Source organism: Capra hircus, chromosome 7, assembly GCF_001704415.2.
Source record: "Capra hircus breed San Clemente chromosome 7, ASM170441v1, whole genome shotgun sequence".
Lineage (NCBI taxonomy): Eukaryota > Metazoa > Chordata > Mammalia > Artiodactyla > Bovidae > Capra > Capra hircus.
The window spans coordinates 107,287,334-107,400,819 of NC_030814.1; the positions used below are offsets into that span (position 1 = coordinate 107,287,334).

General features: G+C 46.5%; 4 protein-coding genes and 2 long non-coding RNA genes across 11 annotated transcripts; 2 read left to right on the forward strand and 4 right to left on the reverse strand.

Annotated features, from left to right (window-relative positions):
- On the reverse strand, positions 404-12,581 carry MGAT4B (mannosyl (alpha-1,3-)-glycoprotein beta-1,4-N-acetylglucosaminyltransferase, isozyme B). The gene is made up of 15 exons (XM_018051606.1): positions 12,174-12,581; positions 7,049-7,234; positions 6,825-6,965; positions 6,611-6,744; positions 6,206-6,252; positions 5,805-5,918; positions 5,498-5,573; positions 5,263-5,377; positions 4,777-4,907; positions 4,515-4,622; positions 4,205-4,398; positions 1,415-1,493; positions 1,244-1,331; positions 1,049-1,161; positions 404-956 (listed from the first exon to the last, which is right to left on the reverse strand). Exons 1-15 carry the CDS (start codon positions 12,268-12,270, stop codon positions 933-935), a joined length of 1,647 nt encoding a protein of 548 aa, XP_017907095.1. The 5' UTR covers positions 12,271-12,581; the 3' UTR covers positions 404-932.
- LOC102172703 lies at positions 12,185-72,973 on the forward strand. 4 transcript variants are annotated; one of them, XR_001918383.1, is made up of 5 exons: positions 12,199-12,278; positions 44,850-44,911; positions 45,309-45,526; positions 59,974-60,124; positions 71,874-72,973. It is a non-coding gene; the product is annotated as an uncharacterized LOC102172703 (long non-coding RNA). The 4 variants fall into 4 exon arrangements; XR_001918386.1 differs by lacking the exon at positions 71,874-72,973 and adding an exon at positions 63,458-63,759; XR_001918384.1 differs by lacking the exon at positions 12,199-12,278 and adding an exon at positions 41,653-42,065.
- LOC102172985 (small integral membrane protein 15-like) lies at positions 41,230-41,544 on the reverse strand. Its single transcript, XM_005682036.3, has one exon. It carries the CDS (start codon positions 41,503-41,505, stop codon positions 41,281-41,283), a length of 225 nt encoding a protein of 74 aa, XP_005682093.1. The 5' UTR covers positions 41,506-41,544; the 3' UTR covers positions 41,230-41,280.
- LOC102172529 lies at positions 52,166-62,606 on the reverse strand. 2 transcript variants are annotated; one of them, XR_001918387.1, is made up of 3 exons: positions 62,341-62,606; positions 60,163-60,241; positions 53,408-53,726 (listed from the first exon to the last, which is right to left on the reverse strand). It is a non-coding gene; the product is annotated as an uncharacterized LOC102172529 (long non-coding RNA). The 2 variants fall into 2 exon arrangements; XR_001295838.2 differs by lacking the exon at positions 53,408-53,726 and adding an exon at positions 52,166-52,648 and having other exon boundaries at positions 60,163-62,606.
- SQSTM1 (sequestosome 1) lies at positions 82,219-93,256 on the forward strand. Its single transcript, XM_018051607.1, has 8 exons — positions 82,219-82,578; positions 84,445-84,540; positions 85,066-85,295; positions 85,383-85,524; positions 86,284-86,364; positions 90,758-90,972; positions 91,230-91,425; positions 92,399-93,256. The coding sequence occupies exons 1-8, from the start codon at positions 82,374-82,376 to the stop codon at positions 92,554-92,556; spliced, it is 1,323 nt and encodes a 440-aa protein (XP_017907096.1). The 5' UTR covers positions 82,219-82,373; the 3' UTR covers positions 92,557-93,256.
- On the reverse strand, positions 92,684-110,328 carry C7H5orf45 (chromosome 7 C5orf45 homolog). 2 transcript variants are annotated; one of them, XM_018051609.1, is made up of 8 exons: positions 110,074-110,176; positions 108,242-108,301; positions 102,048-102,136; positions 97,941-98,016; positions 96,447-96,601; positions 95,305-95,392; positions 94,967-95,068; positions 92,684-93,883 (listed from the first exon to the last, which is right to left on the reverse strand). In XM_018051609.1, the coding sequence occupies exons 1-8, from the start codon at positions 110,074-110,076 to the stop codon at positions 93,434-93,436; spliced, it is 1,023 nt and encodes a 340-aa protein (XP_017907098.1). In that variant the 5' UTR covers positions 110,077-110,176; the 3' UTR covers positions 92,684-93,433. The 2 variants fall into 2 exon arrangements, with proteins under 2 accessions (XP_017907098.1, XP_017907097.1); XM_018051608.1 differs by lacking the exon at positions 110,074-110,176 and adding an exon at positions 110,221-110,328 and having other exon boundaries at positions 93,128-93,883.

Consider the following 113,486-nt stretch of genomic DNA (forward strand, 5'->3'; position numbering starts at 1 on the left):
GCACCAGGAATAGTCCCTAAAGAGGTGGCTTTAGGTGAGAATGGAGAGGAGAGGAACCAGGTAACAGCAAAGGCCCTGAGCCGGCTGAGAGACCCTAAGATGGGTCAGAGACCCATGAAGCCGTGCCTTGGAAACGGGGGTCAAAGCAGGGCGAGACCCACGAATGCGTGGGGAGAGGAGACGGGGGCGTGCCTTTGAGAGGCGGCTGCAGGCACTTCCACAGCTATGATGGGTGCTGGGGGGGAGGGCTCTGAGGAAGGTCGTCTTGGAAGCGGGCGGTGGGGGGCAGATTCCACACTAGCTCCATCAGTTACCTAGTCACCAAGCCGCCACTCCCAGGAAATGGAGGCTAGGTCGTGCTGGGCCACGCAGCAAGGCAGGGGCGCCTGATGATATAGCCGGATTAGAGGCGAACACGTCATTAACCCTTTATTACAAGGAACGCTCTCATAGAAGTATATGTGGACTTAACGTGAAAAAATCAAATGTATCCAAGAATAAAAAACACAGCACATAACGTAGTATATGCATTCCAGTGTTCGCGCCAGAGACAGTGGGTGCCCAGGAAACGCTCTTCTAAAACGGCCTGGCCCAACGGGGCCAGGAGGGAGCGGCTCCAGAGACAGTGGGTGCCCAGGAAAACGCTCTTCTGAAACGGCCTGGCCCAACGGGGCCAGGAGGGAGCGGCTCCGGGCGGCGCGGCCGGCCTCAGGCACAGTGTAGGCGCCGCCTGCCTCTTCCCCGCGGCCGGCGGGCGGGGCAGCACCAGTTCCTGGGGCCTCCGGGCCAGCGGCCACCCCAGGCCGGCGGAGCGTGGTCCCAGGCAGAACCCCGGGCTGGGGCAGCCGTGCCTGGCCCTCCGGGGGCAGCGGCGACATCTCAGGTCTCCCGGGCTTCAGGACCAGCTAAAATGCACCTTCATAAGTCTCAGCTTAGTCAGCCTTTTTCAGGAAAATCTGGAAGAACCAGGCTCAGTATCAGCTGGGGTTTCAGGGAACGCTGGGGTTTAGCTGCTGGGTACAGCTCCCCATCCCCTGGCCCATGTCACCTCGCTCAGAATCACCCACACAGGTGAGTCTGTCTGGATGGAGAGGCGCAGTGCTTCCAGGGGGCCGAAAGCAGGGTCCACTTCACCCTGTGCCACGCCCTTGTAGAAGGAGCCTGGGGGAGTGCAGCAGTGAGAGGCCCAGAGCGCTGCTCATTGAGCCTCGCCCCCACCTCCGCTCGGTGGCCCCTCACTCACCTATCTGGAGGTAGCCATCAGGGCTCCGAGGGTACTGCAGAGTGACCGAATGGCCCTCCTGCAGGGCCTCCTTGTCTGACTGGGGGTTCTGGGGGCAAAATCAAGGGGCTGAAGCCGGTGGCTGTGGGAGGGGCAGGCCTCAGTGCACCACCCCCCCCCCACCACACTCACATCAAAGGGCAACACCTCCACAGACGTGTTGAACAGCTTGTCCTCTGGGTGCTCGATGTTGCCACTGCGGAAGAAGAACCTGCGGCCAGACAGGCCTGTGAGCTGCTGCGGGGGTCGGGGGGGGGGCACTGCCTATGCATGACACCCAGCAGAGAAGAGGCCAGGCCTGGGCCAGGACTGCAGGGGTGGGGCACTGCCGAGGGATGACGCCCAGCAGAGAAGAGGCCAGGCCCGGGCCACGACTGCAGTTGGTGGGGCACTGTCGAGGGATGACGCCCAGCAGAGAAGAGGCCAGGCCCGGGCCAGGACTGCAGGGGTGGGGCACTGCCTAGGCATGACACCCAGCAGAGGAGGCCAGGCCCGGGCCAGGACTGCAGGGGTGGGGCACTGCCTAGGCATGACACCCAGCAGAGAAGAGGCCAGGCCCGGGCCAGGACTGCAGGGGTGGGGCACTGCCTAGGCATGACACCCAGCAGAGAAGAGGCCAGGCCCGGGCCAGGACTGCAGTCGGTGGGGCACTGCCGAGGGATGACGCCCAGCAGAGAAGAGGCCAGGCCCGGGCCAGGACTGCAGGGGTGGGGCACTGCCGAGGGATGACGCCCAGCAGAGAAGAGGCCAGGCCCGGGCCAGGACTGCAGGGGTGGGGCACTGCCTAGGCATGACACCCAGCAGAGAAGAGGCCAGGCCCGGGCCAGGACTGCAGGGGTGGGGCACTGCCGAGGGATGACGCCCAGCAGAGGAGGCCAGGCCCGGGCCAGGACTGCAGGGGTGGGGCACTGCCGAGGGATGACGCCCAGCAGAGAAGAGGCCAGGCCCGGGCCAGGACTGCAGGGGTGGGGCACTGCCGAGGGATGACGCCCAGCAGAGAAGAGGCCAGGCCCGGGCCACGACTGCAGTTGGTGGGGCACTGTCGAGGGATGACGCCCAGCAGAGAAGAAGCCAGGCCCAGGCCAGGACTGCAGGGGTGGGGCACTGCCTAGGCATGACACCCAGCAGAGGAGGCCAGGCCCGGGCCAGGACTGCAGGGGTGGGGCACTGCCTAGGCATGACACCCAGCAGAGAAGAGGCCAGGCCCGGGCCAGGACTGCAGGGGTGGGGCACTGCCTAGGCATGACACCCAGCAGAGAAGAGGCCAGGCCCGGGCCAGGACTGCAGTCGGTGGGGCACTGCCGAGGGATGACGCCCAGCAGAGAAGAGGCCAGGCCCGGGCCAGGACTGCAGGGGTGGGGCACTGCCGAGGGATGACGCCCAGCAGAGAAGAGGCCAGGCCCGGGCCAGGACTGCAGGGGTGGGGCACTGCCTAGGCATGACACCCAGCAGAGAAGAGGCCAGGCCCGGGCCAGGACTGCAGTCGGTGGGGCACTGCCGAGGGATGACGCCCAGCAGAGAAGAGGCCAGGCCCGGGCCAGGACTGCAGGGGTGGGGCACTGCCGAGGGATGACGCCCAGCAGAGAAGAGGCCAGGCCCGGGCCAGGACTGCAGGGGTGGGGCACTGCCTAGGCATGACACCCAGCAGAGAAGAGGCCAGGCCCGGGCCAGGACTGCAGGGGTGGGGCAGTGCCGAGGGATGACGCCCAGCAGAGGAGGCCAGGCCCGGGCCAGGACTGCAGTCGGTGGTGAGAGGGGAACAGGAAGGAAGACCAGGGTTCTCCAAATGGAGGAAACAGGCAAGTGTTAGACACTTTTTTCCTTCTCTATACAAAATTAAAAGGAGGTAAAATTCTGTGTTGGCATGATGACACCTGGTTCCAGCTGAACCCAACTTTTCTCAAACCTTGAGCTAACCAATGTTTTTCTTATGGAAGTGGTTTCCTTAAGCTATGTTAATGAACTATGTATTTACCCTAGACTGTGTCTTTCTTCAAGATGATTCTGCCTAAGACTCAGAACCAATAAGGGCTCAACAAACCAGTATATTTTACTCATACATTGTTCTCCTAATCTATGTTAATGAAGCTACATATTTACTTGGAAACCTGCCTTTCTTCATGATTCATGTCAGTCGTTTTATGGCCCGGGATGACTCACGTGATGCCAATGTTATCTCAAAATGCATGTTGTGGGTGAGGGGCCTGGTGCCACTCTGAGTTTTGAGACATCTCCTTTCTCTAATTAGCAACCTGCTGATAGGCATAAAACATACTGCTAAAAGCTAGCAGGGGGGCAACTCTTTCTGCCCTCTTCTGATGTCTATGTCAGAAGCTTTCTCTATCTCTCTTATATTTTAATAAAACTTTATCACACAAAAGCTCTGAGTGATCAAGCCTTGTCTCTGGCCCCAGACTGAATTCCTCTCCTCTGGAGGCCAAGAATCCCGGCGTCTTTCATGGCTCAGCAACAACCTTTCAGTGGGCCCTGTGGTACTCGGCCAAGTTGGGCACCACCCAAAGCAGTCATTGGACTGTACAAAGCAACTTACTCATAAGGCCGAGGGTGACGGGCAATGTCACCAAGCTCCTGTGGGCGATGCTGGACTTGCCTTTATGAAGTAGCTACTGTTGCTTCTTTTTTGTCCTCACCACACGCAGCTTATGGATCTTATTTTGCCAATCAGGGCCTGAACCCGGTTCCACAGCAGTGAAAGCCTGAGTCTTTCCATTAGACCACTGGGGAATTCTGTAGCTACTGTTCTGAGCTATACTTTTAAGATAAGAAAACCTAACAACATTAAATAATCTGCTGGGGGGTCACAGAGGGGAATCTGTAGGGTCAAAAATTTGTGGTGAGGCTTGGACTGCGGTAGCCACCCTCCCCCTCCCCCAAAGTGGGTCTGTGGGCGCTGGTACTGACCGCTCCAGTCGCAGCGGCTGGAAGAAGCGGAAGCGGATGAAGTCCCCTGCAGAGGGCGTGAAGGCCCAGAAGAAATCCTCGTGCAAATAGGCCTTCTCCAGGGTGAAGTGCTGGTACGTCTTGAGGCTCGTGCTCACCTCTGCTGGTGGGTTCACGTGCTCCATCCGCAGCGCGTGCTTCCCAAAGTCCTTGTCCTAGTGGTGGAGGGACAGAGGTGCTCGGGTGGGCCCTGGGCTGCCCTGCCGCCTCCTCGCCCGAGCTCGGCTCGGGCTCTGCTGTGCTCGACCAGCTCCAGTGCGGCACTGCCCACCTTCAGTTTCTGGATCTTGCCCGCCAGTGAGGAGTGGGTGCCCACGTGCTGGAAGAGGGAAGGCTTGAAGCGGATCCGCAGGTTGGCCTTCTGCCGGTCGCAGTGCTTCTGTGGAGGGAGGGTGACACACTGGGGCTGAAGACAGAAACTCCTCCAGCCAGCAACACAGTCTTCTCCTGTCGGGCACACGATCACCAACACAGTCCCTGAAGGAGGCTGCTTGCTCCACCGCCCCGCCCGCCTCTGCGCAGGCCCTGCTCACCGCATCCTTCTCAGGGTTGCAGACCTTCACCCAAAGAATGTGGTCCAGGAGCCAGTCAATGGGCTTGTCCCGGTAGAACATAAGGATGAACTCCACAATGACGCTCAGGTCCAGAGACTTGAACATCTTCCCTGAGAGTAGGAGTAGGGGGAAAACGGTGCTGAGAAGGCAGCTCTGCCGTGACCTACTTCCTCTTAATCCCTCTGGGGGACTCTGGGGAGGGTCCTATAGCAAAACCTCTGGCTGGCTGCAGGCAGGTGTGGGTAAGAAGAGGGCAGATGGGCTGGTGAGCCCAAACATCTTGATGCAGAGGGGCAGGCAGGAATATAGGTCAGAAGGGGCTACAGCGGGCACTCTAGGAAAGGCTCAGAGCCTGACCTGGGCTTGGGAACAGGGCAGGGGGCTGAGAGCTGATGACAGAGGCAGAAGTGGGCTGGAGAGAGATATTCTGGTCAGGCCAGTTGGGCAGGGAGGGGGCTGGCACACCAATGAAACCCAGCTGGGAGAACTCCAGGATCATCCAGTCTTCCGAGGGCTGCTGGAGTGCAAAGTTTTTCATGGTGCTCAGGTAGTTGGGCTTGGCTATGATGTCGTCTTCCAGCTGCACAGTGGTGGGTAGGTAGAAGGGGGCCAGGACTCAGGATGGGCACAGGGAGGGCAGGGCTCGCCACCCAGGCCCGTACAGGGGGAAAGGGGGCCAGAGCAGGGAATCAGTGCTCACCTGCACGTAGTAGATGCCTTTGGACTGGGCATACATCATGAGGAAGCAGTAATCAAGGTTCTGTTTGGTCCTCCACCTGTGGACCAGGGGAAGAGGCCTCAAGAGCTCAGACCCCTCCACCTCCAGTGTGGCCACCACATAGGCCACTGAGTGGGTAGCAGGCCCCCTGCCCCCATGCAGGGGTCCTCAAATGGAACAATGGAGGCAGTGCAGAAAAGGACTCGGGACTCAAGTCACCCACAGGCTAGGTTCCTTAGCACAGGGGGACAGGCTGCTGGGGGCAGAGGGAGAGGGGTAGGACTAGTACCTGACTCTCTCCTTGGGGTCTCCAAAGGACTCTCGGAGGCGGGAGAAGTCAGGGTAGAAGTGGGGAGAAGGGGAGATGACTTCCAGGAGCCCAGAATGGATCTCCGTAGGGAACCTGGGGACAGGAAGGCCCAGTGAGTATGCAGCCTCCAGGGACCAGAGCAGGGGCAGAACTGAGCTAACTAGACCCCATCCTTTACCTAAAGCCCACCAGGCAGACCTCCCCCAGTACCACACCCATCCTGCTGAAACACAGAGGCTTCAGAGGGGTTGGGTCATCTCTACACACCCACCCCCACAGCCAAGAAGGGAAGCACCCTTTCCCACAGACGGAAGGCTCCTGCTGCCCAGCACCTCACAGAGTCTTCCCTTCACCAGCCTTGCTGGGCCGCCAGTACTCACAAGGCCTTGATATTCTCTGTCACCAGCGAGGTATACTGTGGGTCAGTCTGTGGGAAGACCAAGGGCCCTCCCTGAGTCAGGCTGTCACCCCAAATGGCCTGGAAGAAAAGGCTGGGGGAAGGACACGGCTCTTTCTCCCACCATCCTAAAGGCTAAGTAAGGCTGGGCCTAGGGACCATAGGTGCCTCAGAGAAAGCCCTTCTAGATACCTGGGGCCAAGAGGTGGGGCGGACTATGTAACTTCACATTCCTAGGAGGAGAAGGTAAACTGTCTCTTTTAACTTTTTACCTTGGCAAGTTTCTGAATGAAACCAACTGAACTTGCGAGTCTGTTCCTCTGAAACCCTGTTTTCCTCTCCCCGCTCCTTTCTGCCCTGCACTGAGCGCCTGGCCCCGCCCACTCGCCTCCGCAATCAGCACCACGATGACCGAGTCCTCCTTCTCCTGCGGGCTCAGCTCCGAGATGAGTGAGTGCAGCGTGTCAGTCAGGTAGGAGTGCACCTCGCGCCGCACGCTCGGGATGCCCATCACCACCGACACTGCAGGGATGCGGAGCGTCGGCCCTGGGCACACGGGGGATCGCCCCGCCGCCCGCCTTCGGCCTCTCCGGGGCCCCTACCTCCGGTGCGGCCCTGGCCCACGCGCACGGCCGGCTGCAGGCTGCTTTCCTTGGCCAGCAGGTGCGGCAGGTGGTGGAAGACCGTGGGAAGGTGCAGCACGTGCTTGTGCGAAACGTTCCAGGGCTTCAGGCGCGGGTCCTCTGGGTGGGTCGGGAAGGGGCAGGTCAGACAAGGAGCTTACCCACCAGCTTGGCGCCCCCACCGTCCCGCTCCCGCGCCTCACCAGGTAGGCGGCCCCAGGTGCGATTGCTGTCTCCATCTCGAAGCGCCTGCCTCTCGGACATGGCCCTCTTGATCTCATCCAGCACCAGGTTGAGCTCCTTGGAGCGCTTGAGGCTCTCCTGCTCGGCTGCATGCAAGCGGTCCCGCAGGGCCAGGAACTCCCGCTGGTAGACGTCCACCACATCACCTGTGGGTGGTATGCACGCTGTCACCAGGGGGCAGCCTAGAGCTGACCTGCTGCCCCATGAGTGTGTCAGCACACACATCTGTTCACATGTTCTCATGCCTGCTACATGTGAGTCACATGGGCTTACGTAAAAGTCACTCTGAGGTCACAGTGACACTCACACCTGCAGAAGAAAAGCCTCCAAAGGGGGAATGAGTCCTCTCCAGGGCTCTCCCTTTTTCTCCACTGAGGAGATGTCTCGAGTGGGAAGGCTGCAGGATCACTTCCAGGCCCACGTGGTCAAACTAAGCTGGAGGTGGAAAAGGCCAGGACTGAATGCTCTCCTCCCAGCAGCTCTCACAGCCCCTTCCTGCTTCTCCTTGCAGCATCTCGTCCTTCAGGAGGCAGGACATCCAAGGGCCCATCCAAGACCTGCCTTCCTCAAGCAGTTCTGATGTTGAGGCCAGCCTTCCCCTGTTCCTTCTTTCAGCCTCTGCACCTTGCTTCCCACCCTACTTCACAGAGATCACAGGCAGCCCCATCCCCAAGGCTCCTTGGGGACAGGAAACCTCCCTGAACATCCCCTCCTATCCTGCAAGTAGGACTGAGCCCCAGACACGCATTCATCACTGTCCCATGGTGGTCATTCTACACTAGACACCAGCTCTGGATTCATAATCGCACACAGTAGGGGGGTGGGGAGATTGCTGCAGTTACAGCCCCCAGTGCTCAGAGGAACAAAGGAAGTTGAGAAACGAGTCACAGGTCCCTCAGCAATTAACAGCAGAGAGGGAACCCAAGCTCTGAATGCCCTGAGGCCTGCTTTTCTGAAGAGCTGTCCCAGGCCTGTACCATACCACCCAGAGAGACCTGTATCAGAACCTCCAGCGGGGTCCCATCTGCAGGCTCCGAGGTGGACATGGGCCTGAAGCAGCACAGAGGTGGGGCTGCCTGACAGTGGACAGGGAGCCCCAGGGTGCCAAGCACCTGGCTCCACTGGCCTGGCAGGGCCGAGCAATCAAGAATGAGACAAAAACAACAGTGCTATCTGCTGCTGCTGCTGAGGCAGCCCGGTCCTGCCAGGCTGTTCCTCTCAAGGCCTCTTCGAATCTGGCTTTTGCCCTCTTTATTTGCTATCACACACACTGCCTTTTCCTTGTCTGACATCTATGCTTTCACACATGCTGGTTTCATCTGCCTGGGATTCCCTTTTCTCTTCTGGTCCTAATGAAAGCCCATGGAGCCTTCAAGGCCTCGGTGCAAAAATCACCAGGTCTCGGAAGCCTTCCAGATTTCTCCCCTCTCATCCTCAGGCAGCTCTTATATTCCTTGATCCCTCAGGGGGATCACAACCCCCAGAATGCCCCGGGATGGTGTCACTTTGCCACAACCAGATACTCCAAAGGTCATGACCAAGGCAAAATTCGGTCATCCCAGGATACCCCCTCCTGTAGCTAGGGCAGAGGCCTAAGTGCTAAGTTCTGGAAAAAGAGAAAGGAGCAGCCCCTAGGAAGGACAGAGAGGCCTGAGTAGGGGGAGAGCAGGGGAGCTAAGCAGGTCCTTGATAGGGCACTCTAAAGTCAGAAGCTTTCCCCAGGCTCCCTCCCCACACACTGCCCCTGGAGCCAAAGGCCAGGCCACTTCAAGCTTCTGTGCTCAGGACAGCCCTACTGGGGAGGGAGTTAGGAGTCAGGTTACCAGATCTTTGAGGCTCTGCTCTGTGTTCCAAAGCCAGGTTACCCCAGAAACCTGACCTTTTAAACAGGGAGCTGGCCACCCCCATCACTCCCCCACCCAGCGGCCAACAGGAAGTGTAAGTGGGGAGTGCTGAGGCACAGTAGGACATGGTTCAGAGCTGCCTAAGCAGGTAGGTGGCCTTCCTCCTGCAGTCTCCACCTACCTACCTACTGTCCCTGATGCCCACCCCAATGCTACTGGCTATACCCAAGGAAGCCCCCTGCAGCGGGGCCCTCTGTGAGGTGGAGGGAGTGTAAGGAGGCCTCACACTCTCTGCCTGCTGCCCCTGCTCCCCCCAAACATGGCCTACTCTGATTTTTAAGTAGGCTGTGCTCTGCCCAACCTTAGCCTGTCCTAGGTGGGCCCAGAGGTGGGCCCTGCTGACCCGAATCACCTGACCACTCAGGCCTGGGCACAGCCTGCTCCCTACCCTGGTCCTCTTGCTAGAAGCTTTCCTCTTTCCAAGTCCTGGGGGCAGCTGTGGTCACACTACTGGAGACTTTCCTGCGCCTCCCTCTACCAGAAGGCAAAATAATCCAGATATCTGAGGCCACAGACCACAAGCTTCCCTTTGGGTCCCTCTTTATTAGAGAAACAGATTTCAAGGTTGAAGCTGGGGCACAGACCTTGTGCCCTGTACTGAGGGATGGAAAAATAGGCTCAGAGAGGCACAGACAGGTGCCAGGCCCAGTGAAGGGCTGTTGTTAACCTGCAGTGGGGCAGAAGCACCGAGAAGGGGGCAGGTGTCCACCTCCTCTCCAGGATTTGCATCCACTCTCCCAGGGGTCAAGACGGGCATCCATCCCTGCTGAAGTCTAAGAGAGGCGAGAGCCTAGACACGGGGAGAGCTGTGTGGCTCAGGCTAACCCCCTGGAGAGTCTGCTGTCTTCCCTGGGGACCTTTCGCAGGGCTATTAACTGGAGCATTAGTGGAGCTGATGCACAAATTTTGTCAAGGCTGGATGTGAAAGTGAGCCTGAAACCTGCAGCCCGGGTCTTGGCAAGGCCTATGTGTCCTTCCTGGCCCTTGGCTTCCAGGATGCCACCTGCTCCTACTTTCCTTTCTCTCTGGCTCCCTGCCCACCTCTTCCCTTCCCTACAGATCTGGGTTCCTCTGCTTTTCCTCTAAGCATCCCTGCCGGGGCCAGCCCTCTCCTGAGTCCCGTATTCACTGCAAACTGGAAGCCAAGGTCCAGTCTGGTCTCCGATTTAGTCTGGCTTCCCTACAGGCTGAATACAGTCATCTCAGTGTAAAAATGAGAAAGGTTCATATAAGAGCCCAGACTCAGGCTTCTCTTCATGCCTTCGAAGACCAGATCCTACTGGGCCCCCCAAAGGAGTAGCAGCCCTCAGTAGGTAAGGCCCAGGTGACCCTCTTGTCACATGTCACAGGCTTCTGGGCTTTCAGGCCCCAGGGACAAGGACTCTGCATCTGAACCCCACTTCTTTGACCAGGCTCCTGGATGCTTCCCTTAGGGAGCTGCTACTGCTGCTGCTAAGAAGCTTCAGGTGTGTCTGACTCTTCGCAAACCCATGGGCTGTAGTCTGCCAGGCTCCTCCGTGCATGGGATTCTCCAGGCAAGAATACTGGAGTGGGTCGCCATGCCAAGAGATCTTCCCGACCCAGGGATTGAACCCACTTCTCTTAAGCCTCCTGCATTGGCAGGCAGGTTCTTTACCACCAGGGCCTCCTGGGAAGCCCCTAGGGAGAGTAGGCCTAAATGGAGCCATGGGCATCCCCCTCACTCCCATGCTCCTGGACACTGTGGCTAGTCAGACTCACAGTCTGGTGTCCTGGCACAGGTAGGGGTCTGACACTGCAATTCCTGCCATCCAGCTGAGAGCACGCAGCTGCTGCAAGAGGCACCTGGGAACTGTGGCCTCGCCCAGGGCAGGGTGCAAGGGCTCACTACTTCACTCACAACTGAACAAACGTGCCCCAGCCCATGAGGTAAGGCCCCACCTTGGCCTCCAAGCCAGTCTGCCTACCTGGCCACTCTCCCGAGGGTCCAAAGTGTCCTCCCCTAGGTGACACACCTCACCTGCACAGAACTCTGCCCCAGCCATGCCATTCCCTGGGTCGAACACTCCACATACAGAGACCTACAGAGAACTCTGCACCAGCCGTGGCCTCTATGGACCAAGTCCTAGGGTTCTCCGTCCAGGCCTCCTGGTGCCCCAAGGACAGCCCAAGCCTCCACCCAAACAGGGCTGGGCTGAGCTGGGCGGACAGGAGCCAGGTGGGAACACGGGGACTTCGAGGGTCAGAAAGGCTCCTCCTGCAGCCTCTGCTGGGGACAGGGAAGCAGGAGGTGGGAGTGAGGCTGAGGTCAGCAGCCTCAGCCCGATCCTGCCTAGGCCTCCTGCAGGGAAAGCCAGAGGCAGGAAGGAAGCAGCTTTTCCTGCTGCCTCTGGTGCTGCAGGCTGGGTCGACAGAGGCCTGCGAGGGCCTCCTCAGCCTTGTGCCCTCAGCAAAGGCTCCACTCAGCCCCATCCATCCCAACCAGCATGGAGCCAGTGCTGGGGTCTGCCCCCTCAGCCCGAAGTGTGCTAGCAGACTCGGAGGGCCTCGGCGGTGAACTGGCCAGCTGGAGCAAACTTCACGTGAGGCCACATAACGCAAGTGAAGCGGTAGCCAGGTGGGCTGCTCCTGAGGCCCCCACGGCACCGCGCAGGCCGGCAGCCCGAGGAAGGCTTCCGCGTGGAGGAGTCCTGGGGCCAGAGGCTCCGGAGGAGGGCTGCTGAGGCCCTCGGGAGCCGCACGCGGAGCCGGCCGGGGCGGCGCGGTGGTGGGACGTGACAGTGCCGCCTGCACGACCGGCTGCCACTTCACGCGGCTCTCCGGAACCCGGCATCCATGCGCCCGGAGCCGCCGAAGCCGCCTCTGCCCCTGCGCCTCCCTTCCCTCTCTGGGAACTCCGAGCTCCCCCGCTCGCCAGAGGGGGCGACCCGCCCCAGCGCGGGCAAAACTCGCGGAGGCCAGTCCCGAGCGCCCGCCCGGCCCCCTGCTCGAGGCCCGGCCCCGGCCCGGGGAGAATTTCGTTACTCCGGCAGCAAACAAGTGGGGGCGCGCAGGGAGGGGCGCCCCCCGCGCCGGCCGGGCGGGGACGGGGCGCCGGCGCCGGCTTCCGGCCGCCTTCCGCGGCGGGCGCCCGAGCCCCGCTGCCCAGGCCGGCGCCCGGGGCGGGAGGGGAGCGGGGCCGCGCCGGCGGGGAGGGGCTCACCTTTCTGGCCGCTGAGCGCCGCGTACCAGGAGAGCGAGAAGAAGGCGCACAGGCAGAAGAGCAGCAGCGTCAGGAAGGCGCCATTGCGGAGCCTCATCTCCTCAGGTACGCGGTGGGCGCCGGCGGGGCCGAGGCCGCATGGCCCGGGGGGCCGGGGCCGGAGCGCCGGGACCGGGAGGCTGCAGGGGCCCCGGCCCCGGGGCGGGGAGGGGCTGCGAGCCCGGGGCCGGGCGGAGGTGCGGGCCGGCCTGCCGGGCTGCGGGCCGGGCCGGGCGCCGCACCGCCGGCTGCTCCAGGCTGTGGGAAGCGGACGGCCTAGGCTCGGCGCTCGGGCCGGGCCGGGCCGGGCTGGGTTGGGCTGGGCGGCGAGAGCCGCGGCCCGGCCTGGATCCTGGGCCGCCGCGGAGTTGGCTGCGAAGGGCGGGGCGGCCGGGACTTAAAGGGGCCGCATCACCCGCTGCCGACACCGGTACGCGAGGGGCGGGGTGGGGGACGAACGCCCGGGATCGCGCCGCTGCGCCTCGCGGCCGCGGCCCTGGCCCCGCGTGCGGGCTTAAACGTCCTGGACTTCGCGGGTTGAGGGTGGCGGGCCCTGGGCTCTGGCCTCAGGTAGGTCGAAGCAGGGGCCTGCCGGACTGTGCGGTCCGCGGTGGTGGCGGTGTGCGTCAGCCCTCCAACCCCTTCTCAATACCGTTTTCCTTATGAACTTCCCAACCCATATTTGGACCTCAGTCGGGTTACCTGACGACCCTCAGGCCCCTGTCCCAGGTCTGAGGGGTTTAGGCAGAAGTGAGACAGGCCGGGATCTGGAGCCCTTAGCTGCGGTGCTTGCACCTGCACAAAGCTCTTATCCAGCAACAAAATACAAAGACGCTACAAGGGACTAAAGGTTACTGTGTGAGTGGGCAGTTGGGGCAAATTATGAACAAGACACAAAAAGACCGAAAACCCCAACTGCCACTTCTGAAGAGCCACGAGCAGAAACAGGGTACTGTGCACGCCCCCTTGCACTTGGTCTGAAGCGTGGGCAAACCGTCTAAGCCACCCCTCCTGACTAACCCCTAGACACACCCCTACCTTCATCCCATTTAAGGAACCAACTTGCCCCCCCACCCCAGGAGCCAGCAAGGGACCCGCTTACTCTCCCTCACTGCTGTGGCAGCAAGGACCCCAATAAAGCCTTGCCTGAATTTCTTGTCTCCCCTCTAGTCAATTTCTGTTGATTAAGGAAGGCCAAGAACCCAGATCAGTAGCAAATTTTTGGCACCCAACTTGGGACAGTTGTCCGCTTCCCGGGAGAAGATCTGGGCTCCTGGGGGACCATCATTGGTGACAAGTGATCATCTGAACCTCACTTCTTCCCACCTGGGGGCCTCATTCAGGCAAAGCTTAACGCTTCCTCTTAATCTCTTTCCCCTTCTTGTTATCTCTCTACTTCTTTCTCCTTTTCTGCTCCTCTGTTGTATCCTTCGGAGAGAGTGGACCTCCTGCAGCTAATCCCTGCTCTCAGCCTGTGGCTGGCAACAGCTCACCTTGACAGGTGACAAGCAGAGGTGGGAGAGGCTGGCCTAACACCGTGCAAACCTCGGTCCAGTGGGCTCTCCCTGATGGGAGGTTTAGGACAGTGAGTGAGGTTGAAACATACCATGTAGGGGCTGGAAGCCCTATCCTCCCAGTATTGTTGCCTTTATTTTCCTGCTGTTTTTTTCCCCCCCAGTCTTTCTGCTCTTTCTCCCTGTACCTCTCCCTTGATCCTGATATCTGCGCTTATCCGTGCTCGCATCCCTGTTATCCTGAAAACTTGTTTGTGTCAAGCTCTGTCACTGGTACATGTTAAATAAGGATCTTCATCTTATGCAGTTTTGTCTGTCCAACTGTTCCTGCGAGTCTCTGCTAAAATTGTGGGCATAATGGAACACGAAGCCTTGAAATTCAAACACAGCCCACATTGCCTGAGACTCCAGCCTTGGGTTACTTAGGTACTAAAGAGAAAAAAAGGGTTGGGGGGGAGATTGAACTTGCATTTCCCCTTCCTCTGCCTCTGCCATGTAACTATTTTGCCTGGACTCTCAGGAACTTTCTGATCCATCAGTAGTCCCCCGGACTGAGGAAAAGAAAAAGAGACCTTTTATTTTTGGGGAATTATGCCTCTTTTTATTTATGTTGGCAGTGAAGATGATCATGATGATGTAAGCTGCAAGTGTGCAGCGTCATAAAATAACATCTGTTTATACTACAGAGTGAGCACCACTGTAAGTTTAGTCAGCATCCATCACCCTATAGCTCCCCCCTCACCCAGTCTCTTGCCCTCTGGTAACCACTGATCAGTTCTCTGCTGAGTTAACAAACTGATTTGTCTCAACAGATCTGAGTTTGTTGCTGTTATATTATTTGTTTGTTGTTTTTGTTTTTATTCCCCATGATTAAAATCATAGAGTATGTGTCTTTCTCCTTACTTAATTCATTCAAGACCCTCAAGTTCCATCCATGTTGTTACAAATTGCAAGATTTCATTCTTTTGTATCTTCTGAGAAGAAGATAAACATCTCTTTATCCCTTTATCCATGGATGCACACTTAGTTTACTTCCATATCTTGGCTGTTGTAAATAATGCTGTAATGAACATAGGGGTGCATGTATCTTTTTGAATAAGTATTTTTCTATTAAAAGAGACCTTTTAAAATTCAAGCAGGAAAACTAAAAGATCTCTGATTTTGTTGTCTGTCTTTATGTAAAAATTAACTTGTAAATGAACTGTATTTAATTGGCTTAAAGGAAACTGAGCACTTATATACATACTCAGAAATATAAAACTCACCAGAATACATTCCAGATTCATATGATCTGGGAGATAATATTAAATTAATATTTGGTATTGCTGCTGCTGCTGCTGCTAAGTCGCCTCAGTTGTGTCCGACTCTGTTCGACCCCATAGACGACAGCCCATCATGCTCCACCATCCCTGGGATTCTCCAGGCAAGAACACTGGGGCGGGTTGCCATTTCCTTCTCCAGTGCATGAAAGAGAAAAGTGAAAGTGAAGTCGCTCAGTTGTGTCCAACTCTTAGTGACCCCATGGACTGCAGTCTACCAGGCTCCTCCGTCCATGGGATTTTCCAGGCAAGAGTACTGGAGTGGGGTGCCATTGCCCTCTCCGATTTGGCATTAGAGCTTGGCTTTAAGCTTGTGGGCTTAATTAATACAGACCTGTCTTTAGAATCATGAACATTAAGTGTAATACTTTTATTGTACTTAGGGTTCAGTTCAGTTCAGTCGCTCAGTCGTATCCGACTCTTTACGACTCCATGAATCGCAGCACGCCAGGCCTCCCTGTCCATCACCAACTCCCGGAGTTCACTCAGACTCACGTCCATCGAGTCCGTGATGCCATCCAGCCATCTCATCCTCTGTTGTCTGCTTCTCCTCCTGCCCCCAATCCCTCCCAGCATCAGAGTCTTTTCCAATGAGTCAACTCTTCGCATGAGGTGGCCAAAGTACTGGAGTTTCAGCTTTAGCATCATTCCTTCCAAAGAACACCCTACTGGAAGTTAATAAGTGCATATTGTTTCTGTTATAAAATCTGTCAACAGGGAAAATAACCTGATATGATTACATTTTTAAGTAAATGTTACTGAGGTAAGAGCTTTTTGGTAAACTCTATAGAAATAATTCTTTACCAGCTGAGCTACATGTTTTGGAAATATTCATCTAAAATAGTCTCTCCACATTTTGATAAGTTGAAGCAAAATTGAGTTAATTAATAGGAATTCATTGAGGATCCAGGCAATTTCAAATAAGGTGAAATCTTGGAACATTAATTGCTAAGCTGATCCAAATTTACTCCTTTGCTACTTTTGTCTTCTTATGAGGGGGAAACTAATGATGTTTGAGTATATCAGACACATATCTTTTTTCGTATTTAAAAAAATTAATTTATTTTCATTGGAGGCTAATTACTTCACAATATTGTAGTGTTTTTGCCATGCACTGACATGAATCAGCCATGGGTGTACATGTGTCCCCCCTCCTGAATCCCCCTCCCACCTCCTTCCCTATCCCATCCCTCAGGGTCAACCCAGTGCACCAGCCCTGAGTGCCCTCAGACACATATCTTTTACCACAGACCACAGTAAGGAAATAAATTGTGCTTTAGGAAGATGCATGTTTCTAGAGATTGTAGGATAGTCCAATTAGGGAACGCTAATGGAAAAGATAGGTCATGGTTGCTTAAGGAAAGTAGGATGTGTGCTTCTGGTAAAAGAAGGTATAAGGAATGGAAATATATTTTGTCCTGCTGCTGCTGCTGCTAGATTGCTTTAGTCATGTCCAACTCTGTGCAACCCCATGGACTGCAGCCCACCAGGCTCCTCTGTCCATGGGATTTTCCAGGCAAGAGTACTGGAGTGGGTTGCCATTGCCTTCTCTGATATTTTGTCCTAGAGTTTGTTATTTCTTCTTTTTAAAATTAATTTTATTGGGATATAGTTGATGTACAGCAAAGTGAATCAGTTGCACATACATGTGTCCACTCTCAGACTTTCTTTTCCCATATAGGCCATTAGAGTATTGAGTTTAGAGTTCCTTGTGCTGTACAGTAGGTCCTTACTGATTATCTATTTTATAAATAGTAATGCCTATTAAGTATTTTGATAGAGGCAAGCCGTCAGAGATTTCACAAAAACAGTGCTCTATAGCAGGGAAACCCAACCTCCAGGATTTAATGCCTGATGATCTGAGGTGATGGTTGTTCAGTCGCTAAGTTGTGTCCAACTCTTTGTGACCCCATGGACTGCAGCCCACAGGGTTCCTCTGTTCATGGGCTTTTCCAAGCAAGAATACTGGAGTTGGTTGCCGTTTCCTTCTCCAAGCTTGTTATTTCTGAATGGGGAAAGAATAAGGGACAAACCCCCTGGTCCAAGCAGCTGCGCCACCGTCATCCTCGATCCCTACTGGGGCAGAGCTGCCAGAGGCTACAGAGGCCCTAAGAGCCTATATTTCCTGCTCCCCTGGCTGCCAGCTCTCCTGTGTCCCTGCCGGGGTCCCTGCAATCCAAGCAGCTGCACTGTCTCTGTATCAGGTCCTCACTGGGACACACCCAAGTCCCAGGGAAGCCTCTGGAGCAAATTCCTGTGGACAACCCACATGCAAAGGTGAAGGTAATATCACAGTTGAACCCCAGGGGCAGTGTGACTAAGGAAGAGGATGGAAAATCTTCCTACCAGCTGTACAGATTAAATCCACATGGTCAACTAGGCAGACTCTGTATCTATGGAATATATAAAAGGACAATGAGAGTTCCCATGAAAGTAAACACAGTAGCTCTGGCAACGGTGGACACTGGAGAGAAGAATACACAGGGGCAGCACCAGATTAGAGTCTGAGCTGTCCCCACAGCAGGTCCTGAGACCAGCCCGGTATTGAAGAGGATCCTAGGGAAGTGGAGGTGGACTGTGACTCACAACAAGGGAAAGGACGCTGCCAGCTGAAGTCTGAGAAAAGCACTTATTATTAGTCATATTTTGATTGGTTCTGTGATTGGTTCTGGACTTTTTTTTACTTCCTTTTTTTACCCCCTCTGTTACTGTGGTTGTTGATTTTATTATTACTATTAACTCTATTTAAGCTTTTGAGAATTTTTTTTTAATCACACTTTTTATTTCCTTTATATACTTCTACCTCTACATTTGCCTTTTGCAGGTCTATGGGTTTTTTTTTGTTTTCTTTTTTCTTTTTAAAATTTTATTTTAAATTTTTTATTTTGTATGTTTTTCTTATTGTCCTTTTCCTGCTGTACTTATTCTTTAATGTACATAAATATTTTTACATACTTCTGTTTAACTTTGCTTTTCTATTTTTTTTTCTTCCTTTTCTTTCTTTTTTTCATCAAGTTGTTAGTTTGGTTTTATTTTTTTTACTTTATCCCCCAGTTGGCACTCTGCTTTGGTTTTTTTCGTGGTTAGTTTTTTTAGTTAGTTTTGTTTTTATGTGGTCAATAACACTTTTGGTTTCCTTTACTTGCTGGGTCGCTTTCTTGTACTTTCTTTCCTTTGGACTGTTTGGTTTTGTTTGTGTGTGCATGTTCCATTGTTTTTGTTATTATGTTCGTATGGGATTTGTCTTCTGTTTCTTGTTTTGTTTTTAGTTTTTGTATGTTTGTTTTCATTCCCTTTAATGCCATAACAAGCAACTTGTGGAGTCTCGGCTCCCTGACCAGTGTTGGGCCTGAGCCTTTGGAGTGGAAGTGCTGAATCCAGTATTACCAGAGAACGCCTAACCCCAGGAAGTATGAACTAGTTAGAACTCAAACAAAGGTCTCCACCTGTATACAAGACCCAGCATCACCCGACTGCTGGCAGCACCCACCGCAAGATGCCGCACCCAAACAACAAGCAAGATAAAAGCACAAATTCAGTCATCAACAGAAAGGATTCCCACAGACACCCCAAAACATATCACCTAGCACAACCCTGCCCAGCAGAGGGAAAAGAAACTCACCTGCTCCAGCAAGAATGCAGACACAAGTCCCTCCCAACACAAAGTCGACACAAACTGCTGGACCAGCCTTACCCACTGAGGGAAGATGCCGAAAGGAAGAAGGAATACGACCCTAAAGCCTGGGAAAAGGAGACCTCAAGCACAGTAAATTAGGAAAAAAATGAAAAGACAGAAGTATTGCACAAATGAAGGAACAAGGTGGAAATTAACAAGACCAAATAAAGAGGAAATAGACAAACTACTTGAAAAAGTATTCAGAGTAATAATAGCAAAAATGATCTAAAACCTTGAAAATAGAATGGAGAAAATGCAAGAATCAATTAACACATTTAACAAGGACATAGAAGAAATAAAGAATAAACAAACAGATGAACAACACAATCACTGAAATGAAAAGTAGTGTAAAAGGAATCAATAGTGGAATAACTGAGGCAGAAGAACGGATAAGTGAGCTGGAAGATAGAATTGTGGAAATAACTGCTGAAGAGCAGAATAAAGGAAAAATAATTGAGGATTGTCTTATAGACCTCTGGGACAATATTAAACACACCAACATTTGACTTAAAGGGGTCCCAGAAGAAGAGAAAAGAAACTGTCTGAGAAAATTTTTGAAGAGAGTATAGTCAAAAACTTCACTTATGTGGGAAAGGAAATAGTCAATGAAGTCCAAGAAGTGCAGGGAGTCCCAAACAGGATAAACCGACGGAGAAACATGCCGAGATACATACTAATCAAACTAACAAAGATTAAATACAAAGAATATTAATAACAGCAAGGGAAAAGCAACAAGTAACATACAAATGAAACCCCATACAATCAGAAGACACTTTGTAGGGCAGGAGGGAATGGCAGGATACATTTAAAGTACTGAAAGGGAAAAATCTACAACCAAGATTACTGTACCTGGCAAGGATTGCATTCAGAATAGATGTTGAAATCAAAAGCTTTAGATAAGCAAAGTTAAGAGAATTTAGCACCACCAAACAAGCTTTACAACAAATGTTAAAGGAACTTCTATAGGTAGGAAGCACAAAAAAGGGAAAAGACCTACAAAGACAGTTCAGTTCAGTTGCTCAGTTGTGTCCGACTCTTTGCGACCCCATGAACCACAGCACGCTAGGCCTCCCTGTCCATTACCAACTCCCGGAGTTCACTCAAACGCATGTCCATTGAGTCAGTGATGCTATCCAACCATCTCATCCTCTGTCGTCCACTTCTCCTCCTGCCCCCAGTCCCTCCCAGCATCAGGGTCTTTTACAGTGAGTCAACTCTTCGCATGAGGTGACCAAAGTATTGGAGTTTCAGCTTCAGCATCAGTCCTTCCAATGAATACCCAGGACTGATCTCCTTTTAGGATGGACTCGTTGGATCTCCTTGCAGTCCAAGGGACTCTCAAGAGTCTTCTCCAACACCACAGTTCAGAAGCATCAATTCTTTGGCACTCAGCTTTCTTCACAGTCCAACTCTCACATCCATACATGACCACTGGAAAAACCATAGCCTTGACTAGACGGACCTTTGTTGGCAAAGTAATGTCTCTGCTTTTGAAGATGCTGTCTAGGTTGGTCATAACTTTTCTTCCAAGGAGTAAGCATCTTTTAATTACATGGCTGCAGTCACCATCTGAAGTGATTTTGGAGCCCCCAAAATAAAGTCTGACACTGTTTCCACTGTTTCCCCATCTATTTCCCATGCAGTGATGGGACCAGATGCCATGATCTTCGTTTTCTGAATGTTGAGCTTTAAGCCAACTTTTTCACTCTCCTCTTTCACTTTCATCCATCAAGGCTTTTTAGTTCCTCTTCACTTTCTGCCATAAGGGTGGTGTCATCTGCATATCTGAGGTTATTGATATTTCTCCCGGCAATCTTGATTCCAGCTTGTGCTTCTTCCAGCCCACTGTTTCTCGTGATGTACTCTGCATATAAGTTAGATAAGCAGGGTGACAATATACAGCTTTGACGTACTCCTTTTCCTATTTGGAACCAGTCTGTTGTTCCATATCCAGTTCTAACTGTTAATTCCTGACCTGCATATAGGTTTCTCAAGAGGCAGGTCAGCTGGTCTGTATTCCCATCTCTTTCAGAATTTTCCACAGTTTATTGTGATCCACACAGCCAAAGGCTTTGGCATAGTCAATAAAGCAGAAATAGATGTTTTTCTGGAACTCTCTTGCTTTTTCCATGATCCAGCAGATGTTGGCAATTTGATCTCTGGTTCCTCTGCCTTTTCTAAAACCAGCTTGAACATCTGGAAGTTCACGGTTCATGGATTGCTGAAGGCTGGCTTGGAGAATTTTGAGCATTACTTTACTAGCATGTGAGATGAGTGCAATTGTGTGGTAGTTTGAGTATTCTTTGGCATTGCCTTTCTTTGGGATTGGAATGAAAACTCACCTTTTCCAGTCCTGTGGCCACTGCTGAGTTTTCCAAATTTGCTGGCATATTGAGTGCAGCACTTTCACAGCATCATCTTTCAGGATTTGAAATAGCTCAACTGGAATTCCATCACCTCCACTAGCTTTGTTCGTAGTGATGCTTTCTAAGGCCCACTTGCCTTCACATTCCAGGATGTCTGGCTCTAGGTGAGTGACCACACCATCATGATTATCTAGGTCGTGAAGATCTTTTTTGTACAGTTCTTCTGTGTATTCTTGCCACCTCTTTTTAATATCTTCTGCTTCTGTTAGGTCCATTACCATTTCTGTCCTTTATCGAGCCCATCTTTGCATGAAATATTCCCTTGGTATCTCTAATTTTCTTGAAGAGATCTCTAGTCTTTCCTGTTCTGTTGTTTTTCTCTATTTCTTTGCATTGAGCACTGAGGAAGGCTTTCTTATCTCTCCTTGCTATTCTTTGGAACTCTGCATTCAAATGGGTATATCTCTCCTTTTCTCCTTTGCTTTTTGCTTCTCTTCTTTTCACGGCTATTTGTAAGGCCTCCTCAGACAGCCATTTTGCTTTTTTGCATTTCTTTTCCATGGGTATGGTCTTGATCCCTGTCTCCTGTACAATGTCATGAACCTCCGTCCATAGTTCATCGGGCACTCTATCTATCAGATCTAGTCCCTTAAATCTATTTCTCACTTCCACTGTATAATCACAAGGGATTTGATTTAGATCATACCTGAATGGTCTAGTGGTTTTCCCTACTTTCTTCAATTTAAGTCTGAATTTGGCAATAAGGAGTTCATGATCTGAGCCACAGTCAGCTCCTGGTCTTGTTTTTGCTGACTGTATAGAGCTTCTCCATCTTTGGCTGCAAAGAATATAATCAATCTGATACTGGTGTTGACCATCTGATGATGTTCATGTGTAGAGTCTTCTCTTGTGTTGTTGGAAGAGGGTGTTTGCTATGACCAGTGTGTTCTCTTGGCAAAACTCTGGCCTTTGCCCTGCTTCGTTCTGTACTCCAAAGCCAAATTTGCCTGTTACTCCAGGTGTTTCTTGACTTCCTACTTTTGCATTCCAGTCCCCTATAATGAAAAGGACATCTCTTTTGGGTATTAGTTCTGAAAGGTCTTGTAGGTCTTCATAGAACCATTCAACTTCAACTTCTTTAGCGTTACTGGTTGGGGCATAGGCTTGGATTACTGTAATATTGAATGGTTTGCCTTGGAAATGAACAGAGATCATTCTGTCACTTTTGAGATCGCATCCAAGTACTGCATTTCAGACTCTTTCATTGACCATGATGGCTACTCCTTTTCTTCTAAGGGATTCCTGCCCACAGTAATAGATATAATGGTCATCTGAGTTAAATTCACCCATTCTAGTCCATTTTAGTTCTCTGATTCCTAGAATGTCAACATTCACTCTTGCTATCTCCTGTTTGACCACTTCCAATTTGCCTTGATTCATGGACCTGACATTCCAGGTTCCTATGCAATATTGCTCTTTACAGCATCGGATCTTGCTTCTATCACCAGTCCCATCCACAACTGGGTATTGTTTTTGCTTTGGTTCCATCCCTTCATTCTTTCTGGAGTTATTTCTCCACTGATCTCCAGTAGCATATTGGGCACCTACAGACCTGCGGAATTCCTCTTTCTGTATCCTATCATTTTGCCTTTTCATACTGTTCATGGGGTTCTCAAGGCAATAATACTGAAGTGGTTTGCCATTCCCTTCTCCAGTGGACCACATTCTGCCAGACCTCTCCATCATGACCCATCTGTCTTGGGTGGCCCCACATGGCATGGCTTAGTTTCGTTGAGTTAGACAAGGCTGTGGTCCATGTGATCAGATTGACTAGTTTTCTGTGTTTATGGTTTCAGTGTGTCTGCCCTCTGATGCCCCCTCGCAACACCTACTGTCTTTGGTTTCTCGTACCTTGGACGAGGGGTATCTCCTCACGGCCGCCCCCACCCCGACCTTGAACGTGGAGTAGCTCCTCTTCGCCCTCCTAGGAACGTAAGTGAAAAGTGAAAGTGTTAGTCACTCAGTCGTGTCTGATTCTTTGTAACCCCATGGACTATAGTCCACCAGGCTCCTCTGTCCATGGAATTCTCCAGGCAAGAATACTGGAATGGATTGGCATTCCTTTCTCCTGGGGATCTTCCCAACCTAGGGGTCAAATCCTGGTCTCCTACATTGTTGTCAGATATATATCAATGATTACTTTAAATGTAAGTGGATTAAATGCATAAGCCAAGACATGCAGACTGGCTGAATGGACACAGAAACAAGAAACCACATACATTGCTGTGTACAAGAAACCCAGTTTAGACCTAGAGGCACATACAGACTGAAAGTGAGAAGATGAAAAAAAAGATATTCCATGCAAATAGAAATCAAAAGAAAGAGGGAGTAGCAATAATCACATCAGATAAAATAGACTTTAAAATAAAGACCATTTCAAGAGATGGAAGGACACTACATAATGATCAAGGGGTCAATCCAAGAAGAAGACATAACAATTGTAAATATCTATGCACCCAACATAGGAGCATCTCAGTACATAAGAGAACACTAACAGACATAAAAGGAGAAACTGACAGTAACACAATAATAGTAGGAGACTTTAACATCCCACTCACACCAATGGACAGACCATCAAAACAGAGAATTAACAAAGAAACACAAGCCTTAAATGACACACTAGACCAGATGGACATAATTAATATCTTCAGGACATTCCATCCAAATGCTGAAGAATACACTTTCTTTTCAAATGCACATGGAACATTCTCCAGGATAGACCACATCTTGGGTCACAAGTCAAGCCTCAGAAAATTTAAGAAAATTGAAATTGTATCAAGCATCTTTTCTGACCACAATGCTATGAGACTAGATATCAATTACAGGGAAAAAAGTGTAAAAAAACAAAAACATGGAGGCTAAATAATACGTTTCTAAATAATGAACAAGTTACTAAAGAAATAAAAAGGGAAATAAAAAAAATTCTTAGAAACAAATGATGAAACATGATGACCCAAAACCTACGGGATGCAGCAAGAGCAGTTCTAAGAGGGAAATTCATAGCAATATAATCTTATCTCAAGAAAAACATCAGATAGAAAACACATAATTTTGCATCTAAAACAACTGGAAAAAGAAGATCAAAACCTCCCCAAAGTTAGTAGAAGGAAAGAAATTGTAAAGATCAGAGCAGAAATAAATGAAAAAGAAATGAATGAAACAGTAGTAAGGATTAATAAAACTAAAAGCTGGTTCTTCGAGAAGATGAACAAAATTGACAGACCATTAGCCAGACTCATCAAGAAAAAAAGAGAAGAATCAAATCAATAAAATTAGAAGTGAAAAGGAGAGGTTATGACAGATATAAGAGACTGTAACAAGCAACTGTATGCCAACAAAATGGGCAACTTGGAAGAAATGGACAGATTTTTAGAAAAGTTCAAGCTTCAAAGACTGAATCAGGAAGAAATAGAAATTATGAACAAGTCAGTTAGAAGCACAGAAATCAAAACTGTGATAAAACATCTCCCCCAAAACAAAAGCACAGGGCCAGATTGCTTCCCAGGTGAATTCTATCAAATATTTAGAGACGAGCTAAGGCCTATCATTCTTAAACTCTTTCAAAGCATTATAGAGGAAGGAACACTTCCAAACTCACATTTTGTGAGGCCACAATCACCCTGATCCTGAAACCAGATTAAAGACAGCACAAAAAAAAGAAAATACAGGCCAGTATCACTGATGAACATAGATGCAAAAATCCTTAACAAAATTCTAGCAAACAGAATTCAACAACACATTAAAAAGATCATGCACCATGGTCAAGTCCGGTTTATCTCAGGGATGCAAGGATTCCTCCATATATGCAAATTAATCAATGTGATATATACCATATTACAAATTGAAAGATAAAACTCACATGATAATTTCAATAGATGCAGAAAAAGATTTTGACAAAATTCAGTACCCATTTATGATAAAAACTTCAAAAATGGGCAAAAAGGAACCATGATGACCCAAAATCTCAACATAATAAAGCCCATATATGGTAAACCTACAGCAAACATTATTCTCAATGGTGTAAAACTGAAAGCATTCTTTCTAAGTTCAGGAACAAGACAAGGGTGCACACTCTTGCCACTGTTACTCAACAGAGTTCCGCAAGTCCTAACTATGGCAATCAGAGAAGAAAAAGAAGTAAAAGGAATCCAGAACAAGATTAAAGAAAAGAAAAGAAGTAAAGCTTCTTAACAGAAAAGAAGTAAAACTCTCACTGTTTGCTGATAAGATACTATACATAGAAAACCCTAAAGACATTATCAGAAAATTACTAGAGCTAATCAGTGAATCTAGTAAAGTCACAGGATACAAAATGAATACATAGATCACTTGTTCCTATACACTAACAATGAAAAATCAGAAAAAGAAATTAAGGAACCAATCCCATTTACCATTGCAACAAAAGGAATAAAATATCTAGAAATAAACCTACCCTAAGGAGACAAAAGAGCTGTATGCAGAAAACTATAAAACACTGATAAAAGAAATCAAGATGACATAAACAGATGGAGAGATAGTCCATGTTCCTGAGTTGGAAGAATCAACATTGTGATTATACTACCAAATGCAATCTACAGATTCATTGCAATCACTATCAAATTACCAATGGCATTTTTCAAAGAACTAGAAAGAAAAATTTCACAGTTTATATGGAAACACAAGAGACCCTGAATAGCCAAAGTAATCTTGAGAAAGAAGAATGGAGCTGGAGAAAAGAGACACAGATGTAAAGAACAGACTTTTGGACTCTGTGGGAGAAGGCGAGGGTGGGGTGATTAGAGAATAGCATTGAAACATGTATATTATCATATGTAAAATAGATGACCAGTGCAAGTTTGATGCATGAAGCAGGGCACTCAAAACCGGTTCTCTGGGACAACCCAAGAGATTGGGTAGGGAGGGAGGTGGGAGGGGGGTTTAGGATGGGGGGACATATGTACACCCATGGCTGATTCATGTCAATGTATGGCCAAAACCACCACAATACTGTAAATTAATTCGCCTCCAATTAAAAAAAAAATGGAGCTGAAGAATCAACCTTCCTAACTTCAGACTATACTACAAAGCTATAGTCATCATGACAGTATGGTACTGGTACAAAAACAGAAATATAGACCAAAGGAACAAGATAGAGAGCCCAGAGATAAACCCACACCCCTATGGGTACTTTGTTTTTTACAAAGGGGGCAGGAATATACAATGGCGCAAAGATAGCCTCTTCAATAAGTGGTGCAGGGAGAACTGGACAGCTACATGTAAAACAATGAAATTGGAACACTTCCTAACACCATAAACAGAAATAAACTAAAAATGGATTAAAGACCTAAATGTAAGGCCAGAAACTATAAAACTCTCAGAGGAAAACATAGGCAGAACACTATGACATACATCATAGCGAGCTTCTCTATGACCCACTTCCTAGAGTGATGGAAGTAAACAAGTGAGACCTAATTAAACGCAGAGGCTTTGCACAGCAAAAGAAACTATAAGTAAGGTGAAAAGATGACCCTCAGAATAGTAGAAAATAATAGAAAATGAAGCAACTGACAAGATTGATTTCTAAAATACACAAGCTGCTCATGCAACTCAATACCAGAAAAGCAAACAACCCAATCAGAAAGTGGGCAAAAATCTAAACAGACATTTCTCCAAAGAAGACATACAGATGGGTAATAAACACATGAAAATATGCTCAGCATCACTCATTATTAGAGAAATGCAAGTCAAAACTACAATGAAATACCCCTCACACTGATCAGAATGTCCGTCATCAAAAAATCTACAAACAATAAATGCTGGAGAGGGTGTGGAGAAAAGGGAACCCTCTTGCACTGTTGGTGGGAAGGTATATCGATACAACCACTATGGAAGACACTATGGAGATTCCTTTAAAAACGGGGAATAACACTGCCATTTGATCCAACAGTCCTCTTACTGGACATATACCCTAAGAAAACCATAACTGAATAAAACATGGATCCCAATGTTCATTGCAGCACTGTTTACAATAGCTAGTGCATGGAAGCAACTTAGATGTCCACTTACAGATGAATGAATAAAGAAGCTGTGGTGTATATGTATATACACAATATTATGTGTACTAGCCATATTACCCAGCCATAAAAAAGAACACATTTGAGTCAGTGCAAATAAGGTGGATGAACCTAGAGCCTATTATACAGAGTGAAGTAAGTCAGAAAGAGAAAAAGATAATATTTTAATGAGTATATATGGAATCTAGAAATATGGTATTGATGAACTTATTTGCAGGTCAGCAGTGGAGGTGCAGACATAGAGAACAAACTTACGGACATGGGGAGACGGGAAGGAGAGAGTGGGACAAATGTAGGCAGTAGCGTGGAAATGCATTACACTGCCGTATGTAAAGTGGATCCGTTCAGTTCAGGTGCTCAGTTGTGTCCGACTCTGCAACACCGTGGACTGCAGCACGCCAGGCCACCCTGTCCATCACCAACTCCCAGAGCTTACTCAAACTCATGTCCCTCGAGTCAGTCATGCCAAGCAACCATCTCATCCTCAGTTGTCCCCTTCTCCTGCCTTCAGTCTTACCCGGCCTCAGGGTCTTTTACAATGAGTCAGTTCTTCGCATCAGGTGGCCAAAGTTTTGGAGTTTCCACTTCAGCATCAGTCCTTCCAATGAATATTCAGGACTGATTTCCTTTAGGATTGACTGGCTGGATCTCCTTGCAGTGGATAGCCAGTGGGAATTTGTTCTATGATTCAGGGAACTCAAACCGGGAATCTGTGACAACCTAGAGGGTGGGCGAGGTGGGAGGGAGATTCAGGAGTGAGGAAACATACGTATACCTATGGCTGATTCATGTTGATGTATGGCAGAAACCAACACAATATTGTAAAGCAATTATCCTTCAATTAAAATAAATTTTAAAAGAAAATAAGTGACAAAATAACATGGCTACAGAAAGTTGCAAAAAGTTTGCAGAAAAAGGAACATTCTGATAAGTCTTGGATTTGGTCAGGATTTTCTAAGGTTGGATTAAATTTAATCAGGGAAATGGATTTTATTAATAGTAGGCTGATACAGAACTGGATTTGCTTCTCTGTCTCACAGGAGAACAGAGTTTTCCTGGAATGCTGCTTTTGATAAAAGGTATGAGTTTCTGTGCCTTTGAAGTGAAGTGAAAGTCGCTCAGTCCTCTCCGACCCTTTGCGACCCCATGGACTGAGTCGCTTGAATTCTCCAGGCCAGAATACTGGAGTGGGTGGCCTTTCCCTTCTCCAGCGGAGCTTCCCAACCCGGGGATTGAATCCAGGTCACCTGCATTACAGGCAGATTCTTTACCAGCTGAGCCACCAGGGAAGCCCAAGAATACCGGAGTGGGTGCCTTTACATAATCCCTATTTAGTCTTGAAATATTTTTTCCACCTTACCTCATTGTTTCACAGCGACTTATGATCCTATATAACCAAGTGTTTGAAAACTTTCTGAAGGGAGCTCCTGGCAGTCCTGTGGTGAGGGCTCTGTGCCTGTGCTGCAGGGGACACGGGCTTGATCCCTGATCAGAGAAGATTTCACAAACTGCATAGCGTAGCCATGAAAGCTTTGTGAAATTTTTGACAGGCTTCCCAAATGTGAAATTCAAATTAAAGTTCTTTTGATCTTCAGCTGACTTTGGGGTGCTTTAAAGGGACCCAGGAGCATCCCAAAGAGAGGTCCTAAACTACTCCATGGGGTCGCTAACAGTCAGACATGACTGAGCGACTTCACTCTCACTTTTCACTTAATGCACTGGAGAAGGAAATGGCAACCCACTCCAGTGTTCTTGCCTGGAGAATCCCAGGGACGGGGGAGCCTGGTGGGCTGCTGTCTGTGGGGTTGCAGAGAGTTGGACACGACTGAAGCGACTTAGCAGCAGCAGCAGCAGCAGCAGTACTAGTGCGTTAAATTACATGGGAAACACTGTCCAGACTCGCTGTTGCCTATGTTAGATGGATGGAATCATCAGACTCTTCTCAATTTTATGATAGCCACCAAACAAATAGGGGAGAGGGTTTGGGGTTCTTCTGCTGTCTAATGTCTTACCTTACTCTTTGTCCAAAAATCCCCTATAGGAATACTCCCGCCTCTAGGAATTCAGGTTTTTTTTAATAGAAATTTATTTTAATTGGAGGGTAATTACTTTACAATATTTGTATTGGTTTTGCCATACATCAATAAGAATCTGCCACAGGTATACACGTGTTCCCCATCCTGAATCCCCCTCCCTCCTCCCTTCCCGTACCATCCCTCTGGGTCATCTCAGTGCACCAGCCCCAAGCATCCAGTATCATGCATCGAACCTGGACTGGCGATTCGTTTCATTTATGATATTATACATGTTTCAATGCCATTCTCCTAAATCATCCCACCCTCTCCCTCTCCCACAGAATCCAAAAGACTGTTCTATACATCTGTGTCTCTTTTGCTGTCTCGTATACAGGGTTATCGTTACCATCTTTCTAAATTCCATATATATATGCGTTAGTATACTCTATTGGTGTTTTTCTTTCTGGCTTACTTCACTCTGTATAATAGGCTCCAGTTTCATCCACCTCATTAGAACTGATTCAAATGTATTCTTTTTAATGGCTGAGTAATACTCCATTGTGTATGTGTACCACAGCTTTCTTATCCATTCATCTGCTGATTGATATCTAGGTTGCTTCCATGTCCTGGCTGTTAGAAACAGTGCTGCGATGAACATTGGGGTACACATATATCTTTCAATTCTGATTTCCTTGGTGTGTTTGCCCAGAAGTGGGGATTGCTGGGTCATATGCAGTTCTGTTTTCCAGTTTTTTAAGGAATCTCCACACTGTTCTCCATAGTGGCTGTACTAGTTCGCATTCCCACCAATAGTGTAAGAGGGTTCCCTTTTCTCCACACCCTCTCCAGCATTTATTGCTTGTAGACTTTTGGATCGCAGCCATTCTGACTGGCATGAAATGGTACCTCAATGTAGTTTTGATTTGCATTTCTCTGATAATGAGTGATGTTGACCATTTTTTCGTGTGTTTGTTAGCCATCTGTATGTCTTCTTTGGAGAAATGTCTGTTTAGTTCTTTGGCCCATTTTTTGATTGGGTCATTTATTTTTCTGGAATTGAGCTGCAGGAGTTGCTTATATATTTTTGAGATTAGTTGTTTGTCAGCTGCTTCATTTGCTATTATTTTCTCCCATTCTGAAGGCTGTCTTTTCACCTTGCTTATACTTTCCTTTGTTTTGCAGAAGGCTTTAAGTTTAATTAGGTCCCATTTGTTTATTTTTGCTTTTATTTCCAGTATTCTGGGAGGTGGGTCATAGAGGATCCTGCTGTGATGTATGTCAGAGAGTGTTTTGCCTATGTTCTCCTCTAGGAGTTTTATAGTTTCTGGTCTTACGTTTAGATCTTTAATCCATTTTGAGTTTATTTTTGTGTCTGGTGTTTAGAAAGTGTTCTAGTTTCATTCTTTTACTAGTGGTTGACCAGTTTTCCCAGCACCACTTGTTAAAGAGATTGTGTTTAATCCACTGTATATTCTTGCCTCCTTTGTCAAAGATAAGTTGTCCATAGGTGTGTGGATTTGTCTCTGGGCTTTTCTATTTTGTTCCATTGATCTATATTTCTGTCTTTGTGCCAGTACCATACTGTCTTGATGACTGTGGCTTTGTAGTAGAGCCTGAAGTCAGGCAGGTTGATTCCTCCAGTTCCATTCTTGTTTCTCAAGATTGCTTTGGCTATTCGCGGTTTTTTTGTATTTCCATACAAATTGTGAAATTATTTGTTCTAGCTCTGTGAAAAATACCGTTGGTAGCTTGATAGGGATTGCATTGAATCTATAGATTCCTTTGGGTAATACACTCATTTTCACTATATTGATTCTTCTGATCCATGAACATGGTATATTTCACCATCTATTAGTGTCCTCTTTGATTTCTTTCACCAGTGTTTTATAGTTTTCTATATATAGGTCTTTAGTTTCTTTAGGTAGATATATTCCTAAGTATTTTATTCGTTTTGTTGCAATGGTGAATGGAATTTTTTTCTTAATTTCTCTTTCATTTTCTCATTATTAGTGTATAGGAATGCAAGGGATTTTTGTGTGTTGATTTTATATCCTGCAACTTTACTATATTCATTGATTAGCTCTAGTAATTTTCTGGTGGACTCTTTAGGGTTTTCCATGTAGAGGATCATGTCATCTGCAAACAGTGAGAGTTTTACTTCTTCTTTTCCAATTTGGATTCCTTTTATTTCTTTTTCTGCTCTGATTGCTGTGGCCGAAACTTCCAGAACTATGTTGAATAGTAGTGGTGAAAGTGGGCACCCTTGTCTTGTTCCTGACTTTAGGGGAAATGCTTTCAATTTTTCACCATTGAGGATAATGTTTGCTGTGGGTTTGTCATATATAGCTTTTATTATGTTGAGGTATGTTCCTTCTATTCCTGCTTTCTGGAGGGTTTTTATCATAAATGAATGTTGAATTTTGTCAAAGGCTTTCTCTGCATCTATTGAGATAATCATATGGCTTTTATTTTTCAATTTGTTTAATGTGGTGTATTATATTGATTGATTTGCGGATATTGAAGAATCCTTGCATCCCTGGGATAAAGCCCACTTGGTCATGGTGTATGATCTTTTTAATGTGTTGTTGGATTCTGATTGCTAGAATTTTGTTAAGGAGTTTTGTATCTATGTTCATCAGTGATATTGGCCTGTAGTTTTCTTTTTTTGTGGCATCTTTGTCAGGTTTTGGTATTAGGGTGATGGCGGCCTCGTAGAATGAGTTTGGAAGTTGACCTTCCTCTGCAATTTTCTGGAAGAGTTTGAGGAGGATAGGTGTTAGCTCTTCTCTAAATTTTTGGTAGAATTCAGCTGTGAAGCTGTCTGGACCTTGGGCTTTTGTTTGCTGGAAGATTTCTGATTATAGTTTCAATTTCCATGCTTGTAATGGGTCTGTTAAGATTTTCTATTTCTTCCTGGTTCAATTGTACTTTTCTAAGAATTTGTCCATTTTTTCCATGTTGTCCATTTTATTGGCATATAATTGCTGATAGTAGTCTCTTATGATCCTTTGTATTTCTGTGTTGTCCTGTTGTGATCTCTCCATTTCATTTCTAATTTTATTGATTTGATTTTTCTCTCTTTGTTTCTTGATGAGTCTGGACTAATGGTTTGTCAATTTTATTTATCCTTTCAAAGAACCAGCTTTTGGCTTTGTTGATTTTGGCTATGGTCTCTTTTGTTTCTTTTGCATTTATTTCTGCCCTCATTTTTAAGATTTCTTTCCTTCTACTAACCCTGGGGTTCTTCATTTCTTCCTTTTCTAGTTGCTTTAGGTGTAGAGTTAGGTTATTTATTTGACTGTTTTTCTTGTTTCTTGAGGTATGCTTGTATTGCTATGAACCTTTCCCCTTAGCACTGTTTTTACAGTGTCCCACAGGTTTTGGGTTGTTGTGTTTTCATTTTCATTCATGTTTCTATGCATTTTGATTTCTTTTTTGATTTCTTCTGTGATTTGTTGGTTATCAGCAGCGTGTTGTTTCAGCCTCCATATGTTGGGAATTTTTAATAAGTTTTTCTCCTGTAATTGAGATCTAATCTTACCTGCATTGTGGTCAGAAAAGATGCTTGGAATGATTTCAATTTTTTTGAATTTACTGAGGCTACATTTATGGCCCAGGATGTGATCTATCCTAGAGACAGTTCCGTGTGCACTTGAGAAAAAGGTGAAATTCATTGTTTTGGGGTGAAATGTCCTATAGATATCAATTAGTTCTAACTGGTCTATTGTATCATTTAAAGTTTGTGTTTCCTTGTTAATTTTCTGTTTAGTTGATCTATCCATAGGTGTGAGTGGAGTATTAAAGTCTCCCACTATTATTATGTTATTGTTAATTTCCCCTTTCATACTTGTTAGCATTTGTCTTACATATTGCGGTGCTCCTATGTTGGGTGCATATATATTTATAATTGTTATATCTTCTTCTTGGATTGATCCTTTGATCATTATGTAGTGTCCTTCTTTGTCTCTTTTCAAAGCCTTTGTTTTAAAGTCTGTTTTATCTGTTGAGTATTGCTACTCCTGCTTTCTTTTGGTCTCTATTTGTGTGGAATATCTTTTTCCAGACCTTCACTTTCAGTCTGTATGTGTCGCTTTTTTTGAGGTAGGTCTCTTATAGACAACATATATAGAGGTCTTGTTTTTGTATCCATTCAGCCAGTCTTTGTCTTTTGGTTGGGGCATTCAACCCATTTACTTTTAAGGTAATTATTGATAACTATGATCCTGTTGCCATTTACTTTATTGTTTTGGGTTTGAGTTTAAACACCCTTTTTGAGTTTCCTGTCTAGAGAAGACCCTTTAGCACTTGTTGGAGAGCTGGTTTTGTGGTGCTGAATTCTCTCAGCTTTTGCCTGTCTGTAAAGCTTTTGATTTCTCCTTCTTATTTGAATGAGATTCTTGTTGGGTACAGTAATCTGGGCTGTAGGTTATTTCCTTTCATCACTTTAAGTATGTCTTGCCATTCCCTCCTGGCCTGAAAAGTTTCTCTTGAAAGATCAGCTGTTATCCTTATGGGAATCCCCTTTTGTGTTATTTGTTGTTTTTCCCTTGTTGCTTTTAATATTTGTTCTTTGTGTTTGATCCTTGTTAATTTGATTAATATATGTCTTGGGGTGTTTCACCTTGGATTTATCCTGTCTGGGACTCTCTGGGTTTCTTGGACTTGGGTGATTATTTCCTTTCCCATTTTAAGAAAGTTTTCAACTATTATCTCCTCAAGTATTTTCTCATGGTCTTTCTTTTTGTCTTCTTCTGGGACTCCTATGATTTGAATGTTGGGCCGTTTTACATTGTCCCAGAGGTCTCTGAGCTTGTCTTCATTTCTTTTAATTAGTTTTTCTTTTTTCCTATCTGCTTCATTTATTTCTACCATTCTATCTTCTACCTCACTAATGCTATCTTCTACCACACTAATCCTATCTTCTGTCTCTATTGTTATTGTTTAATCCTATCTTCTGTTATTCTACTATTTGTTCCCTCCAATTGTTTTTGATATCATTTATTGCATTATTCATTACATATTGACTCTTTTTTTTAAATTTCTTTTAGGTCCTTGTTAAACCTTTCTTGTACCTTCTCAATCCTTGTTTCCAGGCTATTTTTCTGTGATTCCATTTTGTTTTCAAGATTTTGGATCATTTTCGCTCTCATTATTCAGAATTCTTTATCAGATAGATTTCCTATCTCTTCTTCTTTTGCTTGGTTTGATGGGCATTTATCCTGTTCCTTCCAGGCCACTGCCCCTGGCCTCCGGTGGGGGTAGCTCCTCTAGGCTGCTCCTGTGCTGTCACAGCCTGGCACTCTCAGCAGCTGCCCTGCCAGGAGGAGCAACTCCACATCCAAAGGAGTGGTGGCTGTGCAGGTGCCAGAGGGCCTAGAGGAGCTATTCCACGTTCAACGTGGGGAGGGGCTGTGGTGAGGAGATATCCCTCCTCCAAGATAAGGAGCACTGGCTGCACTTTGATAGAGCAGCAGTGAAGAGATACCCCACGTCCAAGGTAAGAGAAACCCAAGTAAGAGGGTATTGCAAGATGGTATTGAAAGAGGGCATCAGAGGGCAGACACATTGAAACCATAATCACAGAAAACTAGTCAATATAATCACACTAGGACCACAGCCTTGTCTAACTCAGTGAAACTAAGCCATGCCCTGTGGGGCCACCCAAGACGGGAGGGGATGGTAGAGAGGTCTGACACAATGTGGTCCACTGGAGAAGGGAATGGCTAACCACTTCAGTATTCTTGCCTTGAGAATCCCATGAACAGTATGAAAAGTCAAAATGATAGGATACTGAAAGAGGAACTCCCCAGGTCAGTAGGTGCCCAATATGCTACTGGAGATCAGTGGAGAAATAACTCAAGAAAGAATTAAGGGATAGAGCCAAAGCAAAAACAATACCCAGCTGTGGATGTGACTGGTGATAGAAGAAAGGTCCGATGCTGTAAAGAACAATATTGCATAGGAACCTGAAATGTCAGGTCCATGAAAAACACCCTCTTCCAACAACACAAGAGAAGACTCTATACATGGACATCACCAGATGGTCAACACTGAAATCAGATTGATTATATTCTATGCAGCCAAAGATGGAGAAGCTCTATATAGTCAATAAAAACAAGACCAGGAACTGACTGTGGCTCAGATCATGAACTCCTTATTGCCAAACTCAGACTGAAATTGAAAAAAGTAGGGAAAACAACTAGAACATTCAGGTATGACCTAAATCAAATCCCTTATGATTATACAGTGGAAGTGAGAAATAGATTTAAGGGACTAGATCTGATAGATGAACTATGGATGGAGGTTCATGACATTGTACAGGAGACAGGGATCAAGACCATCCCCATGGAAAAGAAATGGAAAAAAGCAAAATGGCTGTCTCGGGAGGCCTTACAAATAGCTGTGAAAAGAAGAGAAGTGAAAAGCAAAGGAGAAAAGGAAAGATCTAAGCATTTGAATGCAGAGTTCCAAAGAGTAACAAGAAGAGATAAGAAAGACTTCCTCAGTGATCAACGCGAAGAAGTAGAAGAAAACAACAGAATAGGAAAGACTAGAGATTTCTTCAAGAAAATTAGAGATACCAAGGGAACATTTCATGAAAAGATGGCCTTGATAAAGGACAGAAATGGTATGGACTTAACAGAAGCAGAAGATACTAAGAAGAGGTGGCAAGAATACACAGAAGAAATGTACAAAAAAGATCTTCATGACCCGGATAATCACGATGGTGTGATCACTCATCTAGAGCCAGACATACTGGAATGTAAAGTTAAGTGGTCCTTAGAAAGCATCACTATGAACAAAGCTAGTGGAGGTGATGGAATTCCAGTTGAGCTATGTCAAATCCTGAAAGATGATGCTGTGAAAGTGCCACAGTCAATATGCCAGCAAATTTGGAAAACTCAGCAGTGGCCACAGCACTGGAAAAGGTCAGTTTTCATTCCAATCCCAAAGAAAGGCAATGCCAAAGAACGCTCACACTACCGCATAATTGCACTCATCTCATGTGCTAGTAAAGTGATGCTTAAAATTCTCCAAGCCAGGCTTTAGCAATACATGAACCGTGAACTTCCTGATGTTCAAGCTGGTTTTAGAAAAGGCAGAGGAACCAGAGATCAAATTGCCAACATCCGCTAGATCATGGAAAAAGCAAGAGAGTTCCAGAAAAACATCAATTTCTGCTTTATTGACTATGCCAAAGCCTTTGATTGTGTGGATCACAATAAGCTGTGGAAATTTCTGAAAGAGATGGGAATACCAGACCACTTGACCTGCCTCTTGAGTAATCTGTATGCAGGTCAGGAAGCAACAGTTAGAACTAGACATGGAACAACAGACTGGTTCCAAATAGGAAAAGGAGTAGGTCAAGGCTGTATATTGTCACCCTGCTTATTTAACTTATATGCAGAGTACATCAAGAGAAACGCTGGACTGGAAGAAGCACAAGCTGGAATCAAGACTGCCGGGAGAAATACTAAAAACCTCAGATATGCCGATGACACAAGCCTTAAGGCAGAAAGTGAAGAGGAACTAATAAGCCTCTTAATGAAAGTGAAAGAGGAGAGTGAAAAAGTTGGCTTAAAGCTCAACATTCAGAGAACGAAGATCATGCATCCAGTCCTTTCACTTCATGGGAAATAGATGGAGAAATAGTGGAAACAATGTCAGATTTTATTATTTTGGGCTCCAAAATCACTACAGATGTTGACTGCAGGCATGAAATTAAAAGACGCTTACTCTTTCGAAGAAAAATTATGACCAACCCAGGCAGCATATTCAAAAGCAGAAACATTACCATGTCAACAAAGGTCCATCTAGTCAAAGCTATGGTTTTTCCGTGGTCATGTATGGATGTGAGAGTTGGACTGTGAAGAAAGCTGAGCACTGAAGAATTGATGCTTTTGAACTGTGGTGTTGGAGAAGACTCTTGAGAGTCCCTTGGACTGCAGGGAGATCCAACCAGTCCATTCTGAAGGAGATTAGCCCTGGGGTTTCTTTGGAGGGAATGATGCTGAAGCTGAAACTCCAGTACTTTGGCCACCTCATGGGAAGTGTTGACTCATTGGAAAAGCCTGTGATGCTGGGAGGGATTGGGGGCAGGAGGAGAAGGGGACGACAGAGGATGAGATGGCTGGATGGCATCACTGACTCGATGGACATGAGTCTGAGTGAACTCCGGGGAGTTGGTGATGACCAGGGAGGCCTGGCATGCTGCAATTCATGGGGTCGCAAAGAGTCGGACACGACTGAGTGACTGAACTAAACTGATAATATCGAGCAGAGTTCTATGTGTTATACAGTAGGTCCTTGTTGGTGAACCATTTAAAATGTAGCAGTGTGTACATGTCATTCCTAAACTCCTTAGCTATCCCTTCTCCCCTCTTCCCCACCCTAGTTTCTTCTCTATGAGTCTGTTTGTAAATAAGTTCATTTGTATAAATTTTTTTTTTTTTTTTTAGATTCCACATATAAGCAATATCATATGATACTTCACTTTTCTAACTTACTTCACTCAGTATGGTAGACTTAGGTCAGTCCATGTTGCTGCAAATAGCATTATTTCATTCTTTTTAAATATTTATTTATTTTATTTTGGCTGTGCTGGGTTTTTTGTTGCTGGATGTATGCCAAGAATGGGATTGCAGGATGATATGGTAGCTCTATGTTAGTTTTTTAAGGAACCTCCATAGTTTTCTCCATAGTGGCTGTACCAATTTACATTCCCATCAGTGGTGTAGGAGAATTCCCTTCCCTCCACACCCTCTCCAGCATTTATTTGTGGATTTTTTTGACAATAACCATATTCACTAGTATGAGGTGATATCTCAATGTAGTTTTTTTCTGCATTTCTATAATAATTAGTGATGTTGAACATCTTTTCATGTGCTTCCTGGCCATCTGTATGTCTTCTCTGGAGAAATGACTATTAGATCTTCTGCCTATTTTTTTGATTGAGTTTTTGTTTTGATGATATTGAGCTGCATGAGCTGTTGTAAATTTTGGAGACTAATTCTTTGTCAGCCACATCACTTGCAAATGTTTTCTCTCATTCTGTGGGTTGTCTTTTCATTTTGTTTATGGTTTCCTTGCATCACTGACTCGATGCACATGAGTCTGAGTGAACTCTGGAGTTTGGTATGGACGGTGAGGCCTGGCGTGCTGCGATTCATGGGGTCGCAGAGTCGGACATGACTGAGCGACTGAACTGAACTGAACTGATGGTTTCCTTTTGGTGTGAAAAAGCTTTTGAGTTTAATTATGTCCCATGTGTTTATTGTTATTTTTTTATTTCCATTACTCTGGGAGGCAGATCAAAAAAAGATATTGCTGCAATTTATGTCAAAGAGTGTTCTGCCTATGTTTTCCTCTAAGAGTTTTATAGTGTCTGGTCTCACATTTAGGTCTTTAGTCTCATTTTGAACTTCGAATATTGTAATTTAATTTTTTACATGTAGCTGTCCAGTTTCCGAGTACCAGTTATTGAAGAAACTGTCTTTCCATAATTGTACAGTCTTGTCCCCAGTGTCACAGATCGATTGACCATAGGTGTGTGGGTTTATTTCTGGGCTTCCTATCTTGTTCCATTGATCTATATTTCTCTTTTGGTGCCAGTATCATACTATTTTGATGACTATAGCTTTGTAGTGTGGTCTGAAGTCAGGGAGCCTGACTCCTCCAGCTCTGTTTTTCTTTCGAGGTTGCTTTGGTTCTTCGGGGTCTTTTATGTCTCCATACCAATTTTAAGAATTTTTTTTAAAAATTCTAGTTCTGTGAAAAATGCTGTTGGTAATTTGAAAGGAATTGCATTGAATCCATAGGTTGCCTTGGGAGTGCGGTCATTTGGACAATGTTGACTCTTCCAGTCCAAGAACACGGTGCATCTCCCCATTTATTTGTGTCATCTCAGTTTGCTTCACTAGTGTCTTATAGTTTTCGAAGTACAGGTCTTCTGTCTCCTTCAGTAGGTTTATTCCTAGGTATTATATTCTTTGTGATGTGTTGGTAAATGGGATTGTTTCTTTAATTTCTCTTTCTAATCTTTCATTGCTAGTATATAGAAAAACAATAGATTTCTGTGTATTAATTTTGTAATCTATAACTTTGCCAAATTCATTGATGAGTTCTAGTAGTTTCTTAGTATCGTTAGGATTTTCTATGTATAAGTATCATGTCATCTGCAAATAGCGACAGTTTAACTTCCTTTCCAATTTGGATTCACTTTATTTCTTTTTCTTTTCTGATTGCCATAGCTAGGGCTTCCAAAACTATGTTGAATGAAAGTGGTGAGAGTGGGAAATCTTTGTCTTGTTCCTAATCTTAGAGGAAATGCTCTCAGCTTTTCACTGTGAGGATGATGTTAGCTGTAGGTTTGTCATATGTGGCTTTTATTATATTGAGATATTTTTCCCTCTATGCCCTCTTTCTGGGAGAGTTTTCCTTATAAATAGGTGTTGAATTTTGTCAAAGCTTTTTCTGCCTCAGTTGAGATTATTACGCGGTTTTAATTCTTCAGTTTGTTGATGTGGTATATCACACTGTTGATCTGCAGATACTGAGAAATCCCTGCATCCCTAGGATAAATCCCCCATGGTCATGGTGTATGATCCTATTTAATGAATTTTTGGACTCCTATTGCTAAGTGTTTTGTTGAGGATTTTTGCGTCTATGTTCATCAGTGATATTGGCCTGTAATTTTCCTGTTTTTTTGGTGATATCTTGGTCTAGGTTTGTTTTTTAAAAATATCGAACTATTTCAATATTTAGTTTCATTTTAAAATTAAAATTATTGGACAATTTTTTGCAATTTAAAATTCTTAATTAGAGGTGAGGAAAACATGAATAAGCCATTAGTTATTGACAACAAATAAAATTATCAACCATGCATTTAAAAAAGCCATGTTAAAGAGTAAAAAGTTTCAATTATACTATTTAACCAAAGGGAAATCTCCTTTACCTCCTTATTTCTAATTTATAACATTCTCATTTTGACATAATTTACACCTTTTTCACCCAATTAATACAGTGTAAACACAATTTTTCCAAATGTTAAGACTTTACCATTTATGACATATGACATAACTGTAACTCTTTAAAAGTTCCTTAAAAGAAATTTGAAATTTTAATTTTCACTGTGAACCTGTCTGATCAAAAAGTAAAGGACATCACTACCACATGAATTAAATAATGGAATAAAAAACAAAAGTGGTATCTGTATAATCAGCAAATTATCTGATAAGACATTTTAACTACTTCACAATTCTGCTTAGCACAAGTGAGAATAAACTGGTTCCAAGGTACCACAAGCCTTGGCATTTTTCCTCTTAAGCTTTAAATCATAGTATTACTCTACTCAAGTAATCTCTAAGAATATGGCAATGTTCATAAGTACAAAAATTATTATATCCAGTAGGTGGTATTCTACATAGTCAAGATAACAAGATAATTCTTTATAAAATTAGATTTTTTAAAATGCAGAGTATCTGGTAATTACCAGTATCTCAAAAGCAAAAATGAGAATAATACAGAAAATAGAAGCACTCATTGAATAATATTTTGCTTTGAGGAAACCAGAAATGATTTTATTCCAAGAAATAAGTAATAAATGATGAGATGTAACACACCATATATCTTTTAAGCCAAACCACGCTTTTCTGCTCAGAACAATTCTGATTTTTACATTCTTAATCTCCTTTGTCCAGAACAGGACCCCATTTGAAGTCATTATTTGAATAGAGTTCATAATCTAAAGCAACTTTTCTCCACAGGATGTTTTCATTTTAGTATTTATACAAAAGCTGCAAAAAGGCAAATGAAAGTCAGTTATAAGAACTTGTAGCATAATAAATGTCAATTACAGTAACTGTCAACAGACTTCTATACAGAAGCCAAAAAGTTGCTACAGTACAGGTGAAAACTAATGTGATTCCTCCATATACTCAGAAGCACTCATATTACTTCATTTAGTAATACCATCATAAGATCCAAAAAGAAACCTTAATGGGTCCTTTCAAAGATGGATAATTTTCCGAACAATTTTCCTCTGGACACACAGCCTGTACATTCCTTCAATCCTTTTTCAGTCGTTTAGCTTTTGCAATATTTTCTTGACGTTTTTGCTTCTTCTTTTGCTCCTTTTCCCTGGCCTCAATCATCCTGGCCAATTTCCAAGGCGGCACAGCACTTGCTAGAAACAGTGGAGTCAGAGCCAAAATAACTGTTGTAAGGAAGCCATTTGGGTCCTTTGCAGCCCATTCCACAACATACTCAGCCCGAGCCTTTAAATGAAACATCTCTGTGGGGGCCTTATGCTTGAGTAGTGATCTATAATTTCGTCCTGGGATTAGCAGCCAGTCACAATTTCAGATGACCTTTGGTTGGGCTGTCTTTTTCCTTAACTCTACCAATACAGTTCTGGGAGGCGGCTTGAATTCTGTATACTCCCATGCACCTCAATTTTGGACCCCGAGTGCAAGCGCCCTCCACACCAAGGAATAAATATTATTCTTCTTCCTTCCGAAAAGAATTGACCAGCCTTGATCTTCGGACCAGACCCGCGTGGCACCTGAAGCTGAGGGCGCCTCACAGCCAGCCGCACTTTCCCTTCCTTGTGTGTTCCCCTCGCTCGCTCTTCCTTCCTCACCCGCACCACTGCGGCCTCGCTTCCCTGACCCTGCACACGGGCGAGCACCGGCTGGCTGCGGGGCTCGGACAGCCGGCGGTCCCCGGGAACCAGCGGTCGTCCCCACCACACCCTGGGCTGCCGGCGCCGCGCCCTGGCCATCTCCGCTGAGCACCGGGGCGAAACAGCCGCGCCGGCTTCCACCCGCCCCTCTACATCTCACGGGCCATGGTGGGTTCGGACAGCATAAGGGTAATGGTGGCCTCATAGTCAAGTTCAGGAGTTTACTTTCCTCTGCGATTTTTTGGAACAGTTGTAGAAGGATAGGTGATAACTCTCTAAAATGTTTAATAGACTTTGCCTTCACAGCCGTCGGGCCCTGGTTTGTTGAGAGTTTTTCATCATGGTTTCAATTTCAATGCTTGTGATTGGTCTGTTCATATTTTCAGTTTCTTCCTGGTTCTGTCTTGGGAGACTATACCTTTCTAAGAATTGTGTCAATTTCTTCCAGGTTGTCCATTTTATTGGCATACAGTTACTTGTCCTAGTCTCTTATAACCCTTTGTATTCCTGTAGAGTCAGTTGTAACTTCTCTTTTTTCAAAATTTTATTGTTTGAAGCTCTCTCCCTTTTTTCTTGATGAATCTGGCTAAAGGTTTATAAATTTTATTTTTTCAAAGAACTAGCTGTTATTTCATTGATCTTTTCTGTTGTTTACTTCATCTCTATTTCATTTTATTTCTGCTCCAATCCATGATTTCTTCCTTCTACTAACTTTAGGTTTTATTTGTTATTTCTCTAGTTGCTTTAGGTATAAGTTTAGGTCATCTATTTGAGATTTTTCTTGTTTTCTGAAGATTGCATTGCTATAACCTTCCCTCTTTCAACTGCTCTTGCTATATCCCATAGGTTTTGTTTGCTTGATTGGTTTTCTGTTTTTTTTTTTTAGTTTGTTTTTGGTGATGTCATGTGACATGTGGAGATTCATCCCATAGATTTTGGGTCATTGTGCTTCCATTTTTGCTTGTCTCTAGGCATTTTTTTATTTCCTCTATGATTTCTTCAGGGACCTATTAGTTGTTCAGTAGCATATTGTTTAGCCTCCACTAAACTCCACTGTTTGTGTTTTTTACAGTTTTTGTCTTGTAATCTACTTCTATTTCTAATCTCATAGTGTTGTGGTCAAAAAAAGAGAATTGATATTTCAGTTTTCTTAAATTTATTGAGGCTCACTTTGTGGCCCAACATGTGGTCAGTCCTGGAGAATGTTCAATGTATACGCAAGAAGAATGTGTCTTCTGCTGCTTTTGGATGGAATGCTTTATAAATATCAAGTCCATCTGATCTGATTTAAGGAAGGCCTATGTTTCCTTATTGATTTTTCTGTCTGGATGATATGTCCATTGATGAAAGTGGTGCGCTAAAGTCTCCCACTATTATTGTGTTTCTGTCAATTTCTCCCTTAATGGTGGTTAGTATTTGCCTTATATATTGAGGTACTCTTGTGTTGGGTTCATAGGTACTTAAAATTGTTTTATCTTCTTGGATTGATCTCTTGATCATTATGTAGCATACTTGTCTTCTGTAACAGTCTTATTTTAAAGTCTATTTTATCTGAAATGAATATTGTTATTCCACCTTTGTTTTGATTTCCATTTGCATGGAATACCTTCTTCCATCTCGTCACTTTTAATCAGTATGTGTCCCTAGGTCTGAAATTGGTCTCTTGTAGACAGCATATATATGGGTGTTGTTTTTGTATCTGTTCAGCCAGTCTGTGTCTTTTGTCTCATGCATTTAATCCATTTACATTTAAGGTAATTATTGATACGTATGTTCCTATTGCCATTTTCTTAATTATTTTGTGTTTTTTTATAGGTCTTTTTTAGTCCTTTCCTCTTTCGTTCTTTTGTGGTTTGATGACCATCTTTAATGTTTTGTTTGTTTTTTTCTTTTTTGTATGTGTATCTCTTGTAGTTTTGGGGTTAGCTGTTGCCATGATGGTTTGATATAGCAGTCTGTATATGTACAAGGTTATTTTAAGTTGCTGGTTTCTTTCCCACCTTGAGAAGTTTCTTTAGCATTTATTGCAAAGCTGGTCTGGTGGTGCTGAATTCTCTTAGCCTTTGTTTGGCTGTAAAAATAGAATTTCCCTGTCAAATCTGAATGAGGGCCTTGCTGGGTGGAGTATTCTTAGTTGTAGGTTCTTCACTTTCATCATTTTAAATATATCATGCCAGTCCTTTCTGGCCTACAAAATTTCTGCTGGAAAACCTGATGATAACCTTATGGGAGTTCCCTTGTATGTTATTTGTTAATTTTTCCCTTATTGCTTTTAATATTTTTTCTTTTCTATAATTTTTTTTTTTTTTTCTGTTTGGTTGCTACATGTCTCAGCATGTTCCTCCTTGGGTTTATCCTGCCTGTGACTTTCTGCACTTCCTGGACTTGGCTGACTGTTTCCTTTCCCATGTTAGGGAAGTTTTCAGCCATTATTTCTTCAAATAATTTCCCAGGTCTCTTCTCTCTCTCTCTCTTCTCTTTCTGGGATTCCTATAATGCAAATGTTGGTGTGTTTAATGTTGCCCGAGAGGTCTCTTAGACTGTCTCTGTTTCTTTCCATTCTTTTTCCTTTATTCTGTTCTGTGGCTGTGATTTCTACCACGCTGTCTTCCAGGTTACTTATCTGTTCTTCTGCCTCAGTTATTTTGCTATTAATTCCCTCTAGTGTATTTTTCATTTCAGTTATTGTATTGTTCATCTTTGTTTGTTCTTTAATTCTTCTAGGTCTTTGTTAAACATTTCTTACACGTTCTCAATTCTTATCTCTGTCCTTTTTCTGAGATCTTGAGTCTTTTTCACTATCATTATTCTGAATTCTTTTTCTGGAAGATTGCTTAACTCTACTTCATTTAGTTGTTTTTCTGGGGTTTTATCTTTTTCCTTCATCTGGGACGTATTCCTCTGCCATTTCATTTTGTCTTACTTTCTGTGATTGTGGTTTCCCTCCTGCAGACTGCAAAACTGAGGTTCTTCCATCTGCTGTCTGATCTCTGATGGATGAGGCTACGAAAGAGGTTTGTGCAAGCTCCCAGGTGGGGTGGACTGATGGTAGGGCTATGTCTTATCACATTGGTTGGCAGGGCTGTGCTCCATAAAACTTTAATCTCTGTATTGGTTGGCAGGGCTGTGCTCCATAAAACTTTAATCTCTGTCTGCTGATGGGTGGGGCTGTGTTCCCTTCCTATTGGTTTGGCCTGAGGCAGTGCAGTACTGGAGCCCTCAGGCTGTTTTGTGGGCAAATGGTGGCCTCCTGGAGGGTTCATGCCAATTAGTACTTTCCAGAACTGCTGCTGCCAGTGTATCTGTCCCCACAGTGAGCCACAGCTACCCCTTGTCTCTGCAAGAGACTCTCCAATACTCGCAGGTAGGACTGGCCCATTCTCTTATGTGGTCACTACCTTTTCCCCTTAGATCCTGATGTGCCTGAGACTGTATGTGTGTCCTCCAAGAGTGAAGTTTCTGTTTTCTCCAGTCCTGTGGAAGTCCTGCAATCAAATCCCACTGAATGTCAAAGCCAGATTCTCTAGGGATTCCTCTTCCTGTTGACAGACACTGCACCCACCCCCGCAACCGGCTGGGAAGCCTGATGTGGTGTTCAAAACTTTCATTCCAGTGGGAGAACTTCTGAGGTACAATTGTTTTCCAGATTGTGGGTTGCCCTCCTGGTGGGTATGAGATTTGATTTTACTGTGATTATGCCTCTCCTGCCGTTTCACTGTGGCTTTTGCTTTATCTTTGGAGGTAGGGTATCTTTTTTGGTATGTTCTGGTGTTGTTTTATCAGTGGTTATTCAGCAGTTAGTTGTGATCCTTGTGTTCTTGTAAGAAGGGGTGAGCGCACCGCCCCATTTAAAAAGGACATTCATCTTGTACATGGCTGAAAAGTAAGGGGAAGCTTTTGGGGTCCTTATACAGAAGCTGGGAGCAGTTCCTTAGTCTATAGGCTGTTTTTCCAAACAACTAGATTCCATGGCCTGAGGTTGGCCTGGCTCCCTCTGGGCAGTAGCTGCCACTGCTTTATTGTGGGAGAAGCTAACACGCTTACCTTTGGACAGACACTGCAAGTCCAGGCTCCTTGTCAATAAAAGGAGCCCTGATGATTAAAGGCCACCAATGGCTAACTGGAGGCTGCCTTATTAAATACCAGCCATGACTCCCCAGAGGTAACCTTCAAAACTGGCCACACCTTCAACCCAGCTATACTGGGTTGCTGAAAGCCCCAAACTAACATATTCCTCCCTCAAAACCCTTGACCAGCTTTATGGCTGTAGGCCTGCTCTAACAGAGCAGGCCACAGAGAAGTCTGAGGAAGAATGGTTTGTTGATGGCATCAGTTTCATTAAAGATGGAGCCAGGAGAGCAGAGTATGTATTGTGAATGCCCCTAGTGTTGTGAAGCAAACCTTTGCTATCCAACACTTTGGCCCAGAGGGCTGAACTGATAGCCCTAACTGAACCTTAACTTTAGGGGAAGGAAACATTATCAATACATACACAGGTTTTGTTGTTTTACATGTTTATGCAGCTATCTGGGGAAAAAATTACATTTTTTTAAATGCAAAGAATTCCCCTGTAAAATATGGGGCTGAGATTTTATGTCTCATAGAAGCAGTTCAAAACCCAAAGCAAATACAGTTAACCAACAATCCTTGTATTTGGTATGGGAAGGGAAATTGAAAACTCTGCTTTGTTCTCTTGGAAAACTTTCTGGGGGGTGGAGTAGGAGAGAGACTTGAGAGGGAAGTGATGTATGTATACTTACAGCTGATACACACTGTTGTACAGTAGAGACCTAGCACCGCATTGCAAAGCAATTACCCTCCAATTTAAAAAGTCAAAAAGTTAATTTAAAAAGTTAAAAAAAACTTTATGGAGGGACGTTTTTATTCTCTCATGAGCCTTCTCCCTCCAGGCACACTGTTTTATGCTGGACTTTTTCGAATGCTCTGTTGTCTTCCCTACTGTGGTAAATCTGTGACTAAGACTTTCTGGTTCAAGAAGGAGACCTGGACCAATAGTTCCAGACCTTCCATTCTAAAAATGGAGACATGTCAACCTTTAACCCTGAGATTGACAAAAATATAAACCCAAGCAGAATAGCATTGTAATTTTGGCAAGGATGATATTGCCTCCCCTGTCTAGTCAACAGTTAAGGAAGCTCTCCCAATGGTAACTGATTTCCTCCCTTTCTAGGCCCTTTGTTCTCCTTTTCGCCCTTGTTTGTTTGAGCTTTTGGTTAAGTTTATGTCTTCTAGGCTCCAGCAATTTCAAGTAAGGCTCATGATGGTTCAGGGAATTTAAACCAAAGCAGTGGAAAGTGGCCCAGGTCCCTACAGGCCCTTGGAACAGTCACTGATGGACTTATATACCTCTCAGGTAGGCGAGGGTCTGTGGCCCCTGTTTATCAGGAAGAAGTTTCAGAGGATACCTTCATCCCTTTACCTTAGGAATAAGGGTGTAGAGTCTCCTGGACCTGGGACCCATTGCCGCAGTGCTTGCACCTGGACAAACATCTTCTTCAGCAACAAAATGCAGAGAAATTATAAGGGACTAAAAGTAACTGCATATATGCACAGTTGGGGCAAATTATGGACAATAAGATACGATAAGATAAAAAACCCAACTGCCCCTGAAGAGCCAGGAGCAAAACAGGGAGCAAAACCAAGGTTTCAGAAGCAAAAGCAGGATACTGTTAATTCCCCGCTGCAGTCAACCCAATAAACAGGGTGGGCAGACCACGTAAGCCACCCCTCCTGCCCAAGCTCTGGACATACCCCTACCCTCAACCCATGAAAGGAACCAGCTTGCCTCCTGTTGGGGAGCAAGCAAGGGGATCTGTTCCTTGTTTTTGCTAACACCCTGCTGTTGCGATAAAGCCTTGCCTGAATTTCTTGTCTGGCCTCTTGGCAATTTCTGTTCATTAAGGAAGACCACGAACCCTGATCAGTAACAATGGGAGTGATCTCAGGGAGTTCTGGGGTGGCTGTGGCCAGCAGTGGCTTGAAATAGGATATCAGTTCCCCAGAGTATGGATTGACCCTGGGCCATATTGATGAAAGAGCTAAGTCCTATCTAAGACCCCCAGGGATTAGTTGCTAGAGGCAGGGCCCTGGCTCTTTCTCTGCTTTGGAGAAGGAATTCAGCAAAGAGGTGGAAAGTAGGGAAACAAGTAAAGCGTTTATTGGGAGGAAAACAGTACATGTGGATAGACACAGGCCCAGGAAGGAGCCATGCATTTTGGGGGCAGTTTGAATTACTCATATGGGGGCAGTTCTTCTGGGTTTCCTCTGGCAGTCGTTTCGCTTTGTCTGAATCCATATTTGATCTGACTCAGGGCCCTCCGCTGTGTGTGCGTTCATCTTTCAACGATGATGGATTCTAGCACAAGGGTCTGGACGTTGACAGAACATACTATGATCTGGTGCCCCCTCCCTGCTCTGATCCCCGAGGAACCATTGTGCACGTGTGTAGTTTGGGAGGTCTCCTTGGCCTCAAGAATGAGAAATATGTGGTCTCTTTTTTAATCCAGGCTGGATTGCTCCTGCCATTATCTTTATTTTGAAGTACCTGTCCACCAGGGTCCATCTGTCTCCTGCCCCAGGATGGGGAGCGATGTGGCTGAACCTGGCTTTGCCTCCAGCTAGGATAAGGTGCGGTATCAGCTGCCTGCACCGACGCCCCCTCCCCTTGGGGATTATTTTCTCTAGTCTACTGGATAAACACTTGCTGAGGACCAGGAGCCACTCCTGCTCTGTGAAAGGCAAGTGGGGGTGTTTTCAAGAGTAAAAGTGCCAATGGAGAAGGGTGTTGAGCTCAGTCACTAGTCCAGAGGAGGGCTGGCCTCCCAGGTGCCATGAGCAGGTGGGCAGGAGCCAGGAGGAACTGCCAAGTAATGGGGGATGGGCCCAGCACCTCATCTCCCTGACCACAGGGCGCTTACACATTCATACTTGTACAAATTGCAGGCTTTCCCACCCCTTTGTGGAATCGGGTGGGGTTACAGGCAAGAAAGGGATTTGTCCTCAGGCTCTGGGCGAGCGCTGGAGGAGGGCCCTGCCATTTCTGTGCTTGGGCACCATTTCTAGGAGTCCTGGTCCCCAGCACCCAGCATTGCCTGTCAGGACTTTTTGGGGTGGAGGAGCTGGTGGGAGAGGCCTCTTTGGCGGGGGATGAGTTCAGACTGGGAGATGTTGGGAGTTTGTCTTCCTCATCCGTCCCAGGCAGCAGGATAGAAGGCTTGGAGTGTTCTGGTTTCTGGGTATTTCCCTATGCAGAGGTAGTTTTTCTAGGAGCAGGTGAGGCAGGGCCAGAGACTGAGACGGGGCTTGATCCTGATTAAATGGCCTCAGCTTTCCTGCAGACTAGACTCCAGCGCTGGCACGGTGGCGCTGCTCTCTGCTTGCCAATGAGCTTTGTTCACTGAAACTGGGCTTGTCTGAGCTTTCTGGAATAAACCGTCTTGTTTTGTGTTCTCGGGTTTTCACAGGCATTTTTTCTTTATGGCAGGGATAACAGTTGTTCACTTGGTTCACTTGGACTAGGGTTTAAAATTGTTTCTAACTGTGTAAGTTTAAAAGTGAATTGGTTTCAGGAAAATTATTAAATAGCAAAAGTTAAGGAGATGGTCTGTCGGTGCTGTTCATTTGGGAAGTTTGTCCTGGGTCCCCTTCCCCTCTGGCTTTGGTGAGGAGCAGCAGGAATAGGGGGCTGGGAAGGAGACAGAGTTCTGACCTAACATCTGGTAGATACAGGGCCTCTGTCAGAAATGGGGATGTCCAGGACAGGGTTGGGGAGAAGTGTGGTGGTTGGCCTTGGGAATGTGAGGTCTGAAGCGATGGAGAGGGGGAAGGGACAAGGGTAAGCAAGCTTTGGGGGGTCACACACCAGAACTGGCGGCTGGGGTTGGGCAGCTGTCAGGGTGCAGGCAGTGGAGGGTGAGGGTAGTCTTTCCAGACCGCCTCTCACCCCCCGACTGGGCTGCCTTTCTGTACCTTCTCCTGAGTGCCCCCTCAGAATCCCAGGAGAGAGTTCTCTGTGTCACACATCCGCTCAGGGACACACACCCGCCTCTGGGCTGAGAATGGGTCAGCACCATGGCTGACTGTCTTGCTAAGATTGTGTGCTGAGGGGAAGAAGGGGTATCCCAAATGAAAGCTGATACTACCATCAGAAGGGGCTAAAGGTGACACAGTCATGGAAAGAAAGAAGCCTAAGGTGGTGACATCACAGTGAAGGAAAGTCTACTGTCCCTTAATTCATTCTGTCTTGCACGCGTTCATTCATTCTATCCACTACTGGGGTGGGGTCGTAAACCTAGGCCCTGGTGTCCCTGGCAGGCCTTTAACGTGTCCCTCGTTGCAGCCTCTGGATTCCTAATTTTTCCCTTGGAAACTGGTGGTTGTCTGGCTCTGGGCCGGTTTTCCACTGCTGTCTGTGCTCCTGCAGTTATGAGTTCTACAGGGCCTGCTTGCAATTCAAACCCCCTCTGGGCACTTCTAAGCAGGTGGATTCTGCTTGTCACCCTGCTGATGGTTCAGCTGCCTGTGCTGGAGACAGCAGCTCTGGCCCCTACCTAGAAGGAGGATGGAGCCCAGCAGACCAGAAAAGGTCCGCTTTCTCTCTGGACCCCAGGCTGTGGGCCCTTCCTCCACTGTTCTTGCTTCCTACAGTGTAGAAATGCCATTTTGTGTTGGGAATACTTGCCGGCTGTCAGCTCATTTTGCCTTCCTAGAGAGTTGCTGGGATAGCCCTTGTAGGTGGCCAGTCCTTCCATCCTTCTTCAGTGGAGCTTCTTAACCTGTAGTCTAGGGAACTAGAGTTGGGGAGGTCCAAGAGCTGAGATGAGGGGGGAAAAAATCCTTCCTTTTCACTAATATCTAACTGAAACTTGGAATTTCCTTTGATTATGAATGGAGGCAGCAAAGTCTAGCAGAATTAGCAGTGTCTGTGACTGTCACAGAGAAATCAGGGATTTACATACTCACTGAAGGTGTTACAGACACTTCGAAACAGCAACTTCATGCTACCACCTCATGTCTCTGGTATTTATTAATCCAGAGACATTATTTATAATGCCTGTCTTATAACTTAATGAGTTTAATAAAGAATCCAGGTATTCCTATATCACACATTTGTATGTTTTTATATTTTGATATTTGTGTTTCCACATTAGTAGTCTTTTTATAATTCAGTATACTTTATGCCTTTTAAAACATGGCTTTAAGCAGGAGTCCTGCTTCTCCAGATGCTTAAGGATGTCTCCGACACAGAGTTTGGCAGTCCTAAAAGGCTCACCTTCTCGCCAGTCCTTTCCTTAGACACTTTGTTACTAACCAGGGTTCTTGGACCCCTTAATCAATAGAAATTGACTAGAGGCCAGACAAGAAATTCAGGTGAGACTTTATTGGGAATCCTGCTACAGCTGCTGCTAAGTCGCTTCAGTCGTGTCCAACTCTGTGCGATCCCAGAGACAGCAGCCCACCAGGCTCCACCGTCTCTGGGATTCTCCAGGCAAAAACACTGAAGTGGGTTGCTATTTCCTTCTCCAATGCATGAAAGTGAAAAGTGAAAGTGAAGTCGCTCAGTCGTGTCCGACTCTTCGTGATCCTATGGACTGCAGCCCACCAGGCTCCTCCATCCATGGGATTTTCCAAGCAAGAGTACTGGAGTGGGGTGCCATTGCCTTCTCTGCCTGCTACAGCAGGAGAGAGCAAAAACAAGTAGCAGTTTGTTTCCCTTGTTCCCTGAGGTGGGGGAGCGCGCTGGCTCCTTATAAGCGGTGAGAGTGGAGGTGTCTTGGGTCATCTGCCCACCCTCTTGTGGTGCCATGTGCAGGGTGCATGTGCAATGCTGTTTTTTGCCCCTGGCTCCTCAGGATTGGCAGCTGGGTTCTTGTTTATAACTTGTTCCAACTGTGCGTGCACACGCAATTATTTTTAGTCCCTTATAGTTTCTTTATATTTTATTGTTCCGAGGAGGTTTGTCCAGGCGCAAACACTGAAGCAAAAGGTCTCAGGTTTCAAGTAGCAGCCTGTGTCATTCCCCCTGGGGGATTCTTTACCCTTTATTTATACGGGTTAAGGCGATATTGGGGTGACAACAGTGTGTGGTGGCTTGAAGTGAGATAGTTCTCTATCAGAGACTCGATCCTGGGCCACCTGGGTGAAAACCAGGACTCCTAACTGCCAGAACACCAGGGACTAGTGGGTAGAAGTAGAGCCCTGGTTCTTGTCTCCTTTGAAAAAAGAATTTTACACAGAGATTGAGGTTGTAAAACAAGCACCGAGTTTATTAGAACCTCATATGCATGAGAGAGCATACAAGAAGCGGTTTGTTTAGGACAGAACAAAGCAGAGCTACATACTCAGAGAAGAGTGTGGATGTCCTTGCTCATGAGGAGTGGACCAGAGGGGTGGTTTAATCATTTATATAGGGTCAGTTTTCTTTGTACCCTTTGGCCAGCCGCCTGGCTCATTGCCCATAACTGGTCTGACTCAAGGCACTCCCTGGTGTGCACGGATGCCTTCTAACCAGGATGGATCCCAGCGTGAGGGCCTCTGGGAGGCTGGTGACACATATCACAGGGTGGTGCCCCTTCCCTTTTTGGCTCCCGAGGAACTTCTCTCTTCTCTGAACTCTGCACGCGCAGGGGGGGAGGTCTCCCTGGCTTCAAGAATGAAAGATGTGGTCGTCTTTGTTTTCGCTGCAGCAGAGCTTAGTGTCTCTCTGCTCTTGTTGTTGACTTTTTCTTGATCTGTCAGCAAGAGACACGCTCCTGTTTGTTCAGCCTGACAAGCACCAGCTGCTTGGCCTGGGGCCCATCTACTTCTTACTTTAAAGGGCAAAGATCTCTTGTAAAACTTCTTCCTGCTGTACAGGGGCCACAGACCCTAGCCCAGCCTGCTGCTGCTGCTGCTGCTGCTGCTAAGTTGCTTCAGTCGTGTCCGACTCTGTGCGACCCCATAGACGGCAGCCCACCAGGCTCCCCCGTCCCTGGGATTCTCCAGGCAAGAACACTGGAGTGGGCTGCCATTTCCTTCTCCAGTGCATGAAAGTGAAAAGTGAAAGAGAAGTCGCTCAGTCGTGTCCGACTCTTCAAGACCCTGTGGACTGCAACCTACCAGGCTCCTCCGTCCATGGGATTTTCCAGGCAAGAGTACTGGAGTGGGGTGCCATTGCCTTCTCCGCTAGCCCAGCCTAGAGGCGCATAAGTCCCTCACTGACTATTCTCCAAGGACCTGTAGGGGTCTGGGCTCCCCTCTGCTGGAATGGGTTGAATTCCTTGCGCCATCATGAGCTTTACTTGAAATTGCTGAAGCCTAGAAGACAAAAATGGGCTTCCCAGGTGGCGCTAGGGAAAGAACCAGCCCACTAATGCAAGTTAGATGTAAGAGACGCCAGTTCAATCCCTGGGTCGGGAAAATCCCCTGGAGAAGGAAATGGCAACCCACTCCAGTATTCTTGCCTGGAGAATCCCATGGACAGAAGAGCCTGGTGGACTACAGTCCATAGGGTCACATGGAGTTGGACATGACTGAAGTGACTTAGCACAGCACAGAAGACAAAAACTTAACCAGAAAGTTATACCAATGGGGGCCAAGAAGGAAGAGAACACCAATAGCCATGAAAGGGCCTTGAAAGGGAAGGAACCAGGTTAAATTTAGGAAGACTTCCTTAGCTGTTGACCAGACAGTGGAGGCGATATTGCTCCTGACAAAATTGTGACGCCATTCTGCTTGAGTGTATACTTCTTTAGTGCTAACTTCTCCCTGTACTGGCGCACTGATCCTGGTGCAGCAGGAAGTATTTGTTACCATACAAGCTCCATCCACCTTGTTTTGCCAGAAGGTAATCAAGAGTTAGACAAAAAAGAGAGAGGGGAAGAAAAAGAGACAGTTAGCCAAAGAAACAAGAGAGGTTTTAAGTCCTGTTAAGGCTTGCCCTGTCTGTTTCATCATATAATCAAGCTGTCTGGTGGGATTTCTCAGTGTTGTTTTATGATGGGGAAAGCCTCCTCATGGAGCTACCAGTCTTATGGTCAGCCCTGCCCTTGCTAAGATCATTCCTAGTGCTCTCTGGGTTTGGTGGTGAGCCAGAGTGTCCTGTTACAGATTTAAAAAAATATTTTACCCCTGTAGTTCCTGTAGTGCACTCTCCTTTGAAATGGACATATCAGTGCATATATAGGTCATAGCTTGGTTGAAAAAGGACAGGGCCTGGCCATAATTCTGTAAAATAATGATGGCTTGAGTGTCCACAGAGTAAAACAAACCCTCCAATGATGCAAACTTGAATTTCTGCCTCATGACTGTTAAGAGTGGACAATCTTGAAGGACATACTGTTGTTAGTACTTGAATAGTTAGGGGACAGTGGACCATTATGTTGATAATTAAGCACATAAAACTCTATGATATTTTAAACAAGATGTTCATGTACAATCCTGCTGATACTATCAGAGGGTGGCACTTGATAGGCCAGAATTGCACAGGTGGATTGAACTGGATTGACCAGGTGGATGGGACATTTTGTTCACACAACTTACATTCCCCTTCTGTTTTGTTTAGGGGTGTGGGCCATAGTTTGAAACAGGGCACCAGTGGGTAAGGTTGTAGATTCAGTTTATCACAATGGAAGAGGCTGGGCTTCCCTGTGGCTCAGTGGTAAAGAGTCCACCTGCCAGAAGAGAGGATAAGTGAGGTGGAAGATAGAATGGTGGAATAAATGAAGCAGAGAGGAAAAAAGAATTAAAAGAAGTGAGGACAACCTCAGAGACCTCTGGGACGATGTTAAACTCCCCAACATTTGAATCATAGGTGTCCCAGAAGAAGAAGATGAAAAGAAAGGGTGTGAGAAAGTACTTGAGGAGATAACAGTTGAAAACTTCCCTTAAATGGGGAAGGAAATAGCCACCCATGTCTAAGAAACCCAGAGAGTCCCAAACAGGATAAACCCAAGGTGAAACACCGGAACACACATATTAATCAAAGTGACAAAAATTAAACACAAAGAGCAAGTATTAAAAGCAGCAAGGGAAAAGCAACAAATAACACACAAGGCGATCCCTATTAGGATAACAGCTGATCTTTCAATAGAAACTCTTCAGGCCAGGAGGGAATGGCAGGACATAAAGTGATGAAAGAGAAAAATCCACAACCGAGATTACTCTACCCACAAGGATTTCTTTAGATATAAAGGAAAAATCAAAAGCTTTACAGACAAGCAAAAGCTGAGAAAATTCAGCACCACCAAACCAGCTCTTCAACAAATGCTAAAGGATCTTCTTTAGACAGGAAACACAGAAAAGGTTTATGAAAATGAACCCCAAACAACAAAGTAAATAGTAATGGGATCATACTTATCAATAATTACCTTAAATGTAAGTGGGTTAAATGCTCCAAACAAAAGACAAAGACTGGTCAAATGGATACAAAAACAAGACCCATATATATGCTGTCTACAAGAGACTCACCTCAAACCTAGGGACACAGAGAGACTGAAAGTGAGGGGATGGAAAAAGATATTTCATGCAAATGGAGACCAAAAGAAAGCAGGAGTAGCAATATGCAATACTCAGATAAAACAGACTTTGAAATAAAGACCATGATAAGAGACAAAGGACACTACATAATGATCAAAGGATCAATCCTAGAAGAAGACGTAACAATTATAAATATGTATGCAACCAACATGCATCAGTACATAAGGCAAATGCTAACAAGTATGAAAGGGGAAGTTAGCAGTAACACAATAACAGTGGGGGACTTTAATAGCCTACTGACACCTACGGACAGATCAACCAGACAGAAAATTAGCAAGGAAACACAAGCTTTAAATGATACAATAGACCAGTTAGACCTAACTGAAATCTACACGGCATTTCACCCCAAAACAATGGATTTCACCTTTTTCTCAAGTGCACACACAACATTATCCAGGACAAATCACATCCTGGGCCATAAATCTAGCCTTGGTAAATTAAAAAAAAAATTGGAATCATTTCAAGCATCTTTTCTGATGACAATGCAGTAAGATTAGATGTCAGCTATAGGGGAAAAAACTATTAAAAACACAAACATATGAAGGCTAAACAACACGCTTCTGAATAACCAAAAGATCACGGAAGAAATAAAAACGGAAATCAAAATATGCATAGAAACAAATGAAAATGAAAACACAGCAACCCAAAACCTGTGGGATTCAGTTAAAGCAGTGCTAAGATGGAGGTTCATAGCAATACAAGCCTTCCTCAAGAAACAAGAGAGACATCAAATAAACAACCTAACTTTACACCTAAAGCAACTAGAAAAATAAGAACAGAAGAACCACAAAGTTAGTAGAAAGTAAGAAAGAAGTAAAAATCAGAGCAGAAAAATGAAAAAGAAATGAAGGAGACTATAGCAAAGATCAACAAAACTAAAAGCTAGTTCTTCGAGAAGATAAAATAGATAAACCATTAGATTCATCAAGAAAAAAAGGGAGAAGGATCAAATCAATAATATTAGAAATGAAAATGGAGAAATCACAACAGACAACACAGAAATACAAAGGATCATAAGAGACTATGAGCAATTATATGCCAATAAAATGGACAACTTGGGAGAAATGGACAAAGTCTTAGAAAAATATTACCTTCCAAGATGGAACTAGGAAGAAATAGAATATCTTAACAGACCCATCACAAGCACGGAAATCAAAACTGTAATCAAAAATGTTTCAAAAAACAAAAGCCCAGGACCAGATGGCTTCACAGGTGAATTCTACCAAAAATTTAGAAAAGAGTTAACACTTGTCCTCCTCAAACTCTTCCAGAATATTGCAGAGGAAGGTAAACTCCCAAACAGAGTCTAAGAGGCCATCATCACCCTAATCCCAAAACCAGACAAAGATGCCACACAAAAAAGAAAACTACAGGCCAGTATCACTGATGAACATAGATGCAAAAATCCTTAACAAAATTCTAGCAAAAAGAATCCAACAATATATTAAAAAGATCATACATCATGACCAAGTGGGCTTTAACTCAGAGATGAAGGATTGTTCAATATTTGCAAATCACCATTTTAACAATTGAAGGATAAAAATTGAAATTGAAAGATAAAAACCATATGATTATCTCAATGGATGCAGAGAAAGCCTTTGACAGCATTCAACATGCATTTATGATAAAAACTCTCTGGAAAACAGGCACAGAAGAAATACACCTCAACATAATAAAAGCCATATATGACAAACCCACAGCAAACATCCTCAAGGGCGAAAAATTGAAAGCATTTCCTCTAAAGTCAGGAACAAGACGAGGGTGCCCACTCTCACCACTGCTATTCAAAATAGTTTTGGAAGTCTTAGTTACAGCAATCAGAGAAGAAAAAGAAATAAAAGGAATCCTGATAGGAAAAGAAGTAAAGCTCTCACTGTTTGCAGATGCTATGATCCTCTATACAGAAAACCCTAAAGACTCCACCAGAAAATTACTAGAGCTAATCAATGAATATGGTAAAGTTGAAGGATAGAAAATATACAGAAATCCCTTGAATTCCTATATACTTACAATGAAAAAACAGAAAGAGAAGTTAAGGAAACAATCTCATTCACCATAGCAACACAAAGAATAAAATACTTAGGAATAAATTACCTAAAGAAACAAAAGACCTATATATAGAAAACTAGAAAACACTGGTGAAAGAAATCAAAGATGATACAAATAGATGGAGAAATATACCATGTTCATGGATCAGAAGAATTCATATAGTGAAAATGAGTATACTGCCCAAAACAATCTGTAGATTCAAAGTAATCCCTGTCAAACTACCAGCGGTATTTTTCACAGAGCTAGAACAAATAATTTCACAATTTGTATGGAAATACAAAAAACCTCAAATAGCCAAAGCAATCTTGAGAAACAAGAACAGAACTGGAGGAATCAACCTGCCAGACTTCAGGCTCTAGTACAAAGCCACAGTCATCAAGACAGTATGGTATTGGCACAAAGACAGAAATATAGATCAATGGAACAAAATAGAAAGCCCAGAGATAAATCCACACACCTATGGACACCTTATCTTCGACAAAGGAGGCAAGAATATATAATGGATTAAAGACAATCTCTTTAACAAGTGGTGCTGGGAAAACTGGTCAACCACCTGTAAAAGAATGAAATTAGAACACTGCCTAACACCATACACAAAAGTAAACTCAAAATGGATTAAAGATATATATGTAAGACCAGAAATTATAAAACTCTTAGAGGAAAACATAGGCAGAACACTCTCTGACATAAATAACAGCAAGATTCTCTATGATCCACCTCCCAGAGTAATGGAAATAAAAACAAAAATAAACAAATGGGATCTAATTAAACTTAAAAGCTTTTGCACAATGAAGGAAACTACAAGCAGCTCATGCAGCTCAATACCAGAAAAATGAATGACCTAATCAAAAAGTGGGTCAAAGAACTAAACAGGCATTTCTCCAAAGAAGACTTACAGATGGCTAACAAACACATGGAAAGATGCTCAAAATCATTCATTATCAGAGAAATGCAAATCAAAACCATAATGAGGTACCATCTCACACTGGTCAGAATGGCTGCTATCAAAAAGTCTACAAACAATAAATGCTTGAGAGGGTGTGGAGAAAAAGGGAACCTTCTTACACTGTTGGTGGGAATGCAAACTAGTACAGCTAGCATGCATAACAGTGTACAGATTCCCTAAAAAACTGGAAATCCCACTGCTGGGCATACACACCAAGGAAACCAGAATTGAAAGAGACGCATGTACCCCAATGCAGTACTGTTTACAATAGCTAGGACATGGAAGCAACCTCGATGTCCATCGGCAGATGAATGGATAAGAAAGCTGTGGTACATATACACAGTGGAATATTCCTCAGCTATAAACACACACACACACACACACACACACACACACACACACACCTTTGAGTCAATTCTAATGAGGTGGATGAAACTGGAGCCTATTATACAGAGTGAAATAAGTCAGAAAGAGAAATACTAATACAATATATTAATACATATATATGGAGTTTAGAAAGATGGTAATGATGACCCCATATGCAAGACAGCAAAACAGACAGATGTAAATTACAGACTTTTGGACTCTGTGGGAGAAGGGGAGGGTGGGATGATTCAGGAGAATAGCTGAAACATGTATATTATCATATGTGAAATAGATGACCAGTGCAGGTTGATGCATGAAGCAGGGCACTCAAAGCTGGTGCTCTGGGACAACCCAGGGGGATGGGGTGGGGAGGGAGGTGGGAGGGGGGTTCAGGATGGGGAACACACGTGCACCCGTGGCTGATTCATGTTGATGTATGGCAAAACCCACCACAATATTGTAAAGTAATTAGCCGCCACTTAAAATAATTTAAGAAAAAAGAAGCCACCCGCCAAAGCAAGAGACATGGTTCCATCCATGGTCCAAGAAGGTCCCACATGCTGTGGAGCAAGAAAACCCAGGCAGCACAACTACTGAGCATGTACATCAGAGCCCTAGAACTGCAACTGTTGAGCCCTGGGGCCGCACCTGCTGAAGCCTGTGTGCCTCAGAGCCTGTGCTCTGCACCTGGAGAAGCCACAGCAGTCAGAAGGCTGCACACCATGACTGCAGAATAACCGCTGCTCGGTGCGACCAAAGAAGAGCCCGCACAGCAACGAAGATCCAGCCAAAAATCAAAAAAAAAAAAAAAAAAAAAAAAAGAGGCAGCATATCTGGTGCATTTATAGCTTGGAGGGCTCTTGAGGCAAGTGAAACAAATGCCATTTAGGCAGTTTAACACAGTGTGTCCATATGAGGGATTCCGGGTAAAGAGCTGGGATAGCCTCCTGGAAGGTACACATATGACCAGCAGAGGTTTCGGGGGGGCGGTGGTGGTGGTAATTGTCCCTGATTTAGATTGTTGATTACCATTGGAATTGGCAGTTTCAGGAGAATGCAAGAGGAGGGCCAGTGGCCAGCTAGGGGTGTTGATGGCACATCCAGCATCTTTTAAACGTTCTCCTTTGGATATGATTCTGGAAATGTTGATAAGTGAGTTTTCTTGCCATTGTCCTTTAGTTACAGGGACTAGTAAAGCAGACAGAGTCAGGAGAGGAAGCATTTCTGTGGTGGAGTGTTTCCCTTAAACCCGGCACAGACAGAAGAGCCACTTCCCAGGCGGGGGTGGCGAAGCCAACTGGTGGAACGCAAGCAAGAGTTACAGCAGCAAGTAAGTAAGAGTCCAGTTCACCACATCATTTTACTTACCCGTCGGTGGTGCCTGTCTTCTGAATAGGTATCTCAGGTTTTCCACTGGCTCACAGGTGTATTGTTCTTCTGTGGTGACCTGTGACATTTTTGGAGGTAAAAGCTTTAGTCTGGACAAATGTACCCAGTTAGATATCCCTTACAATCTGACAGCAGTGGGGGTGGGTAAAATTACGTTATGGGGGCCTTCCTACTTTGGTGATAATGGGTCCTCAGGGGACCCCTCTTTCCAGATTTTAGGAAGAGCGTGGTCCCCAGGGCTTCCTTGTGAAGGAACTACCCCTTCCACTGTATTTTTGGTGGAGGTGGCAGTGCCTTGGTGTCATGGTCCTGGACTGCCTTCTCAACTTGTCCTAGATTCATCTTTTAGGGTCTGCTCACTTCCTCATCTAGCAGAAGGTCAGTAGTGAGAAAAGCCTTCCCATGGGTCATTTCAAAATACTCCTGAGGGTACATGAACCCTAAGGAGTGTAATGTGAGGCTCTTGGCAGGTTTGTTTTTTTTTTTCCCCTAAGGTTTTCTTTAAAGTATGGTTCATTTTCTCTACCTTCCCTGAAGATTGTTGTTCAGCTGCTCAGCCGTGTCTGACTCTTTGTGATCCCAAGGATCTCCATAGCTTGGGGGTGCCAATAAGTGTAACTTGTAGTTTATCCCTAGGGCTGTTGTGAGCCCCTGTGTGATTTTGGGTATAAAAGAGGGATAACAGTCACTCGGGGGCTTTGGAAGTGCACACTGAGGGATTGTGCCTTTTATTTTTGCCATGCCATGCAACTTAAGGAATCTTAGGTCCCTGAACGGGGATTGAACCCATGCCCCAGGCAGTGGAAGCGGAGAGTTCTAAGCACTGGACAACCAGGGAATTCCCAGGAATTATTTCTTTTAAAAGGGATTTACAGAGTTCAGTAGCCTTTTCAGACTGGGTAGGGGAAGCATCAACCCATCCTGTGAAAGTGTCAATGAACATAAGAAAATATTTATATCCTGACCGCGGGGGCATTTGGGTGATACCTAACTGCCAGTCTTCCCCCAGGTATGTTGAACTGGCCTGCATAATGAAGGGGGAATTGAATGGGCCTGTGGGTTATTACAGGCACACAAATCGTAGGCAAGGGTTACTTGTTTTACTGTGTTTTTTGAGTCCCTTCCCTGAAAGACTCTTTCGTCAAGTCCTGTGGTGCATCCCTCCCATAGTGGGTGGCATCATGTAAACTCTCAGCAAGTTGCTATTGTTGGGCTTCAGAGATTGGAATGTTGTCCCCCTTTTTATGCTTGCTTTCTCATAGCTCCATTTCTCAGCTTTTTCTTGTTCCTGTGGAGAATACTAGGGAAGGCTCGGGAATCTGGGGGCACAGACACCAGGGGCCTAACTCGCTCAGGCTCTTCCAGTCGAGTTGCTTGCTTTGCAGTTCTGTCCGCTTTGCTGTCCCCGTGGCTCACAGAAGACCCATCCCTCTGATGGCTCCTACAGTGGATTACTGAAAGAGTCAGAACTAAGTCTTTATGTTTTATAAAAGAATCTCGAGCAGGTAACATTTCTCCAGCTTTCCTAAGTACTAGGGCCACTGTACAGTTAACACAGCAGCTCCCAGTTTTTGATACAGCCTGGCCACAGGTCATGGGGCATTTGATCCTCACCTAAAGATAGACGGCAGTGATCGGCTTCAGAAATGAGCTTAGAGTATCTTATTAATAATGCAATTAAACTTTACAACAAAGAACTATCTGGGAAGTAGTCTTAATAAGTACAGACCTCAAAACAGAATCAGAATTTGATGTACACTGAAACAATCTTTTTCACTCTAAAATTATCCTCGTTTTTACTAAATATAGCCAAGTTATAATTTATTTGGTTGCAAATTAAGTCTGATTTCAAGAAATTGACTTGGTTACTTATGTACGGTTATATAGGTTATTTTATTGGGTTGGCCAAAAAGTTTGTTTGGTTTCTCTGTACCCTCTTATGGAAAGTGGTGACAAGGGCTTATCACAGATTTTGCTGTACAGATTTGGGTGAATCCCTCCCTTTTTGAAGTCTCCTCAAAATACCTTGAGATTCTTAACCTGTTAGGAAATGGCCTTCCTTATTTACCTGATAAAGCTGCTGGGAACCTTAGTTTCCAGTTTCTGGAGGGATCAGGTAGAGGGAATGTTTCAGTTCTACTTAGGGGTATAACTTACCAAATTGCTGTAAAGTATAATTAGCTTGACGAGAAGGGTTTCCTTATATCTGGAAAACACAGAATAAAAGCCAGTAATGTCTCAGACAAAACTGAAATATTATAACCATATCCTTCAGTTCACTTATTTAGCAGTTTTATAAGGTCATCAAGTTTACCCAATTTAGTGGTATGACATGAAAGTTATAAGAAACCTGTACCTTGGAGAAGGAAATGGCAACCCACTCCAGTATTCTTGCCTGGAGAATCCCATGGACGGAGGAGCCTGGTAGGCTACAGTCCCCGGGGTTGCAAAGAGTCAGACACGACTGGGCGACTTCACTTTCACTTTCACTTTCTTAAATTATATAGCAGGGGAAACAGCGTAAGCCTCCGTTTAAATTCCAGATCTTCACCAAATAACCTTGCTAAGCTTCACTTTTTCTTTGATAAAATATTCATGGTATTGGGACTTCCCTGGTGGTCCAGTGGGTTAAGAATCCACCTGCCAATGTAGGGGATACAGGTTAGACCCCTGGTCAAGGAACGAAGATCCCACATGCCGCGAGGCAACTAAGCCTACAAGTGGCAACTACTGAGCCCGTACACTGTAGAGTCCATGCTCTGCAACAAGAGAAGCCACTGCAATGAGAAGCCAGAACAGCCCCTGCTTGCCGCAACTAGAGGAAATGTACATGCAGCAACAAAGCCCCAGCTCGGTCAAAAATAAACAAGGAGAAAGGAGCTGCACACCATTCGTACACACAGACACACACACACAGTCCCTGGAGATTAGCTTTCAGTTTCTTAGGGAGAAAGAGACGGAGAAGGTATAAACCGAGGATAAATACAGACCTGTCTAAGAATAAGACAATAAGGGAAGCAGTGTTTACTGATAAAATTAAGGTGGTGAAGGGACTGATCATATTGTCTAATCAATAGTTTAGAGAGCAAAGGAATGTTCTGAGGGTCACTTATAATCAAAACAGGGAAAAAAAACAGAAATATATATTACTTTTAATGATGGGATCCTTCATATAGCCATAATCAGAACTTAGGCACCATGCTAAAAACAAGATGATAAAGTGGAAAGATACAGAAGACCTCAAAATCTTTATTTCGCACCTACCTTTTCTCAGGAAGCTTTTACAGAATGTTGTCTTCCAAAAAGATGAAGTAAACCGAGAAAAAGGGAGACAAGGAATGCAAGAAATAGCACAGAAGAAAAAGAAGGGAATTCTCTCAGATGACTGTTAAAACTGGAGGACAGACTGCTCTAGGAAGAACGTCCCCTTGAAAAAATGGACAGATGGCCCACTGTACTTAACCACAGAAAAGCAGAATAAAACTGTGTGTGTGTATGGACGTGTGTAATAAATATATATATAAATATATGTGTGACCAAGGAAACCAGAATTGAAAGAGATGCATGTACCCCAGTGTTCATCGCAGCACTGTTTACAATGCCCAGGACATGGAAGCAACCTAGATGTCCATCAGCAGATGAATGGATAAGAAAGCTGTGGTACATATACACAATGGAGTATTACTCAGCCATTAAAAAGAATGGATTTGAATCAGTTCTAACGAGGTGGATGAAACTGGAGCCGATTATACAGCCTATTATAAGTCAGAAAGAAAAGCAGCAATACAGTACACTAACGCATATATATGTAATTTAGAAAGATGTGTGACAATGACCCTGTATGTGAGACAGCAAAAGAGACACAGATGTAAAGAACAGTCTTTTGGACTCTGTGAGAGAAGGCGAGGGTACGATGATTTGAGAGAATAGCATTGAAACATGTATATTATCATGTGAAACAGATCACCAGTCCAAGTTTGATGCATGAGACAGGGTGCTCAGGGCTGGTGCACTGGGACAACCCTGAGGGATGGGATGGGGAGGGCGGTGGGAGGGGGGTTCAGGATGGGGAACACATGTACACCCATGGCAGATTCATGTTGATGTGTGGCAAAAGTCACTACAGTATTGTAAAGTAATTAGCCTCCAATTAAAATAAATAATAATAAAAGAAAATATTAAAAAAAAGAAAGAAACCTGTACTTGTCAAAATGCTGTTTCTGTGAATCTTCTTGAAGATGAAGCATTTTTACAAAGCATCAACTTAACTGTCTATGAATGACAGAAGATTTAAAAAGCACAGTTGAACATCTGATAACAATGTAACTGACAAACAAACTTGGTTATAGTAACTAGAGATTGTGACTGATAATATTTTTATCAGGACATACCAGATTTTTAAGAATTTCATATAATTTCTAGAGTATCTATATCAATAACGTTTACCCATGTTATGCAGCCTGAGAATATTTAGAACTCATTTGCCAATACTTCCCATGTAATTTAATATACCAAATAAACCCAGTTAGTTTAGGATCTCTCTTTGGGATGCTTCAGCTGGAGGTCAAAATAACTTTAATTAGCATTTGATATTTGAAAGGCAAAAAAAAAAGACTAAAAAGTTTTAACACACTTGGTCATATAGGCTCACAGGTCCCTGTGAAACAATACTTATTCATTTAACCAAAGTGACAATAGAAGATTTCAAAAGGCAAAGAAGTAACAGCTTAAAATTTAAGAGCAAAGAAGTCTGCACAATCTGTTAGTAAAAGCAGCATTCCAAGAAAGCTTTGTTCTCTTAAGAGAAAGAAACAAAATCCAGTCCTATGCCATCTACTCAATCCATTTACTTAGTTAAAATTGAATCCAATCTTGAGAAAATCCTGACCACGTGCAAAAATCTTTTCCCAATGTTCCTTTTCTAGAAACTTCTCCAGCTTTCTGTATCCTATGTTATTCTGTCTCTCATTTTCTTTTTCATTTAGAAACAACCAGCTCTAGGACAAAATCACTTTTTATCTTTTAACAAAATGCACTTCCATCCTTCTATCTTCATTTACTGAAAACATGTTTCCTATTTTCCTTGCATACTGAAATGTTTTCCTCATAATTCTTAATGTTAGAGCATTAATCTCTAGCAAAAACTAAGAAGCAAGTAATTATAAACTGTCATATCAGCATTTTCTGATCAGAATATCTCATAACCTCTAGAAACATGCATCTTCCCAAAGCATTATTTCTTTCCTCAACATGGTACAAGATATGTGTCTAATAAACACAATATCTGTACTTTCCCTCTTGTAAGAGAAAAATTTTATCTTATTTGAAACACCCTGCATATTCAATGAGTTCCTATCATTCAGTGTCAAGTTACCAAGATTTAGAGAAACTATTTTAGATGGACATTTTCAAAACTTATCATTCCTATGTGTGTGTTTGTGCTCAGTCATGTCTGACTCTCTGTGACCCCATGGACTGTAGCCCGCCAGGCCCCACTGTCCGTTCTCCAGGCAAGAACACTGGAGTGGGGTGCCATTTCCTTCTCCAGGGGATCTTCCTGACCCAGGGATCGAACCTGTGTCTCTTGCATCTTCTGCACTGGCAGGCGGGTTCCTTACCACTAGCACCACCTGGGAAGCCCCAGTTATTCCTATAGAGTTTACCAAAAAGCGGTTATCTCTGTTACATGTACTTAAAAGTTTAATTATATCAGGTTATTTTCCTCATTGACAGATTTTATAACAGAAACAATGTGCACTTACTGATGTTCAGTAACCCTAGGAACAATAAAAGTATTTTACTTGATGACTCGAAAGACAGGTCTGCATTAATTAAACCTACAAGCTTAAGCTAACTTTATTCTAGATATTAACTCAATATTGACTGTTTCCCAAGTCACATGAATCTGAAATGTATTCTGGTGAATTTCTTTTGTATTGCTTAGAATTTATATAAATGCTTAATTTACTTTAAGCTAATTAAATACTCATTTACATGTTAATTTTTTAACGTTAAATTTACAAGTTTTTTTTTTACAGGTTAATTTGTACAAAGTTAACTACAAGTTAATTTCTAACTTAAAAATTTACAAGTCAGTGTTTACATTTACAAGTTAATTTTTACATAATGCGACACAGCATTGAAGACCATATAGTTTTCTGGCTGGAGTTTTAACAGGCTTCTTCCTTTTCCTCCTCAGTCTGGGGGCTACAGATTTTGGATCAGATAGTTCCTGAAAGCCCAGGCAGAACAGTTACATTTTAAAGACTGGGGAGAGAAATGCAAGCTCCTTCCCCTTGCTCTGTGTTCTTTAAAGTCCTACTAAGTAACCTAAGGCTGGAGTCTCAGGCAATGTGGGCTGTGTTTGTATTTTAAGGCTTAAGTGCTCAACCCATACGCACAATGAGGTGGAGACTTGCAGGAGTGGTGGGACAGACAAAAGCACAGAAAACAAAGATCCTGATACGTTCACTGACTAAGAGTCAACAGGTATCAGTGACAGAAACTTAAAGACACAAACAAGAAAGAAAGACACGGTATTATTGCAAGGCGGCCTCTGGGGGGCTTTGTCCAGTCCAGCTCCTTTCTCAACTAGCCCTTCTGCCAGCTGGAACACAAAACAGAAGTACGGGGGCTCATGAAAAGGTGAGCCAACAAGGAGTCTCCAAGATGAAAACCATGGGAGTGTGGGTAAGAGAACCAAGGGAGAGGTGAAGGGAGGCAGGACTGAAAAGACTGGAAAAGAGAAAGAGATCGCCGTTAACCCACCTGCTGTGGATGCCTATTCAGGCACCAGACTTGGTGCTTCCAGAATGGGCCAGTGAAGGAGCTAACAGCCTGTCCACTGCCCACCAGGGTCATCAGGCCTGAAACCAGCCAACTGTAAGTCATCTGTGGACTCCAACACACAGGTGGGACCTTCACCTGCACATATATCAGTATATAGAAATAAAATCCTTTATGATTATTCAGTGGAAGTGACAAATAGATTCAAGGAATTAGATCTGATAAACAGTGCCTGAAGAACTACGGATGGAGGTTTGTGACACTGTACAGGAGGCAGTGATCAAGACCATCCCCAAGAAAAAGAAATGCAAAAATGCTGTCCAATGAGGCCTTACAAATAGCCGAGAAAAAAAAAAAAAGACGTGAAAGGCAAATGAGAAAAGGAAAGATATACCCATTTGAATGCAGAGTTCCAAAGAATAGCAAGGAGAGACAAGAAAGCCTTCCTCAGCGGTCGATGCAAAAAAATAGAGGAAAATAATAGATTGGGAAAGACTAGAGATATCTTCAAGAACATTAGAGATACCAGGGGAATATTTCATGCCAAGATGAGCTCAATAAAGGACAGAAATGGTCTGGACCTAATAGAAGCAGAAGATATTAAGAAGATGTGGCAAGAATACACAGAAGAACTGTACAAAAAAGATCTTCATGACCCAGATAATCACGATGGTGTGGTCACTCACCTAGAGCCAGACATCCTGGAATGTGAAGTCAAGCGGGCCTTAGGAAGCATCACTACAAACAAAGCTAGTGAAGGTGATGGAATTCCAGTTGAGCTATTTCAAATCCTAAAAGATGATGCTGTGAAAGTGCTGCACTCAACATGCCAGCAAATTTGGAAAACTCAGCAGTGGCCATGAGACTGAAAAGGTCAGTTTTCATTCCAATCCCAAAGAAAGGCAATGCAAAAGAATGCTCAAACTACTGCACAATTGCACTCATCTCACACGCTAGTAAAGTAATGCTCAAAATTCTCCAAGCCAGCCTTCAGCAATATGTGAACTGTGAACTTCCAGATGTTCAAGCTGGTTTTAGAAAAGGCAGAAGAATTAGAGATCAAATTGCTGACATCCGGTGGATCATGGAAAAAGCAAGAGAGTTCCAGAAAAACATCTATTTCTGCTTTATTGACTATGCCAAAGCCTTTGACTGTGTGGATCACAATAAACTGTGGAAAATTCTGAAAGAGATGGGAATACCAGACCACCTGACCTGCCTCTTGAGAAATCTGTATGCAGGTCAGGAAGCAACAGTTAGAGCTGGACATGGAACAACAGACTGGTTCCAAATAGGAAAAGGAGTGCATCAGGGCTGTATATTGTCACCCTGCTTATTTAACTTCTATGCAGAGTACATCATGAGAAACGCTGGGCTGGAAGAAGCACAGCTGGAATCAAGATTGCCGGGAGAAATATCAATAACCTCAGATATGCAGATGACACCACCCTTATGGCAGAAAGTGAAGAACTAAAGAGCCTCTTGATGAAAGTGAAAGAGGAGAGTGAAAAAGTTGGCTTAACACTCAACATTCAGAAAACAAAGATCATGGCATCTGATCCCATCACTTCATGGCAGATAGATGGGGAAACAGTCAAAACACTGGCTGACTTTAGTTTTTTGGGTTCCAAAATCACTGCAGATGGTGATTGCAGCCATGAAATTAAAAGACACTTACTCCTTGGAAGGAAAGTTATGACCAACCTAGACAGCATATTAAAAAGCAGAGACATTACTTTGCCAACAAAGGTCCATCTGGTCAAGGCTATGGTTTTTCCAGTAGTCATGTATGGATGTGAGTGTTGGACTCTAAAGAAAGCTGAGCACTGAAGGACTGATGCTTTTGAATTGTGGTGTTGGAGAAGACTCTTGAGAGTCTCTTCGATTGCAAGGAGATCCAACGAGTCCATCCTAAAGGAGATCAGTCCTGGGTGTTCATTGGAAGGACTGATATTGAAGCTGAAACTCCAATACTTTGGCCACCTGATGTGAAGAGCTGACTTATTTGAAAAGACCCTGATGCTAGGAAAGATTGAGGGCAGGAGGAGAAGGGGACAACACAGGATGAGATGGTTGGATGGCTTCACCAACTCAATGGACATGGGTTTGGGTAAATCCCAGGAGTTGGTGATGGACAGGGAGGCCTTGCATGCTGTGGTTCATGGGGTTACAAAGAGTCAGACGTAACTGAGCAACTGAACTGAACTGTGCTGGCATCCGGTCCCATCACTTCATGGCAAATAGATGGTGAAAATATGGAAACAGTGACAGACTTTATTTTGGGGGGCTCCAAAATCACTGCAGATGGTGACTAAAGCCATGAAATTAAAGATACTTGCTCCTTAGAAGGAAAGTTATGACCAACCTAGACAGCATATTAAAAAACAGAGACATTACTTTGTCAACAAAGGTCTGTCTAGTCAAAGCTATGCTTTTTCCAGTAGGCATGTATGGATGTGAGAGTTGGACTTATAGAGAAAGCTGAGTGTGGAAGAACTGATGCTTTTGAAATCTTTTGAACTTAATTGGAGAAGACTCTTGAGAGTCCCTTGGACTGCAAGGAGATCCAACCAGTCCATCCTAAAGGAAATCAGTCCTGCATATTCATTGGAAGGACTGATGCTGAAACTGAAACTCCAATACTTTAGCCATCTAATGCGAAGAACTGACTCATTGGAAAAGACCCTGATGCTGGGAAAGATTGAAGGCAGGAGGAGAAGGGGACGACAGAGGATGAAATAGTTAGATGACATCACCAACTCGATGAACATGAGTTTGATCAAGCTCCAGGAGCTGGTGATGGACAGGGAAGCCTGGCGTGCTGCAGTCCATGGGGTCGCAAAGGAGAAATCTGCTGCTTTAGTCTATTCCATCCCAACCAGACTTCCTGGCAGCAGGAGAATAAAGGTGGGAATATTTGGATGATCAGACTTCTGGCCACTACAGGATACGAGGTTTGAACCTCTGTTGCTCTCATAAATCTCCGGTCAGCGACAGCCTGCTAGACCAAGATCTGCAAGGCGAGAGGCAGGTCTCTCCCGTCTCAGACTTCCGCCAGGGTGAGCCATTGCTGGCCAGAGGGAGCAGGCCTCACAAACTGAGAGGAGTGACACTGTCGCTGTGTGATGCCCCTCAGGAGGACAGGACAGAAGCAGGAGAAGACAGAGAGGATGGAGAGGGAAGTAGAGTGATGTCAGGGGAGAAAAGGGGCAAAGGGGAGGGGAAGCCTGAGAGTAAAAGGAGAAAGGGGAGAAGAAAGTGTTGCTTGAATGAGGGTCCTGAGGCCCTCAGGGGCCGGGAAGGCAGACTTCGCAAGTGTGGTGATGCTGAAACTAGGGGTTCAGGAGGCTGCTTGTCACACAAAAGGATGCTGCATTCGGTGGGCCTGGAGGTGCCCAGATCTTCTCCCAGGAAGGGGACTGTGTCCCTTTGCAGAGTATGTTACTGATAAAGGTTCCTGGGCGCCTTAATTAATAGAAATTGGTAAGAGGCCAGACAAGAAAGGTTGGTGAGGCTGGGACTCCTGTTGCAGCAGGAGGGTGCAAACACAAGTAAGAGGTTGCCTTGCCGGGTCCCTGGTGGAGAGGGGTAAGCGGGTTCCTTCTATGGGTGTGGGGAGGGCAGGTGAGGGCTCAGGCCTGAAGGGTGGCTTAGGTGGTCTGCCCACCGTCCTGATGGTGCCATGTGCAGGGTGCATGTGCAGCGCCCTGCTTTTGCTCCTGCCCCCTCAGAAGAGGCAGTTGGGATTCTGGTCTTTCTGTATCTTGTTCATGATTTGCCCGGTTATCTGTGCATGCTGGGTTGCGCTTAGTCTCTTATAGTTTCCTTTGTATGTTGTTGCTCTGTCCAGGGGCAAGCACTGAAGCAAAGGGTCCCTGTTTCAGGTCCCAGCCTGTCTCAGCCTCACGTCCCTGTTCATTCATAGCAAATGTTCTAAATGTCGACCCCGTGCCAGATCTTGCTCGGGTTTCTGGCAACATAGACACACTGTACACTGACTTCGACTTAGTCCTGCCCGGCCACAGCCCTGTCTGTGGCCGCTGTGCGCAGTGCTGGGAGGGGAAGGCCTGTGGGGCTCAGAGAGCTGATCATGTGGGGAATGACCACAGAGGGGCCTCCCCGGGAACGTGAGATTAGCCGTATGACCCAGGGGAGAGGAGGAGTTCTCGGGAAAGGATTGATCAGTGTCAGCAATCAGTGCCAGTCTGGTGGAGCTCAGTGAGAGAGGTCTGGGACGGACGGGGCAGGGCACAGCGCTGGGATAGAGCACCATTTGTCAGGGATTTGTGTTTGTGCCCTTGAAGCTGTGGGATCTGTCCAAAGCGGGGACGGAATGGGGCCTGTGGCAGGAGTGACAGTCTTATCAGCATTCTGAAATGATCCCTTTGGCGCTCATGGAGAAGGGACTGAAGAGGCTGAGCGAGGAAGCGGGAAGGCCAGCCCGGCGCTGGTGCAGGGAGGCGCTGTGACACAGAGTTTTGAACTGAAGACTTTGGAGAATAAGCTTTTTCCCCCCGCCCTGGAATTCCTGTACCTGTCTAAAAGCAGAGCCTCCCAAAAGAATTCCAGTGTCCTAAATCCCCTCCCTAGGATCAATGAGAGAAATATTTGTAATAGGGAAGAACATATCTTCATATTAGATCTGTTTCTTTTACCTTTAGAATACTTTTACAATATCTTTTTATTAAAAACTCAAATAGAATACAAAGGTATTCTATTAATTATAATTATTCTATTATTCTATTAATAATACCTTTGTATTCTACTTGAGTTTAAAATATTGCAGATAGCCTGAATACAGCCTGTATACAGGCTAGCCCATTATCAAGTTTCTGACCTTTAAGGATATAACACTTTTCCATTCATACAAAAAGTCGCAAACAGTAACATTTGTCTTGTTGTAGCTTTACAGGAACACTGTGATCTGACTTATGTGGACCAAGAAGTTTGCAACAACCAACCAAGCCCCTCCCTCATCTTGCCTTTAAAAGTGCTTTGCTGCAACCCTTTGGGGAGTCCCAGGTTTGAGGGGCACAAGCCACCCTTTATCCTCATGTGACACTTCAATAAACCTTTCCTGGCTTCAAACTCTGATGTTTTGGCCTGTGTGGCCTCACTGCATCAGGCATACAAACTTGCTCTTCAGTAACAGGTTGACTCTTTTCACCTGATAACCCAAGGAGACATTGTCACAAAACTTGCAAATAGTCTCCTAAGGACCCGAGGGAGGAGACAGATGGGCCCCCGGGCTAGACAGGTGGTGTTCGTCAAGTGGAGTAAAACTGAAGCTTTGTTCTCACCCAGACACTCCAAGGACAAAGCTAGTGGCAAAAGCTGAGCTCTACTAAAGTAAAGAGGTAAGGTACCGACTCCTGAGGTCAAGGAAGGCTTCCCTGTCTGCACACGCACAGGAAGGCTTCTTGAGGGTCGAAGAGGGAGTGGGCCTCGCTCCACAGGAAGTGTGGACAGGCGTGCACCCGTGGGCCTCTGTGGTGGGATCCATCTTAGAAAAAAGTGCACACATATTTAGGGGAAGGTCTTAGGGCAGTCAGGTGTGAAGAAAGAAATGATAAAGGTCAAAGGTAAACAAAGACCTGGAAGGATTGTCCTGTGTCTAAGTGATTTAAATCACCTTTTTACTGTGCTCCTCATTTAGGACATCCACTCCCTTCACAGGATATCTTATCTCGGCCTAGCTTCTGACACTGTGGCCCTCCGCGTTAGAGAGAACGCCCATATCCTGTCTCTCTGGGGGCCTATTTCTGCCCTGCTTCTCTTAACCGTCTCTGTGTGCTCTCTCCTACATTGTGCTGTGTCTCTGATAATAAACTTTGTATCTGCTTTTACAGTTTTTGCCTCCTTGAAACCTTGCTTTCAGATAAGAGGGAAGAGCCAGGGAACTTTCCTTCTAGCCTCTATCCCCTGGTGGTCCAGTGACTAAGATTCTTAGTCTTCGTCCAGGCTTTGTTGTCATTGTTCAGTTGCTCAGTTGTGTCTGACTCTTTGTGATCCCATGGACTGCAGCATGCCAGGCCTCCCTGTCCATCACCAACTCCTGGAGTTTACCCAAACCCATGTCCATTGAGTCGGTGATGCCATCCAACCATCTCATCCTCTGTTATCCCCTTCTCCTCCTGTCCTCAATCTTTCCAGCATCAGGGTCTTTTCCAGTGAGTCAGCTCTTTACATCAGGTGGCCAAAGTATTGGAGCTTCAGCTTCAGCATCAGTCCTTCCAATGAATATTCAGGCTACTTAAGTTTAATTCCTGGACAGGAAACTTAAGATCTCTCTTTAGGACTGTTCACTGCTCTCCCTCTGAGATCAGACCCATTCATCTTTCTTAAAAGCCATGTGTTTTCCTTGTAAGTACCTTTTGCCCCCTTTCTCCTTTGCTCCCCCATTAAATTGGCATATAAGCCCCAAATTCTGTCTAGTACATGAATAAAAACATTTTCTTGCTAATCTGTCTCCTGTTGGTTTAATTCAGGCCCCAAGTACTGAATCTAAGACGGTAGAGAAAAAGTCTTTCTGCCCTGATACATGCAGCTAGGAGAGGGACTGTCTGGCAATGAAAAGTAAAATGGGCTCAGGACATTTAGAAGACTGTTGATCACTGAGGTCAGGAGCGTAACCTGGAGAGACAGCCTGCCTGCGTTCATAATCTTGGCCCTGCTACCGTGGCTCAGGCTGCCTTGCCTTGGGCGAGTTTCTCTATCCTTCTGTGCACTGTGTTGCTGCAACAACTGCAAGACTCTATGATTTAAAAATGGTACATTTTTCAAAGCCTGAGGGTCTGACCTGCTTGTGGTAGTTCCCGCTGAGGCTCCAAGAATAACCACCTGAACACTGCAGGCTTTCTGGAAAAGGGAATGGGTTTTAGAAGCTCTGGCTTTGGCAAATAAAGAAACTCTCTGGCCTGTAAGGTACATGGCTCTTCTGTCTCAGGTTCTTGGCCAGAGCTGATCACATGGTCTGACCTCAAGGGAGCAGGTGAGTCAATCTATATAAAATATTCAGCTGTCATTTTGTGAAAGGCTGATGACCAATTGCAGATTATGTTGCAAGGGATGATGTCATGCAAGTGTGTATGCCAGAAGAAGGGTTTAAAGGTATTGGTCTATTTGAACGTTAAATTTTTGAACACTTGCTGACTACTAAGAAATGGCCAAAAGGGAAGAGGAGTTTGACATGTTAGGACTTTAAAGAAAAGGTGGATTTAAGAATTAAACCATTACATGACTCTTCCAAAAAGCAGAGAACCATTCAAAAGCGACCCAAAATGATTCCGATGTCAAACAAAGCAGGTTGTACTGAAGGCCGTCAGACTTGAGGGAAATGTTGCAAATTTTATATTTAAGGGGGGTGGTGGGAGCGAAAGGGGAAGTAAAGACTGAAAAAGTTTAGTAGCAGTATTAGGAAACCATGTTTTCATATGAGATTTATAGTCATGGAGAGAATAAAGTTCTGTTTCCTTGCCTGAGTTTTATATTGAATGCACTGGTCCAAAAGGATTTGTATCACAGTGGATGGGACAACATTCTGCTCTGAACGAAAACTAATTCTTTTAGAGACATAATCTGCTTACCAAAACCAGTCTTTGATTCATTTTACTTTCAGTAAAGCATGAAAGCAAAAAGAACTGGCAAAAAAAAAAAAAAAAAAAAAAAAAATCAAAATGCTTCCTGGCATAAGAGGAGCGCTATGAGAGTGTTGTTACTTTTATTTTCCGGGAGCACAGTCAGCAGGATGTGGTCACGCCATCACAGCCACAGCCGAGCCTCCACACCTCTGGTCTGCACTGCGGGGACCATCGCTGCGGTTGGAACCTGGCAACAGGCACGGAGTGGGTGGTGGTGGTTCTGTACTTTTGGATACACTGACCGAGACCAGAGTCAGGACTGACCTGGTGGTACCGTGGGCAGGAATCTGCCTGCTGATGCAGGGGACACGGGTTCGCTCCCCAGGAAGATGTCAAATGCCGAGCAGTAACTGAGCCCACACACAGCTACTGAGCCCGTGCCCTGGAGCCTGTGAGCCACAGCTGCTGCAGCAACTAGTTTGCCTGCCTAGAGCCTGTGCTGAGACGAGAGAAGCCACCGGAGTCAGAAGCCTGAGCATCGCAGCTAGGGAAAGCGCGCACAAAGCAAGGACGTCCCAGCACAGACAAAAACAAATTTAAACAGAAGAAAAAAGACCAACGTCAACTGGTATAAGCCATTTCATGAGCCAGCACTAGGCCTGCAGGGACCCAGAGGCTTTCAGGCAGGCTCCTGCTCTCAGGGGACCCCAGTGTGCATTTCCATGCCCGCCCCTGACCCAGGGGGCTTCAGATGCTGTCTGGCTAAGCTTGGGTCATATGTGTATTCCATCCTACCCACAATGATAGGGGAGAAACGAATCTTCAAAGGAAAATTTCCATCCAGAAAAGGGACAGAAATTGAACAGGTGAGGGTGAGACAGGCTGAGACCTGGGACCCTTTACAGTAAGCAGTGCCTGCACTCAAACATCTCCTCCAGCAACAGACTACAAAGAAACTGCAAGGGACTGGAAGTGACTGCACGCATGCACAAATGGGGCACGTGATGAGCAACAGGATACAAAAAAGCCAAAACCCAGCTGCCGCTTCTGAGGTGCCGGGAGCAAAAGCTGGGTATCACGTGACCCCTGCACATGGGAGCAGCAGAGGAGGCAGGCAGCGACGCCACCCTTCCAGGCTGGGTCCACCAACCCTCTCCTACCCTCATCCCAGGATAAGTGTCAGGTGGGTGTACTCTCCTTCAGCTCTTGTCTCCTTCTATCAGAGATTTGGAATGGTGGACCAAGTGTAGCTGAAACAGCATTTTATTAAGCTGGCAGTATTTGTAAGGACAAACAAGTTACAGCTCAAGCTGGAAGCAGACAGCAGACTCCCACGGAGCAAGGGCAGGCCAACCCAATGTCGTTTAGTCACTAAGTTGTGCCCAGCTCTTTGTGACCCCAAGGACTTTGAGCGCCCACCAGGCTCCTCTGTCCATGGGATTTCAGGCAAGAATACTGGAGTGGGTTGCCATTTCCTTCTGAAAGGTTGTTGTTGAATCACAATGCCGGGATTCTTGGCCCCAGAGGAGAATTCAATCTGGGGTCAGAGACGAGGCTTGATCACTCAGAGCATTTGTGTAATAAAGTTTTATTAAAGTATAAAGGAGATAGAGAAAGCTTCTGACATAGGCATCAGAAGGGGGCAGAAAGAGTGCCCCCTGCTAGTCTTCAGCTGGATGTTATACAGTCACCAGCAGTCTGTTAATGAAAGAAAGGAATGGCTTAAAACAGAATGGCAGCAGGCCCCTCCCCCGTAAGATGCATTTTGGGATAATCTTGGCACCAAATGGTTCATCCTGGGCCATAAAATGATTAACTTGAATCTTGAAGAAGGGCAGATCACCATACAGTTTCATTTACGTAGATTAGAGGAACAATATCTGAGTATAACATACTGGTCTGTCAAGTAGGTTCTGAGCCAAAAGGCGGAACCGACTTGAAGACAGAGTTTGGGGTAAATGCATAGGTCATTAGCATAACTTAAGATTAATATTTCCATAAGAAAAAGGCACTGGTTAACTTCAAGTGAAACCAGGTGTCATTATGGCAACACAGTATTTTAAGAGAAACCTTTTAAATGTGTATAGAGAAGGAAAAAATATGGCTAGTTTCCTCCTGCTGCTTAAGAGAGAGAAAAGTGTCTGGCACTTGCAGGCTGTTTCCTCCGTTTGGAGACCCCTGGCCTTCCTGCCTGTTACCCTCTCACTTCTCTGGCACATGTTCCTGACCCAGGGATTAAACCTGTGGCTACTGCTCGGCAGGTAGATTCTTCAACACTGAACCAAAAAGAAAACCTGAAGTCACCCATAAGCTGCCCCTATTGCGCTCCTTTTTGCGTTTTTACACTGTCTCCTTCCCCTGGAACCTGATTCGTTACACCCTATGCAAATAGGGGGTGGTACCCACATTTGCCTTATTGCTTACACCCAAGACCAGAGGTTCTCACTCAGGTCCTGGACTGCCCCTTTCATGGGCTTTTTTTTTTTTTTTTCCTCTGCATGGTTCCACCATTTTGGACTCTTTTTTTCTTTTTCCCCCGCTATTCTAGTTACCTGACATAAGAAACCAGTTCCGACAGCCTTCTTGGCTGGCCTTTTACCAATTTCTATTGATTAAAGAGTCCACGAGCCCAGGTGTTAACACAGGGACTGGGGAATGCAAAATCTGGGGGTGGAGAGGGGCTTTAGCCCCCTTTTCTCTTCAGAAGTCTCTTCTAAGGAAACCTCAGCTCCTCCAGAACTGCGCGGGGCGGGGCGGGGGAAGGGGGTTGCGGTGGAGAGGGTGGCGCCCTTCTCTGAAGCTGTGACCCACGCGCTGTGGTTTCTCCCCACCTGACACGCTGTTAGCCAGGGCGCAGTGGCTGCCATCCTGCCAACTCTGGCGTGACCTCCAGGGCGCTCAGGCTTCGCGTCTCTCCTGTCCTCTCCTCTGTCCCTAGCTCAGGGCCTGCCACACAGTAGCTCCTGGGCGCCAGGCAGAGCATCAGGGCCTGCCAAGGCCACCGCACGCCCTTCTCTAGTCCAGGCACACGCCTTCCCCCCGCGACAGAGCGGCTGGAACCCCGAGACCCCGCAAGGCGGCTGCCCACCTCGGCTCGCGGCACCTTTTCAAGGGCTAGTCTGGCGGCTGCTGCGCCAGGCGGTCCTCACCGGAAGGGGGCGTCCGAGACACCGTTTTACCGAAGGTCGGAGGAGGAGCAGCGCCATCCCAGCTCGAGAGTTAGGGTTACACGATGAAAGGCACGCGCGACGTCCAACACTTGACCCCGCAAATGCTACCCCAGCTCCCCCAAAGTTCAGGCGCTGGGACCCAGGCTGAGCCAAAGAGGTGCCCTGCGCCAGGAGCAGAGGGCGCCCAAGCCTTGGGGGAGCTAGCTGCTACCAAGAGGCAGCGGCTGGTGGGGAGCCTAGCAGGAGGGCGGGACTTCAGAGCACAAGAGAACGACAGATAACTTTTCCAGAAGGTTTTCGAAGGCAGCCGGGGAGAGGAGGGACATTGGCCGGACCCTGACAAGAAGCGGCCGTCCGTTCCCCGTGATCCTAACCTCCCAACCTGGTCAGGGAAGCGCCTCTCCCGCCCCCGCCCCTCCCGCGGCTCGGCCGGAGAGGCGCCCCTGGGAGACTGCTGCCCGCAGTCCAGCTGGGACCCCCGGCACCCCTCTGCCTTGAGCGGCCGTCCCCAGCCCGGAGGGCCCAGGCACCTCCGTGGGGCTCCGCCCGCGGCACCAGATCCCATCAAGGGTCGCCCCACCATTTCCTCAAGTTCCGCGCCCCCACACCGCACGGCTCCTGCCTTGATTCTCCCAGCCTTCCGCAGTCAGGCTGGACCTTGCCTTCGGAGGGGCGCCCGGGGGCAGGTCTCCAGGGGGGCTGGAAAGGCGCCCCGCCCGCCCTCCAGCCTGGGGCAGGGTCCACGTCACCTCGTCCAGCGTTGCAGGGCACCTGCGACCGACTGCATCACTTCTGACCCGCGGGTCTGCCGCCTAGAGCGAGGTGTTCGCTCCCTGTCCCTGCGGAAAAACCGAAGCCCCTGTCGGCTTTTCAGTCCGGCAGTGACCCCGCCCGGCGCCGGCAGCCCAAGGACACGGACTGGAGAAGGGTTTGGCCGGCGGACGGCGCTTGGGGTCGGCTCCAACCTCTGTCCCCCTCTAATGACTCCGCATCCCGAGCTCCGGCCGCACCCCTTCCGGGCCGCCTGTTCCTCCCCGGCAGGCGCGCTGGGCCTGGGTCTCAGCGGGAAAGGCCCCTGGCGCCGCGCCCGGGCCTCCTTCCCCGGGTTCCGCGTAGGTGAGCGCTGTCCCCACGGCCCCCTGCGCAGCGTCTCACTCCGCGCGCGCCGCCCCCGCGACTCCCACAGGGCCTGACGCCCCCAGCTCCAGTCTAGTGCGAGCAGCCCAGCCAGAAGGGAGGCAGCAGCCAGGCAGGAGGGCCCCGGGGCCTCCCGAGGCCCGCAGCTTGGCATCACCCTACTCTCCAATCAGGTCTCCGCCGTACCTTCATCTCCTTTTCCCCAGGGCCACTGACTTTTTAAGCTCTTCTTTAAGAAGCTTCCCTCCTGCCCCCATGATTCTCTGTGGGCTGAGCTGTGCGCTTTTGCCAGAGGGCTAAAAAGGGGTGATACCCAATGCCTGGGGATTTTCCCGAGGGTGTGGTCAGGGAAGGACCCACTGAGGTGACATTTAGGGTTGGAGGTTACAGTGGGAGGCAGTGGGGAAAGCGGTCTAGGAAAGGGGAGGAGCCAGGAAAAAGTCACCAGGTGGAATATTTGGTTGGGAGAGGAAGAGAATAGCAGACAGGTCCTACGGCCCTGTGTCCTGGAGGCACCCTACTCATCACACCGTTTTCTATTGGAGAAACGAACTCAAACCTTGGACCTAATGTTGGGGTGGGGAAAAGCTTGATTTCCTGTAATCTTCCATATAAATGGTGGCCCAGAGCAGCTCAGTCTGAGTCTTGCATTGGGTTTGTTTCTGGCTGCCCCACCACACACGTCTAAGCCTGGCTCCACCTGGCAAAGAAAATAAAGGAAACTTAAGAAAACTGTTTTCAAGGGATGGGATCGAGACAGGTTGGGTGGGACCTGGGAACTTTTGCTGCAGCGCTGCAATGTTTGCACCCGGACACACTTCTCAAGCAACAAAATACAAAGAAACTATCATTGCTTAGTTGCTAAGTCATGTTTGACTCTGCCACCGCGTGGACTCCAGCAGGCTCCTCTGTCCATGGGATTCCCCAGGTAAGAATACTAGAGGAGTTTGCCATTTCCTTCTCCAAGAGGTCTTTCCAACGCAGGGATCAAACCCGGCTCTTCTGCTTGGCAGGCGGATTCTTTACCACTGAACCACGAGGGAGGCCCACAAAGAAATTCTTAAGGGACTAAGATAGCTATGTGCATACAGTAATTGGGGCAAATTATAGACAAAAAAGGTACAAAAAGGCTAAAAATAACCAACTGCCACTTCTGAAGAGCCAGCAGAAATGCAGTATTGCACATGCCCCTCTCCTGCATTCAACACCACATAAGGGGTGGGCAAACCACCGAAGCCCCCCCTCCCGTCAGGCCCCCTGGATACACGGCATACCCTCACGCTCATATTAGGAACAAACTCACAGCCCCCCACTCCATCGGGGAGAGAGCTAGCAAGGAACCTGTTCCTTGTTTTCCCTCCCATCTGGGGCAGCAGGGGCCCCGGAAGAGCCTCCTCCTTGGATCATGGGGACAGATTCTGGTTGCCAGCTCTCTACCACCCTGGCACCACCTTGCTCTTTTGGCCCCCGGGGCCTGAAGAGACCCATGCAACATCTCCCCACCTCGACTGCCTGCCTGAGAAGATGTCATTGAGGTGGGTGGCAGCAAGGGGGCTGGGGATCCCCTTGTTATGACGGCTGGTCATGGGATGCTGACTCACTGCCGGCGAGACCACCTGACCACAAGCGTAGGCGGAGAGGGCCCTGCCAGGGAGTTCCCCGGCTGCCGCCTTGTTTACCTCCAGCAAGCCTTGGGGGAGGGCCGGGGGAGGGCCGGGCTCAGGAGTGAGGCATGCTGGGAAGGCCAGAACCACCCCCCACCCCAACCCCATCCCCGCTCCCCAGCCGGGCGGTCTGCCTGCTTCCCAGGCCCCATTTCCTCCCACCCACCTTCTCCCTGAGCTTTCTTTCCATTTGTCCCTGCAAACCCACCACTGTCTCAAACATTATAAGGCAAGAAAGCAGATGTTTCCTAGGGGCAGTCTCTGTCTCAGCTGCCTCTGTTGAAACACAGAGGCTGTGCCTGGAGTCCTTCCCGAAATCTGAGGTTCCCTAGAACTGCAGAGCTTTGGTGGTGAACTCCTCACACTCTCAGCTGGGGATGATGAAGCTCTGGCAGGGGGTCAGGAAACCAGCTCTTGCGTTGCCCAGGGCTGAGTGACTCTCAAGCTGCTGAGTCACACAGGGGCACCTGTGGGGAGCCTCCACCCAGCACTGCTCCCTCTTTGTCCCTTAACTCTGTCTGTAGGGCAGTAGGCAGAGAGGGTCTTTTCCCAGGCTCAAAGTAGGGATGCTGCGAGAAGCCTGAGAACAGACTCTCCTCTCTACAGGGTTCTCGACAGCAGTTCAAAGCCTTGCCTTCTCTGGAGCTCTCTGGGAAGGACAAGCCACCCGGTGAACAGGTCCCAGCTGTGCTTCCACAAGCATCGCACCAGTGCATCTGACTAGCCAGATCCAACTGACCTTCCTGTGGACTCCAGGTTTCCCCTTATTCCTTTACGTTTTACCTGCTTCCATAAACCCTACCATGAAAAACCATGAATTTGACTCAGCAGGTTTGACTTTCTACTCACAGAACCATACCTGGGAGGGTTCACAGGGTGACATACCTTCTCGACTACCTTCTTCTAAGACACTCATCCCAACCCCTTCCCCCAGGCTGTTTGAACAGGTCACTTTTGTCACATAAAACTGGAGATGCCCAGCACAGGAAGGCGGTAGGCTGTTGATCTGCCTATTGGGCTGCTCATGAGGCCAACAGACCTGAGGCCCCCTCAGGCCCTTGGGTACCACCTGATGACAAATGGGTGTCCAGGCACCAGTGGCGAGTCTTTTAGGGAGCACTTGAACACTTGGTGGCTACTGAGGCTCCAGGAAGCCTTAGCAAGCCCTCCGGGTCAGGTGGAGATGGGAATATTTTGTGCTGTCCTGGCACCTCTCAACCCTACCCTCTGTCAAACTGGGAGCTGCTGCTTGCGCTTCAGTTGGGAGGGTCTGTCCCTCCACGACTCAGTAAAGGGCTGTCATGGAGAATGCTGGGGATGGTGGAGTGGGCTGCCACCTGAGAAGCTGATGGCTTCAAAGGGAGGGGCTTCTGCCAAGAGTGGCAAGGTCAGGACAGCACCTCAGGAGCCAATTTGTTCTAGATGGCGGTGCCCGCTGAGCGCCTAGGAGCTTCCTGGCTTCGGGCTTCTGTCGTCCACCTTCCTCCTGCACCGGGCATCTCCAGGCCGCCTGGGTTCTGCTTTGCTGAGTCACAGCCAGGACCAGACCTGGGAGGGGTCTCCAGGTGAAGAGGCTGGCGAAAGATCTTTGATGTCGTAGTAGGGGGCCGGCCTCTTGGGGTGCCTGGTGCATTAGGGGCAGTGATGAAAGGGGGCGGCAATGAGGGGGCCCGGCGGCGCGAGCGGGCAGTGAGCCTGGGGCCCCCGGAGGGCGGCTCGCGAGCCCCGGCCGGGCGCTGAGGCCCCGCCCCCAGAAGACGGTGGCGGGGGGCGCGGCTTCCCTCGTCCCTACAAAAGCCGCGCGCCTCCGCCCGCTGTTGCCCAGCTGTGCTCCAGCTCCTCGAGTGGCGGTGATGGCGTCGCTCACGGTGAAGGCCTACCTTCTGGGCAAGGAAGACGCAGCCCGCGAGATCCGCCGCTTCAGCTTCTGCTTTAGCCCGGAGCCCGAGGCCGAAGCCGAGGCCGCCCCCGGCCCCCGGCCCTGTGAGCGGCTGCTGAGCCGTGTGGCTGCGCTCTTTCCTGTGCTCCGGCCCGGCGGCTTTCAGGCGCACTACCGCGGTGAGCGGGCCCGGCGCCCTCGGCAGCGCTGCGGGGCCGTGACGCAGCCCTGCCCTGCCGGGCGGGTCAACGGCCCCTCGCCTCGGCCTGGGCGGCGCCCGCGGGGGTTTCTCTGGCAGCTCTCCGGGTGGACGGCGGCCCGCGTGGGCCCCTAGCTCGGTCCTGGTGCCGCCCTGCTGACGGGGAGCGGTGGCCGCAGCCAGCCCTTGAGGGGGGCGTCTGGCGCCGCCAGGCCCTCCCGGCGAGTCTCAGGCCTGGCGGCCTGAGAGGCCTCCTCCCCGCGGTGATAGTGCAGGTTTTGGCGAGCGCGCGGGCGGCCTCTCCTGCTCCCCCAGCGCCTCTCGGGTTACACCGACTCCTGGCTGCCGCAGTCCGGGTCTGCCGGCGCCAGGTGGGGGCTGTGGAGAGAACCCGGAAGAGCCGGGGCGGGCGGGCCGGCGGGGAGAGCGGTGACGCCGTTAAACGCCCCGGGAGGCGAGGCGCTCGGTGGTGCGGCCTGGCCCGCGATTCGCGGGCGGCTGGCAGAGGTCGAGCAGCCTCACGAACACCCAGGGCTAGGCGAAATCCAGGCGTTATCCCACTGGCAGTGATGAGAGGCACAAGAGAAAACGTTCTTAGAAGTAATGGTGTAGGGACAGAGTCCAGGAGGCAGCTCGGTTTCTAGCTGCGCGGGTGAGAAGCTGGCTGCTGGGTGTGGGGTTAGCGGAGGTTGTTGTGCTGGGAGGGAGGCGGGCCCATGTACGTGGGGCGGTGCTAGGACCTTCTGGACTGCTGCCAGGCTCCCAACTTTTTTTTCCACCTGTTTAAAAATTAGCGATTTTATTGAGCTACCACCCCATAGAATTCGTCCATTCAAAGTGTACAGTTTTTACCATATTCACGGATTTCTGCAGCCATTATCACAGTCATCTGGGAATCTTTCCATCACCTTCTGAAGAAACTCTGCCCTTTAGCGATCCTCCCATCCCATGCTTCCAGCCACAGATACCACTAACCTACTTTATGGATTACCTTGTTCTGGGCAGTTCATGTAGAAATATGTAGTCTGTTGTAACTGGCTTCTTTTATTTGGCATAGTGTTTTTAAGGTTCACATATGTTCAGCATGTATCAGTATTTCATTCCTTTTTGTGGCTGAATAACATTCAATTTTATGGATACAGCACATTTTGTTGAGCTGTTCATTAGTTGATGGACATTTGAGTTGTTTCTGGCTTTTGATACAGCCACTGTTTTTATGGCAGATGTTGCATCTGGTGACCCACAGGCCTGATCTAGCCTGCACATGTATGGTGTGGTTTGTCTTGCATGGTGATGTTTTAAACCATTTGTGCCAACATCTAAAAATTGGAGACTACATACAAATACATAATTTTAACTTTGTTGGGGGCGGAAGCAGGCAGATGTATTCTGCTTTCGTCTTTTAAGCCACAAGCGGTCCAAGGGGAGCAGGTCATAGATGGGGATCTCCGCGTTGACATGGGGACTGGGTCTGGCGGGATGTGCACAGAGACAGCAGCCTTCTGATGGGGCAGCTGGTCCAGAGGCAGAGCATAGTGGGCAGGAGCTGTCACTGCCGTCCCTGCACACACTGCCGTCCCTGCACACACTGCCGTCCCTGCACACGCTGCCGTCCCTGCACACGCTGCTGCTGGCGTGTGTCCACGGCCCGGGCTGGAGTCCTTACCTTCCAGGCAGTGGAGTGAGCTGGTGGTTTGCCCTCAGCCCTGCTTTTCTGTGGGTCAGACAGGTGGGCTTTGGTTTATAGCCTTGCAATGGCCCTTCAGCACCAGCCTCAGCCCTTTCCAGCAGCTGTGTCCAACTGAGACACGCTGGGTGCTCACATGCTGTCTTTTAAACAATCTAGATGAGGATGGGGACTTGGTTGCCTTTTCCAGTGACGAGGAGCTGACGATGGCTATGTCATATGTGAAGGATGACATCTTCCGCATTTACATTAAAGGTAAGGGGCTGCGCTGGGGTGCTGCCTAAAGCCTAGTGCTCCCTGCTGAGTGCAGCTGGCTTGAGGTTATGCAGAAGTTCCTCCAAAGAAGGGGTGAGGAGACTGGGCCTCTTTAAGACAGGACCACAGGCATTACTCTGCTTGACCTGAGAAAGGAGTCTGTGTCCACCACAAGGGGTGAGGTTGGAGGGTCTCTGGGTTCACTCTTTTCTTGAGGGGAGTTCCCTCTTGATTGCAGTCATGGGCCAGGGCAGCTTTGGGGTTTAGTTTAGTGTGGGTCAAGACCATAGCCATACGGACACAGCTCTCTGTTGCTCCTGCCTGGGCCACACGTCCCCAGGTCACAGGTGCAGGGATTGGAGCCTCTTAGCAGGTTCTGAAGCTGCTTTGCTACTGTCAGTTGAACACCTGAATTCCGGGTGGACTCAGTGTCTGAAGGGTGGCACTGTGGGCCTTCTGACCGATGGCCCCAAGTGTGATTCTTCGTGGCTCACCGAGAGTCTCGGCTCTCCATCCTGCCTGCAGAGAAGAAGGAGTGCCGGAGGGATCAGCGCCCCCCGTGTGCTCAGGAGGTGCCCCGAAATATGGTGCACCCCAACGTGATCTGTGACGGTTGTAATGGGCCCGTGGTGGGGACCCGCTACAAGTGCAGCGTCTGTCCTGACTATGACCTGTGCTCCGCCTGTGAGGGCAAGGGCCTGCACCGGGAGCACGGCAAGCTGGCCTTCCCCAGCCCCTTTGGGCACTGCTCTGAGGTGAGTGGGGCCTCCCTGTGGGTGGGTGCCGGGTGGCAGGAGTCCCCTGACTGGCACCACCTTGCCCCTTTGCCTGCCCCTTCCTAGGGCTTCTCTCATAGCCGCTGGCTCCGGAAGCTGAAACATGGGCACTTTGGTTGGCCTGGCTGGGAGATGGGCCCACCGGGGAACTGGAGCCCACGTCCTCCTCAGGCAGGGGATGCCCACCCTGGCCCTGCCACGGAATCAGGTGAGGGTTGTATCTGCTGGCCTCTGAAGGATGAGATGTGAGGGCCCGCAGAGCTGGAGGGCTTTCCCTGTGCGCTAAAATCCTAATGCCTGTGGCTGGCCTAGGCACTTTGTGGCCGTTTGTGCATTTAATCCTCATAAAATCCTGCAAAGTGCAGGCATCATCTCCTTTGTACATCTGGGAAAACTAGGTGCCTCGGTGCTCAAGGCCACTAATGCACCTGCCCTGGTGGCCCTCACATGCAGGTGGGAGGCCCCTCCAGCGCCTGCGTCTCCAGTCGGCTCTCTTCTTGTTCATGCTAGTTGTTAGGAAAGTCACAGCCAGGTTTGCTCAAGTCTTGTAAAACAGTTCCCAAGTTAAAAATTTACACATAGCTTGCATTCTGAACTTTTAGATTCTAGTTTTATTCTGATTTTATTAGTATTACTATGTCCTTTGATTCACCTTGTCTTTAGTGACAAAGATGAGGGTATTTGTTTGAGTAAATAATGCTTTTTTCGGGGGAGGGGTAAATAATACATTATACTCTGTGTACAGAGTTTCTAGGCACCAGGAAGGTAGATGAAGGGGGAGTGGTGTGAAAGACAAAGGGGCCTAGGAGGTGGCCTAGAGACGGGGAGAGAGGGAAGCAATAGGGTATAGGCTGCTGGGGCCAGGCCCCGGGAGTAGGGCTTCTGGGACAGACAGGACTGTGACAGGTTTCAGTCATTGAGAGAGATGCTTTGAATTGAAAGTATCTTTTGTTTTTTGAAACCAAAGCCTCTGGTCCATCAGAAGATCCCAGTGTGAATTTCCTCAAGAATGTAGGGGAGAGTGTGGCAGCTGCCCTCAGCCCTCTGGGTAAGTGCCCCTCCTTTGACATCAGCAGAGCGTTTGGTAACCAGTGTGCAGGCGGCTGTTCTGTGGCTTTCAGCTGGCATACTGCAGAGAGGGGCAGCTGGTGTGTCTTTGAGACCAGTAAGGATTCGTTGGCCCCATATCAATCAATCTTGACCAAGTGCTGCACCACAGGCCGCTTGAGGTTGAACTCCCTGACAAATTCTTCAGCTTTCCACACAGAGTGAAGTGGAATCAGCCAAGAATCAGCCAGCATTTGGTTGGGTAATCCCACTAGGGAGGGTAACCAGGCTCAGTTTTAAGGCTGCCCTTCATCTTCTTCCTGCTTGTCGTTTGGAAGACCACTCTGTATTTCTCCTTACTTGAGCCTTGGGGTTTCTTTAAGGACTTCAGTGCGTTGTTAGCTGAGATGCCATATTGCTTTTCTTGCCTTTTCTGCAACCCCCAGCCTTTCCTGGTGCTTCCTAAGAACTGGGCTTGTGCCAGTGTCAGAGAGAAAGGAGTAAGGGAGGAAGGTTCTCATGTCTGCTGCTGGATTCCCAGGGTGCAGGCCCAGGGTAGGTGTCTGGGTGGGTGAGCTGTGCACCTTCATAGAGTGACTCGGCTCAAGGCTAAAAATAAAACCTCAAACAGCACTTGCTGTGTTGTGGCCATAAGAATCAGCTGATGAAGGTGACTTATGATGGATCCATGATGCCATCTTTGTGACTGCAGTGGCAGGAAGTGTCTACCTGGTCTGTCCAAAAGTTGTGTCCAGTGTCTGAAAGAATGCTGTAGGAGGGTGTCCAAGCTCACCCACCACCCGCCCCGTGCCTCAGAGCATGACTGCCATTGCTTCCAACCTGAGACCATTTCTGCTCACATTGAAGCAGCTTTGAAGTAGCAGTGACATCTTGGCATTGCCGCTACATGAAATAGATCTCACACAATTTCTGTATTGGAGTTAAAGACTTTTGAGCAAGTGAGGAAAAATAATTACTATATATAATGCTTTCTAAGGAGGGTAACAGTGGAGTAGAGATGAAATAATTGGGAGATAGGTTATTCCTAAACTCTGCCACTCACTTAAGACATAGTGAAGACATAGTAGGATTTTAAGTAATCCCAACTAATGGGTTGTTACTTAGAGGCCACAGAAAATTTTTCTTCAGAAGATAGTAAATGGACAGTGGTTCTCAAGTCCACTGAACGTCAGAATCACCAATGAAAGGTTGGTTTTTATTTTTTGTTTTTGTTTTTTTATGGGAGGGTATATATTTTGGTGTATGGAAACTCTTAAAACTGATTATCCTGAAGAAAAAAGTTTTCTTTTGAAAGAATGAACAAGATAACTTGGGAAGTCACAAAACCACATCTACATTCAGGCAGGAGACTTTAAAACAGTGGGAGTTCCAGGTCCCTTGATTGGTTAAGTGGATTTTGGGTAGGGCATGAGGGTCTGTGTGTTCTGAAGGCTTCCCAGGAGACTGTCACACTTGCTTTCCATCCTGAGACCCATCTGAGCTTGTGAAGTGTTTCAGAACTGGACCTGGATTCTCCACTCAGGACACAAGGGAATAATTTTAGAAGTGCTCTGAGGTCTTTGGCAGTAAGAATTAAGGCATTCAGGTCTTTCAAAGTGGCGGGAGTACTTTCTGCTAACTCGGGAGGAGTCTGGAACCCTACAAAACAAGTTTCAGTGGAATGTGTGTTTGAGTAGCTATTCAAGAGAGCCATTCGAGGGATGGATTAAACTCTGTCTTTGGAGTTACGGGTATTTTCCTTTCTTTTGAGGAACTAACAGGATAACTCAGTCTACTAACTGCTTAGAAGGGAACATTAGTTCCAAGAGCAGGGGCCCAGGAGGGATGTAACCACTAATACCTCTCAGAGGGCAGTCTGTACAGTGAGTCAGCGACCAAGACCTTTTTTTGATAAGTGCTGTGAGAGCCAGCTGAGCAAGAGCATGAGCCCAGGGCTGGACCTGGCTGGAGGTCACAGCCACTGACTCCTAGGATGTAAAACAGCAGGGCCGTAGAGTCTTCCACAACCCCTACATAGAGGCTTTGGGGATAGCAGGGCAGAGACTGTGGTACAGTCTTCTAAGCCCTGAAGTCTCAGATTATCATCAAGTTGGAAAAACTCTAATTCAGTAATCTCAATAATTCATTACAGAAGAGTCGCATCATTCACCCATTTTAGAAAGTATATGGGTATCCATTGTACTGTTCTTCTGTCTTTTCTGATTATTTGAATGTTTCACAATGAAAACTGCAGGGGAAATGGAAGAAGAAAAACAATGTAAATATTGCAGATGGGGTACCAGTTGCTAAGCCTGCTTTTATTTTCTCTGCTTGCTCCTCATACTCTACTAAAATAATAGTGAAGGGGTTAAACAAAATAAAGCAACATGGATAAAGAAAAAGGGAAAGAAATAATGGAGGACAAGATAAAACAATCTCATCAAACTTTGGAAGATGGAAAATGGATGGAGGAAAGTAACCAAGGTGGGATAATTTGAGGATTAATCCTGGAGGCCCAATATAGGATGAAAGAATTCCAGAGAGAGAACAGAGTAAACTGAAGGGAGGAGATGAACAAATACAAGACAGTCTCTTGGCACTAGGACCATTAACCTCTGGATTAAAAAGGGCCCCAGATGCCTTGGACAAGGCCTGAAAAAGACCCCACACCAGAGCTTAAAATTGTCCTGTCAGAACCCTTGGGACAAAGAGAGACTCCTGAAACTCTGAAGGCTGCTGTAAAAGCTTGGGAACTTAAGCACATTAAGAGCTAGAAGACACTGATTTCAAAAGTCTCATCTAAAACGGATTTTCAGCCTTGAATTCTGTACCCAACTAAAACGATCAAGTGTGGGAGCAAAACAAAGTTGTCAGGAATGAAACTGACAAGGTCTTAATCTTCTTACCTGGGCTTGAACCGCCTCTCTGGCCAAAATAAACAAGTCCAGAATGAAGAAAGAGGTACTTGAAAATGAGGTACCCAACAGAAGAGAGAATGCCAGCGGTAGTTGCCAGGGTGGAAGGAAAGGCATAGGCGCTGTGCCTCTGGTTCAGAGAGCTGCCTGTCCAGGCTGGAGCTGGAAGCTCCATGCCTGCCTGGGATGGTCTCCAGGGGGAAAACCAGAATGGATGGGGTATCTGATACACTTAATCTGTGTAGATAACGCTATAGAGAAGCTGTGAGAGAATATGGGGAAAGTTACCAAGTGAAAAAGAAAGCATCGTTACTGCTACAGATACAGAAAACTCTGAGGAAATAAGCCCACTCCTCAGCCAGCAAAGAATACTGTATATAAAGTGGCACTAACATAAACACTGAATATAGTTTTTACCAAAAAGTGAGTTTTTGAAAGGATAGGGGAAGTGTCGATCATCTAGAGTTAGAAATAAATGGTAAACATAAGTAGTCAGGAAAGACAGAAGCAGCACGTTGTCAGTTAAAAGTTGTCTCTGGAGGGTGGGCCAGGCTCTGTGGTGGGGGCAGGGAATCTGTATTGCTTTTTTAATTTTATTGAAGTATAGTTGATTTATAATGTTAATTATGCTATATAGCACAGTGATTCAGTAACACATATACGTATTTTCCATTATGGTTTATCATAGGATATTGAATATGGCTCCCTGTGTTATACAGTAGGGCCTTGATGTTTATCCATCCCATAGTCTTAACAGTTTTTTTTAGTTTCTATGTGACTGCACTGAGTCTTGGTACGTGTAGGCTTTCTTCAGCTGGGGCACGTGGGGCTGCTGTCTAGCTCTGCACAGGCTTCTCATTGCAGTGGCTTCCCCTGTGAAGCACAGGCCCCAGAGTGTGCAGACTTCAGGAGTTGTGACCCTCGGGCTCAGTACTTGCAGCTCGCGCTCCAGAGCACAGGCTCGGTAGTTGTGGCACACGGGCTTAGTTGCTCCAGGCCGGGGATCAAAACCATGGCCCCAGCATTGGCAGGATGATTCTTAACTACTGAACCACCAGAGAAGGCCCTGTTCTTTTGAACTTGCTTCACTCTAAGACATGGGGCGTGTCCTTGGAGAAAGTAAAACTAATTATAACATGAACCCAGTGAGTGTGCCCTCCCTTCCCTTCAGTGAGCATGTGCCCAGAGTGTGAGAGATTGGAGGTGGACATGCTGTCTCACAGGTCTCACAAAGCTTGCACGAGCTGTCTGCCTGCCTAAGCAGGGGTAGCGTGTTCAGCTTGCGTGTTTTTCACATCGCTCGGCCCCTGCACGCAAGTAGGGTGCCTCAAGTGAGGACAAGAACGTCCTCCGCACTGCGGTGCAGCTGCTGTCCTGCTCAGTGAGGGGAAGACAGAGTCTGTTTATGGACTTTGTGGCTCTGAAGCTGACCTGGGATGTTGCTATTAATCAAGTTTTTGTTTCCTCCCCGGCTTCTAGGCATTGAAGTCGACATTGATGTGGAGCATGGAGGCAAGAGAAGCCGCCTGACCCCCTCCTCTGCAGGCAGCTCCAGCACAGAGGAGAAGTGCAGCTCTCAGCCAAGCAGCTGCTGCTCTGACCCCAGCAAGCCAGACAGGGACGTGGAGGGCACAGCACAGTCTCTGACGGAGCAAATGAATAAGATCGCCCTGGAGTCGGGGGGTCAGCCTGAGGCAAGTGCCCCCCTTACACATCCAGGGCTTCCCCCAGCACGAGTCACAGCGCCTCGCTGGCACTCACACAGCCAGCAGAGCCCGTTTCCGTTGCAGAGTGGTTGGTGGCATTTAAGTTGTCCTGTGAGCCCTCCACTAGAATTCTGTAAAGCAAAAGGACTCTTGCTAGTCCTGCGTGCCCTGTCTCTCGCAAAGTTGACACTGTGGTCCGGTGGCCGGCTGTTCTCATTCTTGTGCTCACTGGGGGTCTGTTTCAGGAACAGATGGAGTCTGATAACTGTTCAGGAGGAGATGATGACTGGACTCATCTGTCTTCAAAAGAGGTGGACCCGTCTACAGGTGAACTCCAGTCTCTACAGATGCCTGAATCTGAAGGGCCAAGCTCTCTGGATCCTTCCCAGGAAGGACCCACAGGACTGAAGGAAGCTGCATTGTACCCACATCTGCCACCAGGCAAGGGATTTCAGATAGTTCTGTACTACTCCCTTTTCCATTCAGAGCATCCTATCACTTGCTTCTAGCAATGCAGACAGGCATTACAGTCTCTACTGCAGGGCTTGTCTATTGATACAAGAGAAATCTAGGAGTTGGTTTTGTCCTCTGCGTCTCTATGGGCCTTAGTAAGCTCAGCTAGTTTTAGTAATTTCTAAAACGAAGCACAGACCTAGAATTATGAAGGCAGGTGCGACGTGGCAGCAGCACTGGCTTTGGGCACTGCCGTACGCTGCTGAAAGTGGACTCGGAGCCCATCTCCAGTGTCTGCTCGTGGGAAGTGCTGATCTTAGGCAAGGGCCACAGTCACGCTCCCAGTAGCAGCCAGGCAGGGAGCCACCATGTAAAGGGGGTGGTATGGAAGGCAGGAGGGCCGCGTGGAGTGTGGCAGCCTGGGGAACACACACTGAATAAATGAGGCCACTCACACCCTGCTCTGGTTCATCACTGTCACATGGCAGAGACATTTAAACCATTATTCATGTGGAACCCATCTATGTGCCAAATTCAGCCCTTGGGCTGCCAGTATTTATCTTCTCTGCCTTGAAGCAGGGAGTGGCAAACTATGGCCTATGGGCCAATAATGACTTTGTCATTTTTATGATGGTTGGAAGAAAGTCAAGATGGGAAAATGAGATGAAATTCACATCTATATTCATAAATGTACATTTTACTGGAATATAGACATACTAATTTTTTACATATTGTGTGGCTGCTTTTATACATCAACAGCCGAGTTGAATTTTTGTGACAGAGACCAAATAGCCTGCAAAGCAGCTTAAAATATTTCCTCTTGATGTTTTACAGAAAAAGCTTGACAGTCCCTGCCTTGGAGGGTTCCCTGTGAGGATTAGACCTTGTGAAAGGGCCATGTACAGGTCACATTTGGGGCACAATGCCTCCTCCTCATAGCTGTTGTTACTCTCTCTGACAGAAGCTGATCCCCGGCTGATTGAGTCCCTCTCCCAGATGCTATCCATGGGGTTCTCTGATGAAGGCGGCTGGCTCACCAGGCTTCTGCAGACCAAGAATTACGACATCGGGGCTGCCCTGGACACCATCCAGTATTCAAAACACCCACCACCTTTGTGACGATGTTTGCTCACACATTCTGTGTCCCCTTTCTGTCTCATAGTTGTGTTGAGTTAGTGTAGAACCCCAGTGCCTCTAAGTGCCAATTTCTCGTCATTCTTCTTTCAGAATCTGGGGGGTGGGGATGCACAAAGCCATTTAGGGCAGTAAGAACAAGTGACATGGGGGGAGTTCCAAGTGTGTGAGTGCTGATTCTGAGAAACGGATCAGTTTCCCATGGATGTCTGGCTCCTTCCAGCCAGGGGAGCCCCCTTGGGGCAGAGCGAGAGACTCCTTGTGGGGAGGACGTGGAGACCGTACTGCATCCTATCCGCACTCCCCCTGCAGGATTATACCAGCAGTCCAGAGTAGATCTTGCCAAATGGCTTCCTGCTTTTTCTAATGACTACACTGATATGTAATTGATTTTCTGCTAGAAGTTTGATATCCTTTGAATTTAGCTAAAGGATCACCAGCATTCAGCCGGGGTGGAAGAGGCTGTCCTGTAGCGATTATAGCTCAGGACTGTAGCTAACATCTGAGAATAAAGAAGGGCTCACAGAGGAACTGATGTTGTTCAGAGTACTGCCTATTTCATAACCACTGTAGTTACCATTTCCAAACGTGTCGGCTGCTTTTAAAGTTAAGAAAATCGCTTTGTAGCCATTCAATTTGTAAACAATTTTAATTAAAGATATAAACACTTTAATCAAAGATGGTACGAGAGGTAATCTGTTTGATGGTAATATTTATCGTCGCTTCTTATAGTTCCCATAAGTCCTCCTCAGTCCTACGATTTGAAAGCAACTTGGGGAACCCTGTTTTCAGTGGCACAGAGGTCACTGAATTGAAGGGTTCATGTAACAAATGTCTACATGAGTAACATACTAGTTTCAACTCACAGATTGTCATCAAAGTCCTCTCCAGTTTTAAAAAGGTCACATAGACGCATGAGTGAAGAACGTGCCTGTACCCCTTTGACCAAGGGCGCACCCTCTGCCCAAGGGCCTGTGCTCCGTGACTGCTCGGGGATCCTCCCACAGAGCCGCTTGGGCCCAGGCATGGGGGTGTGTGTGGTCTGAGGAGACTGGCATGCGCTGGGGAGCCTGCAGAGGCCGCCTTCCCTTGGAGTCTGGGCCCTGGGGGGCCCATGCTCAGCTTGTGCTGCCTGGATTGGCCTGAGGGGCTCTGTGTCCAAATGTGAGCTGTTTCCAAGACATTGTTCCCACTTAGACATGGTCCTGACCTGCTGGGCAGGACACGGTGGTTCCCCCCGGGGAACAAGCTCCATGGTGTCCCGGTCCTCACGACGGCTCTCTCTACCCTTCCCCGCCAGGCCAGCATGGTCCTGCAGTGGAGACACGAGGCGATGGCACATTCTCCCTTCAGAGGAACAAGTGCCTAGCAGACTCAAGGCACAGGGAGGAGCGGGTCCTGGGCATGCACTACTCTTGGAATGAACCTCTGGGCACTGACAATTTCTGCTCCGTGTTGTCTACTATCCTGTAGGCTGGCAGGCTAGGGATATGCCTTGATTTTGAGATTAAGCAAAGCACAGCAAATAAATGTCCTCTCTCTCACTCCAAATTCCATGACCAGGCTTTCCAAAAGAGCAAGATGTTCCCATGGGATCAGTGGATCTATCTCATGGGACCTTAGAGTCAGATGAGGGAGTGCCTGGGGTGCGAGCAGAAGGACTCTCAAACCGTCTGGAGTCACCACGTGCTCATCGCCAGGTGGGGGAAAGGTCTCTTTATAGCCGCGTCGAGGGTTTTAAAGCTGCAGGTACGGAACGTGACAGTGCCGCTGGGGCCTGGCGTCTCTCCCTCAGGAAACAAGGGCTCACTGAAAAATGAGTGTCACTGCCTACAAAGGAATGTGAAAGCAGTGACAGGAGGGACCCGCAGCACCAGCCCCAGGCAGCATGGAAGCGGCTCTGGGTAGTTGTTAGTGATCAGAGACTGCCCGCTCTGGGGCTGAGTTGCTGTGACCTCTTTGGACCTGTGCCTCACCTTCAAAACAAAACAGGCTTGTGAGCATTAGACACTGCAGTTAAAATGTTCAGCCCAGGGACTGGTACATCAGTAACCATCACACTCATTATTCTATAATTTGGAGATTCAGCGCTATACCCTTACTGGGGGTCACACAGCTAGTCAGCAGCAACACCAAGTTTGATCTCTGCCTCTTGGCTTTGAATGGGTGCGCTCCCCTACTGTCTGAAGCTGGTCAGGCCAACCCTGGCCTGTGTTGGTGCAGCCGTGACATATGCCTGGCAGAGTGCCTCTGGACGCCTGTGGCTCCCACGGGAGCATAAAGCAAAACCCTCATTCTGCGGCCTGGAAGGTATGGTGGGGTCTGCTGGGTTTGAAGCATCAATAACAAGAGCAGGTCTTAGGTGAAGAGCGGCCCCAAATTCACAAGAACCCACCTGGGTAAATGAAGGTGACAGTTCCTCAGAAATCCAGGGCAGGTCCCAAGTTGAACAGTCTGGTGAAGACCTGGCGCTCCATGTAGAATGAAGAGAACGGTCCTGATGCAGAAAAGTCCTACTGGTCAACCTCGCTTGTCTCCAAGGCATCCAGTTGCCCTTTTGACCCAGTTAACATGAGACCCAAACAGTGCAGGCCAGAGAAAGGAGTTGGCTTAAGACATTACAAGACACATGGGAAGTTGGACTTTGGGGACGGAGGGGGAGGGTATAAGTCTTTCAATAGTCCAAAAAACAATAAAATCCAGCGTGTGCTCAACGGACACTGGGACACTGACCTTCAAGGACTTCAAGGTGACCTCACAGTTTCTGGAGTCCTGGACATGAGGGATGCAGAGAGGCTGGACTGTGCTCTGGTTCCATTTCCTGGCAAAGAAAATGCTGTCAGGAATCTAGTCCTGGGACTACCCTGGTCCAGTGGTAAAGATTTTGCATTCCAATGCAAGGGGTACGGGGTTCAATCCCTGGTCAAGGAGATCACACATGCCTCCTGGCCAAGAAACCGAAACATAAAACAGAAGCAATACTGTGACCAATTCAACAAAGATCTTTAAAATCGTCCATAAAAAAAAAAATCCTAACAATGTAAAAAAAAGATCCAGTCCTCCTTGTAATAATCTATAATGGAAAAGAAATTCAACAAGAATATATGTACACACATATGTATTATTACTACTATATATATAACCAAGTCACTTTGTAAACCTGAAACTAATGCAACATTATAAATCATCTATCCTTCAATAAAATTTAAAAAAATACAGCCGAGTCCCACCACTGAGCAGTGGTCTGATTCTGACTTGGTGGTCGCCTGCTCTGACACCTAGTACCCTGCCATCCCTTGCAGCTCCCCAGATGGCTGCTCAGCTTCTGCCCTATTGCCAACAACAGGCTGCCCAGTGACATCCAAGGCAGTCCATTTCTCTGCTCTACAGCTTGCAGTTGCTAGAAAGTTCTTATTCTGAACTGGAATCTACCTCCCCAAAGCATCTGCCCTGGAAGAGCCACCCTAAACCTACATGAGGAGGTCTCTCAGAAACTCACTGAAATGCAGGTTAAGCTGAGAGAGGAGACCTGTGACCATCAGGTCTTTCCTGCTCTCAGCTAAAATCTCCCAGGCCCGTTAGCTTCTCTGGCCACACTTCACTTTGTCAACCTTGCCCTTGAGTTCCTCCCTGAGGTCAGCACAGTCTAGATGTTCTGAATTAAGTGAGACTCCTAAGAGGCGCCTCCACTGGCATCTTGCTCAGCCTCCACCTCTGCGCCTGGTGCCCAGTCCGGCCAGGGGCCTGTGCTGACGGCGCCTCCTGGCTCACAACCCTCAGGCTCCCTGCCAACCATGGAAGCTGCCTGTCCGTCCCCAAACCACGGGGCAGTTAGGTGGGGGTGGGTGAGGCTAGACTGGTGATGGGCTTGGCACCTCTTCCTAGGCAGGCCTGTGCTGAACGGAGGGTCTGGCTTTTCTCTCTCAGATGAAGGCTGTCTGTTGAAACACAATCCTTCTTTCAGCCCCAGTTCTTCGGAGTCCCTTTCCAGATACTTCAGCCAGCGGTTCTTTGAGGGCTGGGGTTTTTCCTACAGAATTGGGAAGTAAATTTATTCTCAAAAGTAGGCACCTTTACTGAGAATCCCCAGTGCAACTCTGAGGCCCAAGGGCGTCAGGACCCATGCCCGCACCACCACCGGGAAAAGAATTCGACCGACGGGCAATGAGAGAGAGGTCTTGAAGCGAGCACACTGACACGCACCTGGGGAAAGCTTCAAGGCGCAACTTACCAAGGCCTTCGCGAATGGCCGCACTCCCTGGCCCAGTAGTTTCAAATGAAGATGAAGGCACGCAGATGCTCATTAAAGTGTTACCAATAATTGCAAAGATTTTTAATAGCAGAAGTTTGGTGAATGCCCAATAAGAAGGGAATAAAAGTGAAGTCGCTCAGTCGTGTCCGACTCTCTGCAACCCCATGGACTGTAGCTTACCACGCTCCTCTGTCCATGGGATTTTCCAGGCAATAGTGCTGGAGCGGGTTGCCATTTCCTTCTCCACAAGAAGGGAATAAATATTGGCAAATCCACTATATTCTGTAGATACTTTTTAAAAATGAAAATAGTTGAAAGCTATACAGCAACACAGAAGATACAAGTGAAAATCCCAGGATGATGCAAACAAGTATTTCTTACAGAAGCGATGATGAAAGATTAAGTCTGTAAGTTAAGAAACTGAAAGGACAGACTCAAGCATGCGAGAGCTGATGTGTTAAAGCGGTGTGCTGAAGAGTATCTCCCGTATTTATAAAATAAAAATATGAAGAGAACCTGGAGTGTAGACGCTGCAGCATAATTCTGTGATCAAAGGTGGAGCTCTTCCAGGGAGCCTGTCAGACAGTTGTTTCCCCTGTCCCTGGCAGGACAGTGATCTTGTACCCATGGCATCTTGGAGGTACCAATGGTGTCCTCTGCTCAGTCACTGGCGCTCTGACACACTGCCCACCCAACACTAAGCACCTACTTTGAGGCCCCGGGACAGAACAGAACGTGAGCCTGTTGTGTGGCTCCATCTAGAGAAAGGGGACATAGCAACCCAGGCACTCTATAACAGCATCCTTTTCCCGCCCAGGGTGCTTCGGAACAAGGGGAAGAGGACAAGGAGGTGAAGTTCAAGTTACGTTCAGAAGAAAGTCAGAAGAAAAAGCCCTTTTCATAGTATTGCAAATATTTGTTTACATGGCTGTCTACACACTTATAAAAGGGAAAGGTTTATTCATTTTTGTATTCCCTGCAGCTCTAAGCCAAGCTTTCGTCAGTCAGTGACATCAACATTTGTTTACAGAACAAACGACGAATGAATGAATGCCTGGAGCCTCTTTGTGGCAGAGCTGGCTCAGGTAGCTGGGCTGAGCTGGGGCTGCTGCCTTACCTGTGGACCTGCAGAGGCCGCCTGCCAAGGACCCACGTTTTCTTCCTCATTGGCACTTATGGATTCTCCCAGAGACCTTAGGGAAAGATTGTACAATTGTTCTTTGTAAAATGACCAGGAAGATGAAGGACAGTGAGGGTGGGAACAGTAGGATGCACAGACTTTACAATGGTGATCAAAGCCTGCTCAGGGGAACTTATTGATTGAACTTATCTCTGTTGTTTCGATGTGACTTGGACATCTTCCAGCAGTTCAGAAGGCAGAGGGACCATCTGTTCCTTGGAGCAACAGGAAAAGTAACGTCGGGCAGAAGGGGCGCTCTTCGTGGCTTTGCCAAAGACTGGCTGTCATTGACTGTGGGACTCTGGGTACATCACTGTATCCCAGGTTCCCCATTTACAAATGGGGATAAGAATGCAAGGGGACTGTGAAGATCAACGAGACAACACGCGTGCGCCTGCCCTGCTCGGGGCCTGAATAGAGACCGATTCAGCTGAGCTCTGACAGTCCCTCCCACCAGCAGCGGCGAGGTCCCCACTGCAGAGGGTCATAGGAGTGTTTTTACAGATGTGTGCTATCTCAGCCGCTACGAGATAAGGCCTTTTCTGCAGTTAGATGTGTCTTCACCCAGCCTCCCAGGGATAGCAGGGGTCTTTCCTCACACAGAGAGCACAGTGAGGAGCCGGAGCCTCTGCAGCCTCGAGTGGAGCCGGATGGCCAATTAAAACACGCATTGTTCGAGGGCTGAAGGCTGGCACCAAAGCCGCAACCACCTGTGTCCAACAGGGCTGCCTCCTCACAGGAGGAACTCTCTCTACTGACCTACAATGGAAACCCAAGGCCACCAAACGTGGGCACCTCTATGTCAGTTTCTTCATTTGTAAACCAAAGCGAATGATCCTCCTGGGGTGACGAGGAAGATGAAATGGGATCATGCATGTGAAATGCCTACTCTGCCGCACGGTCGACACCCCAGTGTCCAGCTGAGCAGTGTCCTGCCTGCTACTGACCAGAACTCTGCTCACCATACTATGATCTGGGAACTCAACTCCATCCACTACAGAACCTCTCTCTGCAGTATGAAGGTATGGTCTGTCTTCTCACTTCTGACGTTACCCTGAGAACCGGGCGTCTACCATTTCTCAGCAGGCAATTTCTCGTTTCGCTACATTTTAGTTCTTCCCTTTGTTTTCCATTTTCTCTAATTTCATTATGTTGTTGCATCAAAGGGTGGATTTTATCTTTTAAAATTAACTTATTGAGGTATGAGTTATCATTAACCTACCCTAAAATGTACCAAATTTAGTGTTGGTACACCAGATGAGTTTGGTAAATTATATTTTTGAAACTATTACTCCAATCAAGATATAGAAAATTTATTGAGCTATAATTAGCAAGATTTACAAAATTTTCGTCACCCTAAAATTCCCTTCTCTGCCCTTGTAGGTGAACACCACTCATTCTCACAAGCGTCTGGTCTTTTGGGTCTGACATCTTTCACTTAGCAATGTTTTTGAGGTTTGCCCATGTCATTTCTGTTGCTGAGTAGTATTCTACTGTATGAAAATACCACAGAATGTATATTCAAAATCACACTGTCTTGATTGCTGTAGTGTGACACTAAATCTTGAAATCAGGCTGTATAGGTCCTCCAGTTTTGTTATCAAAATCGATTTGACAATTGCATTTCTATATAAATTTTAGGATCAGTTTGTCAATTTCATAAAAAAAAAAAACAACTGCTGGAATTTTCACTGGGATTAAGATAACTATAGATCAATTTAGGATGAACTGACACCATGACAATTTCTAATCCATGAGCATATTTCCTCATTTAGATCTTTTTAAAATTTCTCTCAGCAGAGTTGTGTAATTTTTACTGAAAATATCTTGCACACTTTTGGGTTATATTTATCCCTAAGTATCCTATTTTTTGATGGTATCATAAACGGTATTTGATTTTTAAAATCGTTTTCCAACTATTCACTGCAGTTATAGAAAAATAAAATCTAGTTTTGTATGTTGACCATGTATCCTTGTGATTTTGCTAAATTATTAGTTCTAGTAGCTTTCACTTTTCACTTTTGTGCACTAGAGAAGGAAATGGCAACCCACTCCAGTGTTCTTGCCTGGAGAATTCCAGGGATGGCGGAGCCTGGAGGGCTGCCGTCTATGGGGTCACACAGAGTCGGACACGACTGAAGTGACTTAGCAGCAGCAGCAGCAGCAGCAGCAGCAGCAGCAGCAGCAGCAGCAGCAGCAGCAGTAGCTTTTGGATAGGTTCATTAGGATCTGCTACAGACACAATATTTTTATCCAGTTTGGGATTAGATGCATTTCCTGAATCTAAGAATGTAAGCCCTTTGATTCTGGAAAAAGTTATGTTCATTTCTGCAAATATTGCCTTTTCCCATTCTTTTTATTATCTCTTGCTGGAACTCATCTCTGTATATTTCATGTCTCTGAACTTTTGTATTTTTCACCTTTCTGTCTTATTCACATTGACAACATGCATAATTTCTTCAGGTTTATCTTGCGTTTCACCAATTCTCTCTTTAGTTGCACTTAATCTGCTTACCAGTCCACTAAGTTGTTTTAGAAAGATTTACTTATTTACTTGTATTTGGCTGTGCTGGGTCTGTTGCTGCGCTTGGGCTTTCTCGTGGGCTTCTCACTGCGGCGGCTTCTCCTGTTACGGAGCGCAGGCTCTAGACGTGTGGGCTGCCTGTGTTGCCACCTGTGGGCTCCACAGCACAGGCTCAGGAGTTGAGGTGCAGGGCCTAACTGCTCCACAACACTTGGGATCTCCCAGGACCAGGGACTGAACTAGTGGCCCATTGCAAGGCGAAGTCTTAACCACTAGGCCAACAGGGAAGCCACTAAACTTTTAATTTCAGTGACTAAACTCTTCATTTCCACAAACTTTTTGGTTGTTCTTTAAAAAACTGGTTGGCCCTTCTTTATATCAACCATCCTCACTTAATTTCATTAAATACATTAAACATACAATATTATGTATTCTGAACTCTTTTTGGACCTGACTTCTCTGTCATTTCTGCTGTCTTTTGCTCACGGTGACATGCTTCCTTAAGTTAGTTAAATGATCTTTAACTTTGGGTATATGCCACTTGGAATTTCATATATCCTTGATGCCTGGGTTGAAGATGTATTGCTCCAAAAAGGAGCTACATTTATCTCTGCTTCCTGGGACAATTTAAAAATAAGTTTGAAGGGCTTCCCTGGTGGCTCAGTGGTAAAGAATCTGCCTGTCAGTGCAGGAGACATGAGTTTGATTCCTGGTCTGGAAAGATCCCCCGTGTCACGGAGCAACTAAGCCTGTCTGCCGCAACTATTGAGTCTGTGTTCTGGAGCCTGGGAACTACTGAAGCCCACGCAGCCTAGATTCCATGCTCTGCACCAGGAGAATCAGCCGCGACAAGAGGCCCACGTGCTACCACTCCAGAGCGCAGCCCCGGCTCACGGCAACGAGGGAAACGCCTCTGCAGCAACAGAGACCCAGCAGTCAAGAAAAGAAACTAAGTCCTCATCTTGAGCCTTTTCACACAGCATGTGTGAAGGTCATGTGACAGCGTCCTTGTGCTTACAAAGTCCTGAAGCAGCGGTTCCCCTCTTTAGCCAGTGCCAAGGGCAAGACAGGCTGGGTGAACCTACCTCGGAGGGGTGCCTTTCTAGGTCATTTGTACACCAAGGGGGTACGCCTTTGGGGACTCAGCTTTATGTGGTGGGCTCCGACTGACCTTCCCACACTGAACAGACTTTGTCTTCATCTCCTGCCTCCCTCCCAGCTACTTGGAAGCTGCAGGGCAACAGGTTTCAAATGCCCCAGCAGCCCAGCTTATTCTCTGGATTTTGGCTTTTGCTTCATTTTTGATCTCTGATGGCTACTTACCTTCTTGTCATCTTGTCAGTGCCTTTAAAATATTGTGGCTGGCATTTTAAAATTAACTTCAGTGGAAAGACTGTTCAGTATCTAATTGCCATGCTGTTAGACATGGAAATCTAAGGGATTTCTCCATCATATACTCCCACCATCCACTCAAGATGAAAACAGGGCAAGATATCCAGGCCTCCCTCAAACTATCATACCTGAGTGACATCTCTGAAATCTGTCCCTGCAGCAGGTTTAATTTTTGGACATGGTGTCTACAGTCAGCACCAGAACCCTCACCGTAAGCCTGAGAAACAAACACAGACATGAGTTTAAAAAGTATTGACAGAATGTTGAGAAATAGATCCATTTGAGACACAACTCAGGGAAGGTAAAAATGTACTATACAAGGCCTGAAGCACCATGCAGGAACTCAAGCAATGACTGCCATTTCTGCAGTGATTTACAAACGAACAGTCTCAGGGACTAATTTCAGTCAATCTGGCTGCCCACCATCACCCTGAATCTTACATATCAAAGCCAAACTCAACCCAAACCCCACACAAATTGGTTAATAAACATAAGGAAGTCAGAAGAGAAGTAATGCAAATTGCCAAATTCATGAAATGATCCTTAACCCTCACTCACAATCAAAACAACATAAAACAGATGAGATACTTATTTCTCACTTAGTAGTCACTCATTTGTTCAATATATATTTATGAAGTACCTATTATGTGCCAGGACCGGAACTAGGTAAGGACAATACAAGAGTGTATAAACATTACTGTCATCACAGAGCTCTGTAGTGTAAGAGACAGATAATAAGCTCATAAGACACCTACAGGCCATCAGATGGTGAGAAGTGCTCCACAGGAAAGCAAGGCAATGCAGTGGGGGTGGGCAGAGTGCAGACACAGTAGGTGACTTTATACGAGGTGTTCAAGAGGTCCACGAGTGGATCACTGAGAGGGTAACATCTGAACACAAAACAGGGAGGTAAGCGGGAACGAATCACGTAGATAGCAGAAGCAATGGAGCGGAAAAGAGTGCAAACACCTGGCATTTTGGAGAAACAGCGAAGAGGCCACGTGGCTGGAGTTGCATGGTCTAGGGCAAAGAGGGTAGGAGATGAGGTTTGGAGGGCAGGCCCTGTTACAGGAAAAGTCAGCCTTATGGGCATGAGATCTGCTCTGCTCTCTTTCTTGAAATTCTTATTCATCTTTGAACCTGTGTTGTGTAAGCGAAGTCTGATGAGATGATGAAACATGTTCTAAGCTGTGGACAGCAAATGTGCCCACCATTCCTTGCCACTCTGTTTGCACAGAGCATGCGCGATGCCCTGGCGGCAGAGGCCTGGTGGCAGAGCCCCGGTGAGCTCGCAGGGCGTGAGAGGCCAGTGAGGCTCCCGGCGTAGGCGGCGTGCGCTGCCCGTGCCTAAGCCCGGGAGGTGCGCCCGTGCCTGCGGGGCCAGGGCTCCCCGGGGACCAGAACCTGCTTCAGCTGCAGAAAGAAGGCAAGGGCATTTCACCAACAGCATCACCAACCAATAAACCTATCACGTCCCTTCTTATTCCTGTTACCTCCCTGGAATAGCCTGCGCTGAAAACGCACAGAAAAAGGGACAGAAGCACAATCCACAGTTCCTCTTCTTCTTGGTATTTCCTTGCTAATTAGTGAGTGGAAGGTTGACAGCGTAGGTAGAACATGTGTGTGTCAAGCAGTGAGGTAAACATAGCTAATTTCGTGCAACATCTCCACTCTCAAGAATAAAATATGCAGGCTACATGAGCTACATGAGGCTATATGCAGGCATATATGAGCTACAAAAGAAAAACTGCGTTTCTGATCATTTACATGTGTACTAAATGCTCCTATATTATTCTGTGTATGTTCCACATACGTACTAATGTTCTTAGCATTTAAAACCAGTGTTGCACAGTCTAAATGGTACTGCACTATTTAAATGTTAGCTTTTAACATGTTAAAATGTTGGTTAAAACTAACATTTAGTTAGTTTTTCTTTACACAGGAATAAATTATATAGTAAATTAAAAAAATAGCAAATAGGGACTTTCCTAGTGGTCCAGTGGCTAAGGCCTGAGTTCTATCCCTGGTGGGGGAACTGGATCCCATGTGCTTCACGTGAAAAGACCCTGCACGCCACAACTGAGACCTGGAGCAGTCAAATAAATTAATAAATAGAAATAAATATTTAAACCATCAGTAAATAAAAAACCTTGGGAAAAGTAGGAGATCATGGAAGAAGAGCTTAATATTTAGAACCCTTAATAGCCGTTTTTTTCTGCTTTTGCAAAGGGGCCCACATTTCCATTTCACAATGTCTCCTGCCCCGTCCAGGCCCTGTCTGAAGGCACATATATTACTCCAACCTGGAAGGTCTGACGTGATCCTGCGCACGTAGGACCCTTGGGCTGCGGTGCTGAGACTGCATGGCTGAAACAGGTGACCAGCCAGGAGGGGGCTGCAAATACTGAGGCAACCCAGTCCACTGTGATAACAAGTGGGCACAGTGTGGGTACGCTGTGACTAAATTTGCTGATGGGTCACATGGAGAGTATAAAAGAAAAAGAAGAGTCAGGGATGAGTTCAAGGTTTGTAGCCCGAACAACTGGAAAGAGGCTGGGCAGCTGAGACGGGGCTGGCTGCGGGAGGAGCAGGTAGGTGAAGAGGAGGGGCGGGCTTCCATTTGGAATGTAGGTTTGGGACGCTTGTTAGATATCCAGCAGAGAGGTAAGCGGCCAGAAGCATATACAAGTTCACTGGCAGGCCTCGGGTCTGACACAGACTCTTATCTCAGACCACTAAGGGAATGACTGTGGCTAGAGAAGAGGTGAAAAGCAAAACAAAAAACTGAGTTCCAGAGCACTCCAGAGTTTAGAAGATGAGGAGATGGGAAAAAACTAGCAAAGAGGATTGAAACACACGCCAGGAGCAGGGTGGCTGGAGTCCAGGCAGAGACTTCAAGGAGGAAGAAGCGGCTGACAAATGCCCCCAGTAAGCTGCGTCACTTGAGGACTGAGAACCAACCATTATTTTCAGCAACACAGAGACCATTGCTGACTTGGACGTGAGCAATTTTAGAAGACTGGTGCGGAGTGCCATCCCATTTTGGGCAAGTTCAAGTGAGAATGGGAGGAGATGAACTGGAGAGAGTAAAGGCAAAATTTAAAAAGATTGATAACTGACTTATGATTGCCAAGAGGGAATAGGGTAGGGAAGGGATGGACTGGGAGTTTAGGGTTAGCGAGTGTAAACTATTATACATAGAATGGATCAACAACAGAGCTCTACTGTACAGCACAGGGAACTATATTCAATATCCTATGATAAACCATAATGAAAAATATGAAAAAGGATGTGTGTGTGTGTATACACACACATACAATTTCTGCAAATAACTGCATCACTTGGCTGTACAGCAGAAATGAACCTGATAGTGTAATTCAACTATACTTTAATGAAATAAATTGAAAAATTAAATAAATTCCCCAAAGACTGACAACTTATGTATGGCATAACTGGGAGGGTGCGTGCACTCTTGCATGGCAGAAACTGCTCTCTGAACACTAAAACGCATTCTCTCCTCATCTGAGAGCAGACTAGACTACACTTTCCAGTCTTTCTGGCAGTCAGGTGTGGCCATGAAACTGGGCTCTTCCCACTGGAATGTGAACCACTTCCAGATTCTTCCTGGGCAGTGTTTTCCTGATCTTGCACCTTTAGGGGCTTGTGGCATCAGGAGACAAGCCTCAGGGAATAGCAGAACCTCAAGATGACAGGTGCCAGGGTCCCGAATGATCACACCAAGTACAGCTGCCCTGCTCATCTCAAACTCTCCCAGGACTGTTCAAAATAGCAACAGAAACAACGTCTATTGTGTTAAGCCACAATCGTGGTGTCTGTTAATGTGGCCTAGTCAGTCCTAAGCCATACACCACTGCATAAGCGTGGGAGGCGCTGAGAGGAAGGCAAACCTTCCTCAAGAATTCAGAAATACAGGCTGATACCTAAAACATGTGCAGTCATCAGCCAGCCTCCTGACTTCTGAGACCCCATCTCAGGGTAGGCCTCAGTTGCCATACATAGCGACAGATGACCTAACTGTCCCCACTCCTGCCCATCCCAACTGACAGGACCAGAGGTGGACATCTGAGTCAACCGCATCAATCAGATTATTTCTCCCAGGAGTTTATAACTGGGACTCAGCTCTTTCAGTTGGTTTGAAATGAGATTCCGTGGTCTGTGAGTGGAGTAAGTTACCGTGAGCTGGAAAGAGAGAGAAAGGAAAGGAAAGCTGGAAACGGAGAGGAGGAGGAAGGTATAGTGAGAAACTCAGTGAAGGGAGGAGGAGGGAGGGAAAAGAGGATGCTTGTGTGGCTGGCAGCTCTTCAGGTCTTGGGGTTGGTTCTTCAAAGGTCAAGGGCAGTTCTTCCCCTGGATCCCCACAAGATATCCCATTACCTTGCCAGTGCATTTTAAATTTTGCTGAAGTGTTTTTTCCTATAATCTGCAACTGAGAGAACCTTGGTCGAAAGAATTCCTCTAACTTGTAAATTTGTCCTAAGGAAATAATTGGTCCAGTAAAGAAAGAGGTATTTGTAAGAAGCTTCACTACAGAGTTTGCTGGTGGCTTAGACAGTAAAAAATCTGCCTGCAATGCAGGAGACCCGGGTTCAATCCCTGGATCGGGAAGATCCCCTGAAGAAGGGAATGACAATCCACTCCAGTATTCTTGCCTGGAGAATTCCATGGACAGAGGAGCGTGGTGGGCTACAGTCCATGGGGTCACAAAGAGTCAGACATGATTGAACGACTACACTTTCTTTCTTTCTTTTACTACAGAGTTGTTCATAATAATGAAAACTAAAATCAACCTAAGTGCCCATCAATGTGGGGCTGGTTATTTATTCATTCAACAGACATTCCTCGAGCGAGCACCATCTCACAGGCACTGTGCTGGGTACCAAAAGTATATAGTAAAATGTAGAAAAAAGGGTGTATGTGTGTCCATCAACAGATGAATGGATACAGAAGATGTGAAGTGTGTGTGTGTGTGTGTGTGTGTGTGTGTGTGTATGTCTGTATATATAAATCTAATGGAATATTACTCAGTCATAAAAAAGAATGAAATATTGCCATCTGCATCAACATGGATAGACCGAGAATGATTTATATTGAGTGAAGCAAGTCAAAGACAAGTATTATATGACTTATATGTGGAATCTAAAAATAATACAAATGAACTTATTTACACAACAGAAACAGACTCACAGACACAGAAAACAAACTTATGGTTACTAAAAGGGAAAGAGGGGGAGAGGAATAAATTAGGAATATGGGATTAACAGATATACATCACTACATATAAACAAGGATTTATTATATAGCATAGGGAACTGCATTCAATTTCTTGTAATAACTTGCAATGGAAAAGAATAGGAAAAAATATGTATAACTAAATCACTTTGCTATATACCTGAAACTAACATAATATTGCAAAATCAACTATACCTCAATTTTTAAAAAAGTGTATATAAATAAAAGAGGCAAAGCATTTACTCTCAAGGACTTACAGTCTGAGATGGACAATACTCACATAAACACACTTGACTATATTTCTGACAGGGAAGTGAGATTAACTAGGGGATGCCTCAACAACAAGCACACAGAGGGAAGCAGGTCTAGACTGTTTCAAGGTCAGAAGGAAAAGTCCCTGCAGCTGAAAGAAGAGAATGATGCGATGAGGCTGCAGAGGTAGGATCAAGGGTTGGAACAGGTGAACAAAGGGCTCAGTGAGGAGACTGTGTGGGTGGATCAGTATGTATGGACTTGGAAAAAAACTATAATCTGGGTGAAAAAATTGGGTTAATAAGAGCATTTACAACCTGCTCCCTTCAGTCCATGCGCTCTTTCACCTCCTGACTACCTTCACACCCTGCCCGCCCCTTCCACACCCTTGGATCTCTAACAGCTGTCTGTCCATCCCCAGTTAGGTCTGATTACTCTTACAGACTCTGCACTCTCCTCTCACCGTGCTGTTTAATTTTAAATTACATGTGTGGTTTTAGTTTCTCTTCCCCTTTCACAAGGGCAGATCTGTACAGGCAATAAGGACACCTTCTTACCTTTCACTGTTTCCCATGCCTACACATAAAAGGTACTCAGTAAATGCTGACTGACTGAATAAACAAAGGAAGGCCACTTTCCAGGCACCACTCCACCCACTTCACTTCCTGAAGGAAGATGGTCTTAGGGAGCAGGAGCTCTCTATCTAATGAACCTGAGTCAATAATAGAACAGTGGGCTCCTTGAGCAACACACTTCTGCATGGCTGGGTCCCACCTGCTTTCTGGTGCACGTATTAGACACCCTGCTTCTTGGGACTCACCTGCAAAAATGACTGCTTCTTTCCACAAGCTTTGCATGTCCACTTGAGACTCTTTTTCACCTATAAAGACATTTCAGAAATATAGCTATGATAATTATTTGAAACAGTTGGAACTGGATCAGAAATAGTAATTTAAAGAGATCAGTGGAAAATAATAGAGTCTAGAAACAAACCAACACATGTATGAAAACTTAGTATATTATAAAGGTGAGAAAGAAGAGCCTATTTAACAAGTGGTTCTGGGAAATTGGGTATCCATATATTAATAAACAGAATCAAATTCAGTTCAGTCTCTACTATCTTTTATTCTCAAAAAATTCCATAACATTTCAAGTCTTGATAAATCTGACTAGATGGGGTGTCTCAACATAATAAAATGGCTTATTTCCAGCTCTAAAGCTGCAGAATCACCATGAGCATTCCCATGAAAGTCAAGAACAAGTCAAAGATTTGCACTATTATTTACTCTTTTTGGATGTGCTAGCCAATAGAATTGGAAAAGAGAAGGTAATTAAGAGATATGAAAATGGAGGGGAAAAAACTAACCTTATTTATGAATATTATGATTTATTTCTTTAAAACCCAAGATAATCAAATGAAAAACTACTAAAACCAGTAAGACAATATATTAACATAGGTGTTAGGTAGAAAATTAATGTAACGAAAATTAATATCGTTTATAAGCAAACACATAGTTAGAAGAGATAATGAAAGAAAAGTCCATTTATAATGGCAACAAAGAAAATGCTACCAAGAGGCACCAAAGCTGCTTTAACAGGTGGAATGAGGACTTCCCTGGTGGTTCAGCAGTTAATCCGCCTGCGGATGCAGGGGAGACCGGTTTGATGCCCGGTCTGGGATGACTCCACAAGCCTCAGAGCAACTAGGCCTCTGCACAACTAGACCTGCGCTCTGCAACCTGAAGCCTGCCCCGCCACAGCCCGCACTCTGCAATGAGAAGCCGAGGCAATGAAGACCCAGCGCAGCCCAAAGCAAATTAATCAATGCTAACAATAAAAGCTCTTTAGAAAAGAGATGGACTGAGACAGCATGCTTAACATCATGAAGATGTTTAAGTTGATTCATAAAAATAAATACAATTGAAACAAAAACCATCGGGTCTTTTGGAGAAGTACCTAAAAGGATTCTAGGGAGGACAAACAACATCTATTACAAATTTAAGTGGGTCTATCCTAAGATTCTACTTCTCAGCATCTACTTTCAAACACCATAAAAATATCGTGTACTTTCTATAGCTACATATGCAAGTAAGAAATGCAATAAAAAAATATTAAAAGTTCTGGAAGGACAAGCAGTAACTGACTAGCTCTGAGGGGCTAGAAAGAGCGAGAGAGAAAGAGAATATGGTTATAAAAGGATCTTTGCAATTGGACAGGCCTAGCAGAGGAGCTTGGCTGGCTACAGTCCTCGGGGTCGCAGAGTCGGAGGCGAATGAGCACGCCTGTCCTGGGTCTTCCTCTAGTTCCAGCTAGCGGGAGCTACTCTCTAGCTGTGGTGCCATGGTTTTTCATGGCGGTAGCTTCTCTTGTTGTAGAGCATCGGCTCTAGGGCTCCTGGACTCACAGCTGTAGCTCACGGGGCCCAGAAGTTTCGGCACATGGGGTTAAGTGCTTGGAGGCATGCGGAATCTTACCCAACCAGGAATCAAACCCCTGTCCCCTGCATTGACAGGCAGATTCTGACCCACTGTACCACCAGGGAAGTCCTGGTTTCTACAAATCTTACAACCAAAAAGCAAAATGCCCCCCAAAGGCCACAACAACGGGTATGGAGAAGTGACATCAATAAAACCTAGTTCTCACAACTGATACCATCACTTGTCCGGGCCTCAGCACACTCCGCAACCTCACGAGACTGAGCCCACGTCTGCGGGCAGGGCGTGGGGAAGAGCTCTGGCCTCTCAAGGCTCCACCTCGTCCTGCCCTCCATCCCCGCGCTCGGGGGAGGGGAGGCCCCACCTGGTGAGCCTGGAAAAGGCTGCAACAGCAGCATCGAAGGACCCTCGCCTGCTGAGGAGGCGCCATCGCGGCCCCCTCGCCCCCGCGTTTTCGCCGGCTTCCGGGTCCGCCGCGGCCCCGCCCCTTCACGCGCTCCGCGCGCTCCAGCCTCGGCCCCGCCTCCTGCGCGCGTGCGCCCTGGGCTGCGGCCGCCGGCGCTACGGCCCGCCGGCGCACCTGCGGGTGGGGTGTCCAGCGTTTGTCAGCGGTCAGCTGGGATCCTGGGCGCCCGCAGGAGTCGGGTATCTATGGTACGAGTTGGGCACTGCTTGGGGTTTTCGTCAGTCAGGTCACTGGTTCTCTGTCTGAGCCCGGACTCCCTGGGAAGGTTCAAGTTGGTGGGGCGGGGTCTCCAGCCTGCTCTTGGGGTCTGGCCTTTCCTGGTCCCATTTCTTCTGCTTCTTCAGGTCGGGGAAGAGCGAGCCGGAGGTCTCCTCCCTGCTCCGGCCGATTCCCTGGGCCCACGGTTGCAATTTGCAGGACCTCTGATCAGAGGTGGTGAGTTAACGTTTGAGCGGTAGTAACCGAGAATCCTGCGGAAATAGGCAGTTCACCAGCCCTACGCTTCTCCGAGAGGGAAACTGAAACGCCCGCCGGTTGAAAACGAAGTCAGTCCTTCCTGCAGTCCCAGGAAAGCCCTGCTCTGAAAGATGAAGACCAAGTCCCGTTCAGAGCAGAGGGGAAAGAGTGCGTCCCTCATGTCCCAACCTCACCGGGACCCTGACGCCATCCCGCCAAGACATTCCCACGTGCCTGACAATATCAGTCTTGTTAAAATTTAAAATGCCCAGTCGTGACAAGGCTGTGGTTAGAGAGAAATCTTTCTTATAGGATGCTGGTAAAAGGGGAAAACAATCTGGCGTTTATCTCGATCCAAAAAATGATCTGAATCATCCAAGTGTATTATTTATGCACGAATGTTAACCGAAGTATAACAGGAAAAAAGTGGAACTAAGTATTCTAAAGAATGGACCATCATGCAGGTCCATTACAGAGTTTGAAGTGAAAACGCTAGCATGTGTATTGTTGGGAAGCAAGGAAGTTACCAAGTATACACAATAGCAGTTAGGTAAAACCAAGCATTATTTGTTTACATATAACGTGCATGGGCAAGGGTCATAAATGACTTTTTAAAAGTGATTTAAATTTTTTAATATTTTCCAAATTTTGCACAATAGTGTATATTAGAAAAAGCCAGTTAACTTAAAAAATTATGTTTGATACTGACTATACAGTGACCAGAGCCACCTATGACCACTTGAGTGTCAACGGGACCCCCTTCCACCCCCAGCCAAACCACAACTTCTGCAGCAGTCAGGACTTGGTCAACGACTACCAGTTGCCCACATTTTTAGACTTCTCCACCACCCAAGAGGAAGCCGATTATGCCCCCCAAACCAAACAGGTAGGGCATCCTGCTTCCCACCAGCAGCCTCTGATCAGGGCATCCTGAAGCCCTCCCTTGCTTTCACCACAAGGCCTTCCACTCTTCTTTAGTCTCTGCCAAACACAGGTAATGGTGGCTGACTTCTCCTGTATAGCAAGCTCTTGATAAATGGCTCCTGTTCTCATCTGGGTGGTTTTTGTTTATCTCCAAGTCTCATCACTGTGGATGAGAGTTTCCGGCAGCTACCAAGAATGTTTTGTGGTTAATGAAAAGGGCAGAATAAGAATTTCATAAATGATGTGAGTTCGACTTTGAAAAAGATAAATACAGGGGAAAAAACACCAAAATAATGAATAGTAGTCTTAAATACTAGGAAAAATTGTTTTTCTACTGTTCTGTATTTTTCCCTTTTTCTGCAACAAACATGTAATCCTTTGAAATTCATATGCATATTTTTTCTTGGAAATTATAAGAATGACTCGAATAGTTTGGTACGACACATCACTTGGTAAGGAGTTTTGAAATGTACACTGTTTACTTACAGAATCCAAATATATTTAAAACTTTTTATTATCCACATATTGTTTAGTGTTACTGTTCATGTTATTGGGCCTCCCTAATAGCTCAGTTGGTAAAGAATCCACCATTAATGCAGGAAATGTTCTTGTTATTAAACATTTTAACTATCATGCCAGATTAAATGATTAAGATGAAAGTATATTGTTTATTTTTATACATTTATCGCATAAAAAGGCTAATGTCTTTTATATTGTTTACTTTCTTCGGTATACTCTTAGATTTATACTTCTACCTGGTATATAAAACATTTATTTACATTCCAAATTATTTAAATCTAATTGATTATAATCAGTTTGATTTTAAACTGCCAATTTCATGGAATTCTTATGTATATCCTTAGTTTCATTATGGCCAAGAACTATAATTTCATTACAGTCTTTCTGGCAGTAAATCCTTTGAAATTAATTTATGACAAAGCATGTAGTCAGCTTGTGTAAATACTAGAAAGGAAATTACATTACTGAAGAAATAAATTACATTACTGAAGAAAGAAAAGTTGTTACGTTTCCTTGCTGTTGTTTTGCTGTTTGTTGTTTTCAATAGAAAAGTGACTCAGCAGTTGTGCACAAGGTAAAATCATGGAGGCTTTTATTTTTAAAAACATCGATAAAATCTAAAGAGCTATAAAATAGATCAGAACCTGGAGCTGCGGAGGAGGGGGGATACAGGCATTGGCAGCGCATGGGCAGGAGGGGTCTTTCTGGGGTGATGGAAATATTCTAAAGTTGAACTGTGGCGATGGCTGCACAGCTCTCAGTTTACTAACAATCACTGAATTGTAGCTTAAAACAGCTGAATTTTATGGTATGTAAGTTTTGCCTCAGTAAGGCTATTCAATTAAAAAACCGAACAAGAGCCATAGAGATGTTACCTTTTAGTAACAATGAGGGGTGACTGTGTTGGGGCCAAATGCTGGACATGATAGTCAGCTCCTGCTGCAAAGCTATGCTATGCTAAGTCGCTTCAGTCATGTCCGACTCTGTGTGACCCCAAAGACGGCAGCCCATCAGGCTCCTCCGTCCCTGGGATTCTCAAGGCAAGAACACTGGAGTGGGTTGCCATTGCCTTCTCCAATGCATGAAAGTGAAAATGCTTCAATATTAATCCTTTCAAGGATTAAATGGTGAGAAGTCAGCGGACACCGCAGTTCAGCTAAAGTGGAGATGCCGGGGATGGAACCTAGAACCTCATACATGCAAAGCATGCGCTCTACCACTGAGCTACACCTGCTGCAAAGCTAGGGGGTCTTTATGGCTCAGCC

What these genes read in the sequence shown, in the direction of transcription:
- MGAT4B (XM_018051606.1), bottom strand. Translation starts at nt 12,270, where the DNA reads ATGAGGCTCCGCAATGGCGCCTTCCTGACGCTGCTGCTCTTCTGCCTG. An exon ending in CTCCCAGCTGGGTTTCATTG is followed by an intron (nt 4,908 to 5,262) that starts GTGTGCCAGCCC and finishes TCCTACTCTCAG; the next exon opens with GGAAGATGTTCAAGTCTCTG. An exon ending in GCAACCCTGAGAAGGATGCG is followed by an intron (nt 4,623 to 4,776) that starts GTGAGCAGGGCC and finishes CTCCCTCCACAG; the next exon opens with AAGCACTGCGACCGGCAGAA.
- LOC102172985 (XM_005682036.3), bottom strand. Translation starts at nt 41,505, where the DNA reads ATGTTTCATTTAAAGGCTCGGGCTGAGTATGTTGTGGAATGGGCTGCA.
- SQSTM1 (XM_018051607.1), top strand. Translation starts at nt 82,374, where the DNA reads ATGGCGTCGCTCACGGTGAAGGCCTACCTTCTGGGCAAGGAAGACGCA. An exon ending in AGTCGGGGGGTCAGCCTGAG is followed by an intron (nt 90,973 to 91,229) that starts GCAAGTGCCCCC and finishes GGTCTGTTTCAG; the next exon opens with GAACAGATGGAGTCTGATAA. An exon ending in GTACCCACATCTGCCACCAG is followed by an intron (nt 91,426 to 92,398) that starts GCAAGGGATTTC and finishes TCTCTCTGACAG; the next exon opens with AAGCTGATCCCCGGCTGATT.
- C7H5orf45 (XM_018051608.1), bottom strand. Translation starts at nt 110,286, where the DNA reads ATGGCGCCTCCTCAGCAGGCGAGGGTCCTTCGATGCTGCTGTTGCAGC. An exon ending in GCCTTTTCCAGGCTCACCAG is followed by an intron (nt 108,302 to 110,220) that starts GTGGGGCCTCCC and finishes ATGTCTTTATAG; the next exon opens with GTGAAAAAGAGTCTCAAGTG. An exon ending in TGTCACCTTCATTTACCCAG is followed by an intron (nt 93,884 to 94,966) that starts GTGGGTTCTTGT and finishes TCTCCACTGCAG; the next exon opens with GACCATGCTGGCCTGGCGGG.